Raw genomic sequence first — 144,179 nt, forward strand, 5'->3', positions numbered from 1 at the left:
GCTACATGACACTGATGGGAGGAGCCACCTGTCCATCACGACTACCGTAAAGCGCTACTACCTTCGCTAGGTGTCCCCGCTAGCTTCCTACTGTAGCCAGCTCGCGAGGCTACTAGCTCTCCGCTAACGCTGCTACTAACTCCCCGCTAGCTCCTGGACAACCACTGAAGGCAGCGGGACCAGCCCCCATGCTCGCCGCCCGGCGCGGGCAGCGGGGACGCGGGCAGTAGCAGCAGCAGTTAGCGTGGAGCTAGCAGCAGAGCTAGCTTGCTACAGCGGGGACACCCACCAAAGGTAGGAGCGGCTTGTAACGGTAACTAACATTCATACACCGAAGGCAAAGCTACGGAGCAATTTGGGGGTAAAGTCTTTTGCCCAAGGACGCGAGCAGAGCCGGGCGTCGCCCCGCCCTCTGATTAAAGGACGACCCCGCTCACCGCCGAGCCACAGTCGCTGCCTTGTTGCTAAGAGATGACACGTGTAGGTCCATGCGGCATCAATGCAAATACACGAGTTAATGAGCAAAAAATAAATTGTACCACTCGCACTCCTCCTCCGCCTTCAAGATTCCACTTCATGAACAGAAGGAGACGTAAAGAAAAGCGATGTCTTCGCGGTCAGAAACTATTTTCCATTAATAGCAGAGCCACAAAATCTGAAGGAATACAACAAAATGAAGAAAAACATCTTCCCCAATTCGACAAGGCGCATGCAGCATAACAAACGCTGCAAATACAGACGTCTCCCAAACTCACACAGTGTGCGTGGAGCTGTCGCCGTGTCATTGTGCGCAGTGAGGAAGGATTACATGCTATAAAGAGCTCCAATTAAACGTCTACACGGCTTCTCCTCCTGAACTGCACACACGACACTCGGAAACGCAACGTAAGGGGTAAAGGGGATGCATTTAGTCTCTTAAATAATCACAGGTGTGTGTTTGGGCATAATATAAATCAATCACGAGGTCCATATCTTCTTTAAAAGCCAGGTGTTCCTGCACCTGACACATTACAATTTACAGTAAATGGCAGAAAAGCAAGATTTTCTGCAGTGAAAATCTATTTATTTGAAAGGCTAAATCCCAACATATATAGCTGAATATTTTGTTGGATAAAGACTTTATTTATTTTAATACATTTAAAAGTTGCATCAAATCAAATCCTTTAAAAATAGCGTTTTAAGAAATACTCAACAACATATACACTACAATTTAAAAGTTTGGGGTCACTCAGACACATTTTCAGTTTTTTCGCGAGTTCTGGCGTAGACCAGCCTTCATTCCTAAGAACAAGAACAAACTGGTGAGTTTCACGTGAAGGTTTCTCTTTTTCTGGTCATTTTGAGAGTTTAATCAAACCCACAAATGTGATGCTGCAGATACTCAAGCAGCTCAAATGAAGGCCCGTTGTATAGCTTCTCTCACCAGCTGTGCTAACATCACCACACAAAGGTTTTCAAGGGTTTTCTACTCATCCATTAGTCTTCTAAGGCGATGAGCAAACAAAAAGGCACCACATTTTACCACATTAAATGTAGAGAGTGTATTTCTGATGAATGTAATGTCATCTTCATTGAAAAACACTTTTCTTTGAAAAATAAGGACATTTCTAAGTGACCCCAATCTTTTGAGCGGTAGTGTAAGTTCATGAACTGCATTGTGTGCTTTCTATATTAAACCAGACACTGATGGCACAGCGTTGTGTGTTACATCTTTTCTCCAACCCAAAATGCTTTGCACTGGTTAGGGGGAGGGGCTAATATTTCACAGCGTGTACGTCACTAATGAAAGGTGATGTACATCCTATCAACATCTCCATGAGGCTGCGTATGAGAACACTCACATATAACCAATTTAAATGAGATTTAATAGACAGGATTTTTGTTGGTCAGTGGCGCAATAACACCTCATATGACGCCTGAGTCGCTCTGAAACGAGCGATGACAGCGGCCTGAACAACTTGAAATGTGGGAGGGAGAAGTTGTTTGATGCGGATTCATGAGTTTGTTGAAACTCCAGCTGCTCTGCTCTGGAAACCATCTGATTCTTCTGATAATTGAGAAGCAATTATTCTCTGATATTAAATTGTGTTATTCTTGTCGAGTCTCGTTCTTTGTGTCTCTGGTTGAGTCGCTGTGAATGCCACTAATGGAAGCTGCACCGAGCACCCACTCATGCACCCTCACTATGCGAAAATGGCTTCTGTGAAACTCATTAGCATGCATTTCATGCAGAAAGCAAAGAGAGAGAGAGAGAGAGGAGGGGAGAACATTAACAAAGACTGAGTAAATGGGAAGATTGGAGGCAGAATAGTTTAGCAAATGAGCTGACAATGAGAGTTTCACCCATCATCTGAACCAGGCCTCCAGCCTCGCAGGGACCGTGCCGTCTGTGTGAAGCTGCTCACGCAAATAATGCAAAGTAATAATGAGAAGCGCTGAAATAAAGTAAGAGGACGGGACAATTACTAATTGCTCTTGTCTTCTTTTTTTTCTCCTCTCAATAACGAAAGCATCTTTAATTCATATTCATATGAGATGAGGTGTTCTGTGTCCGCCGTGGATTCTGCTGAGATGTGCCATGATTCAAACTCTTTTTGCAGAAATCTCTCGGCTGTTTTTGAAATTGTCCCGAAATGCAACCTGTCGCTTTCGTGTACATCGTCACGAATCATTTTTATTCCTCTTGTGTCGGCACGACTTCTGTTTCGAGACGGCGCCGCGCTACAAAAAGAGGTTTGTGCATCAGAACCACTTTGAGGTTTGTAGAAGTGGTGTTTGACTGTTGCGTGGTCACACGGATGCCTTTAATTTGTGTGTCCGCCATGAAAAAGCATCCTGGTTGACTTTTCCATTGGCTTTGTTTTTGTGCTGAGCGACACAAAATGCAAGTTCAACCAATAAACTATTTCACAGCCGGCCAACCTGTCTGCTTTCAACAAACCTCACTGAACAGACAGTCACATCCTCAGTCAACTATTCCCAGCTACACACCTTTGCACAACTCTACTCTTTTTATTTTAACACACACTATTTCAATTGCATCACATACTTGTCTCAACATACTCTGCATTCTTTGTTTTGTCATATTTATTGAGGATTTTCGCTTTTTTTTTTGTTGGAATTATGTCTTTTACTATTTACTATCTTTTTATTATTGCATCATTTATTCATTCGTTCATTATCAAGCACCAATCACCAAGCCAGACTCTTCTTATGTGTAACATAACATGCCGATAAACCATTTCTAATTCTGATTATTTTACCATAAACCAAACCAAAATAGTTTTTTTTATGAACGAATTTTACGTTACGCTATTGCACATAAATTAATATATGTAAACTGACAGAATGTAGCTTTCTAATTTGACTTTACTGCATATTTCTTTCTGCTTGTTTGCTATTCTTCTCTAGCAATATAAAGTCTTGAGACTTTGTGCTTGACGAGGATCTTCAGGTGGAGGTGATGGATGCACGGCATCATGGCGTGTTTCTGCAGACTATAAATAGATACAACAAAATTGGGAATTACGTTTCCATCCAATCAAGTGTCCTCTCGGGTCTTCCACGAACAGATAAAGGTGTGCGTGCCGCAGTGCAGTGTATGCACAGTACACACACACACACACACACACACACACACACACACACAAACACCTGTATGAGAAAAGGCTCTAAGCCGGAGGGCTGGTCATAATTTCAGTGCAGCGAGAGAGAGTATCTTCTGAGGTGAAAGTGTCGACTGCTCAGGGCGACTTCAATCTGCCCCGGTGCTGCTGGGGAGCAGGAAGCCTCGCCTCTGCCCAATCTAATCTTCAATGTAATCCACGGCCCGACTGCTTTCCCAGCACCACCGTCTGCAGCCAGCCAGCGCCTGATCCTCTCTGCAGCAGGAGAAGAAGAAGAAAAAAAAAAAAAAAGCACAGAAATGGTCAATTTTGTCACTTAGGAGGTGGAGCAATGCTTTTTAAATTCCGGCTGCCTGAAACTCTGATGGTTTTGCCTCGCTTCATCCCAAACCTCAGGATTCTTGTTGCTCTGCTGCTGTATGTTTAAAGATAAACAGAAGTAGGTCGTCACCATCTGAGATTAAACCCTAAGAGTTTAAAACCTCGGAGATTTGAAAAAAATAAGATTGTATAACAAGCTTTAAATATCAGAAAAAGATAAACCATCGCCAAAATAGTTCTCAATCTATGAATTGAATTTTGATTCAAAAAAGCTGAAAAAGCTTCGCAGTCGTATTCAGACAAGGTCTTCTATTATCAGCAGATTAAAGCATCGAAAGGTTGACATTTGAAAGGGAGGACAAGCTAAAAATTAGATATTTATTATCGTGATTGTGACTTAATTTACATTGAAGGGCTGCGGGAGTGACCTCCACGAGAGCGACGCTTTCATTGACGAAAACAGCTCAAGTGATCTAAGTGTGTACAGTGGCTTTAAATTGATGGACCTTGAAACTTTAATGGATTAGTCTCACTTATCATGCTGTCTGCCGGCTCTACTTACCAAGACACATGTTTATCTTTTGGAAAAGGAGAGGAAGTGAGCAAGCTCAGGGTACATTATTTGTACGTGTGGCGACAGAGCTTTAATGGCGGTATTCAAGGTGAAGGGAAAATTGAAATTTTAATGAATTAGTTCGACTTGTGCATTATGACGGTTTATGCTCACGGACGGGTCACGCGGGGGTTATCCAGACGATGATAAATCACATGCTGCGAAGACGTTCAAGGTGAGGGCAGAAGTGTTGTCCTTCTGGGAGGAAGCAAGGGGCCGAAACTTTGCTTTTAAACCTCGAACACTTGCGTTAAAAATAGTAACACCATCAACGTCGGGTATATTTCCCCCAACATGATGTACCTGATAAAAATATACTTTATCAGAATATATTAAAGTAGAACAATGACAGGCAAATTGACGTACTCTTTTTTTATTTTACCCTACAGAACTTCTCATGAAATGAAAAGCAGGTATCATGGGGGACCATAAAAAAGAGTCAAAATTGGTTGAAAAAACTATTTTGGGTCTTTTTTACCTTCAATAAGTCACACCTACCTTCAATAAGACACGCCTATCTTCAATAAGACACACCCACCTTTGATAAGACACACCTATCTTCAATAAGACACGCCTACCTTCAGTAAGACACACCCACCTTCAATAAGACACACCCACCTTCAATAAGACACACCTATCTTCAATAAGACACACCCACCTTTGATAAGACACACCTATCTTCAATAAGACACGCCTACCTTCAGTAAGACACGCCCACCTTCAATAAGACACGCCCACCTTCAATAAGACACACCTACCTTCAATAAGACACGCCTACCTTCAGTAAGACATACGTACCTTCAATAAGACACACCTACCTTTGATAAGACATGCCCACCTCCAATAAGACAGGCCTTCCTTTAATAAGACACGCCTACCTACAATAATGTCTTATTGTAGGTAGGCGTGTCTTATTAAAGGAAGGCCTTCAATAAGACACACCCACCTTCAATAAGACACGCCCACCTTCAATAAGACACACCTACCTTCAATAAGACACACCTATCTTCAATAAGACACGCCCACCTTCAATAAGACACGCCCACCTTCAATAAGACACACCCACCTTCAATAAGACATACGTACCTTCAATAAGACACACCTACCTTTGATAAGACACACCTACCTTCAATAAGACACGCCCACCTTCGATAAGACACGCCCACCTTCAATAAGTCAGTGTTCTAGGCTTAAAGACCTCACACTGAACGATCTGCCGTGCGTGAACAGTCTGCCGATGAAACGTGCAACACCTGCCAGAGGGACTCCGACAAAGGAAGTGATTGAATAAAACGACAGGACCCCACTTTGCTTTAAGTCGTTGTGTTTTGATGCCGGCGAAGTCGCAGCATCCCAGCAGAAAGCGCTACAAAAAAGTGAGGTCAGAGCGACAATATGTAATCCTGAAGGAGATGAGAGCGTTTCTACAACCCAACGCCGTCTTCGGCAGAGCGAGGCGACTGCAGCTCCTCTGGGACTTAAACACAGGAAATAAACAGCGATGAGTTATAGCTGTCAGGCAAAGTGAAGGTCAGCCGCACTTTGCTTTTATGTGTCCATCCGCTAAATGCACATCTTTACACATCAGTTAACGTCTGTCAAGAAACAGCGCGTCGGGTATTCTCTGATCCGGTGACTTGAAGGTTCATTCCATTACAGCCGCCATCTATACATTTTTACACGGTGGGATCTTTTAAAAGACAATGTCTCCACCTGCTAAAGGCTTGAATGATGAGCTCCGACCTCCTTTGATCAATTTTTGGCCACGAAAGTGCAAAAACAACAAAATGGAATGAACAGCCGCCACAAATCACCGGCTGGGAATGTCATTTGGGCTAATGTCCACTTAAAAGTGGTTCCTCCCTCTCAGCGCTGGTTTTGCTCATCACCAACTCCATTAAGACTCTCAAACTAAAAACAATTCGGGCTCTTCAGTCGCTAAATGTTCCTCTTTCTTCACCGGTGAGGTGCCACCATTGTCCGTGTGCCGTGTGCCGCTGGGCAGACTGTGTCCAGCGGGCGTTTCAGGACCCGTTTGATGAAAAGAGACGAATTGCTGTGGCGGTAAATGTGTTGAGATCGCTCTGACTGAGCTAATAAATGTGCTGAAAAACACAAAAGGCAAAAGGACCAACAGCTCCCTTTTATTTTTTTACGTCACTACTTTTCATAATCATCATCATCATAACTGGTCAGTAAACTTTAATTTAAAAAGCAATGATCCTGCAATCATTAAAATGATCGTATGCGTCGCTTCGGTTGGTGGTACACGAAATAATTACCTGATGATGAAGTGATGAGTCTGTTTTCTAGTCATTTGTCTTTATTTACGATGGTTATTCAGGTACTATTATTGATTAATTTCCGGATTTTTCTCCGCTCTTCCCTCAGTAACTACTCACAGTAGCGTTGTGGACTGTTTTTACAGGCTCACCTCATGTTTAATGGCCGCGTTCTGTTGCACCGACGCGGTTTCGTACCAATAAACAGCAGCCGTCTGTTCAATTCCTTCACTTTACCCTCTCTGGGAAAAAATAATCGCGTTCTGTTCAGCTGTATGTTTTGCGACCATTTTTTAGTCCATTTTTCAGGGACGCTGTGGAGAAAGAAACCTGTTAAGATTATATGTGATAGCAAGAAAAAGGTGTCCTAGGGAGAAGAAGGAAAATCATGACGGGAGGAATTTCCCCGGTGAATGTCATCACACGCAGAGCGTCTGCAGGTTGGGCGGACCGTGGAAGCATGAAGGCTTTAAACTACTAAACAATAACTGATGTGACATCCCAACATGGTGGGATTGTTGTAGTTTTGGACCGTCTAATAATAACACGGAGATGTTTAAACCTGGTTTGTTTCATCCTGGCCAAGCATCAGAGTTCTGAAACGTTGTTGTTTTTTTTGTTGTTGTTGTGCTTTTCCAGAAAATTGCCTCCCAACCAGCAAAAACACAGTCTTGCAATTATTTTTTCTTAACAATTCAAGTGTTTTTCCAATCCGATGTTCGGCTTCAAATCAAATGTTGTCCACAACAACACTCGCGAGTTCAATGCAGCAGAGCAAAGGAGCCCCCTTTTTTTTTTTCCCCCCTCAAACAATTACAGTTACACGGTTTCATATCAGTGCAGGAGTGGTCTGTGTTTCCAATGCCCTCCCGAAAACAACAAAAAAAGACAATCTTCTGTGCACCTTGAAGCCGTTAATCCGCCGAGATCTGTGCTGCCTGACACCTCTCTGTCCTTCTCTTCCTCCTTCGCCCCCCCCCCCCTCTCCTTTTTTTCCTTGCTTCTGCCTCTGCAGTTTACAGCGGGGTTGTAGCGTGTCTCTCTCTGCTCTCGAGCCCCTCTGGCGCCCAGTTATCAGTCATTTATTCTCTAATCTCTCCATCCAGCAGCAGCAGCAGCAGCAGCAGCCTTGGTCTGGCTCCATATGGCAGAGAGCGGAGGTGGCAGCTGGCCCTTTATCACAGCGCCGAGCCCGGCCAGGTTGCACACCAACACACACACGCGCACGCGCGCGCACACACACTCGGTGAAAACACCAACGTGCTGGAGGAAGAACAAACAGCGAGACACACTAATAGACACAAACACACTCGTAAAAAGTATGGAACACATTTCGACTGTTCGAACTCCCCCCAGAAAGAATCAACGAGGCTCGTGGTTCCCATACACTTCATGTCAGCGGGTGGGGTTGTTACGCATTTTACATGCAGGACATGTCCAGGACCTGCGTGAGCCCAGCGAGAGCGGCTCGGTCGGGGTTGTTGCTTTGAAATTCTCTGAAACTCGAAACGCTAGACACAAAAAAAGATGACTACAAACCCGACGTCTCTTGCAGGAGGAAACACTTCATTTAAAAAACGGTGTAAACTCTTCCGAAAATAGTATTTCTGCGTCTGAATTTGACACACAAACGCCAAATAAATCGCTCGATCCACATGAGAACTGCACACAGTACAGTAACAGTACTGTATATGTAATACAATACATATATATATATATATATATATATATATATATATATATATATATATATATATATATATATATATATGAGCAAATCTGAATCCTGTACAGTTCATAAAAGTGAAACTATAGAATTGGTGCAGACATTCAATCACTCTCACATGGATTCTCAAAATATTTTCACATTTTCTGATTTCATTGGCGCTTGAAAAACACAAAAGACCTGTAGTTAAGTGATTATAACCGATTACACCGCTTTGCCCGACGTGTAGGTCTGAAAACCGACTTACACATTACTCACTTAAACCAGTGAATGTGTCTGGATTCTTTACAACAGACCGAAACACATGCAAAGTAGATGAAATTAAAAGAATTCCCATATGTGAATATACATCGTAGGCAGGAAGACGCCCGCACAATCGCACTAATGTGTTTCATCTCTGAAATAACTTCACTTCATGGAGCTCACAGAGGACGCATTAGTGTTCCATCAATGAGGACAAACACGGGCGAAAATGCCGTTATTACTTCAGATTACGACCTAATTTGAGGTTTGATACAGACGACACTCGTCTGAGTCCTGTAATTCGCTCTTTCTAACAGCTCTCTTTCACACACACAGACACACATTTTCTCCCTGGACTGCCCACCCGGCTCCATTGTGCAATCAAATCCCTTCAAGTCAGCAGCAGCCATTGTTTTTGTGTGCTGTTGTCTGAGTGGAAAAGCGATTTGAATGAGAATTACAGCAGTGAAAAGGAGAGGGCCCCGGTGACCATCGCCCCTGTTGCTGTGTGATAATAAAGAGGGATAATGGACAGTTGCTCTCTTGCTTGCTGTTTTTTTTTTCCATGCTTGACCAGCAGCTGTAAGGGACAAAAAAAAAACTCAAAATAAACCCCAATGGAATACACAGAATCCATTAAAGCTTGTCCCTGATCCTGACCGCCGCTACAACAGGCTGCCGGACCGAGCGCAGCCAAGTCCGCTCACAAATAACGAGAGGGACCAGCTCCCTCATCTCCAGAGGTACACAGCAATCAGAGCGAGCAGTGATGGAGATGCAGCAGCATGTGGACGCTCGGTCAGGGACCCGCTTGGCGTTGCTTTTTGGTCAGGTTTCATAAAAGCGTTGTTAATTAAAGTGCATATTAATTACACGGTTCATTTACGTTGGCTCAGGCTGCTTTACATCCTTCTGGAGCCATCTTTTTTTTGTAAATATGTTCACTTTGTATGTATAATTATGTATATTTTTCTGTTAATGTCACGGGAGGGTTTAAGGAGTGGACCCAAATGTAGATGCAACGGTTTCAAAAGTAAAATTTTAGGGTTTAAATACACAGAGCTGGAGCAATTCAAAAAAATGTCCCAAAAAATGGTTCAAAAGTGCCTTGAAAAGCTCAAAGAAAGACCAAAGCAGCGACTTGAACACAAAGGAACTTCGTTTTTTATCTCCTTCTCAAACACACAGCAGATCAGAAATAATATTTCTTTATATTTTTTTTATATTCATGTAAAAAAGGATAACAGTAAAACCTCCGCCCGTGCTTAAAACCCCAGATTGAGATTTCCAGAGGAGCCGCAGATAACCAGGGTTATGAATAAGTAAGAGGTTTCGCCACTAAAACGCTGCACTTCAATTTGGGTGGAAACGAGCTGCTCGAGACTCCACGGCGGAGCAGAGGATTGCATCTCTAAAAAATGTGACTACTTTGTGACTAAAGCGTCCCACTTTGCGAATCACTTCAATGCCGCCGCCGCCACAGAGACTTCCATTTGCAACAATCATTTTTCTTGGAGCAGGCGTCCCATTTTCAAAAACGGTGAATATCTCGCTGTGAAATGAACCTTTTTTTTTTCCAGAGAATTCTCTTTTTGTTGTGATTTACGCCTCAATGTCAAACAGTTGCGACAGCTATCTGATTACTGCTGCCGACTAAGGGGGGAGGCGACACCTGGATACCAAAATAAAAGTAAAAAGCGATAAAATAAATATATATGCATATGAACAATGTCTTATTCATAAACTCATTGTATTTAAATCACTCATATATTAGGGGTGGAAATCATCAGAGGTCCCACGAATCAATTTTATCACGATACTTAAGTCCTGATTTGATAATATTGCGATACTGCGATGTATTAAATATTGCGATTTATTCCCATTTTTTCCACCGCAAATTGTCTCCAAAGGAAAACTTTGACAACATATTGCAACAAAATGAAAAAGCTGATTTTATTATCCGAGGACCAAAAAGTTCGTAATTGATTTTTTTTAAAAGTCGATACTTGACTTTCGTGTATCGATACAATATCGCCACGCAAAATATCGCGATACTGTGCTGTACTAACAAATGCACAGATGTTTGACCCACGTTTCTGTGCAAATGAATATCATATAGTGGGAACATTTAGATTAGACTAAAACTCACAGTAAGAAATGAGACTTTAGTTTGCTGCTTTGAGAGAAACAGCAGGACTTTAGCCAGGATTCATCTCCACTTCAAGGAAGGAGGAGACCACAGTATTAATACATATAGTGAGTTTCACATCATTTGAATAATATGTAAATGATCTTCTGCAGGATAGAAAATGCTGCTCAGCTGACGTACAATCATTTCTCTCTAAATCACAAACGGTAATCGTCCTTTTTTTTTTACATTCACAATGTAGTCATACCTTTTTTTTGGTAAATGACTGTTGCATTGTTCTGCGTACTGTTATTGAATAAGCTGTGTCTGCTGAAAGCCAAATCCCCCAACACACCTCTTTTGGGACAGTAAAAAATAAAACTGAGTTTTTATAACATGTTATCCATCTGTTTCGGAAATTTGGAAATCTTTGTTCAGGGGTAAAAAAAATGGTAATCTTCCTGTATGAAAACATAAATTCAGGGTAGAATTGGCTCACATTTTTGCTGAGATAATTAGGATGAGTGCAAGTGTAACCTCTCCTCACTCCTCTTCTTCATCATCGGTGCCAAAAACACATTCACGCTTCTTCTTCCATCTATATATATATTTTTTTTTTTTTACCCAGCATACTCTCTCTCTCTGTTTGCCCCTTCCACTCATTGCCTCTCTCTCTCGCTGTGTCTCTGCATCAGGCATGATTAATCGCCCACAGACGGCTGTTTACACAGTCTGATGGTTTGAACAGAAGGAAGTGTCTCTGAGGCAAAAGTTCAAACTCCCTGCCTCAGCAGAAAGAGAAAAGACTCCGATAAGAGGAGATGAGAGGGAAGAGTTTAACCGTCCTGCGGGGGGAAAGTTTAGTTCCACGTTTTTGGATTCGTCAATTGCATTTAATTGACTTTAATTTCCTCACTTAGTTTTTTTCTTCAGTACTTCTCATGAGCCCAGTAAACTTTTTTTTCATTGTATATCGAATAGCTGTTCGGGTTCAGCCACACCCTATCCACTCGATAGAGGAACTGCTCCCCCACCGTGTCCTCGCCATCTGCATTTAAAGTGCACATCAGCTATTTCGTCCGGGCCGCGAAGGCTACGGAGAGAGATTGTTGGGTTTTTTTTGTGCGCATGCCTCGGTGAAGCACTTCTTGGAGAGAGCCCCGTCGTCGGAAACCTGCCGTTCGTTCTCCGGCACCACGATGGGATTCGCCCGCTTTCTCCTGTAGCCACGTCACCGGCCCGGAGAGTGCGTGAACATTAGCACGCCGTCCGCCGTCCCATCCGAGAGGACGAAAGCGCTGCAACTCGACAGCCAAATCCCTCGTTTACGCCTGAAAGTCTCAGCAAAGTCATTTTTGGTCAAGATGAGGCTAAAGAACTTAAGGGACCCTCTGGGACACGAACACTGGTGTCCTGATGGGAAGACATTTTGTTTGCTTGACCCATCCACCATAATTGCTCACTTACTATGACACGTAACTTTCTCCGAACAGCATTATCTCGAATATGCATTGACATTGCAGCCAGTATAAATATATATGGCGTAAAATCACTTATAAAAAGCAATTATGTTGGTATTGCGCGCTAAATAGTGTACAATTTGTACAAATTATATACAATCTCATCATTTTCTGATGTAAAATGGTTATCATTGAAATTGTTGTCCTATGCTCAGACTTTAGAAATCCACGTTTGACCGAACAACGTGACAAGTCTGTAAAATTATGTTCAATTATGTTGTCTGCAAATTATAGTCTGAATGCTTTTTTTTAAAAGCTCTCTCTTTTTCCCCAGACAAATAAACAACAATATGCTGGCCAAGTAAATATTTTCATTTCTATTTTTGCTTAAATATATTATGGGGAAAAAATGGAAAAAATATATTTTGAGATATTTAGAGCAAATAAGATCGAATCAGGCTTATCTGAAGCACCATGTGGAACTCAAATGCACCCTCCAATTAGATCAATTATTTAAAAAAAGAAGTCCAAGGACATTTATCAGTGGAAGCTGTATTTTACAGCTTTTTTTTATGAATCTCGTCAATGGAGACTCATGAATGAGCAATCATAGCCAGAAAATATTGAATGTACTTGGCACTCTAAATGTTCTCCTGGTTTAATTTCAGAAGACTTCTTAAAAGATTCAAGACGTTTCAACAACACTTTAAACATTACCTTTTAATCTCCGTTTGTGGCTCCTCTCTGCAATGCAGCGATTATTAATGTATGATTTTCTTTTAATGCGGTTTGCCTTTTGCTGAATCCCATCCCCGGCATTAATATGCTAAGTGTTGATGTGTTTGTGCTCGCTCGCTGACTCTGTCTTGAAATCACGCAGCATGAGAAAGAATTATTTATCAGACACCAGTTTCTCCGACTTGCTTCCTCCTGTTGTACATTAACTGTTGCATCACAAGCTGTTTGTGCAGTTTATTAAAAGAGGGGGCGTCTCCTCCGTGTCTTGCTCCTACAAAACAGCTCGCAGGAGGAGAAAGGAACGCCCTTCAAACTGGAAAAACACAATCCACATCCCCCCCCCAAAAAGGTAGGACCTTTACCTTTAAGTATTTTGTAAACTGCACAGAAGTGTAATTCATGTTGTCCAGGAATGAGAGAACTGAATTATTTCACGTGAAATAAGATACAATACAGTTCGAACCAAAGAGTGCGAGCTTATCTTCAAGAATGACCATTTTTTCTCTTCGGTTGTACAAAATATTTTTGGTTTAAACTAACATTGGTGCTTCTGTTGATCATGCAATTTCTCAAAGTAAGCAATCTGTATACAAGCCCCTTATATATATATTGTTATCCCATATGAGAAGTGAGCTAAACGTAGCGATCACACACTAACTATCCCTCTCTGTAATACAACGGTGCAAGAAGCCCATGAATGGGTTCTTTCATCGCATTCAATACTATTTACGATCAATGATCTACGAGTTCCAGCTACATTATCGATAAATCTTTCGTGGGCTCTTTGTGAGCCCCAAGAGAAGATAATTAAACTCTGATGGAACACTGTCAGTGTCTGAAAATGGGATTTCCCCCCATGGTTGTATGTATTGATGGAGGATGATCTTGATCGGTCGTGTATCCGTCTCCAGGCAGGAAATGGGAGTGGAGGTACTTGAACCAGGGGCGTTGTGGTTGGTGTGGTCTTAACTCCCAAAGGCCACCGCGAGGCTCGCATTACTTCCTGTTTACTCCTCTCGGTTCATTTGTAATAAGTATAATAAAATGGACCTGTGCTAAAAGCCAACCGTGTATTTATTTTATTGTCAAATAAATCAAAAAAGGAAAAAGGTCATTTTCATTTTGTAGTTCATTTTCTTGCCTTTTCAGAAATGAATGTCATCCCTAGATTATTTGCGTAGACACGCACATTTCTTGTTGTCAAGCAGCTACGAGTACAGGATGACATTCAGATTTATCAAGATATGAGGGGCAAAGACTTTCATGCCAAATGCCGCAACTTTGCTAAATTCAAAAATAGGTTTCACACTGGGAACCACGTCCGTTATCGTTGGCTGGTGTTGTACTATTTCTCGTATGCGTCTTTCTCAAAGATGCGTTTTAATCTACCTGTGAAGTCAAATGTCTTCATTTGTGGACAATAAAGATATCTGGCATGATGCTTTAAACCCTCAATATCTACTGGGAGTGATGGGAGATGCTGAGAAGTCGAACGTGTTGATTATCGGTATCCAGTCAGCTGTCAGAGGGTTTTATTTTCACTGCCTCAGCAGCTTTGTGTGGTCTAACAAAGCCCAGGTTTGAATTCTTGATTGAAGCATTGCATCCATTGACATGAAAACTCATCGATTCAACATCCCGCTGCCTCGCTGGCGTTGATCCGCTCGACTTCCTCCATCGGCGTTGGCGTTGTGGCATCGTCCTCCTCCGGGAGCTTCGCGGTTCAAGCAGGGAAATTTGCTCATCCATTGACGAAAATGATGAGGTTGATTACAGTGTCAAAAATAGGAGTTTGTTCAGTGTTGTGTCACAATACTTCCTTGTGGCAAACAAAGTCTAAAGTCAGGGTGCTTTGACGTCGGTAGTTTGATTCTTTGAGGGATGAAGCGAGTTCCTCAAAATGTAATCGAGTACAGTTCAGTATACTTTGGAGGAGACAGGGTTGGAAAAACAGTCCATCGGGAAGTTCTTGCAGTATGATCCAGTTTGTCTGTATGGACAATAAAGACATCGGATATATGAGGATATATATCGACAGTGTCATGTCTATATGCCCTCTATACCCTATAAGCCCGTTAGACCACGCTTCAGAGCAAACACACTCCGACACACAGAGCTCTCGGCCTCCCACTTCGTATTGTAGTCCTGCCTCGTCTGTATACGACCAGCGAGATGATGAATGTTGTTGTCATTTCTCTACAGCGCGGCAGTTCTGGCAGGAGGGGAATCGATGTGAAACCCCCAGAGACCCGTCCTGCTCTTTATATCCCTGCCACAGCACACAAACATAGACACACACACACACACAATGACCACAGGATGAGAATCCCAACGACACCTCATTCATCATTCAGTCTCTCTGAGAAAAAGACTTTGAATGCACCTTTTTTTTTTCACCTTGATTTTCGTGGAGAGAGTCCGTTTGTCCTGGGAGTTTGAAATGATGGAGCGATGACTGAGCGCCGCTTATAGAAATAAAAGGGTCTAACTTGGTCTTGCTTTTTTCCCCCAGGAAGATTATGTTTGCCCGCCGAAACAAATTCCCCTCTGATGCCACACAACATGGTATCCGCACACTCAGGTTGAAAGACCGTCATGCTTTTCAATACTATCGTCTCTTGGTGGGTTTTAGCGTCTCCCCAACTCCCCAAAGCGTTCAGAATAATGCAGAGAAAAGGTTATTTTTGGGGACCTTGCTGCTCAAAAAAGGAAAGGGTGTGTGTGCTAAAACTAAAACATACAGACACATTTTATTCTGTTATTTTTAATCAAATATTCAAACTGAAAGCAAGCGTCAGCAGGCCAAGTCTCTGCTTGTTTGTTCTCATTGACTTGGTCGTTTTCACACCACTGTCTTAATGAAGGAGGTATTGACCTTCCATCTAATTAAGTCTTTGCAAGAAAGCCAATAAGTATATTTACCAAGATTCGTGAGGCCCGACACAACCACGTAGCCATCCTGTTAGATCCGGTTAGAGGTGGGCAGAGCTCTGACGTATTTGCACGACTTCACTCCATGAACGAATGAGAACACTAAAGGTGTCGAAACAGGTGTAAAAAAAAAAGCCCGTCAATCACTGTCAGTACCCGCCCACGAGGTCCTGAGCAGCGGTTTAATCCGGGATTATTTGTGAAGACACCTGTGTGGGTGGCCTGTGGGTGCTTAGAGGATTTCAACATCTGCTGACGCCGGCGGGCGGATGTTATTCCTCTTTAAGGTGACCTGGCAGTCTGCTCCCGAGCATGCGACTGAACAAATTGGTCTCGCTCCAAACTTGGATTCCGATACCGACACACGCCGCGCTTTTTTCAGCTAACGGCAATTTGAAGCCCAAACAGCGTCGTTATCGAGCGGCCGGACGTCGGCAAGCCCGATGTGGGGCGAGCTAGTCCACACAGGATGGGAGAGAGGGAGGGAGGGAGAGAGAGAGAGAGGGGAGGTGGACGGGTCAAATAAAACCCGGTGAGAAATAAACACTGGCATTTTGTGACGTTACTCACGTGGGTCGCTAGTCAGTCAAGTTAAAGCCAACCACTCTCTTTTTTAGTTTCGGAGGTTTTGTTGCCTGCAGATCACATCTTGTAAAGACAGAAGTTTATTTTTGAAATGACACGGCGCATTTGACCCTCGAGGGGTTACGTAGAGCGTCACACTTTGAAGCTCACGGCTGCACAACAAGCGGTGGTATTCGACCGTTAACTTGCAAGCTAACTAGCACTCGCTGTTATCTAGCTTGCTGTTAGCTCGTGAGCTAACCAGCACTCGCTGTTAGCTAGCTGACTATTAGCTAGCTTGCTGTCAACTGACAAGCTAACTAGCGCCCGCTGTTAGCTTGCGAGGGGTTGCGCCGAACAGCTAATGAGACTTCGACGAGACGGCAGCGAAAGCGCAAGTAGAAAATGTCTCATAGAGTTTTTTCGTGGCTCTCCATGTTCACACATCCCGAAACAAAACCTTTTGACGGCCGCGCAAACTTTCCAACTCCTCTGACGAAGAAAAAACTTTGGTATGCAAATGCGCCGCCCCCCCCGGAGTTCATCGCCACGGCACAGAAATCAGCGTGATCTCGTGGAAACGCAACAGGCCATTTCTCTTTCATCCAAACAGCGACGGTTTACAATATGTAAAACCCTGGAGTTGAGTTCTCACCTCTGGTCCCATTAAAGATGATCCTCCTGTGCCGGCGCTGTTTCTATTGGTTTGTATGCAGGCGAGCGCGCTGCGGTCTGGATGGGATTGAGAGGTCTCGCTGTGGAAGCCGGTTTGTTGTTGTAGCGAGGGGCCGGTAGGCGGTCGGCTCTGTCTCTGACTGAGCTTCTATCATCACTCACTGACCAGAGACGACGATAACAAGACTCAGGAGTCAAATGGTTCACCTGGCGACCGGCCCACACACACACACACACACACACACACACACACACACACACAGAAGCAGGAACTGGAGAAAAACGGCCAAAAATACACAACACACTCCAAGCTGGAGACTCCTCTTTTTAAAGTTGTGTCAGCGGCACCGAGACGTTTTCGAGTAAATCTCGAACTATGATGCCTGGAAACACCCGCAGTGTCTCATCAGTATACTGCACACAGCGCTCAGGTCCACAAACACGGCCGCTCTGCGCCGCTTTACACCAAAGAGAGGAGGAAAGGGGGGGAAGATCTGACGGTGTTTATTGCCGGTTCCTCTCAGCAGCGCCGTCACTTGCTGCTGATTGTGAGGCGGTTTTACATTTTGATGTTAGTTGAAGGAGAAGTGTTTTATAGCAAACACCACAGCTGTTCCTGCTTTCAGATGTGAAGATGTTTGTTGTCCTGGGAGGTCGGCGAAACGGGGTTTCTTATCTTCCAATATTGAGAAGGGACGTCCAACGCTATCCTGCAATATTGTTATAAGAGCCAATATCAGATATTTGGTTTATTTTCAATAATAACCAACATCGCTTTGGAACTTTTCTTATTTTGACTTTCTACATTTAACAGGAAAAAACAAGAGGTTTGCGGATTTTCTCGATTATATGTTTTTTGTTTTTTGGGACTGTTGAACAGACAAAAAAAATGGCCGCTTTGAGAAGTTGGGGTTGTTGATAATAAGATAAAATAAGAGAATCCTTTATTAGTCCCTCAGTAGGGAAATTAGAGCATTACAGCAGCATTGCTCACAGGTAAATAAAGATAAAAATCAAGTAATGTAAATAAACAGTAGAACGGTAGTAAAACAAAATAAAAAATCAACAGTAAGAAGAATATTGAATTCACAGATGAAATAAAAATGTGTGTAAAAGTACTTAAACATCATGGATATTGCACCAGGAGATGAATTAAAGTGTGAAATTGTGAACTTGTTGGCGTCTTCAGAGACAGATTGTTGTAACTGAAGCGTACTTCTATTGATGAAATTGTCTATACGTTTCCACATAGGGTTTGAATTGGTTTAGATTGGTTTAAATTACATGCCTGATATCGTGAGGAAGGCCTCTGCAACTGGCCGGTCAGAACCTGTGCATTGTCTTTCTTTCTTTTTCTCTTTTCCATTGTTCCGCCAACCGTGATCTCGATGCAAAACACAACACTTGCACGTTTTCCACTTGGATAATTGCACTCAGCTGGAAAAGTTTGAGCCTTTCTGTGGTGTAATTGTAATATAAGTAACCACACAAGATGTAGGAAAAGCATATTCTCACCAGCAGCAGCAGCTGGCATGCTATTAGACTGGGTGTAATTACTCTTATTGAAGAATCTATCTCTGAGGACCTTAAATGTCCACAGCAAAGTTCATGGAAAGCCATTTATTTTTATCTTTTTTTACAGCTATTTGCACAGCACTAAAGTGTCGGTTCATTGTTGTGGGCGCCGGGTAGAAGGTCACGGGTTCACCGAAACGATGGGGACCCAACAGCCGGCGAGCCGGTTGTCAAGATATCTGGAGGACCAAAGGTTTGGACTGACGGAGCAACATTGCCACCATCAGCACATATGGAAAGTTCTTATCGGGGCTGTGGACATAATATCTCACTTGCAAATGAGACATCCTAACGGCGGAGGGGATAAATTAGTCTTTGGTTCTCTCTCTCTCTCTCTCTCTCTCTCTCCGTCAGGCTCCAACGGGAGCCAAATTCTAAATCCCTTTTGCACTTTGGAGTTTATATCCTCGAGGACACGTCCAGGCTCCAGAAATCGTCTTGAATGTAATGCGGTGCCTTAATATACCCACGGTCCTTCTCCCGCTCTCCAAGCTGGTGTGACAAGTTGAGCATTATATGACATCTCGTGGGACTCTGGGAAATGGGGCCACGCTGCAAAAAGCAATATCGCTCCAGCTATGAACACATCACTGATGGCTGCGGACTATCAGAGCTTGTAAGGATGCCGAGGGAAATGATTATGGGATCAACATTTAGAGGAAGTGTGTTTTAGCGGCATCAGTGAGGGACTCGATTAAAGTAATATAAAAACCTACAACTCGAGAGTGACAGGGGAAGGAAATTAGAAAGCTGTGGGCAGCAGATATTCCCAGAGAACTTATTTAAGATGACGATCGCGTCTGGGATGATGGAAAGCAGCGACACGGAGACAGCTAATTAAACTACAGAGGAGGAGAGGAAAATAAGATATTAGCTTTCAATTTCAGCTTGACAGATAACATTTATGTTACAATATCGCCATTCACTTTGTACTTTATCACACAATTATATGTGTTTTACAAATGTATTGGAATGGCGTGTATTAAAATACCATTTATTTGTATTACATGAATTATTACTGATAAAGCTAACTTGATATGGCTTTGATCATTTTTGTATCATTGTTTTTGAGGCAGCAGATCTAATGCAAGTATTTAATTTAAAAAAAGCTACATTTAAAGCTACAATTTCTAGCATTGAATAATTTACTGCCACTTCAGTTATGACATGTTTCAGTCATCAAAACAAATGGCGCACCCACCTTTTTAATGACCTTTTTAATGAGCATGGTACTTACAAATGGTTCTGCAACTTTCAAATTTGTGATTCTTAAAACTTGCATTCTCTCTTGTGGCCAACAGGTGGCGACTAGTTGTATAGAAGTCTATGCTTCATGTGTTAAAGCTGCATTCTCTCTCCTCACCACGAGGGGGCGACTCCTCTGGTTGTATAGAAGTCTATATAAATGACTCTACTTCTCTCTTGATGTATTCCCTCAGTAAACATTGTAAACATGAGTTTATGTCTCAATCTCTAGTTTCAAGTCTTCTTCAATACGTCATAATGTTCATTTAGTAATTTATGGTCATTTAGAGTCAAACGGACCATAAAGCGGAGTATGCTTTACATCACCTTGTGATTGACAGGTCTCTACCTCTTCTAGAGCCGTATACGCCGTCTCATACATTCATGCTAAAAAAAAAATATGGAAGGAAATTGAAGTTAATGCACAATGTGTGTCGCCCACAATTATGCAAGTGATGCAATCTCACGAGCTCGGACCTCCTCGTGGAGACAAGCGATTTCCAGTAGTGCAGGTGAGAGAGTTTAGGCGAAAGTGACTTGGAAAACTTTAAATCTATGTGAAAATGAGTTATGTATCAAAGAGAGAGAGAGAGAGAGAGAGAGAGAGAGAGACTAATTGGCTCTCAGAGGTCGTGACCGTGGCGGGCTTCTATCGACCAACATGACAACCTCACGGACGAGGAGATAAGGACACGCCACTCCAGCCTCGCTCCGCCTCACTCGCTGCCAACAAGGCCGGCGTGCGTCCTTGACGTGTTTGTTTGCGTCCGGGTCTGAACAGAAAGCAAAGAAAAGTTGTCCCACACACACACACACACATGTCTTCATCCAACAGCAGTAATAATCGACAATGCGCCGACGTTTCGGTGGAGACAAAAGCGTACTACAATAAATGTCCTTCATTTCATTTCTTAGAAGAAAACAATACATATTTATATTCGGAAAATACTTAAAAACACAAAGAATGAAGTTCCAATTGAGCTTGTTTTTTTTTGCCTGAACGAGGCCATTGTGTCACTATTTGTGTTTCAAAGCAGAAGTTTGATTGCTTTGCTTTGTGTGAGTGCGTTATTGTCTTTTACCCGCCATAAAAAAAAACAAATAAATCAGTTTTTAAGCTTTAAAAAAAAAGCTGTTATTGAGTTTTTTTTAAATATTTTCCAGCAACTAAGTAAACAATTAGGTTCCCAATATGTGATTGGCCATTTTCATAAATCAACTTCCCAGTTGTTGATGGATGATGGCCATTCACTAAAAAGTCATCTGTAGCTGCTGAATGTACACAAACATGAATACATGAAGCAATAAGATCAATATTTTATCCAGAGTTGTGTTTGGAGAAAGGATCAAAAATCAAAAACTGACAGAAAAATAGTTATTGACGCCACCATCACTTGCCCCCGTAGTCGACTGAACATATATGAACCCACTCATGGATTCTAGCTAACGTGTACTGCTGTACGTTAGATAACTTCAGTGGGTCTAAATGCTCATGGCGGCGGCTCCAGTTGAAGGGATTCCATCACGCCCTCGCCGCCGGCCCCGCTGGGTTTTCATCACTCCTGGAGAAACACACCGGCTCTGCATTGATTTATATATAAAATACAAAGCGGCGCGCGCCGATATTAAAGTCTGGGAACTGCCCGAACGCCGCCGAGCACGTTCACCGCCCCGAAATAGCGGCGCATTAAAATGTCCGCGTCGGGTCCGTTAAATCAAACGAGCTCAGCCGGTGACAGGAAACAGCGACCGGCCGTGTTTCCATTTCATTTAAGATCAATTTGTATTCCGGTATTTGTTTAAGTGCCCGCTCATCTTATTTGCATACGGGCCCCTTGATATCATATTTCTCTGTTTGACTTAAGGGCATTAATATCTGTTTTGAAGCATTGCACCCTGGTTTCTCTTTGCATTAGGAGCACAGCTCAGGAGACTGAAAGCCGATACTGTTGATGTGTGTTCATAATGATGCACACTGGAGGAAAAGCTTTCTTTCCCTCTTGAAACCCATTCACATGCTGTTTTTTTCTGCTTTTGTTTGTTTATTTTTTCCTACTGAAACTGTTTACTTAAAGCTTTGCTAATCAACACTTACATATACATATATATATATATATATATATATATATATATATATATATATATATATATATATATATAAATTAATCAAACAACCGTGTGTCACACACACACACGCAATTATCACTGCCAGACAGTTTTAGCTCAGAGAAATATTTTACATTTGGGAATAAACAATTCTCTAGCTGATCAATGCCAGATTTATAAGTGGCACAATATAAAGATTATATTTAGATAGATAGATAGATGTATACTGTATTTATCCCCAAGAGGCAATTAGTTTATCAGTGTAGCAGCAACCTACTTAGAAGACACACAAAAAACATATCAGGAATGCAAAATACTCAATATAAACAACAAAACAGGAGAGCGTATTAATAAACAATAAAGTAAGTGCAAAATAAAATATGTTTCATGAATAATCAGTAACATATTTTTTGGACATATAGAGTGTATTTTGTGTGATTGCATCTGTATGTCTATTCCTGAAAAAGAGAGTTATCATGTGTAGTTGTGGTGGAGGCGAAAAAATCGATACAGCACAGTATCGCGATATTTTGCGTGACCGATACACGGAAGTCAAGTATGGATCTTTTAATAAATCAATTATAAACTTTTTGGTTCTCGGATAATAATATCAGCTTTTTCATTTTGTTGCAGTATGTTGTCAAAGTTTTCCTGTGGAGACAATTTGTGGTGGAAAATAAGGGAATAAATCGCAATATTTAATATCTCAATAAATACTCAAGTATCGTGATAAAATCTAATTGTGTTCATAGGATTTTTAAAAATCTTGTTTGGCATTGAACAAAGTAATAGATGTTTGAGTTTTCTCTTAGGTTTGAACACAATTCACGACGGGATCAGACTTGTTGCAGCAATCATGTGCAATTACTCCTCTGTCCTTCACTAATAGAGTGTACATGTCATCGCTAGTTTAAAAACCCAAGATAAATTACACCTTATAATGATGTTGACATCATCCTGTTTGACTGAATTACAGGCCAATTTAATTCCAAAATGTATCGCCTAACAATATCCCCATTCATTGTAATAGTCCATTAATGCTACAACACAACAATATCAACACGACGGTCTCAAACTGGTAAACCACTGCAGGTTATTTGCCTCCATCCCGAGGCGTATTTTCATGTGGAACCATTTCTTTGTTTCAGTGACAGTCCGACCCTCAGGTGACGCAGCACCTGTTATTTTTTCCCCAATTCCTCTGCTGTTAGCGAGTCCCTTAATTACGTTGCTGAAAAAAATAACAGACTTTCCTTTGTGGATCTCAGAAAACAGGACATCGGTGCAGGACATATGGGGGCAAGAAGTGTAGCCGTATATGATATTATTACGGCTGATTCATGAATCTCATTCACACACACACACAGGTGGCATTCTTCATGTTGAGGCTGCTTATTTACACCGTTATCTGAGAACAGGAGTGTTTGCTGAATCTGACGTGAGAGAGTTAAGATAAGGAAATGAAAACGCTCTCGCGTTGAGGGCCGATCCTCTCCAAACTAGTCCAAAAATGTTGCCCCGTTTGTTTTTTGTTTGAGACACTGCAGCCCTCTGAGTCACTAAATCAATTGAACACAATGTGATGGGAATTGGAGGGATTCATTTCTGTTGACACGTGGATAAATCCAACGTAGTCACTCCAGAGAGTTCCCCCTCGCTCGTAAACCCGCCAACGCAGATGACGCCGAATATCAAGCCGGCCAATAACAGGTCGTCCAGATGCCGCCGGTAAATCCGCACTGCCACCGGTCTGCGGCGACCGCGGAGGCTCGGGGCGGTGTACATCCTAAACCGGCCATATGGAGCAGATGGTTGCAATCTAATCAGGCGCTTCTACTGTGGCCTTTTTATTGCATCAATATCGAGCAGATTATATGGGCTTAATGGACAGGTGGCCACATGGCGGAGCGTGCGGGAGGTTTCTAACGCCCGGCTGAAGGCCGCCGGCGTTCTCTGCAACTAACTGAACAAATAACTCTGAACATCCAGTCTTGATCTGCGAGGACTTTATATATTCACCATTCATCAAGTTGAGGAAGAGCTGATGCCTCTTTGTATTCCAGTGATACTTGAGCGTTTGGATAAAGACTGGTGGTTTGCCACGGTTCAAAGGATCTACAATTTATTTCACTCTGGCTTTCAGATTGATTGAATTCGTTTCAGTATGCTGTGGAATTAACACCACATATATATTGCAGAACTTTGATATTATCTATTATTTAACAAGGGGCCATTTGGAGGGTGACTGTTGGACGAAACCAACCGCAAAACTGCACAAAAGCAGTTCAAACTATCTTCACCTCAACCAGCTGCAACAGTGAAATGTTGCTTTTTGTAGAAGAGAGATGGGATTATTATGAACTTGTGTTTTAGGCTGTGAAAAACTTCAATTTAGAAAGAATAACGATGCGGTTTAGTTTTCCAATTCAATGTGTTTCGGGCTCTTTTCCTGGATCCCTTTTTTCCTTCTGAAAGTCTTCTTCTTTTGCAGCAAGAATACAACACATTACGCAAAAGCTGAATGCTGCTTTAATAAGACAAAAGTGTATTTTTCACCTCACCTCGCTTGCTTCCCGTTGGCCAATGTGGACGATCGTAGAACCGGACATCCAGAAACTAACTAAGAGCAACCATCTGCAACACAACAGGAGAGTCCCAGAATAGAAAGTTAAACATTGAAAGAAACAACAATCAAAACCCAAACAGCTCGAAGCCTGCAAGCATGGCCGCACTGAGTTGCAGTATTCTGTTTTCAGTTTGCATAAATACTTCATGTACATGTCTGGGCCGTGGTGTTTAGAGTGTCAAAGGTTCACTTTTTGCATCATTTAAGTAAATAATAATATAATAATGAAAATAATTTGGCCAAAAGGACATTTTTTGACATATTTATTAATAAATAAGACAAAAAGTACCAGGAGGACTGTCATCATTACAGTACTAAAAGGGTTCAACACATAAGTAGAGGGTCGTTGAGGGCAAACATTAGCCGCCATGCCAGAGAGGACTTTGTGTTGCATTGGCTCTCAGTCCTGCTCAGGACTCTTCAAAAAAGAGAGAACATCCCTCCCTCGTTCTCCTCGTCTGTACCAGCTTGAGTTGTGACGATTTCAATCCGTTGGACGTCTCCACCCTCATGAATTGTGGATGAACCCGGCAACCTCATAATAAAGCGCCGGGGACGCTCGATCAACGTGAATCGCCACCACATTCAAACTCCTCCCGATTGTGTCGCCGGCTCAGTGTGGATTTGAAAAGGGGTCGGGAAAGAAATCGAGGTAATTTGCGGCGCGTCGAGGCAAGAGGATCCCGTTAGCACGCCTTTATTCCCTCGTTGGCAGACTAATGACTGTTGTGTGTGTAGAAACCCATTAGCCGTGTTCATCCTGGCGTCGAGTCCCTCCTGATAACAATTAGTAAGCGTCAGTCCACTCCAGCAGCCGGTTGCCGAGACATTGCAGTCCGGGTCAGGTAAATAAAAGCCATTGATTTTGTGGAAAGATGTTTTTATGTATCGTCGAGTCGAGCGCGATAACAAAACATTTGGAGAAGGGAGAACGCAATTACGATGCCACTGAAGGATGAGAAAACAAAGAAATTGTAAGGTCGTGTGCTTTCAACCTCCGATGATGAATCCCATTACCAGACCTGGGCTATTATTGAGAGTTTATCTAGAATAAGGCTGATGATAAGGCCAACTGACTTTTCCTGTCGAAGGGAAGAATAGAAAACATCTCTTGGTCTCGTGGATGGATTTGCACAACATGCGACACAGGAATTCATGGTTTTCAAAGGATGTGTTGTGGAGACTTTGGCGATCCTCTGACTTTTCCTCTCGGCTCATGATGAGGTTCTCATTTGTGGGTTTCATGTCTTCATTGGACTATTCGGTGGATTTCCATCCAATTTCCAAGTGGCATTCGTGACTTGTGGGAACATTTCATCAAGCGGCATGAGCAAAAGTTTTGTCCAATCAATGTTCATTGCCAAATAACCGCAAAACAAAGGACTGACTGTTATGTTGTCAGTAGCATACTGGATGTTTTGCAGAGTTCAGAGTAGGTCAAAGTAACTTCCGTACATAAGTAACGTCAATCCGTAGTAAACTAAAGCACGATATTTTCCTGAACCATATGAAGAGAGCGTATGTGCTGCAGGACTTTGGTAGGAAAACGCACAAAACATGAGTCACTTTTTCGAAGGATGTACGAACCGTTGTGTCTGTGGACATGTTTACGATGGAGGCCCATTTCCGCCAAAAAAAAGTCATAATTGTGACAAAAAACAAAAATATCCTAATTAATTATATAATTATGACTTTTTTAGTTGTCATAATTATCACATTTTTTGTCACTTTTTTCCGACTTTTTTTGTTGTCATAATTATCACATTTTTTTGTTGTTGTTTTAATGATGACATTTTTGGTCTTTTTTTTTTGGCGACTTTTTTGTTGTTGTCATAATTATAACTTTTTTTTGTGGCAGAAAATGGACTTCCATAGGTATCACATTGGGAGAGGGCATAGAGAAAATTAAGTTGGCCCACCTCCAAGATTGTTAATTGCGTTAGCTACATTGTCATTTTTTTTTTTTAGCAAAAGCTACAGGGCAAATAACTTTGATTTTTCAATTACTGGTGTTTAATTAAGTAACATTACAGGCAAATGGGGCGCACCTTGCTATTAATACACATACACAACTGCAAACAATAGGCACAGAACAATAAGACACGAGCAGAAAAACAAATGAACGAGTTTAACGGACCCAATCGTAACACACTAACACATTCGCTCCTTTTAAAACTCATTACAACGGCAGCATAAAATGTGCACTGCACCCGTGTGCCGACGGCCAGTGATCTCAATGGCTCACCTGTGAAGATTGCACAGCAGCACTTCATTGTTTCAAGGAAAGTATGGAACGAGTTCAGCCGGCGCGTCGTCGCCAATGATCTGACGCCAGTTTATTTGTTTTTTTACTCCGATCATCAGCAGAGAAGAGTGATACCGGCGAGCAGTTTGTCATAAAGGATAACCCGCGGACTGGAGGACATCATTCATCTCGGGAAATGTGTCACTGGAGCTTAACTCTATGTCCTGTACTTCAAGTGATGGGGAAAAAAGTGGGAGCTGACAGGTTGTTTAAAGGATAGGTTCACATTGTTCCAAGTTTTTCTTGAAAAATACACTTATCCATGTACTCAACATGCATATTGCAACTATTTTTTGTGGCCACAAAAGGATCCCTTTCTACTGGATTTCCATTGTATGAGATGAAAGCTAAAATATACAGTCCTTGCAAAACTATATTATGCATTCTATAATATATATGTGTGTGTGTGTGTGTGTGTGTGTGTGTGTGTGTGGCTTATATAAGCCTTCAAGCAGTATGACATAGACAAGTCAAGTCTAAACCTTCTGAAGTCAGACTTTATTTTTCTGAATTTTTGGGAACAGGTAGCTTCGGCTCCGTTCAGACTGCAAGCAAAAGATCCTGTCTTTTTTTTTTTAGGAGGTGGGTGTTGTTTTGTTTTTATTTATTTTTTTACAGCACACACACAAGACGTAAAACACCCAGTACCATTACTGTAAAGAACAGAAAGAGCGACGGGATGCATGTCAAGAACAAATGAGAAGCTGCCAGACAATATTTGTAAAGCAGGAGACTGCCCCTTCTGGGTAAAAGAAGAAGGAGAAAAACAACAACAACAACAACACACACACACACACACACACACACACACACACACACACACACATATATATATATATATGGATGGGGAACTGCCAGAATATCAGTCAGCATGCAGAATGAGGCAGAAGTTTGCACAGAATACAAATTCCACCTGGCAGCGAAGCTCGTGAGCTTTACACTGTTGGGTCTCAGCAAGAAAATGTAAAAAAATGGCTTTCAAAACCTCCAGGAAATAGTTTTGTGAAATTACGTTAGCCGAAACAAATCGGTTCGATCTTAGCAACATGGTCATTCCTGCGAGCCGCCTCCTAAAAACAGAGGGAACAATGGAGAAATTTTGTAGTACCGTTTTGTTTTGTTTTAAAGCTGCGGCCATTGCCTGCCTCGAGGACGAGTTTTTTGATGGGAAGGACGAGCAAGTCAGGCTGAATGTTTATTTTTTTATATTATTTGGAAAACCAATTAAATATGTCACCCCAGAAATGAGCCATACTGGACAGCGCAGGAATCATGAATGGATTTGTGCGTCCAGATATCACCAAAATTTCTGCGTGGGCAAAATAAAAAACCTTGGACCCTGGGCGGGCATGTGCGCGGAGGTTTATTGTTGTGAGGGTATGACGCAAAAGACATAAATCCGAATGAGATCCTTCATTTTGTGGGGTTTCTTTTGCCGGATTCAATCTGGATTCAATCGGGATATGCTAAAAAAAGATGTTTAATTTGGGGCTGGCAGTCCGAACAAGGCCTTTGAGATTAACGGCTGAAAGGGAATTTTCTGCATTTCCCTCACGCCGTCTTCGTGTGTCCAGCAAAGGGCTTTGTTTTGCTGTTAAATTAACTCAAGGCTTACCACAGCACCAGCATGCTAAATTGGCTTTTGAGTGTCGGCGTTGAGTAAACGTCCAAATATGAACGCGTGTTTCAGATTGGGTGCTCGGGCTTTTCTCTCTTCTGCCAAGCACGGTCTCCGGCTGTGTGATTCAAGAACGGGGTTTTCACGTTTCAATTCTTTTTGTGTCAAGACACACTGCTCTGTCTCGGCTCGCATTGATTTTCGCCGAGCACTTTTAAAATCCATAACACTGCGGGCTGCGTGCAGAGGCATAAGAGCCGTGGCCGTGTAGCGCTGGCGGGCAGCAGGTATAATACTGACGCAACCAACGCTGAAGAGATGAAAAAAAATCACCGGGGCGGGCACAGATCAGGGCATCTCCCTCTTGCCGTTCTGGACTGTTTTTCCTTCAGCAAACCAACATTTAAATGTTTCATTTGTTTTCAGGGTCCACCGAAATATGAAGAAATGACATATGATAGGTTCATTCAGAACTTTTCTCAACCATTTGCGTCCATGCACTTGTGTTTTCCTTTAGCCCCGCCCCCCTGGCTTCAAGCTCACTTTTGGGAAATTATTTAAATAGAAGTCTTTCTATTGGGAAGTTGATATACCGTCCAAAAATATGTGTCGTTCCCCTTTGTAACTCTATGAGGGAAAGTATTTGTATGACCCGATGGCATCGCATGACAGCCCAACACTCTTCCTGGAGCCAGACAAGGACCGACAATGCTTCTGTTTGTTGAGCAATAAAAGCAATGGGACAACTACAGGTTGATGAATGGTGTGCGTGTGTGTGTGTGTGTGTGTGTGTGTGTGTAGTTGCGTGAAAAGATACTGAAGCCACCTTTTTTTCTTTACTTGAAAATCGTACATATCATAATTTTAATGGAAAAATAATTTGATGTTTAGACTTTTGGAACCAATATATTTCCACACCGACAAAAAAATATGCATGGGAATGCACTGCCACACACCCACACACACACACACACACACTTTGTTCTGTGCTCACAAAATAGATGTGGTGGCTGCTTGGATTTCCATGCATGACACGGTTGAGCTTTGCCTCTTCCTCCTCCTCCTTTTCCTCCTCCTCCTCTGGCTCCGCTGTGTAGGAGTGGCAGCAGGAGAAACCTGACGGAGCAGATGGTTGTTTTTGGACCTTCCTGGATCAGTAAATACTTCTCTGTGTGCTCTGCAACAGCTTTGTTCTGTTGACATTTCCAACACATCTTGAGTGCATCGAGACTTTTGTACGTGTTGGCGAGTTGTATTTCAGGAGCGCTCGGCCTCTTTGAAAATTGGCTTCTGTCCACTGAAATGTCACGCGGGTCAATATAAGTCAAACGGGTTCATGTTCATTGAATACAGCAAGGTTAGGAGTCTTCTTTTGGAGACTGGTTTCTCAGCAGCATTTCTCGGCATTGCCCAAACACCACAAAGCGTTATGTGCGTCACAAGAGCAGCAACAATCCCTCTGTAATGTTCCAACAGGTTTGTTCGGTACGGTCTTTGGAAACACAACAGTCAGCATCTGCCTTTGTGCGTTCACAGACAGCTGCTGAAATGTTAAAGCGCCGCCATGCAATTAACTGCACAAACAAGAGTCATGAAGAATTCAGGCGGAAAGATTTTAAAAGGCAGCAGAAGGTTAAAGAGAAGAACGTGAAGAGGCACTTTTATCAAGCGTGATTGGAAGACATTTATAGGAATCCTTTAAAGACCCTGAGATCATATCAGAGTCATGCACAACACAGCCATTAATTCAGATTTACTTTCCTTTAATTTGTCATCAATGTGACAGGAAACTGGCCTCTATCTATGCAGAGGAGTACCTGTTGGGTAGTTTGGACCACAATGTTAGTGATGGGGTTTATGTGGCATGAGGTTGCTTACTCTTTTATTTATGTATTGAACACACTGCCATTAAATGTTTAATGGAAAAAAACAATCCCAAATTTTCCACAGAAAGTGTCATATTGGAAGACATGAAAAGTCATCCAACAAGATCTGACAGCAGGAGTTGACGGTTTGAACCAATAATCACATTTTATTTATATTATATTCATGAGACAATATCTTTAAAAAAAATCAAGTCGTTTTAATTTGATATATGACGCTCTTTTTCCTTTTTTTGACCGGGTTACAGCCTACAGGTGGTTACGAAAACAGCGCTGCTCTTATTTCCGAGGTGCATTTGAAGGCGGCACAAGTCGTCAGCCGGTCATGTAACTTTTTTTTTTTCTTTCGATGATGCTGAATTTGTGTCACTTTCCTCTGTTTTTTTCTTGCCTTGCACAATTCAACAGAGTTCAAGAGACTGTTAAATTCCTTTAAAATAAATAATTAAACAAATAAAATGCCTTCCAGCGTTGGCTGAAAAGCCAGCAACCTTCCGCGGGAGCGGGGGGGGGGCGAGGAGGCGGCGGTTCGCTCCCTCTAGCGGCGGAGCTCGCAGCCGGTGTTCGCGTCACAGCGCCGGTGTCCCCCTCCTCCTCCTCCTCCTCCTCTTCCTCCTCTTCCTCCTCTTCTCCACACAGTCACACAGTTAAAGTTGTCTCTCCGCTCGGAGGAAGAAGAAAAAAAAGAAGCAGGGAGGCGGAGGGGAGGGGGCGTTCAGGGTGCTCGCTTAGTTTTCCCCGCCGCCGCTGCTTCACTCGCGCTTCCTCCCGGAGAGATGAGGCGGAAGGAGAAGAGGCTGCTGCAGGTCGCCGGGCTGCTCATAGCGGCTCTCCTTTTCCTCCCCAACGTCGGGCTGTGGTCGCTGTACCGGGACCGAGTGTTCGACAACTCGCCGGAAGCGGCGGTGGACAATCCGGGCGGCATCCCCGCGATACAGGTAGGGGAGCTCGGCCCCCGTGGGTGGCCCCCGGCGTGGCGGTGATGTCTTCGTGGCTATGCGCCCTTTTTTGTTGTTGTTGTTGTTGTTGTTTGGTCTCAATGTGCAACTACGATGGCGATAACCGCCGGGAAAAATCGTTCAAATGAGTTGCTGCGGATTTAGCAGACATTTAAAAAAAAAAAAAAGAGCTGTGCTTCTGTGCTCGCCTCAAACGCACCACCTCCTCCCTCCCCCCACCCCCACGTTTACATTCCCATACTGTGTGCGTGTGTGTCGGGATTTACAAAATGGACCGTGTTTCAGTAAGTGCCCAAGCATGGCAGGTCATTTAGTTGCGGCGGTGTTAAGAGAGGAGAGAGAGAGGTGTGGACATGGAGCCACGTAGCGAACCCCCGAAGCTAAGCGTCGCAACAAAGTTGCAATAACACCGACTCCAGGAAGTTGCCTCAAAAAAGGAGCAGGCGGTGCTGCGTTCAAAGGTTGAGAGGCGGCTCCAGTAAAGGTGCAACGCAAGACGGTGGCTGGTTATGTGATCATACGTGTATCCCTGTAATCATCTTTTTGACATGTGCAATGTGGATAATTGGAAGGTCTTTGTAGCTGATGATTGTTTACGTTGTCAATTCATCTGTTTGTAACCTTTTTTTATGATGAATTATTAAGTGACTTGATAGCAAATGCTAGCTGCCCATCTTAAGTTCACATAGGCCGAATGTCTTCAAATAACTTGTTTTTTATTGTTGTTATATAACATCCTCATATTTGAGATTTCAAAATCAGACATTATTATTTTTTTTTTTTTACTATTTGTCTTCAATTAACTCACTGATTCTGTTGACGTCTTTTGATGATCCGAGTTATTGCAACAACAACAGCAAGTCCAACTGATGCCAAAGTTATTAAAAAAAACAAAGTAAGCCGCTGATTTACTCACAAATACCTATCGGTCAAACAACAACTACTGCGTCACGAATTAAAGTGAATTTTATGAAGATTGTGTCACAAGTTGTGATTTTTCGTCATTCAGCTAAACTGCTCATCTGGTCGGTAACTTCTTCCGCGGCAAAGTTTTTTAGTTCCAGGTTCACCCATCTGTATAAATGTTCATTTCTATGTACCATATATTCATATAGAATGTTTTAGTCGCATTTTTTCGGTGTCGCGCAACACAAATGAGATATTCCACTTCCTGTTGCCATGTTGCTTTGCTTGAGTTGATTAAGTTGCACTTTTTATTTTTCAAAGCGATTTGAAATCAATTTGTCTGAGCAGGAGACAGAATATTTCCGTACCGGCAGGAAAGAGGAGTATATATATATATATATATATATATATATATATATATATATATATATATATATATATATATATATATATATATATATATATATATATATAAGCTGGAGCTTTGTGTGTTGTGTTCACTTAAAAATCCCAAAAACCTTCACAAAATCAGCCCCTTATTTGGCAGACAATAGTAGCTCCTCTCATTCAAATGGGGCAAATCCGCTGAAAGGAGTCTTTCAATGGTGGTATGTGTGTGTTTGTGTGTGTGTCCAAATCCAGCAAACTTGTTTTTTCGCCTGGCAGGCTTGTTTTTTAGTGGGAGCGACCAAGTGATAGGCATTCAAGCGCTGGAATAAAGTGTCAAATAGCTCTGTAAGCAGTTATTGTCATCATTGATGCATCATTCAGTCTCTAAATGTTAATAAAAATATGTAAAAAAAAACACCAATTGTCTTGCGGATATCGGCAGCTCGAGGTAATTTTGCGAGGGCCTCGCAGTGGGAACGATAAAGCCTCCCAAGGATTACTTCTCTTGGCTCGAATTCGGTAGTTTGATATCTGAAATGACAAGCAATGCGCTGAATGGGATGGAAGGACACCTGCGAAGGCCTGTGGCATATCAGCCGTGACCTCCAGAGCCGTTTGGCAAGAGACGAAACGGGCCGATGTGAGAAACGAGGCCAACTTTCTGCAATAACGAAGCTTCCAACCCCAAAAAACAGGAAATCAGCCGGTATCAATTCAAGGTGACAGTTGCTGACGGCTACTCACCTGTCAAAGCGCCAGCCTTGTTTCCGTTTAGTTTGTTTTACTTTCTGAAACTTGCATTTATTCTAACGGACATGCACACAGAAGTTTGGTTGTATAGAAGTCTATATAAATGACTCTATTTCTCTCTTGATTTATCCCCTTATTAAACATTATGAACATGAGTTCATGTCTCAATCCCTAGTTTCAAGTGTCCGTCAATACAGCATGTTTATTTAGAAATTCATTGTCACCTTTAGAGTCAAACAGACCATAAAGCAGGATGTGCTTTAAGGCGGGGCTACCTTCTGATTGACAGATCATTGCCACGACATCTCTATTGCGTGGCCACTCCTCTGCAGTCCAAATATTTTTACCTCCGTTCACTGGTTCGCAAAAATCAAGATGGCGACGACCAAAATGCCCAAAACTCCCGACTTGCGTCTTCTAAAAAAACAACAAAGAAAAGACAGTCCACGAACCAATGAGAGACGACTACGTCCGTTTCTTATACACATTCTCTGGATATTACACGTTTCTTTCCCAAAGATTAACGGCTCCTGTACATTTTTAACATCGCATGTGACTTTCTCCCTGCCAACTGATGTCTGTCACGACCCGTCGCCGGCCTTTTGTTTTCTAGATGTGCAGACGTAGATAAGCAGCTGGGATCCTGACCCTAGGCACAACATCGGCGCGTCTCTCGTCGCTCTAAAGAGGTCGACGCACCCCTAGACTGTGCTAACGCAACATTACCCGACACAGTGGCGTGGTAGTAAAGTAGTGCGAGCTGAGTATTTCCCAGCGCTCTACAGCAAACAGCCCCGCAGCTTCCCCACCGTGACAGTGACAGAGAGGTAATTTGCACATTTCCCGTGTCTTAATAAGGACGCCTGTTGAAGCGGAGGTGGCTCAGCTTCCTCCCGTCTGCTCCGGCGGCTCGGGTTAAGTGGAGGTGGAGAAGATGAGAGCGGCGAGTTGAATATATATTTATAAAAAAATAAAACGGGTCACATAGTCTGGTCTGACGGCGTCGGCTGAGATGCGTTGTCCTTCCTGAGAAAAACACTTAAGCGTGTACGACCAGCGGAGCTTCATACTAGACATGTTATAAGTATTTCAAACTGTGGCCCATCTGATGTTTTGATCGCGTAGACGTCAACAGCAGCGCTGCGTTATCATGAAGATTGTATTTTTAGTGGTTGTATTGATGTGATAAGCTGGTGTTCAACAGGTCATAATCACAATTCTCTTTCTAATATCTATTTTAAATTGCCGTAAAAACATTTCCTGTGAAACTACCGGTTCACGCCAAAACCAAAAATTTCACACGATCACATTTGAACACAACAATGTAATGTACCTTCGCCCAACACTGAATGGACCCTGAACGCATCGCAGTGTAACTTAATGTAAGCTCTGTACGTTAGCCGTTAACTCCGTTGGTGCTAACGTTACTGGCTCTCCTCCTGCTGATTTCAACACCGATTTGTTGTTTGCGAAGTTGCTTCGTCGCGAATTATCTGCAGTCTAATTTTATTTCTCACTACGATGGTTGAACTGTGTCATCAATCTGCGATTCACACACAAGAAGAGATCAAACGGCTCAACCTAGTCTGAACTGTTCAAAGTGGGTTGAGCCATGCAGACATGGATAAGACACCATGTACATTTCTGTACATATTTATTTATATGGGTCAGCATCCATTTTTTTTTGGGGGGGGGGGGTACTTGTTGGTGGATGTTCATGGTTAACTAGATGCAATCAGCTGTGATAAAAGTCCTGGAGATAAAGTGTGCTCTTGAAAGGAAAGTTGGCGGAGATTCACGGCCCTGTCACGGAGAAATGAGAATCATACAGGCTTCTGTACACCGGAGGCTACATTTATGAGCCACACACTGTAGGCCGGATTACACTTCATTCATCACGGCAGGACCTTGTGCGTTTCCCCTCTGACACACAGACAGTACGCTCCCTGACTCACACACACACACACAGACACACTTACATAGCCGATACCGCTTTTAGAGCCAGTAGAAGGTCGGTCTGCAACGGTCTAGTTTTATTAATGAGCAGAGCTCAAAGTAAACAAGGGCATCTATGTAGAACATCTGAGGACGAGGTGAAATCCCTGCGAGGGGAAAAAAAAAATACATACACAAATAAGGAAGTCTTTTTAAATTTCTCATTCCTGCCCCTGAAGTCACAGGTTGTGGAACCGCAGCTTTTCCATGCAAATTATGGCTCCAAAATACCCCCGTTGTTTCAATCTGATTGTGAATTCCCGGGCTGTGCGCTTGTGATGTATTCCTACCCGACAGTCGCAGCGCAAATCAGATATTTGTTTGACCCCCTCTGTCCTCGAGGCTCCCACAGGCCTCGGGGAAAAAAAAACAAAAAAACATTGAAAGCCTGACATTTGTCCTTTTTTTTAAAGGAAAAATAAACAAAAGCCTTGATGCTTTATTCATTTACTTTTATATTTTTTTGATCTATTCTAAAACCTCTTTTTTTTCCGGAAGAACACATGTTGGCTTTAATTAGGCTGCAGGTGCGCTCAGACATTTTTGGACCCCAAAGAAATAGTTCAATGGAAAGTTCAATGGTTTTGCTTTGTTATAATCGAAAAATACCAATATTTTCAAATCAATTCAGTTTCTTTTATACGGCCCAACAATTCAAAGACTAAATTTTTACCTCTGAGGGGTTTACAGTCCGTACACATAACATCCGTGTCACGAGACCTCTCATCGGATCAGGAAAAAGACGGGAAAAAAAACCTTTTACAAGGGGAAAAAAGGGAATAAACCTAATGGGAGAGCAACACAGAGAAACCTAACTCCTCCTGTAGACATTTATATAATGTAAGTGTTCATTACGCAGCAATATTTGTTCATTTTTTCCATTTTTTTTAATATTGTGCGAGTAAATCTTCGAGAGTCGACATGTTTCCCATCATGCAAACTGAGCCAACGGAGACAAATGAAGTCATCTAAATGAGTCAGATTCTGACGCTCTTTCCTTCTTTGGCGCTCCGGCGTCAAACCCTCTTGACCCCCGCGGCAACCCCCGTCTGTTCCCCCACCCTCATGCTGAGATGAAGAAGAGTTCATGCCCCCCGGTTGCATGAAAAAAAACCTCTCTCTCTCTCTGTTGATATCACGTGGGAGAGAGAGAGAGAGAACGATGCTTTGTGCCAAAAAAGTGAACGCTCAGGGGAACCTCGGGGCGGCGCCGACGCAGTCCAGAGTGCACGGGAAATAAAATGGAAAACGAGTGGATTTAGGGCCGCCTCTTGCGGATTGCAACAGGAAAAAACACGGCGCTCTTCCTCAAGGCACTTTTGCATTACTTTCTCCGGAATTGGGAATACATTTTATCCAAGTGGAGGGAGATTTGGGTTGGAGGGGGGGGGCGTGGGGGTTGATGCAATTAAGTGAATTGCATCAACTCTATGATTCCTGTGAGGTCCAGAGCAATTAGTGAGGCTTTGAGAGTGGGATTAAGACAATTTAAGGTGGTTTGCGATAGCAGTGGAGAGAGTTCATTAGAGTTTATTACGCCGCGCGGCGCTGAATGTTGTATTTTTTTTTTGTGGTAAATATAGTCTCAGCACTGCATGGATGTCCTCTCAATTGAGTCTTCCAGAGTGTTAAACCTTTGGAGAGGATTAACGTCTATGGGTGGGAGAAGTTTGTCTCGTACTTTGTGTCACATCATACTTAAACCAGGGCGTGGCGGCACATAAACTCTATATATCGAGCTAGTGGGTCTTCTCCTATTTTTAAAGGCTGCAGATGTTCTGAATGTACCAGACTGCTCTTTCATCTGCCTTCACCCACTTAGTCATTGCATCCACGTTACCCGGAGAATATTTATCATAAATCTCAACCGTTTTTCTTTTTCTTCCCCAGGATAAATCTAGTTTATCACGGCTCATATATTGGTTTTGAAAATACCAACAAAGACCTGCGCGCTTCCCACTCGTCTGCTGGAAGCGTCACTCGTGGGGTGAGCTAGTAGATTGACGTGAGCTGCAGATCTTTTAGCTCTCTTTCCCCTCCAGCCTGGTTGTTTTAGTACTGATGACGATGAAAACTTTAACTGATTTTGGAAGACGAATGACTGCAGTAATTATTTCTTATTGTAACCACTAACATCACAAGTTGCAGCGCCCGTACTTTGCGTTTAAAACATTTGCTCGTGAAAATATGACCAGACAGCGGGCGGTTATAACGGCGGGAAAAAAAACAATTGAAAGCAATGTGTTGCGGCGCACACACACACACACACCTATTCAAAGTCACGCAGTTGCGTGTCCATCCCGTCCTAACGTGTACCACAATGTGCGTTGCCTTTATCGTAGAATGACTTTTTTTCGAGGAAGCGTTCAGGTGCGTGAGCAAAATGCAAACGCCCGAGAAATGAGCTCTCATCACGGGGAGATCGTTTAGAGAGACAACGGAGGCGAGGCCGCGGAAAAGAGATTTTTATCTTTAACGTGTTAAGCCTGTTGAAACCAGGAGGGGGAGGGGGGCGGGGGGGGGACACACACTGAGGGATGAAAGTCATTTGCAAAGACAAGTGGAGTTACCCGCCGCAGACTTAAGTCATTGCACTTTATCACTCAAGAGCTGCGAGAGGGAGAGAGTGTGGGTGGATGGATGTGTGTGAGGGAGAGGAGGGGGAGGTTCGAGAAACACCTCGGGAGAAAAACGCAGCGCGAGCGGGTGAAAAGAGTTGTTTGTTCTCGGGCTGACTTTTTGTTGTGGAGCGTTTCCTCCCCAGGTTCCTCCGCACAAGGCGAGACGTTCACTCCGCCGCTGGCTGCCGCGCAGACCGAGCGCGTGCGGGAGCTGCTCAGTATGCCTGTCAGGGATCGGCTGCCCCAGATCAGTGCAAGCAGCCAAATAAGGGACAGGTGCAGCAGACAGCCCCGCGGATAAGAGAGCGAGGAGTCAGGCTTTTAATTACAGCCACGCGGGTTACGGAGCCGGCTTTTTTTTATATGCTCGGATGATTAAACTAATCCCAGGATGCCAATTTAAAGACCACGAGCAGGCCGGAGCTGCATAGAGTGAATGAGATGCACGAGATGCTTCAGTCGCACGCTGACCTTGGGGTCAGATTTCCACTATTTTCTTCGGGGCTCCGGATTAGACCTGCGTGTGCACTTGAGTCGATGTGAAGTCGCGTGCGGGAGCTCTGAGCTGTGGATATAACGCTGACTATATATATTCACGCCGAGGCCGTCGGGGGTTTTAAAAGGCGCACTTTATTTATCACGCGCAGATCGGTTTGGTGGTCCCGTGTCTCTGAGTGGAGTTTCCTGAAAGTTGGAAAAGAAATGGCGCCCTGGTGATGTCATCAGGATCTCTGACCAGGCTCGAAACTATTCAATTCTAACAAAAAGCATATGTTAGTAACTTGTGGAGAGATGTTTGAGAGATGTGGATATTTAGGCGTTAGCGGGATTGTCGCATGCAGTTTTTTTTTTAATAGATCAGAATAAATTGTTTTGCTGTTTTCTAGATTTTGACCGTTCTTTTTCAAATCTGTAGTGTCCTTACAAATAGGTCAACCATCTTTTCTTTGTCTTTTCTGTTCTTTTCACCATAACATCATTTTGATGACTGATTGTCTTTGGAAACGATGAGTTTTGTGGCGTACGTTAAACAAATCAATCTGCTGCCCTTGGAGGGCTGAACTCAAAAATGAACTTTTGTGATTTTTAAACCGTTTACAAGAGCACAAACCCCGTTGATTGCGTGCTTAGACTCGCTGCCGAAGGCCCAGTAGAATAAGTAAACGCAAAGCACCACACAAAACCTCCAGGTCCAACACTCGTCGGCCTTCTGACCGATGGGAACCTTCAGAGTACGCAGGCGGCAGCAAGTCGCTGAAGCGTTTTTCGCCCAGGTTGTCCCAACTCCTCCGTTGTGTCTCGTGCGCACTAAGTGACTGACTCTGACCCCCGCGCTCGTCATTATCAGCCACTGGGGATCTCCTTGAAGTTGGAAGTAAAAGGTCACCTCCGGTTAACTGCCGTTATTATTACCGTTAGTCATCCGCTGTATTTCTGTCTCACCGTCGGGCTGGTAAACCCTCCGGAGGGGTTTGTTGTGTTCAGGTACGTTACTGTTGGCTGGGAGAATTGCATTAGCTTTTCTTCTTCCAGCGCTACGTGTGTGTGTGTTTCTGTAGGTCTTACTCTCGGAGTCCGCGGCATTTAAAGGCAGTCGGCTGTGAGATTTGTGCGTATGAGATAAAAGCTGTGTGCGTGTGTGTGTGTGTGTACAGAAAGCAAAGCAGGATGTTTTCCTGTGATGACGATGGTGAAATCAGCAAAGCTTCATGGGAGAGTAGAGGAACATTTTGGAGCCTCCAAAGCAGATGAACATTTAACCCCGTGTTCCTCGTCTCTCGCGTCGCTGTGTCCTATAACGGCCTCTTGACCACTGCGGTGTGTTCAAGTGCTCTTCAGTAACCTGGTTATTCTCCTCTTTGGGGTATCAGAATTGTCAGTGTAAAAAAACCACCAAAAATCTAGTTTCCTCAAAGCATTACATGACCCTTTCAACCCGTATTGTGGTTTATTAAAGTCCTTTTTCTTTGTTAAATCTGTGTTTTAAAGGTGCTTGAAACTCCTTCTTTACTTCTGCTATGCTGCAAATGACAGTAACTAATGAGTAATATGTAATTGCTTCAACCTTTTCATTTAATTGATCAAAAATACCCAAAATTTTCCGGTTTTGTCAGACGGAGCAAGTTGGAGGCACCTTTTGCGATTGGCATTCACAGTTATTTCTGTTTTTAATGGAATAAAAATGAAAAAATAGAGCTGAATATAGTAGCTGGGCTCCAGGAATAGCTGTAGTATTGGTCCCTGTGCAGGAATGACCAGCGCACATTGGTCGAATAAGCAGCGTACCCGCTTCATTCATAAAACAAGGGCGTACTCTAGTATCGATTCAGGACGAGGGGAGAGCATTTCTCACATTAAAAGTTAAGTTTGGCTTTTCTTTCTGGCTTATGGAGAGATCGCATGGGAGATATTTTCTGATATACCTCTCGTGGCGGTTGTGTACGAAACCGTTAAACCCTCAGCAGATGATTTGCCGTGAAGACGGCCCGTCATGGTTTCCTTTTCCTTCCCGGAGAGAACCGGATTCCACTTGTTTGGGTGTGCCAGCCATGAAACGGAGGTCCAGTTGAGTGCACCTTACCTGAAAGTACTTGAAACCAAATGGAGGGGAAAGCAAGCGTGTCAGACGACTTCATGCAGCCCATGTCAAAACAGTGCCCTCATTGAAGGACGCATCCTAGCTTTAATTGGTGGCAATAAAATGATTGAAGCGGTATCATGACCATGGAGGTTCCGCTTTCAGCCACAATTCAAAAAAGATCAAGAAAGATCTGCATTTCTTCTTTGTGGTGACTGATGGTTCAAGCCCCTTTTTTGCTCAGCGGCACGTGTTGCTGTTATCTTATTCCTCTCATCATTAAGCCACTGCCTTTTTTTTTTTTTCAAGAGTGCAGCCAGGCTGGCACTTTGGAACAGCTGTTTGAAGATTTACGCGCCTTCCCCCCCAGAAGAAATTGCTGCATTTTTTTTTTTGCTCCGCTAGACCGCAGGCCCTCCTTATCGAGGTACTCGCAGCAACAGCAGGTGATGTCACTGTTAGTATTTACAGGGCTTTGATCATTTCTGATCTTGTAGAATACTTTCATCGGCATTGATTAGGGGTGTAAAACGAGCCGTGAAAAGACGAGCCGTTTGGGCGAGGAGGAGGTAAATAAAACGAGCTATAAATGCTTTTTTTTTTTCTTTTTTTTTTGAGGCGGTAGATGATGTAATGTAGGAACAGAGTAGTTTTTTGCCAACTCGGCTGCTTCACTGCCGACAGCGTTGGACGGATTTTTGCAGTTTCCTTTTGTCGCACTGGATTACGCACTGTAATCTTTATTTATATTTTGGAAGTGATCCAAAATCTAGGGCTTGATTAAGCAATACAGAACACACTGTGTTGTATTTGAAACACTTACAATTGCAGCTTTTGTTCCCTTTCCATATAATTTCCTCCTCCTCGGTTGAACAAAACATAACCTCGCCCGCTGCCAGCGCCAGACTTTCAATCTCAGTCGCTATCAATACCGCTATCAGTTTGTACGTCGGCTGCGCACTCTGATGTTGGATTGAATTGTTCCCTGATTGCTTTTTCCGAGTCAGCACATACGGAGCCGGGTGGACAGTGGATCGGACACACTTCAATGAAGAAGAGAACATTTGTTCATGCACGGCCCGGCTGAATATGGTCCTGGGAGCTGGGATTGACAATGTGTGGGTGATGCAGCGTGACGATAAAGTTAGCTTATTTCATCGTAGCACTGGCATGGGGAAAGAAAAAATGGCATTTGGGGGTCGTGTGTGTGTGTGTGTAGGCCATATATTGTATGTTCTGTTTAATTTAGTCCTTTTTTGTAGCATGCAAGGCTAATTTGAATGTCTCGCTGAATTGTATTGCGAGCGAGCTAGCATACCGTTCAGCTACATGCTAGCTAGCTTGCAAACCAAAGTAAAAAAAACCTGTTGTATGAAATAGTAATCAAATATATCTAAATGATATATATATATATATATATATATATATATATATATATATATATATATATATATATAGAACTTTTCCCATTTCCCACGTTGCATCATTCCCAGTGTTTGTGTATGATCCTCGAGATGTGCAGGCGGCAACTTTTCCGGTGCCTTTAAACTGCCATTAAAGCTGTATTTTACCGTAGGAGCTAAATTATATATTTTTTTTAAATGGTAGATTTCAGCCTTCTAGGAAATGTGACACACACTCCTAATTGGTGACTCACTCGCTTGGCTGCTTGTCGAAATATGATTTGCAGTAGTTGCTTTTAACTTCCGATGTGTGACTGACGTGTAAATTAAGCTCATGACGAACTCGTCATGGTGAAGGGGGCAAAATAACTCGCAGCCTGAGCTGCTCTTCGAACGCAAACCGTGCTGCCAAATGAAGAGGCTCGAGATGTCACCGGGGTCGACACGTTTTTTAATTGTGCTAGCAGCGGTTCAAACTTTCTCAAAAGAAAATCCCAAAAAAAGATGAGGCCCATTTATGTCCAGTCCAGAGGGTCAAACAAGGTCATTGAGTGTTAACCGGCCTTTGCTCCTCATGTGAGTTCGGTGAATGTTTGAGAAGGTGACGATGGGCTTTCAGCGGACGGCTTTATCATTTGCTTCATATTCACTGTTAACAGACGAGCCAAGTCTCTTTTCTCTGTCAAGCGGTGTCATGCCCTCCCTGCGCAAACCAAATGTTTTTGGAGTTGATTGCAACTGGATCCGGCACAACGTTTCCTAATAGTTAAAACTTACTAACTGCAGTAAACCTTTTTTTTTCAAAATATATATTTACCACGGGTGTCTGTTTTATGTGCACAAGCCTTGATGGTTGCACCTCTAAACATCTGTAGCACCCCAACATAATGGAGATTAATGGGATTTTCATTTGCTTGAATCAAAGCATTAAAAAAACAACTGAACAAAAGCCTCAAAGGAGCATGACTTTCCAAAAAAGTTTTCATAGAGAATGAAAAGTATTTCCAATAAAAAACAAAACAGCAAAGTCTTTGGATCTGGACAAGGTTATTTATCTGTGGTTTGGTTAATTGTTGAGTATAAAATATCAGGAAATCTCTGAAAAAACAAACAAAAGGCATGAAACACATTTGCTAAAGGAAGCCTGTGAGGCGTGGCTCAAAGCTCTGCAAGGCTGGTGAGTTGACCGTTGAGCTCATATTTCCTTGTTACATAATGATAAGGGGCCGATAACGGCTCGGAGGAGCGTCTCATTACTCAAACCTGGAATACGGGTAGCGGCAGAAATATCTCTGCGCAGATAACAAAGCCTGGACGAATACAAACAATCTACATGGCTTCCATTGAATTTTAATCTGCGCTCGGATGAGTCATTTCTGCTGCTGCCGCTGGGTCTCGTTTTCGCCGCTCAGGTGAACCGGCGCTCGCCATTAATCTCCCGTGCCCGGCGGCGATGTGAGGCAGCCAGGCCGAAACAAGCCTGCTGGATTTAAAGCACGCTAATGCGTAACGCTCTCACGTTGAAAACCGTTGTCGAGCTCGATTGTCCGATCGTCTCCTCACTGACAAATGTTGATAATTAATCAGTGCAGCTGTCAAAGCCCCTGCCTCCCTCTCGAGCTCATTGATTCTCTCTCCCCCCCGAACCAACGGCGGGAAGATGAGCGGCCTTCTGGCTCTCGCCGCCGCGGCGCAGTGAAAGCTTTGGCGCAGCACGACAAGGCAGCCGTAAGGGAGATGTACGGGGGGGGGGGGGGGGGATGCTAGTAGGATTAGGGCCACTGAGATAACGGATTTCTGCTGATCGTTATGTAAGGCACATCTGTCCGCCGTCCCTCTCGGCTGCGGCGGCGCCCGGGCCCTCCCACGCTGCAGCGACAGGCTGAGACGAGGCTCTCGAGGTCTGCGTCCAGAGAGGAAGCCGGAGGGAGGGAGAGAGGAAACACGGTCCTTCCTGGCTGCTTGTCACACACACAAAAAAAGAAGAAATAACACAGCATATAAAGAGAGGGGTGGCTGGGGAAATGGTGTTCGTGTAATGACAAAATAGCTGACCAGCAACTTGCTTTTACATTTGACATCTCTGGGCTATAAGCTGCAAGACTACGCAGTCAACTTCTTTCAATTTGCTGCTTCGCTTGTATTAAATAATTGTCATAAATTGGTCAAACAAATCTTTGTCCAGGGCTCAACGCTACCTTTTTACAGCGGTTGCTGTTTTCAGTCCCCTTGTATTTAGAATAATTGAGATGTTTTGAGATTGATTTCGCACAATAAAGCAAAGAAAAGATGTAAGTACATGCAGAGCTTATCGACGGTATTTCACCTCAATACACATGAGCAAATTCAATGAATTAAAGTAAACAAGGATTAGTATCTAATGAAGATGCTATGCGGTTGTATGTCAGCGTTGTTATAATTCCTTGCAATTTGTGTTTTTATCTGCTCAACCAAATCTTAATTGTCATCAGTTAGCGTGTCTGGCTCAGTTGCCGACATCCAGAATAGCGGCCGTGCAGCTGTCGCCGTGCTTCCCGCGAATCCCTCAGACGTGAACCCGGCGAGCCACCGGCTGCTCGTTCATCCGTTGCCTCCCTTCAAATGTAGTTTGTCTGGACCGCCGCACTGATTCGCACCACGGATCCATTGGCCCTCGTCCCGTCCCCCTTTGAAGCCTTGGATTGTGTGTCCCCCAAGTGATACCCGACGGCAACAACAACAGCAGCAACATTGTCAATCATCTCTACCCTCGGAGATGACCTCCAATCCGTCTCGCTCAGACAGCTGAAGAGACTGGGAGAGCCAACACCACATAATGTGGCTCCAAATATGTAATGCTGAGTATTAAAATACAAGGAATGCAACTAATAGCCTTGAAAAATAAAAATTATATGGTGTGTATAAATGTATAACGTATTTATTTCTAAAAAAAAATTGTAATTTGGGCTGCAGTATTAGACGGAAATGGCAACCAGAAGCAACAAATTGGTTGCCAATTTCTCAAAATGGTAAGACGGATCCCTCATTCTTACGTTTCCAGACTGAGGTTCCTCTTTTTTTTTTGTCTTCACTTAACTTGAACACGGAAATACAAAACTCCTGTGAGCAGGTGAACGGAGAAATGTTTCCCTCGTATTTATCGTTCCACGGAGAAATGTTTCCCTCGTAGTTATCGTTCCACGGAGAAATGTTTCCCTCGTAGTTGTCGCTTAACGGAGAAATGTTTCCCTCGTAGTTGTCGCTCAACGGAGAAATATTTCCCTCGTAGTTGTCGCTCAACGGAGAAATGTTTCCCTCGTAGTTGTCGCTCCACGGAGAAATGTTTCCCTCGTAGTTGTCGCTTAACGGAGAAATGTTTCCCTCGTAGTTGTCGCTCCACCGAGAAATATTTCCCTCGTAGTTGTCGCTCCATGGAGAAACATTTCCCTCGTAGTTGTCGCTCAACGGAGAAATATTTCCCTCGTAGTTGTCGCTCCACGGAGAAATATTTCCCTCGTAGTTGTCGCTCCACGGAGAAATATTTCCCTCGTAGTCGCCGCTCAACGGAGAAATGTTTGCCCCGCCTCTCTACACGTGCAGTCGTTACAGAACGGCGTCCCCGGAGGAATTACTCGTCGTGCTCCAGGAAGCGACTGCTGGCCTCACACAGTTCGCGATGCCTCGACTTTACATTGAACCCAAGCATTTAGACCTCGGGGACGAGGTTTGGCGTCCAAAGAGGACGAGACCGAAGCTGCTCTTTGAGCCGGCGGCAGCACAACTCAGCACTTTATGGCGTCCGCGCGGCGTTTCCCTGCTTCCTCTCCCTCAGACACGATATTAAGGGGCTTATTTGAACAGCACTTCGCTCAGATGCGTTTGGACGCAAGCCAGTGGAAGCTGTGATCATGGCAGCGGTAACACAGCTGTAAATTACCGCTGGAGCCCCGGACACATCCATCACACTAGGCCTCCTTTTAAAATTCAATTTTTAACTGAAATGTCACGGCGTAATGCTGAATATCTTGCAGAACAGTGCGCCACACATCTGTCCAAGTTCCATGTCTGCTACTGTACGGGTCCTATTGTATGGCAAGGAGGAAGTTGGGGATGATTGTTTTCTCTTCTTCATCTATGCACAAAAGACTGGTGTAGGTGCGGTTGGGCTCGTCCCTTGTGTGTCGAGGGCGTTCGAGATAAGCGCCGACTCGCTCGTTTTCCCTGAAGAATAAACACCCCGAGTGAGTGAGACTGTTCACACAACATGAAGGTCTCAGCGGTTGCCAGTATTTTTATTATTTTTTTGGGTGTCTGTGTCAAGCATCCAAGAATTAAGCACAGTTCGGGGGCCTGCAAGAAGGCAGAGCGGCAGCCATCTGTCGTGGCCTCCGTCCAGTCTGCTGGCCGCGGCAGAGCGGCGGGTAATGACTCCTGTCGGGGAGATGAGCCCACTGGGCTCCTCTTCCAGGTTCTCTATCTCCGCCTGGAGACCCTCAACTTAAGCGGCCAAGGAGCAGGAGCATTTTGTATTTATTGAATTTTCATTTGCCTCTTTTGACTTTGCTGCTTATTGACTTTTCTTTCTTCTCCGTGTCTCTGCTCGTTCTCACCGTCTGAATGATCACCATTGGTATTTTTCTGAAAATAATTAATACTCTTTGCCCGCTGTCAGTTGAAGTTCTTTGCCGTATGAAGTATACGGTGGTATACGGGAATAATGCATCGCGTTGCTGTGTAGCATTTTTCGTTAAAACAATAACTTCCAACACCAAAAGATGACCACTTGGCAGCAGAGCACTTTTGGACGCGACGCTATGATTCATCCTGGTTTTACAGTCGGATCAACAGCTTGTTGGATCTGTGACTGGTGGAGGTGTTAGAGTTGGATCGGGAGGAGGTGGTGGAGGCTGTCGGTGGGAAACCGTGGCATAGTCACTCCTATTTTTAGGAAGCGAGGATTGTTAACTCGTAGCTTATGTTTCTGTGTGACGAGCCCGGGAGGCCAGGGCAAATTGACTCAACTGTGAAGTGCTTGAGGAGGAAGAGGGGGGAAGGATGTGGAGGAGGCGCAGAAGGTGAGGTGGAATAGGAAACACAGGTAATTGGAGGTGGAGCGGCTGTGATCTGACAAACCAGGAAGGGAAAGACAAAAGGGGTGCTATTATGGTCTGACTGCTCCTCAATGGGCAGCTCTGTTCTTATCAGACGCACTGCTTCGCTGCAAATATCCATTTTCCTACTGCGCCAAAGGCAAGCCAGAAGAATATGGGTTTATCTTCATTTATGTTTGCATGAAGGTGCAGTGTTGCGTGAAATTCGAGCAGCAACGACTTAAGTGTGGAAGGATTTTCTTCTCCCTGCTTCCCACTCAACTTAAGTGAGGGGGGGAGGGAACTTTAGTTGAGAAACCTTGGGGGAAGGATTCCCTCTTTGTGTGTATCTGTCTCCTTATACTCATTTGATTTTATTGACTATTAACTTTGCTATCGCTTCCATTGGAGGAATGTCAGGACGGGATCTCTTCGTGGAAAGTATGAGCAGGAGGAAGCAAGCGAATAGCTATTCCAATGCAGGCTTGCATTGTTTTTAGTCCATGTGAACCGCCATCAAGCGTTAAGAGCCATTCCCAAAATGTTAAGGCCGTGCTTGGTCCGAGCCTAAAATCTAATTCAGCAGATGTCGTGTGCAGATCTGAGAGGGTATTTATTTTGGCCATTAAAAAAAAAAAAAGTCTCCTGATTAACTGCGAGCAGCAGAGGTTCCACAGGTCGTTGACGAAAAGCTGCTCAGTGAACGAGAAACCACCTTTTGTGGTCCTGCGGCAAAACAACTTTGTGACCCAAACAAGAAGTACCTGATCCACACCTCAGGGTGCTTGATTCAAGCCTAAAGGCTGAAGGTGACAGGCAGCGGGCAAGGAAATGAAATTGTAAACTAGAGGAAAAGAACAAAGAAATCCCCCTGTATTACTCTGCAGAGCTCTTATTTTTCTCCTGCCTTTCACCAGCGACTTAAAGGTGATCATTCATGGGTGACAGCAACATTACCTGGCCACTGTACTTTTTTTTAATATATATATAAAAGAAGCAGCGCTCTGAACAACATTCTGGCAGCCAGCTCGTATTTGCACATGATTTTCTGCCCGAGGTGGCATCGTGACCTCCGCCTGAATGCAACTAAAGCAAAGCCAAAGAATCTTCTGTTCTGTTCGTCCTGCTTTTTGGCCCGGACTACACGTAATGATAAAGATAGCAGAAAACACAATTTTCCTCCCGCTTTTAACGTCTACGCTTTCGTGCCGATGATGGATAGCGGCGTAATAACGGACAGTAAAATTAAAGTGGACTATATGTTCTTTAGCTTGGAAAGCGTGCCAAACGGAGGAAGCGACTTTCCCCGCGTCGGTGCTGTGATGCCGCGCAACGGCCCCACAACAGCTGCCGAGAGCCTAAACCCCCAGCGGCAGCGGGGCCGGCAATCCCAACCTATCTGACTGAACAGCAAACGTAATCTGCTGTTGGGCAGATTAACAGACGACCACAGCAGCATGGAAATGAGGTTAGGCAGCCAGGGTTTCAGAGAGGCTCTTCATAATCTGCAAATCCCTCCATCGAGGTCACATGGGGAGAAAAGTGATGAAACGCCCCCCCCCCCCCCCCCCCCCCCCCCCCCCCACACACACACACACACACACACACACACACCCTTTTCCAACATCCTAATTCAGGTGTCAAGACTTCCCTTCCTGCTGTGATTGGACGGCTGTTTTCGGGTTGAGGAAGGAGTCAGGTTTCTTTTTAAAACTCCTCTCTCCAGTTCCTCATTCTCGACGGAGCTATTTCTGTCACTTTTCATGTGAGCAGGAAGTAACGTCTTGCTGCACGTTACTGCACTCGGGGTTTGGTACGAGATGCCGCGCTCATCAGACGCTTCACCAACTCAAACTAGAACAGCTTGTCCACCTTTCTTTTTTTTTTTTTTTAAAGGTCGGCCCGCCTTAAGAAAAGTTGTCGTTGACTTCGGGGCGAATCCGCTCCACTTCAATCAGCGGGTGGCGAGCGAGACACGGAAACTTGGCTCGAGTCTTGAGGAGTCGTGGCATTTAGTCACCGACAAATGAAGTGTACCAACACACGGCTCCGACGTTACTGCTAACTCCAGACACACACACACACACACACTTATACATGCTCTCTCGCTCTTTCTCAATCAACCACACACTCCTCAGCTCACCTTTTTAAGTTGCGCAAAAACAACAAACAAGTCTTATGATAATCACCTCCTCACATTGTTGCTGATCCAGAACGTGTCGCAACCGTAAGCGCCGGTTCAGCCAGTTTAAGCTTTATTTCCAACTTCGTCTGATGATCAGGGGTTTGTCTGAACGTGACGCGTCCTTCTTTTCTGATAGGAGACCGCTCCCGAAAAATGTCGACGCCGCCGCGGTGCGTTCCTCCTGGCAGATCGGGCAACTTTCCTGCGTCCGCCTCCCACGTCTCGCGCAAACACGGCCGCAACATTTGTCAACGAACACCCTCGGCCCGTCTCTATTTATTTAACTTTTTTTTTTTTTGTGAAATCCGCGTGCGGCCGACGCGTGGGACCGACGCGTGGCCTCGTGTCGCCAGTTAAGCAGACCACTAAAAAGGCTTCATTAAATTTAACGAGGCTTCACACCGCAAGGTGACAGGGGTTGCGTGCCCCGCCCTCCGGGCTCTGCCCACATCGTTGTGCCGCCGCTCCCCTGCGCCGGGGCGGAATATTTGTTCCGCTAAAATAACATCCCTGGGTCGTTTTATTTGCCCAGTTAATGAGAGCCGCGACGGCTCTCGGGCGGCGGCTCTGTGGTGTCGTTCCTCCCGACGGCCCGGCGGTGTGTTTGTGCCGTGTCTCGAATATTAATAGAGCGGGCGCAGTGGCCCAGAGGGAAATGAGTCTGTGGCCCCCGCGGAGCCTCGGCTCCCCCGGTGATGCCGATTAGCGGAGGAGAGGAAGAAGCTCCGTCTCCGTTTTTTAGCGCCTTTATTCGAGCCGGAGAGCACGAGGTGGCGATCAACGTGCGTTCTTGTGGGCACGCGTCCATGGACGTCCATGGACGACGTTTTGTGAGGGCTATTTTTGTCTCTTTTTCTTTTTTACATTCGTTCTTCTGACCGATAGCCGACCCGTCGTTAACTGATCACTCGCTGTGAACCGCCGAGCTTAGCGCCATCCGTTCTTTTAAATGCTTCACTGACAGCATTGTCCGGTCAAAAGTTGTTATTATATCAAAACTTTATTACAGACTCAAGGTCCAGATAATACAAAAGACATAAAATAGAATAAAACACATAAAAGCACAATTAAAATACATAGACCTGTCGATGCTTTATAAATAGATGGCTGTACCGACGTCTCCACACATGAGGCTAAAAGCGGGTCGTACATTATGCTTGATAAAACCTTGATGATCTCAGTCGCAGCTCTCGTTGGTGCATTTATTTTTGGCCCCTTCGGGCATTTCGTGGCTTGTAATGAAATGTCTGCCTTGGGCGTCTTCATTTCAGACCATCTGGTTGTTATTATTATTGTTATCATTATCCAGGACCGCTCGGCGGTCGGTCTCTACGGATGGTAATATCTGTCCGTCGGTCCGTCGCCTCGCTACCGACAGAAACGTCTCCGCTGGACGGACGTCTGCTTACACAATCATGTCCCCGGGATGACTGGTAATCCCCTGATTTTTAATCCGAGGCCACCGTGAGTCCAACGTGACTCAATACTTGCAGAACTCATGGCGTTCTCATCAGCCGTCCAGCCTGCGACGTTGTGTGTTTTAGTGCTCACCAGCGACCGTCCCGGTGAACAATGACCAACGTCATACCTGCTGAACACCGCGGCGTTGTCATTGAGAGCATGTCGGCATGCTGCCATGTGGCTCAAAGCGTCTAAAAGCCTAAAAGCAGCCTCGCAGAGCGGCGAGCACGCCTGCACACGGTTTGGCCCAATCCCAAAGCCTCAGACCCTGAACCCCTCAGGGACTCGCTGACGTCACCTGGTAAGTGGTCGCGTGTGAGAGGCTGTGAGGGTTCGACACGGTGTAAACACGTCACCTTACAGTGGTGCTGTCCAAAGAATTTTTGGTGCGACTGTGGGTGTTTATTTGACACTTTTTAACCCCTGATTTTGAACGTCTTCCAGGCTCTTTCCTCATGACATCAGCGGTCATTTAAAATAATCTATTCCCTTGTTTTTGTCGGTAACAAATCTAACTGTTTGCTGAATAAATCTGTGGACTATAATCTCTGTTGCACCTTTTTAATCCTGAATGTTTCGGAGTAAATGAACGCACATGTTCATTTCTTTGTTTACCTTGCTTCCATTGTTAACTGCGTATTTATCGTTACATGGCTATGCATTGTGGGTAATTACCTTGGACAAAGACTGCATCTCATGCTGATTTACGGAAAAATGGTTCATGAAGGGCTGAAAATGTCTGCCGGAGACTCAAACACTCGCCGGTTTGACAGGGTCAGAACTAAACCCCTCACGGACGCCTCAAAGACTACGAGGGTGGAGATTGGGATTGAGCCTTTTGTCTTTAAAAAAACAAACAAATAAGACGACCCCTTGGGTGAAGCTGTTTGTGTCACGCTCGGCACGATTGCTCGGGTTGCCACCTTTTATTTTGGAGGGTTTAGTTATTGGATGGACTGCCATTCGGCACAGACGACATTCGGCACAGACGTATCGATTCATTCCTCGGGTTGGGATCGCAATATCTTCAGTGATCCTCGAAACCCTTTTTTGTTCATCTCAATGTCATCAACAGGTCGATATTTCAATTTGTCCAATACTCGTCGCTTTTCAAACACCTTTCAAAAACGAACGGCATTCCCACGCTCTTTATTGAAAACGAATCAACTGAACTGGTGAGTTTATTTTGAGCCGTTAGCGCCGGCTTTCAGCCAGAGTGCTTTCACAATTAGTGCAAGTTAAGTCCGGTGGCCGTCGAGGGGAGGGGTGTGCTTTTATTCGTCTCGCTCCACTTTTTATTACACCAAGCGACGACGTCTCCCATCTGCTCCTCCAAGATTTTTTTCCGTCTCTTTTCAGACTCATCCTCTTTGACTGTCAGTCTGAATAACTTCCTTGAGGTTCAGTGCCCGCCCCCGTTCTGCTTCCACAAAACTAAACATGTGCACACATTAGCTGGAAAGTTTTCCCCTCTCTCCCCTTGTCTTGTTTTTCAAGGTCTCGTTGAGCGCCGAGGAAGGGAAGAAAAAAAAGAAAAGGAAAAAAAGCCCCGGAGGAATATCATGGCGACGTGCGCTGAAATTGTAATCGGGAGGAAATGGGGCGGCACAATCTCGCCTCTTTTTTTTTTTTTTAGTATAAATTTGCACAGATGGACTCTTGCTGCTTGTCAGGTCCTTTGTATGACACACTGAGGGCATCTGCCTGTGACGGAAAGAAGGGGAAGGAGACGAGTGGAGGAAGGAGAGGCCTTGAGGGCGAGGCCGAGAGGAAAGGAGGAAGAAGGGAGCGCGGAATACATTTTTATATTTGGCTCCATCTCTCAGCTGAGGCCGAACCACGAGATGGAATAATAGGTCAATGCATTCAGGCCGTCGCATTGTTCCCCTCGTCTGGTTTTACCTCGCAGGAAATATGTAGAGTAGCATAAAAGAAAAAGCTTCAAAGAGATCACAAAAATGTGGTAGAACATGTGATGGTTATCTGTCGTGTGTGTGAAAAGTAACGGCGTGAACAGATGTTGGTCCCCATGACGCCACCAACCGCACCTTCACCTGACCTTTTACCCAAACTCGTGCCATGGTCTGGGTGAATCCTCCGTTCTGATTGGCTGCGGTGAAACTGAGCGCAGTGGACGAGGAATACCTCCCGTTGCCAAGTTGCATGTCAGGGCTGTCCTATTTCCTGGAGTAGGGGACATTTCCGTTGCACCATTGTGAAACGCAGTCACCGGGACGTCACTCAGCGGTGGGTGGACTAGAGATTTGAAAAGTCGAGCAAATCTTGGCCGTAGCCATCTTGTTTCTGTTCCTTAAACCTGAAGTGACACGAGAGGGCGGAGCTAAGACATATTTAGGCGACCGAAAAGGTTACAACTGAAAACACACCGATTTCTGTAAATAGTTGAAAGTGCTAAGACGCAAAATTCCAAGACCGGACAATGCTGTGGTAGCGACCTGTCAATCACCTTGTAGCCCCGCCCTAAAGCATCCCCTGCTTTATGGTCTGTTTGACTCTAAATGACCATAATTTACTAAATGAACATTATGATGTATTGAAGAAGACTTTATACACAAACTCATGTTTACATTGTTTACTGAGAGAATACATCAAGATAGAAGTAGAGTAATTTTCTCAGAGACGTCTATATAATCTGAAGAGTCGCCCCCTAGAGGACAGCAGAGAAAATGCAGCTTTAAGACACTTTTCAGAATGCAGAGCTTGCTGCCTTTTTAAATGAATAATCTTGTGTTTTTTATTTCTTTCTTTGGAAAGTGACAGTGCTATAAGCGGGATAATGCCCTTGCCCGAGGTGTCCATAATCAGAAATTAATGCCCTCCCTTAAGGTCCATTAAATCCTGATAATGGACACCTACTTGGGCACAAACTCAAAAACCTTAAAACCAAGCCAGACTTTCCTCATCCACCACCGTGTTCACTGTCAGGGTCTAAAACTCCAACGCCGTCACAAACCTACCCAGAGTCCTGCCCGAATGTGTGTGTGTGTATGTGTGTGTGTGTGTGTGTGTATATACAGTTTGTTATTCAGTGTCACATTCCTCTCAGCCAGCCGTCTGATTAATAATTCACAATATCTCATGCAGTCAGTGGTGCCAGTTGTATTTAAGTGTTTCACTAATTGCCTCCTCCCATCAAGCTAATTATTTCTCCATTGTGCTGTGATCTTGTAATTCATGATGCCGAGTCACTGAAAGTCACTCGCTGTGCAGAATGGCTGAGCGGCAGAAGAATCCAGCCGCCGCCCGCCTCTCGTTCACGGCGAGCCGCAGCGCATCCGCCGGCCATGAAATGGGAGAGCGCGCTTTATGTGGATAAACTCTCACCGTCCAACGGCGTTGTGCTGACGCTCGGGAGAAATCGCTCGGCCGATGCGGATGCTGAGGAGGGTAGCGGGGAAGGAGGACTTGTTGCGTTTTTCTTAAAAGGTGCACAGCGGTGGCTTTGCAAACAGACCGTTTTCCCAGCGTTAAGTATTTGGGAATCAGCAGAGGTCCCGCCATTCGATTTTATCACGATACTTGAATCCCGATTCGATACTATCGCGATACTGCGATGTATTAAATATTGCGATTTATTCACTTTTTTTCCCACTGCAAATTGTCTCCAAAGGAAAACTTTGTCAACCAAAAAGGTTTATAATTTATTTAATAAAAGATTGATACTTGGCTTCCGTGTATCGATGAAATATCGCGATACTATGCTGTATCGATCTAATATGCCGCACATTATTGACTCTGGTGAATGTGCAGTTTCTACAGATTCAGCTTTCTGAGGTTTAATATTTCCCAATTTATTATTATTTTTTTTTAAATCTTTGTCTTTGGAAAAATAGATGCTTTTAGAGTTTAATATGAGCTACGAAATAACCTTCAAAGCTTGAAAGCAATCTCCAGTCAATCACATTTTATCAGTCAATCATTTTTCCACTGCGTCCTTCCAGTGTGTGGTGCGTTCACAGACACATTGATGAGTTTTGAGATACGACCAGCGTTAGATTTGTGTTTTGTCACAGTACATGAGCTCTGTTTATTGTTTTGATTAGATTCCTCTCACGAAACGGCTCCTTTTTCCCGCCGTGGCGACTTCCCCGTCTCCGGGGCCCCAGGGTCCGCATAAAGCACCGGCGACGGAGCCTTTCGCGAAACGCAAAAGCTTTGTTATTACATTACAATTCATTTAGCTGACAACCTATATCCAAAGTGACTTCCAATAACACCGCGGGCACGGCTACGCGAGCAATTCGGGGGTTAACGTCTCGCTTATGAGGACACGAGCGGCACGATGGAACCGCCGAGCCTCTGATTTGAGAGACGACCCCGCTCACCACTGACCCACAGTGGCCACATGATGATGATGATGTTCCTTTACGAAGCGCAATGACTATCTTCGACTACGTGATGAGACTGCGCCTTTTCCAAGCATCTGCACGCTTTCTTCCACATGAAAAACACGATCACTCTATGGAAATCAAGGCCAAAAGATTAAGCTATGGCGAGTTTCTTTGGACAGCAGTTTGATTGACTTAAACGAAACGTGGTGGTGGTGGTGTGGCCCTTTTTTAAAACCGGGTTTTTCAACATACCCGTATGTTGTTGTTTTTTCACAGGGGGTGAACCGGTTGGGGAAGGACGCTCAGCTGGGCCACGGCGGCGTGCAGAGGAAAGACTGGCACGACTATGAGGCAATCAAACGGGACTCCTCCCGATCCGGTAGGTCCAAACCTCCTCGTAGCCCCGCCCCTCCCTCCCTCTCTTCTCTCGTATTTGTTATTGCCTTTCCTCTTCTCGGGGGTCTTATTGCTCTCCAGCGTTGCAGCGGCGGTGTGAATCTCTGCTACGAGTGCGTTTCCGCCGTCATAAGTGCAGTTTATATCTGCTACAATCACCGCCAACTGAGTTTAATTTTTTTTTTTTTCCGTTCCGGGGAAATCAGCCTCTAAAGAAACGGTGTGAATGTGTTCATCCCTGAAATGAGCCCTCAAAGGCTAAAAAAAAAAAGTTATGTTCACTGTTTTGGAAGGGAAAGTAGATCATTTCCGCCTGTTTTCTGGGTTTTCTAGATATCCAGCACAGACCCCTGGTTCTGCTTTTTGAATAAATTACATATAACTGCACAGATATATTCAGACGTTAGAGCTTATTTTCATTTGATTTATACATGATATGATGATCATCATACAGACCAGCGTTGTAAACAATCTGGTTCACAGTGTCACATTTTAAACTGCAGCTTTAGCCCACAACTTGGCGTTGCATTGTGTTCTTTGCCCATCGTTTTCTCTTTTATTTCTCCGGCTCATGTATTCCATTCATATTTGGCAATAAAATGTCTTTTAGAAAGTATTGTATGAATAAGCTCGGGTACGCTTGGTGGTCGGCTCCGTACATGATGGGATTTTTGTTTGAGTCTTTGATCTGTGTTCACCCTCGAGAGCAAAAACCTCCTCCTCTTCCTCCTCTCCCACATCACAGTGGGAATCTATTTGTTCTCTTCTTTTTGTCTCTAAAATTAAAGATAATGTTCTGGAGGGTGGGTAGGCTTTTTGATAACCGCCGTATAGTGTGCGTATCTGCCATGTGAACTCTGGTCGTGTTTTTTTAATTCAGGGAACGGCGAACAGGGAAAGGCGTTCCCGCTGACGGACGCTGACCGGGTGGACCAGGCCTACCGGGAGAACGGCTTCAACATTTACGTCAGCGACCGGATCTCCCTCAACCGCTCCGTGCCCGACATCCGACATCCAAAGTGAGTCCAGAGGGTGGGTGGGTGTGGGTGGGTGTGTGTGTGTGTGTGTGTGTGTGTGTGTGTGTGTGTGTGTGTGTGTGTGTGTGCGTGTGTGTGTGTGTGTGTGTGTTTATGGAGGGAGCCTCCCAAAACCAGTTTAAACATAAGGGATTAAAGAACGGACCTTTGGATCCTTGTGTTGACGATAAATATTGATGGATTCACTTCGATGGAGATCATTTTTTAAGCGTGACTCTATCACAGAAGTTTGATATTACGACGCAATAAATGACGAGAAAAGCCGTAAAAGACTTTTCAAGGAACCAAAAGGCCCCTTCAGCCCGTAGTCCCGCAGCGATATAAAGATACCGTGTGGGTTTCTGTTTGGTGTGCCCGCCTGTTTCATCTGAAAACCCTGTAGAATAATACAAATATATATATACAAATACATAAATAGAGGTTTTCGTCTCGCTGCGACGGTATTTACTGCTTCATAGTATTTACCGATGCACTTTGTAATGCGTGACATGCAGAGGAGGAAAATAAAACCTCAGTAAATCGTCTGTCGAGTGGGCCGAAAGCGCAGCGATCCGCTCTCTCCTCGCTCTGAGACGGTCCTGAATCGATTCCAGAGAAACAGGCGTTTGACCAATCTGCGAGAGTCGTCCCTCTAAACCCCGCCCTTAAATTAGCTGTGCTCTTAAGAACGTGCTACCCCATGTGACAAGGACATTTTTCGGGTAGTAAAATGGCCCCAAAACTTAATTTCAAACTTTAAGGTCGAAACGCAAGGCGTTCCTCAAAAGGTTCCTCGTCTCCGGGGGAAGTTCCGGCAAAGAGGATAAAGATTGATCTCCTCCAGTGCAGTTCCAGCTGAACCACGATGGCGATTCTCATCCCGTGTCAATCGGCCACATCAGTCGTTTTTATCTCTCTCACACACACACACACACACACACAAACAACAGCCAAAAAAAGAAGCACATCCTTTTTAGATTTTCCAGAAAAGTGGCCAGTAACCTCAGGCAAAACCGCCGTTCTCCCACAAAGAAATAAATCTTCTGTGTTTTGTACGAGCAGTTTCATCTGAATAGGGGGCAGGAGGCGGCGGCCGCTGAGAGACTGCAGGTTTTCATTCCAGCCAAACACTGCAGCGGGTTATTTCACAGATTGGCACTCCATCAACCTGAGAGAGAGAGAGGAGGGAAAAGAAGAAGAAGAAGAAGAAGAGAAGAAAAAAATGAATCACCTTGTGCAGCCTTTGGTTGGATTGAAAACCTGCAGACTCCCAGCACTTTGTGACAGATGGTTGTTGTTCCCCAAAAAAATAAGCTTGTCTATTGGACAAGAGGGCAGCCTGATTGCAGGGCCGGCCTGGGAAATCAGTTTTTTTTTCTTTTCTTTCAGGAGACAGGAAGTCAAGTAGCAGAAACAATTTAGAGTTTTCTGATGATTTGGACTTTGAGAGAGAAATGTGGGCGTGACTATATGCACGTATTTTATTTAGTTATGGTACGACTGTGCCAGAGCAATAGAGGGAGTCTTCTGTCAAGTGTCTTTTTAGGGCCTGAGCACCGACAGCTGTGAGCGGGATTACAGCTGTGAGCGGGTCCTCGCTACACCACGTCTGCGGGTCGCCGGGTCGCCCGGCCGAGATCCTTCACCTGGTTGGCGAACGTCGTACTCAGGGCCGGACGAGTACGACGCCCCTTCTGCGCCCCCCGATGTGCTGGAGCGAGGACCCGCTCACAGTTGCAAGCAGCTTTAATTTATATATTTATATTTCTTCCTCTCTTTTTTTTACGATTGTCTTTAAAGCCATAAATGTGGACATTTATTGGACCCGACCACCGTCTCAAGTGTTTCAGAACAATGAGAGAGTGCCGAGGGCGTGGAATAGGTCGCCCACTAATCGGAGGAGCGCCGGCGGTTCGATATAAACGCTTCCTTTAGATCTCGGTGGGCAGGTTGGCACCTTGCACGGCAGCCTCCGCCGTCGGTGTACCGTGTGAATGTGTGTGGGTGAATGTTGACGTCCAGGGCAAAAGCGCTTCGAGGCGCTGAATAAATACAGCACATGCATTGAAACCGCTTTGCAAGCCAAACAGGCTGCGCACAAAGCTTTGAAAGCAAATGGCCAGTGTTTTGACACCAAAAAAAAAGACAGTGATATGCCTTCATTTGACCTCTCTGCAGGAATCAAAAGCACCAAATAAGACAAAAGAAGGGCGATTTTAAGGAATTAACCTGGTAGCCCTGGACACCAACCCCCCCCTACTTATAGCATTGTTTACACCTTTTCATTTTTCCACGCTGGATCGGTCCCAACTCATTACAAGGAGCGCTGTTTGGAACAATGGTTCCAATTAACAGCGCGCCCGGTCTATTCACAGGAGACGAGTCGCTCTCCTCGGCGACAGGAGCTGGTCGCGCCAAGCGACACCCGTGTACTTTTTTAAACCGTGTTCTCGACAGCAATTATCAGTGTCATTGACGTCCTCCCTCCCTCCCTCCCTCCCCCATCCACCTCTCTTATGTGAGACAAGGTGTGAAAAACTGATAGACGCCTTGCACCGGAGCCGAGGGAGACGTTTTTCAAGGAGTTGATGTTCATTGTTCTGAGTCATTGCAAAGCGCTGATTTAGAGATGGACATTGAGAAGGAAGGTGAGGAGGTGACCAAAGACATCAGGGAGTCCTCTTGTTGGGGTACTTAAGGCAGTTGGAGCACCTTACCAGTCTTTGTTGATGATGTCACGATGGGACCATTTAAGTCAGAGGGGTGTCAAACTCATTTTAGTGAAGCTGCTGCCTATTTTCATCTCAAGTGGGCCGGACCAGTAAAATCACAGCATAATAACGCGTAAATAACGACATGTCTCTATGTTTAAATCATTGGTGAAGGTTTTTGGACGATAAACTCTATTTTAAGGTCTTTTAACAATGAACTAGAAACATAAAGACCAAAAATTCAGACATCTGCTCTCTGTTTACCTGCCGGGGCTCTCCTCTGCAGATTCCCTCGCTTTGAGACGCCACTTTCATGACGTAATCCATTTTTAACGACTTCCAACACAATAATATCAGTGCTCACATCAATTGTGACTGTGGAACAATGTTTTGCATGTTCGTCGTACAAGCAGAGGGATCAGAGGTACAAATCCCTGGTTTAAGTGCTGTTCCTCCAGAAAGTCAGCCCTCGTGGTTTTAGGGATCTGCCGACGTCGTCACTCACAGGTTAACGTCTGTCTCGCACTTCCAATGTCCGTTTGACTCCATCTGCAGCTGAGATAGTGCTGCTATGTTCTGTGTTACTCGAGACGCTGTTGGTTGATCTCTGGTCTCCAGCATCGCGTTCAACAGCCGGCTGCGGAGACGGCGTGAGCCGTGTGGACCCGTGGCGGCAGCGCGGGCTGCTGCCGGTTTTCTCCCAGCGCTCCTCTGACTCATTAAAGAACAAAACGCACTCGGCAAACACTATAAATATCGTCCGCTACGCAGATTCGGACCTCGCTGAACCCCATTCGTCACGGAGCCGCCTTCAGCGTTCTCCCGCTACCTTTCACTTGACCCCGCCGCCGCTTTCATGTAGAAAGACGTTTAATAAAATAAAAATATTAGAAAAAGTATTTTTTTTTTTTTTTTTTATTCCTCTCAAGGTCTCTCCGGGACAACACTTTATGTTCTCTCGCATTTTCTTTTCCCTTCCATATTTATAAATCTCCCGCATCCTTGTGACCCGACGAGGCGTCTGCCATCAAACATTTTTTTTTGTTTTTTTTTTTTCCCAGCCCGCACTTGTCCCAGCAACCCCCGCACAACACGCGCTGCAGAACGTTCTTCATGCGGAGTTCACACATGACGACACGACCATGTGCTGTGTTTTTACTGTAGCAGATCATTTTTGTGCGCTCCGAGGTGGAGCTGAGGCTTTCTTCTTCTCGTTATCGCTTCCCAGACTCGGAGGGTGAGCGACACTTATTGCGAAGAAGAGCACGGACAAGAGGATTATGAAAACTAGCCGGGGCTGCTTATCTTCCAGAATGAGCGACTGTATGTTGAACTGTGCAAAGAAATATGGATCGATATGGAGCGGCGGCAATGGTGGAGGAAGAGGAGGAGGAGGAGGAGGAGGAGGTGTTCTGCTTTTGGTCTGCGTTGACGAAGCGTTTTGAATTGTGCTGAAAGTTAAACACAATTTAACAAGTTAACATGACTAAATACTTTAAAATAAGGAAAGCTAGACACAAACTTCAGCTGCCGTTGCCTCAATTACCGTAAAAGTCGGGTTACAAGCCGCTAATACCTTCGGTGGGTGTCCCCGCTGTCGCAAGCTAGCGCTGCTGCAGCTGCTAGCTGCTGCTGCTAGCTCCCCGCTAGCTGCTGCTGCTACTACCCGCGTCCCCGCTGCCCGCATCGGGCGTCGAACTGAGTCGGGCTGGTCCCGCTGCCTTCGGTGGTTGTCCAGGAACTAGCGGAAAAAACTAGCAGCAGCGCTAGCTGGCTACAGCGGAGCGCTAGCAGTGACACCTACCGAATAGACGCAGTGTAACATGTGCTAAATGTGTCTTATGCAACATATTGTTATTTTCTTTTGACTCCAAACCATAGATTTGGCTTTGTTTGGTGTGTGTGTGTGTGTGTGTGTGTGTGTGTGTGTGTGTGTGTGTGTGTGTGTGTGTGTGTGTGTGTGTGTGTGTGTCTTTTCTCAATGCTTAGGCAGGACTAGAAATAACAGCTTGGGACAAGGGCAGTATAAAATAATAGTCCTCAACTTGTGGTTTTTTTATTTATTTTTTTTTAGCACTCGTGCAATTGGTTTTCAATCGAAAAAAAATCAGCATGTGGCTCAAATCACGCGGCGGGGAAAGTCTGACTTGACTGCAACACTATAAAATCCTCTCTGCAGGACGGCAGAAATCACTCAATCAGGGTCGCCCCGGACCTCCGAGGTCCTCCGGCTTCAGACGGGCGGACAGGCGGCTGTGGGTGGTGCGCCGGGTGGGGGAGCGGCAGGTGGGTCTGTTTGATGGGTCCAAGTGACAGCAGAGTGACGGGTGTCTGACAACCGGGCGTCACACCCAGTCGTCAGCGGGCTCAGACCTCCCAGCGGCACCCATCCATTCATCCATCTCACTCTCAATCACCGACTGAATGACGCGGAGGAGAGACGGACGGAGAGACACAAAGAGAGGGAGGGAGAGTTGGACGGAAGGAGGGAGGGAGGGAGAGATTCAGGCAGCCAGACAGGCCTGAGAGACTCTGAGATAATTATGTCTCTACAGATTCCCCCCCTCGACTTCTGAGAGGGAGAGAGAGAGAGAGAGATGGAAGGGCCGGCCGGCAGGTGGTTTGCTTCATTACATCTTATTAAAAGAGCAACACATTGTTCTGGGTTTGGCGGTGCACCGCCGGAAAGAAAGGGCAGCGTCCCCGTTCCAGAAGATTCCCTTTCCCCGTTGCCAATTAGCATTTTGAAATCTAAATTCTTTTTTAACGCAATAAAAATGAATTTTGTGAAACCACACGGGTGTTTGATGCACAACTATTACAGCAAATGCTGCGCTTTATGGAGTGTCGTGAAGGGATTGAGTCAAACACTCCGGCGTGCTTCTCATTCGCTATCGTTGTCTTTCTTTTAGTCTTCAAAATCTCACATATATATATCAATTTTCCAGATTCCATGTATGTGGCAAACAGTATACTCATTTTCTTACTATTCAAGTATCGAAATGAGGAGAAAGAGAAGTGAAAGAAAAACAAACAAACACACATATCAATAAAGAAACAAAAACAACACCATAGGAACAAAACTGTAAATAAAGCAGCTAGAAATCATCTCTCACTGTGACAGTCGCACCAGTGCTGAGGAAATGTCTCCATTCTTTGGTTCACATGAGCTGTAATCTGCTCCATTCTGTAGATTTATGTTACAATGTCTCTCCATGACGTAAATGTAGGACACTCTGGTAATAATCTGTTACTGATTAATAAATAATGTCGGAGAGTGTGTACCAAATTGCATGAGAACCAATCCAATAGTGGGACTGTGCGATAGATCTATACATCACCTGCATCACAGTCAAGTGATGCCCGTCGCTTTACGTCGCACTATCATGTCTTAATCATCTGTGTGTGTGTGTGTGTGTGCGTGTGTGTGTGCGTGTGTTTGTGTGTGTGTAGCTGCAAGCTGAAGCTGTACGGGGAGAAGTTGCCCAACACCAGCGTCATCATCCCGTTCCACAACGAGGGCTGGTCCTCGCTGCTGAGGACGGTTCACAGCGTGCTCAACCGCTCGCCCCCGCAGCTCATCGCCGAGATCATCCTGGTCGACGACTTCAGCGACAAAGGTACAGAGGACACACACCTGACCTACACACTCACACACACACACACACACACACACACAAGGATACACAAGCTCAGCTGCAGTCAGTGCGGTCGCGCTAGAGACTTTAAGTGGACTGTGGTATTTTCTTCTTCCTTTTCCTTCCTGCTTTCGTGCACACACACACACACACACACAAACCACTGAGTCATTTGTTTGCAAGTGTTGACGGTGACTGTTGGACAAATAATGAGCAGAAGCAAAAAGCATTAGCCAGCTTCTGCAGAGGCCCAGATGTGATCACAAGATGTGCTTGCTTTTGTACATCATAAGCAGACAGAGGAGGGAAGACACACACACACACACACGCACAGACACACGCACACACACACACAGTGTTGCAGGAATCCACCTAATCGGCCCAGTCGGTTATTTAATTACAACACCAGAGAGCAGCCAGCATAGCTGATCTCACCGCTCTACTCTTGTGTCTGTGTGTGTGTTTGTGTGTGTGTGTGTGTGTGTGTGTGGGCAAACTTTGCGGATTTTACTGATGACTGGGCCTCTAACTGCAATTTGTTATTGCCAACTGACACTTCCAAACAAATAAAGACGAAGACATAAAGATGGACAATAAAAGGTGAACAGGTGGTTTGAAACGGGTCTGAATAACTACGGACACGACTTCCTCGTAGAGTTTACTGAGTCTCACACACACGCTGAGTATCCGTGTGTCGCATCTCATCCTACATTGTCGAACAACAACATCATCATCATCATCATCATCAGATGAAAAACCTAAACAATTCTCACTGGGAATCGCAACATGGCCGCTGTCAGAACATATTATAATAACATTTGTGTTAATCTTTTTTCTCTTTTCTCCCGTTTAATTGTTGACTGTAGATTAGTTTTCACTGCGCCCTCACAGGCTACGCGGACGCTCGTGTTTGAAGCTAAATACCGCGGAGACCTCTGAACACATGCTGCTGCTGCTGCTGCTGGTGGTGATGATGATGATGATGATGATAATGAGGGCGTTCGGTGACCCCGGCCGGTGATAGTGAGGTCAGCGAGAGAATAATCCACTCCCCGGTGTGGATTGGCGCTCTCACACAGGCGGTTTAATCAGTCCGCTAATGCGCAAGCTTTGAACCCTTGCATAATAAATCGGGGGGGGCAAGTGCAATATTCTAGTCTGAATCTGAGCGGAGGATCTTCATCATTAAGCCTGGTTCATGTAGCCTCTGTGGGATGCGTAATGTCCTGCTCACATCTCCATAGATATTAAATATTCCAATAAAGATATATGACGAGAGACGGAGAGAAAGGGACGATTGTTTTATGAGACATTCAGTGGTGAAATGTTGTCTCAGTAGATTCTCATCGTAGCCTCAAATGTGCGTTTCAGAATGACACAAAAGCAAATGTGATGCACACGATCACCCGGCGAGGTCACGCGGTTATGGTCGTCTGATGAGCGCAGCGACGTGCGTGTGTGTTTCAGCATTCTTGTCATTTGCATCATGCGATGGTTTTATTGCAATGTGGCCTTCAGGTGGCCTTCATGTGGCCTTCATGTGGCCTTCAGGTGGCCTTCAGGTGGCCTTCAGGTGGCCTTCATGTGCCCTTCATGTGCCCTTCAGGTGGCCTTCATGTGCCCTTCAGGTGGCCTTCAGGTGGCCTTCATGTGGCCTTCAGGTGCCCTTGATGTGCTCTTCATGTGCCCTTCATGTGGCCTTCATGTGGCCTTCATGTGGCCTTCAGTAAGGTGGCCTTCATGTGGCCTTCAGGTGGCCTTCATGTGGCCTTCAGGTGGCCTTCAGGTGGCCTTCAGGTGCCCTTCATGTGGCCTTCAGGTGCCCTTCATGTGGCCTTCATGTGGCCTTTAGATGCCCTTCATGTGCCATTTATGTGGCCTTCATGTTCCCTTCAGGAAGATGGCCTTCATGTGGTCTTCACATGGCCCTCAGGTGCCTTCATGTGGTCCTAAGGAAGATGGCCTTCAGGTGGCCTTTATGTAGCCTTCCTGTGGCCTTTATGTAGCCTTCCTGTGGCCTTTATGTAGCCTTCTTGTAGCCTTCCTGTGGCCTCCATGTGGCCTTTATGTAGCCTTCCTGTGGCCTTTATGTAGCCTTCCTGTGGCCTTTATGTAGCCTTCTTGTAGCCTTCCTGTGGCCTCCATGTGGCCTTTATGTAGCCTTCCTGTGGCCTTTATGTAGCCTTCTTGTAGCCTTCCTGTGGCCTCCATGTGGCCTTTATGTAGCCTTCCTGTGGCCTTCCTGTGGCCTCCATGTGGCCTTTATGTAGCCTTCCTGTGGCCTTCAGGTGTTTGGCTGAAATAGTTTGTGTATTATTGCCTTTTCGTTTTGTTTGTGCGTGTCGATGTGCCAGAAGCAGAAGCGGTTCTGAGACGTCTTTATTCTCAAAGCATCCATCGAGGCCGTGTCCACATTACTACGCTTCCATGTAGCATCGCATCTCTTTTGCTACGTTTACGCCGGGTTTTAGAGCACCGTAAACAAAGGAGTTTGGAAACGATGATGTTGGCGTCCGCGTTGGCTACTTGATTGTTTCCAAGCCGTCACGAGGCGGATCCTTCCCTGTGGCCACCCAAAGGCCGCCTTTAAAACCCGGCTGCCACTCGGCCTGATCAGCAGCCCCGTCCCTGACCCTCACGCCGACACGAAGAAGATAAACAAGTGATGACATGCTTTTTTTTTTTAGATTACTTTTTTCTCCGAGTGCAGATTTATTTTTTCTGAGGTGCTAATTAGTCGTGTAATTAAAGCCTCGCTGCAGCAGGAGCAGCCTCTTTTCTCCTTTTTTTTTCAAATCATAATTAATAAAACTATTCCTATTTCACTCGAAGACTAATATTTGTCTGCACGCTTGCTGCGCTTTCATGAAGTGAACTTTGTGTTTTAATGAAGGAGGAAAATTTCCTCCTTGAGTTCTGCAAAAGTCTCCGGCGGATTGTGGACTTCTTCTTCTTCTTCTTCTTCTTCTTCTTCTTCTTCTTCTCCTTCTTCTTCTTCTCCTTCTCCTTCCTGCCTTCGAGCGGTTTCACCTTCCTCACGGTCTGATCACCAGTGTGAACCCCTCGATAAAGCGCCGCTGTGCTTTTTTTTTCTAGGTAAACAGAAAAAGCCTGAGACGCCACAAAGAACAGAGGAGCAGAGTTTGAGCTCTGACGGTGTCGGTGGAGGTTTTTCCGCTGCGCGTGGAGAATCATCAGATTCCAGGCGGGGGTCAGATGGCTTTCATCGGGAGTCTCTATATTTGTTTACTCCTCGCTGTGCCGGGCTTTCTCTTAAGTCTTTTCACTTCACAGGCTCCTGTACTCTGAACTTCTAAAAAAAAACCCAACTCTGTCAGCTCGCTCAGGGCGCTCGAAGCGGCTTGATCCAGCCGAGCGATGAAAATAATAATAATAATGTCTCTTCAGAAGTTCTGAAGAACGAGAAGGAACGTGAGGAATGACCTTCTGAAGTTCTCGTGTGCGTTAATACGAGGGTCAATAATTATTGCTACCTCATCCGCTAATGATGCAAATTCATTTTTGACAGCTAAGGGACGAGTTTAGCCGAGTTTCTCCAGAAATAATTACACGGAAGCAACAATTTCAATCCTGGTTTCAACCTGAGATGAATGAAGAAATGCATAAAGCATGAAGGTGGACTGATGGACATGAGATCCCTCAACGCCACACAACTTATTTTCTGCATAAATATGATCGCGAGTCAAGAATCTGAGCAAAAAAAAATGACTCCTCGATCGCGCCCTGAGTTTTTTATTGTATTGTTCGTTGCCTTCCCATCATGCCACAGAGTAAAACTGCTCATGTTAATACAGAGTAAGACCTAAAGCGTCCAAATATACAAAAATAATCCCAATAAACACAAGCAATGACGTGTTTTCAAGCATTTCCAGTCCAAAAATGTGTTTTTTGCTTCAGAAATTGAAAGAAAACTCTGGTTCCAGCTTCAGAGTTTCCAGACTCCAATATTGTTTCATACTGTCAGGACTGTTACGTTCACACGGCCTCTACGGTTGCAACCGGAGCACTTTGAGTGAAATCCGCGGCTAAATTAGTGATTAAGTGAAACGTTATAATCGCTCCGTCATGTTGAGGAGCTTCCGGAGTTATTAAAATATAACCATCTTTTGAAAACGGCCGCGTATCTCCTCACGAGGGCCACTGACGTAACGGAAGAGTTTTAGTTTTTCTCCCTCATCTCCGTGAGATCGGGGACAAGATGCTCGTCTCATCGGGTTAGACGTGATGAATTTAGTCCTCGCGCAATATTTGCATTCGGCAAGACGTGACACAATCTGTCGCGTTGCACCTCCACACACTTTTGTTTCTCTTCTGCACAAGCTGCTCATCGGCAAAATAAGAACATCTCACCTGAGAGCGATGATTGAGTTCCTGTTCTCCACCCACGTCTGTGTGTGTGTCTGTGTCTGTGTCTGTGTGTGTGTGTGTGTGTGTGTGTGTGTCTGCACAAACTGAGGCAACACTGAGCAATATCCACCTGTTATTTTTCAAGTATCCCCTTGTTATTGTGAAGATGATCTCAATCCTTCGTCTCTCTCTCTCTCTCTCTCTCTCTCTCTCTCTCTCTCTCTCTCTCTCTCTCTCTCTCTCTCTCTCTCTCTCTCTCTCTCTCTCTCTCTCTCTCTCTCTCGTATTGCCACGTTGGTCCATTCAGCCAGAACGAACACTGACTCATGGAAAACATGCAAACACTGAAACCTGCCGTCTTCATCTCCTCGCTGCGTCTCCTCTCCTCTTCCTCTCCTCTTTCCTTTTCCTTCTCGTCTCTAATCTCCTCTTTGTTTCTTCTCGTCTCCCTTTCTGTCTTTTCTTCATGTCTCTTCATCTTCAGAGCTTCTGTGTCTTTCTTGATGTTTGTGCGTCTCTTTTCTTACCTGTGTGTGTGTGTGTGTGTGTGTGTGTGTGTGTTTTGATTGTTTATGCCTCTTTTTTAGTTTTTTTTTTGCAGTTTCTGTACAGTTTAAATTGTGTTCTTGATCTTTTTTTTCTCTCTTTGTGTGTTCATGTATAATATTACTTCTCATTTATCTTTCTATCTCTCGCAATTTTAGATGTAACACATGTATGTATGTGTGTATCAGAAGTGCCTTTTTTTTAAAAAGTGAATTTAAGAAATGATGTGAAATGGATGAAATGACCTCAGGCTCAGAGGGGTAAAGATCTTGCCACAGAAGTTGTGTCACTGCATTAGTCGCGCGCCTCATCTCGTCGACATGTGAGTGTGACGTACGTCTCTTCCAGCGGATCAGACAATAATAATACTAATAATTTAAAAAAAGCTTTGAAATTGGACTCCTCCATCTTCAGCGCTCGTCTCTGCTGCTGTTGACTCCGGAAACTTCCCCCGGTGGAAGATGGTTGACGACAGTAAATGTCAGGTTTCTGTGTCTGCGCCTCAATCAAAGAGCAACTCTTGTTGTTTCTTCTTCTATTCCCACTGACATTCAACAATCATAAAACCAGAAATCCATCACAGCAAAAGCCGGAGGGACCGATCCCTACCACGCGCCCACGGCGCCCGCTGGGCTCTGAGTGAGGGCTCGGCCTGCAGGAGAGGAAAAACAAAATCCCCGCTGTCTCCGTGATTTGTGTCGCTCCGATATGCTGCTCCTGCTCCCAAATCACCCGAATCTTTTCTTTCTTTCATCAGCTGAGGTCGGTCGCCCGGTGCGGCGGCGCGCGGCCGGCGACAACGTGGGAAAATCACAACGTGTATTATGCTTATTAAAAATGTTTTTATTACCCAGATCTGAATCTATATTTCGCACTCGGAGAAGAGGAAGGAGCCGAAACCGTTCTTGAACAATGAAGGAGTTGGTTCTTTTATGGATAGATATATAAACCAACACTTTTAAAGTGTGCTGGATTATCAAACGCAGCGTGAAATAGCTTCTTTGCTTCCCTAACGCTGCAATTTCCATATTTCCGTATTGGCGATGGCCGCGGTGTAAAGTGTCCTCCCTCACATCTGTGGAGCAGCTCGGCTAAAAGTGAGATTTTGTTTTTCACGCCCCACAACGGAAGTGTTGTGGTTCAGGCTCTCGCTGACGTCCAAGCGACAGACGGCCATTTTAGTTTCCTCTCTCTCAGGAGGTGGTCTGATCATCAGGCTGGAACAGTGAGGTCACCATTTCAGGAAGTTACACTTTCACATGAAGCAACAAAAATAAATCTATTTCTATTTTGACAGCTGATGGAAGAGAGTTAATCCAAGTTTCCAAGTGAAGAATCCCACAAAAGCACCATTTTAAATCATGTGTTTTTCTTCTCTGTTACAAATGTCCCCTCCTTTTGAGAAAACGCAACGCAAACCGTCCACGTCGGGTTCGCTCAGACACTCGATGCACCGCTAACGACGCGCCGTCTGCCTGTGACACGTCGGCCCTCGGAGCGGCGCAGACTTCCAGCTGCTGTCAATCAAACACGTAATGGCGCCTCGCGGCCGACGGAGACCAACGGGAGCGCGCCGGCTATTTCTGGACGAATGTTTCTACTTTTTTGAAATTAATCAGAATGACAAAATAAACGCATTGGAAGCAACATTCGCGTCGACCTCAAAGCAAGCGTCGGCTCGTTGCTTTTGATTTGGAAAGCGTCCGAGTCGAGGGTATAAACGTGTTGACTTGAAGGGACGGCTCGAGGAAAAATCGAGCGCGCCGGCGTGAAGCGTACCCGCCCTCCTCCTGAAACGACAGCCGAGCTGTCAATGGCGGTCAGTCGGCGTCTCGTACGCTTTGAAAGGCGCCATCTGTAGGTTGTCGACAATCTCATCTGTGAGTTTTTAATAGCGCGGCGTCTGTAATAAACCAGATTTATTATCGCGTCCCCGTGTGACAGTTTGAGTCGAGCATTGAGGAGAACTCCACTCGAGGAGACGTCGTTGTCTTTGACTCGTCCTACGGCTGCATTATTATGATATCATTAAATACCTATATATATATAATATATATATTAAAAAAAGCTTCATATTTTCCTCTCCACATCTCATCTCTGGCATGTTATCGGGCCCGGACGTCTCGGTATCAGAGTTTCATTAAAGCGTGAGTGACAGCGAGAGTCCAGATGTGTCCAGACGCGGAGACGATCGCTCTCAGAAACTCCTCCCGCCACGGAGACCTGTCACCGACTCCCCCGACTGATCGTCCAATTATTCACTCACGGGGATCACACCGACAGCTGTAGGAGGAGGAGGAGGAGGAGGGGGGGGGGTGGTTGTTGAAAAGCCAAATGAAGTATTAAAAGGTATTTTTCCTTGAAATCTTTGCGTTTTTGTGTGTGTTTGTTTTCGACCAGTAATTAGTTCCGTGTGCTCGGTCGCCAGTTTTCAGCCCGCAGGCGATGAACGAGGCAACGAGGAATGAAGCAATCAAGACGCATGAAGCGACATTCAGAGGGGGGAGGAGGTGGAAAGCAGAGGTGAGGCGGGAGCTTTAAAGGGTAATTAAGTAATGCGTGGTTCCGTCGATGAGGTCGACGGCTCAGAGAGTCGAGGGCGACCTGAAACACACACACAAGCGTAAAAAAGGGAAAGACAATGGGAGGCATAGGACCGCAAACAAGAGCAGCAGTCTTGGAGGAAAAAAAGTGCACATCTGCAAAGAAATCACTTTTAAAAGATATTTTGATCGTAAGTATGAACATCCAGCTTAATATGAGCCAGATTCCCCCAAAAATGCCCTCTGGAGCGCCCAATAAGACACCTTTTTGGAAAGATTAGGACCTAGAGAATCAGAATCGGCAACAAAAATCTCAATAAAACAAAGTCCTGGCCTGCTAAGAAGGAGTTTCAGTGAAAAAACTGTGTCGTTCGGTTCAAAAATGAGAATGATTCAGTATTTTATGCCAAAAGATTGTCAGAATGGGGCATGCTGGGACTTAAAATGGGCGCGGGAGCATTTTCGTGCATGGTTTTCTTAAAGGTTAAATCTGTCCAAATGGTTGTTGTGATGATGAAAACAAACGCACCCTCCTTTTGAGGTTTCAGTCCTCTTTTATATCCCCCGCCCAACCCCCCCCTCATCATCATCATCATCATCATCGTCGTCATCATGCCAATCATGTAAATGCTTCACTCACTCCACCGCTTAAGTAGATGCACTTACAGTCATCTGCTGATAAAAGCCCAGGAAGTCGTAATGGCATTACTCTGCGTGGGGATTTAAAGGGACACGCCGCTGGAAACCAAAGCTCTGAATATCAAACACTGACCACTCGGTGGTTTGAAAGTTGTCTGACTGGACGTTTTGCAGGGAAATCGATGTGTTTGTCTCAGGGGGAGGAGGAAGGGGGTGGCGAAGGGGAAGTAAATCTTCTTAAATAGTTTGCGTCTACCTGAAGTTCGACACGTGGATCTGTGCCGCTGAAGAGCACGCTATGATGACAATACTGACCTTTTACCTGAAAACAAAGGAGGCTTTGTGTAGCTCATGAGCTTTGTAGCAGCGTCCACCTGAAGAACGCCGGCTTTGACGCACTGTCCACACAGGACGGGACGGTACAAACGCGTCTTTAGCTTCAACCGAAGCCACTGACAGATAGCCGTTAGCTCGTTAGCCGGAAGTAGTCTCTACATCACCGAATCTCGCTGGACTTACACAAATAGTGAGGACCAGAGGGGGTTTGTCACGAGGCCTTTGCTACTATTGTGTTTCACTGATTTTCTCACATAATTGCCATAATATATTCTCATTTCTCGCTGCTATTTTTAAGTCATGCACTTCTATGGAAACGGCACAATCATGGCTGAAGGTAGAGAGAACTCCAACATGGCCTTTGTGCAGTACAATGGTGCAGTTATGTCATGAATTGCGGGGGGAAAAGCTCCATATGCTGCATATTTACACCCTTCTTCGTCTTCTCCTCTTCTTCTGCAGTTCAGGTTTTTGTCAGGTGACATTCCTTTAAGGCGATCACCGCTTCCCAGTTGCGATGAGAAGTGCAGAATTAAAACAATTTTTACGCTCTCTGGTTCATTACAAATCACATCCAGTGGCTTGGACCTTTTTTTTTATGCGACGGACTAATCAGGTTTCAGGGCGACAGAGAGGAGCCAGATGACCCGAGGACACTGAGAAGCAGCTGGACCCGCTAACCTGCCTGTTGGACTGCATGAGAGGAAGAGGTGGGGGGAGGAGGCAGGGAGGGAGGGAGGGAGGGGCTGCTGCCGGTGAGGGGAGGTCAGCTCACTCTTCATTAGGCCGTAATTGAATTTCCGCAGCCCAGCGCGGGGGAGGAGGAGGACGACGACGCTCATCCCTCGCTCTCGCCCCGCAGGGAAGCGTCGGCCGCTCACTCCGAGCCGTCCCGACCTTCCCCCGATGCTTTCAAGGTCAGCTCGGCTGACGGGGCTACTTTTTCTTCTCCGCGGAACCTCTCGGCTTCGCCATCTGTCATCCGCCATGTCTGAGCGTGTAGACGCACGGGGGGGTTGGGGGGGGGGGGGGGGCATGTGACGCTGCTGGAAAAGAGAGAGTGCAGCTGTGACACGCTCTGTGACTCAGCGGCGGACCTGCAGAGCCCCGGTGGTACCGCTGACCACGCGGACCGGCAAGGTCGTTCATCATTGTCGTCGTTGTCGTCTCCCGAAATAAAGTATAGAGGCGGGGATGTCATCGTGACTCTGCCGCCTCGTTTCGAAATGTAAAATGTCACATTTAGCTATTTTAAAATGCTATTTTTTTTAATTGGTTTGTTGGATTTCTGACAGACGGGGGACGGAATAATAGCGAAAGCTTCGTGTTGCATTTAGTTTGCTTTTGTATTCATCCGTCGGTCCAGACGGACGTGCCTTTCGATGAAGAGGGGGTGCGTTCAAGTTCACCCAAAAGTGGATCTTCGGGGGTCGCTAAACGCCTCATTGGAACGACGCCTTTGTTTCTTTCATGTGAAACGCTTCCTGTCGGAAACTCATTTTACAGACATGACCGGTTTTGATTTGAGGCCAACGCTATTGTTTTCGTTTTTACGCTTTTCTTTTTGCAAGGCGGGGTTGCCCTTTTAAAGATGTTTTTATGTTAAGTTTCCTCAAGAATCCCACAGGGAGCCGTCCTCCCGTGGTCCACTGATTACAATTTAATTGAATAGAACTTGCGAGAGACGAGCCGTGGTGTTTTCCAGTCCGCTCATTGAGCTGTTTCTCTCAAATGGTTTTCTCTCAAACGTCCCGTCTTTGAAGGCGCCGCTGTGGCTTTTTTCAATCAGAGGAGGAACCGGCGGATCTGCTTCGATCGGCGGTTCCGGTAGCCCGTGTCGACGTGTCCTCGATCAAGACACTTAACCTTAAGTTGCTCTCAAAGCTGCGCCTACGCCGTGTGGATGGTTGATCATCCTGATGCGCCGCCTCGCACGGTGTCGCTCCTCATCAGAGTGTGAATGATGTCATGTGGCGGGAAAGCGCTTTGAGTTGTCGGAAGACTAGAAAAGCGCTAGTCCCCATTAGCATTTACAGCAACGAGACACTTTTAAACACTATTAATCCGGCGTTCGGAGCATCTTAACTCCTCTCTTGCCACGTTCTGGTTTCCTTTTTTCTTCTTCTTCTTCTCCAGAAAAGCTGTTGTGTTCGGCGCCACGTGGGCAAAAGGTGGCGACTTAATTTGCACCTGTAAGAGTCCGGGCATATTAGCGGAGAGGGAGAACGCCACATTGGGGGTTTTGTCTTTGGCGATATTTGCTCATCAGGAAATAATTTAAACGCGATATCAACAAACTGAGCGGGATGTTATCCGACGTCCCGCCTCCCCCCTTTCCGACACAAAGTGCTCGCGCCTCGAGTCGCGCGGCGCTCCAAAGCGCGTTGTCTCCGCCGCTTACAGGACCGACCTCGCAGCGTGGAACAGCAGCGTTATGTATTATTGTTTTCTGTTTTAATTGAAGTTTAAAACGAGGATAGGACTCTCTCCCCGAGGAGCGTCGTTAGCGTCTGCAGTAGCGAAAGTGGCTGGCATCCTGCCAGCCTAATGGCGCCAATCTTAGTGCCCAAACAATCATAAACGCACGTTAACCATTAGGCACGAGGCAAAAAGGGAAAGGGAGGGAGGAAACGAGCGACGATGGGGGGGAAGCGGCCAATGAGAGACGAGGTGGTGTTCCAGCTGAGGACTTAATATTGTGTTGTAATGGCTTGTGGCAAAAAAAAGCGTGGAAAGACAAATGGTGGCTCAGGGAACATCGGAGCGTCGCTTTACGTTAGCCGAAGGTTCTGCTTTTCGGCGGGAGGAGGCCGATGTTTTATTAATCGGACCACAGAGTGCCGCGATTGATGACGGCAGTGAAGATGGGCTTTAATGCACACCGAGCCACACTTCTCTTCCCTCTCTGTGGCTCGTTTTTCTTTCTCCATCTTCTTTCGCCTTTGTGCTTTTAGTCTTCCCCTCTTCCCCTTCACCTTCCGTGTTTGTGGGAAATATTGAAATACATTGGGCAGTTGAGTGATTCAGATTGCAGATGGTTTTGAAATCTCAAATAGGCTTTTCTAACGTCAAAGATGTGGTTCACAAATCTGTCTCCAGCTATAAAGAGACGGTAGGGACGGCTGAAGTCCAGAGGTAGAATCCCGAAGAAGTACAATAAGGGATGAGTCTATCACTTAGATAATCCCAAAGCACTCGGAGAGGAGCACCTAAATGCTTTACAAGAAATGTAAGAGCTATAATCTCTATCAAGAAAGATATGCTGGAGCTTCTGTAGGAGGGGCTTTGCTTTGACATCTCCTGACACCCGTGTGGGCGTTTGAGTTCCTTAACATCGGGGTTGGACCCACATGTTGGGTCACAGGGTTGGAAACGTATCCTAATTGCTTCACAACCCATTGATAGCACCTTGACAGCTCTTGTTATTACGGGGCCGCTTAGACATTTTGAAACCTAAAAAAGAGACTACGCTGCCCACAAAGGTTTTTTTTTTCGTCCTCTCGTAACAGAAGCTCGACGCCAGTGTGTGTGAGAGAAAAAACCCGAACTCGCGGGTCTGAGCTGGCAGGCTGCCGTTGCCGACTCTGACAATGACTCTCAAGTACTAACAATCCCCACGGGGATATTTTTTACAGCGGTACGAGCGCGGCTCGACAGGATGAGGTTTCGGAGATTTAGAGTGAACACAACATCAGTGCTGCCGTGTTAACGGTGACTAACAGTGACTCCGTCTCCGCTTCTGTTACTGTTCCGTCTTTATGAAGTCGGTCTCTCCCTGTTGGATCGCTTCGCTTCCTTTTGTGAATGTTACCCTTTTATTATCTGCGAGCAAATAGAACATTCTTCTTAGCACCCGGCATTGAGCTTGAGTTTATCTTTCTTTTGTGCACAACTATGCAGAGTTTGACATCCTTATGCCACTTAGCCCAGAAGCAGTCTATATGCCTTTGTTTAAATCCCAAGAATCCGATTCCTCATGAAACCTCATACGACCCTTTACGACCTTGTATCAACTTTCTAAAGCAAATTGGCTTTTCTTGCACATGGGAATGATCTCTATGAACAGAGAGGCATCCTGGTGTCTGTTTGGTTTACTTTTTACTCGACATCAATCATGTTGGAGCAGGCTTTTTTGGGTTAAAGGAGGAGCAAAAGAGACGGAACTGATTGGCCGAAAGGCGATCTATCAAACAGCTATCGTCTGACGATGATTCAGCTTTTTTCTTGGTTTGAAATTAGTTCGTTAACTGACTACTGCTGAAATAATCCAGTCGTACATGTTGTTTCTTAACTCCCAACGTTAACTCTTGAATAACACGTATACCATGATCCCAACCGACAGCCCGTCATTTTGAATTGTGCAATTTCAGTCCACGTTTCTGACATTTACGTGCGCTTTACTTTTCACAAAATTCCCGTGCAGAATGAATCAGATCGAGCTCATATTTGCTCGGTACAATGCAAAGACCTTTGAGAGGAAAAACAATGAAATGTTTTAATACAACATTGTTGCCGTGGTTGAGCGGCGATTAAAAAAAAAAAAAAAAAAATCTTTCCCCATAAAACAGGAAGTTGTTGTACTTCGTCAAATGTCCAGGCCATGTCAAATAAAGGGAATTTACAGTCCCAGTCCCTTTCATAACCCATGAACTGTTTGTCGAGGAGTTTTAGTTTTATTCTTTCTGCTTTTATTGTTCTGTTGCATTCCACCGGTTGAGATTTAAGCAGGAAATGTGTGACAAAAAGGAAAACGCATATCTTAAATAAAGATGTGGGACCTTCAATTTCAAATATGCAGCTCAGCGGCGCTGGTAGCGATGTCTGAGCTGTGGTTGTGTGCTGTGACGCCGTAGCGTGTGAGCGTCTGCTGTCTTGTGCTGAGCTTGAAGGCAGAGACACAAAATCGTCCGTCCTGTCCTCAAAAACGCTGCTTTGCTCATTCTTCGCCGCAAAAGGCAAACTGCACATCTATCTGTAATACATCTCCTATCATCGCCTCAGCGGCTATTTAAGCTGCATGCATTCTTGTGTGACTGGAGAAGAGAAAGAGGGGAGTGTGCTTTCAAATTCCCCCCCTCAGACCGGCTTATATCATCACACACTCTCCCTCGGCTTTCTTTTTTTTCTTTCCTTTTTTAATGACGGTTGCAAAAAAAGACGCTTCAAATATTCTATGCCTGGCAAAAAAGGCAGGACGTTTTTGATGGAGTTCACAGGAGCAGCTGAACATTTAGGGGGGAATAAATTAGCAGCTTGGCTCTCTGGTGTCGTGCCAAGACTTCTGGGAAGTAATCCAGCACCTTGGAAAGACGAGATTTGGATGCCATACTGGGTGCACCATAATTTGAGGTTAATTGAATTGAAAATCCCCCTCCGCCTCACCCGAAATAAATAAATAAATACAAGTCTCCAGTAGGAGATGAAGACAGAAAATACAGCAGCCTTTGGATTATTCACGCCCCTGGTTTCTGAACTCAAATTAACTGATAATGGTAAATTGTCATTTAAAAACCGCATTTCCCTCGTTGGACACGTGTGAAGCACAGCTGGCCGCGCTGTAATGCGTTATCTTCTTCATGTAGTTTCTGGTGTTTGTGACGAAGTTTTAATGAATGGGGGAAAGATGCGACGCGTTCCCGCAGCAGACACGGTAAATGTTCCGGTGTTCGGTGAATGTTCCGGCGTTCGGTGAATGTTCCGGTGTTCGGTAAATGTTCCGGTGTTCGGTGAATGTTCCGGTGTTCGGTGAATGTTCCGGTATTAAGTAAATGTTCCGGTGTTCGGTAAATGTTTCGGTGTTCGGTAAACGAGGTCTGCGGCGGTGACCCCGGACATCAACGTCGTCTCGTGCCCTCTTTCGTGTCCCGGATTTCACATTTATAATAGTGACTAATGTGTTTGCGGACGTCGGCCCGCTCTCATTACGGTGATTTATGGCCCCCGCCAATTTTTCAGTCGACCAGACGAGCCGCATTCCAATTTTTTCCCGGGTCAAATTAACCATTCACAATTAGACGCGGTAACCTTTCCCCCTTTCCCTTCTCCTCGGCTGAATGTGCTGTACATACAATACAAATGTTCTTTGTTTAATCTCGCTGGCTGTCATTATGAAGGTTATATAAGAACCCTCCCATGTAGGGTAAAAGTGGAGCCTGAATCAATCTCCGACTGGTTAATAGCCACTGGGCTGATTTATTGTCGTATTATGAAGGTGAAGGCTCGCCCTTTCCTCTAAAGGTGGCACCAACCTTATGGAGGCTCTCAGCCTCCGTTTCTGTGTCAAATCCCTGCAGCGCAAATTTATTCCGGGATGAGTTTAATATAGAATAATTAAACCTTAGTTGTACAGGTGAATTAATTACATTTTTTAATTACAGGTGACAAATTACACGGGCGAAAAAATATGACTTGTTCAATAATACGGTGTAGATAGGTGTGCATATGAACATGTATTTAATTAAATGTAAGAAGCATTCAACGCAAAAGCAGATTGAACAAGCAGAAACAAACCCCCAGTATAACAAAGCCTATACATGCAGTCAGGAACTATAAAGAATATATCCTACTATTCTACCTTACCGGGGAAAACCAGCACAGTGGATTTGAACTGTGTTGCTGACTTGCAGCTTTAAAGGTCCATCCATTCATTTCCTGCTGCTCATCCGGGATCGGGCCGGCGGTGGCAGCAGGCTAAGCTCAGGTAGTCCGGACTCTGCTCTCCCGGGTGACCCAGAGGCGTTCCCTAGCTACATGAGACGTGTAATCTCTCTAGTTTGTTCTGGGCTCCACCCCATGGTCTTCTACCAATGGGTTTACATGGAAAACCTCCAAAGGAAGACATCCAGAACACTGAAAAATCTCCTTACATTGCCACGAAATTATCCTATAGTGTCTTGTTAACCAGTTTATAGAGTGCTTACAATCTAACTTTGCCTCTAAAACTTGGGGATCATTGAAGGCCTTCAGTTCTCACAATATAATGAAGATACAAACGCCCTACAATCAAAGCTGGAAGTCAACAGTTCTTTATCGCTTGTGTCCCATCACTCTCCCACTGCCCTGCATGGTGATGTCGTAAGAACAACGTATCTATCGTGTTTAATGATCCATCCTCCATCCCAAAGCTATTGGCAGTAGCTTAACACATATAACGTTGGTTTATTTGAGACCGAACCCCTTCAGGGCAGTTTGATAGGCAGCTTTCCTCACTCTGGTCTTAAATTACTGCCCTGCTCTAATTTGTGCGTCTCTGCTTTAATGATGTCGAGTCAGATCTGTCAGGTCTCGCCCAAACACTCTGGTTTGGACGGCCTTGTCCAGGGGGGAAGTAATGTTGGGTTTTGGTGCTGCTCTCGTTAAAAAAAAAAAAATCCTAGGCGAGCGAAGGGAAGTAAGGATGGGAGGGAGACACAGGGAAGAGACAGATCCGAGGACCTGCTGGCCTCGCGTTTGTTGCTTTTGGCTGGTCCCCGCCGTCTGCGGCGTCTCAGCTGTCCGCCGGAATCAGGAGCGTCACTCCGAGAGGCGGCCGCTGCCAAACGGCATCAAAGCAGGCCAAGGACAAGCGGAGTGACGGGGTAGGAGATGAAGAGAGAGAACAAGGGAGGGACAAAAAGCAAAGCCAGAATGAAGCAGGAAGAAAACAACAGAGTCCGCAGAGATAAAGTCTGTCTGTCATTGTAACAGCTGCAGATTAGACTGTGAAGGTTTGAAAGGACCGTCGCATTTTCCTCCATCCTCTCCTCTGATATTCAGAATCCAATTAGGTGGTTGTGTTGGAGGGGGGTTGCTCGGTGACAGTGGCCCATTTGTATAACACGCTATCAATGAGGAACACCAACGGAGGCAATATTTTATTAATGTCTGCATGTATTCTGCAAATAATGGTCATTTTTTTTATCAGGTGTGTGGGTGTAGAAGTTTAAAAGCAGATGCAGGTATCCTCAGAATTGAGTTACAGGGTGAAGGCTTCCCTTTCATGACATGATTAGGCTGCTGATAGTGAAAATATGTTGTGTGTAGTAATCTGGTTATTTTTTTTGTCCAGAAGCACAACTTTTCTGCACGGGGTAGTTGGACAAAGGTAAATTTAATCTTCGTCAGTCCATCATGTCGGTGTCTAAAAGCAACAGCTACAGCTTCCAGACTGTCTGACATGACTTTGAAGTCGCCCCATTGGTTTAAAGAATACAAGCGATGTTATTTTTATCAATATGATCAATAAAACCACCACTGTATGTGTCGTGTCGGGCTGGGAAACGAAAAGGGTACTTCTCATTGAAGGACTGAGGCTCCATCCAGAATTGTTTTCTTCCGAATAACCCTTTTTAACGAAAGAAAGAGTGTTTCAAGGGTTTTTTGTTGGGACTAATGGTTCCATTTCAAAGGCCCTTTTCATCAAAGGAGTCCTCCAGGGATCGTTCAGGGCATGGGTGTGAAAAGATCCTGCCAACTCACTCACCCAAAACTGGTGATTGTGAACCATGATTGTTTGGGCTGGGGGGGTTTCGGTCCACCACCGTCAGCATCGGCCCTCGAGGAGACTCGAGAGACCCGAAGGCTGCTGGAAGGCGTTCCCAGGGCACCGGGCTAAACTGTGAAATTAAACCTGGGTCGGTTCTGGTTAGCACTTTTAGAAAGGTGGAAAGCTTCTGGGTGGAACAATTACACCATATAAGGGTCCTCTGGAGAACCTTTTCGAGGGGGTTCTGGGTTAAACTGTTCACAGAAAAAGGTACAACCCATTGGGTTCTAGATAGAACACTCTTTAAGGGTTACTGGAACATTTATTAAAGGTTCGACCAGGAACCAGGATTCTCCTACGGGGACCAGCCCTTTCATTATTTATTAATTCAGACTTTAGTGCCGATACGATATCTCAATTTTGAAACTGTAATTGAAACCAAACATTCTCAGATACCACTCTTTTAGGAATGTATATTTAATGCTAAAAAAAATCTGTTTTTAATTCAACAAAATACCCACTCAGCAATTGAGCCTAGAGAGCCCAATAATGTTGTTTGGCATAACCAGACTAAACCAAATGCATAAAAAAAAGGTTTGTTCTAAGGCATTTTTTAGTTTCTGATTCCAAGGACAGTGAGAAAAACGTTAAAATTCCCCAAAACTACTGCATCTATTTTTTCATGATTCTCATTTGACTAGCTAATGTAATGTTTATTTATTTATTTATTTTACTGAGCTTCCTCTGAAACAGCTTGGAGCCCCCCTGGGGAGGCCCGTCTTGCACTTTGAAGTTCTCTGTTGTAGACAAGCGCTTTGGTTAATTGAAACGGTTTGTGTTCCAGACAGACCGATTAAGAAAAAGAAACACTGCCGAGTCACGTCTCTCTGGTGGAGGCCACGTGCTCAATATCGCGTGTGTCTGTATTGGGAAATGTATGGTTTCTATTAATAATACACGTTCCACCTTTGAATCAGATTCTATCAAGAACCCAACACAGAGGGTTGTACATGTATCTGTGAACAGTTAGACCCAGAACCCCCAATGAAGGTTCTCCAAAGGTGTACTTATTCCACCCAGAACCTTTTACACCTTTCTAAAAGTACTAACCAGAACCTACTCAGGGGGTTCTCCCAATGTATGTCCGTCTGCACGTCTGTCTGTCTACCTACCGACTCAAAAGGTGGACGACGTGATAGCCGGAACCATTTTTGGGCCGGTTGGTTGGCACCATATTGGATTTTATCCGGAGTTTCTGCAGTCAAGATGGCATTAAATGCAACATGTTCAGGACTGACAAATTGAATGTGTAAATCATGGCTTTTATCACATTCATGATTTACTCCCCCCAAAAATAGAGTAGTCATAATCATTTAGTGCCAGTGCCACTTTTTAGTCCTTTTCACGCGGTTTCTCTGTGACGGTTGACGGCGTCTCGGCTTTGGAAAACGCAGACGGACAGCGACTGAAACGTGGCCTCCAGTCCAGCTTCTAATATTTTTTTATTTTTTTTTATTGACCTGTCAGAACTGACTGGACGTTTTCAGCAGAAAGATTTATAGGCTCCATTAGAGGAAGGATTGATTTCTTTCATAGGCGTCTCTGAGGAGAGGACGGAGAAAAGTGTGTCGTATGTACCGCCGTCCCTTTGATTGATTAATGCTTTCTTTCAAGGGTTTTTTTTGGCTCCACTTTTCTCTCCGTATCTCTATATTTTGTCACCTTCCAGTGTATCTGCTGTTTCTGCAGAAGGAGCGGGACATTTATCAGTTCCTGCAGCTTGAAGAAAGGCTTTGAATCCCTTTTTTGATTTGAACCGACGACCAAGAGTTTTGAAATAATGTAATAAAAATGATTGTGTTGTTTGCTCCCGGACCATAAACTGAACTGATAAGTATCTGCAATACCCTCATCAGGCTTTATGAATTCTGTCTGGTAAACCGATCGTAAGCATTTTATTTATTTATTTATTTTTTCCAAAAGGCTTTATGACCGCACATGTTCGAAAAGGGCTGATTTAATGTAATGCCTCACAGTTGGATTCTTTCTCTTTGGGGTAACATTCGGTCTTATGACTACAGTAAAGATATATATTTAAAAACATAACTATATATATAGTCTGAGTGCAGGAAAGTAAGTGATCTTTTTTTTTCTTCCCCGGGCCGGGTGAGAGTGCGATGTGGGCCTGCAGGGACACATTTCAGTCTGGAGCATGTGGCCGAGGCAGATGTCTGGTTTGATGGTGCCTGCTAATGGTTTAGTTTCCGTTTGATCTCCTTTTGTAAGAGAGCGTAGAAGGGATGTTTTTTTCTTCTTCTTTCATTTGGGGACAACTTATTGAAGCGCTGCCCTTTCATCTCACCACGGCTCCAATTTTCCCCTGACGAGCCTATTGTGCTCTTTCGGAGATGTGAAGAAAAAAAACAAAAAAACATCTCGTAACGATGGGACGCGAGCGTCCTTCTGATCGTCTCCCGTCTCTGTGCAGAGCACCTGAAGGCGGCCCTGGAGGAGTACATGGTGAGGTTGCCCAAGGTTCGCATCCTGAGGACCAAGAAGAGGGAGGGGCTGATCAGGACTCGCCTGCTGGGCGCCGGCGCCGCCAGAGGGGAGGTCATCACCTTCCTGGACTCCCACTGCGAGTCCAACGTCAACTGGCTGCCTCCGCTGCTGGGTGAGGAACACAGAAGCACCACGCGTGCACTCTTTTTCACTAACTTGCATCCTTATTGTGTGATGAGCTGCTAAAATTGCCTCGTTTGTTGATAATGTAGAAAAACATGAAAGTACCGTTTTTTTCCGTCGTCCTTCCAAAGTTTACACTTTTCGCATTTATCCGCGACCTTCAAAAGACACGCCCATCAATTTCCCATCAACTGTCTCCCTGCGTCCGTGTCTCTCAGACCGAATCGCCCAGAACCGGAAGACCATCGTGTGTCCGATGATCGACGTGATCGACCACGACAACTTCGGCTACGAGACGCAGGCGGGGGACGCCATGCGAGGGGCGTTCGACTGGGAAATGTACTACAAACGGATCCCCATCCCTCCGGAGCTGCAGAAGGACGACCCCAGCGAGCCCTTCGAGTGAGTGACAGATTTCTTTTGTTACGTTTGCTACAGGATTTGAACCCTAATTGTGTTTGTGCACATTGACGATTGCACCCGCGTGTTGCACAGGACGGGCGATGGCAGGGCTGCAGTTTGGGTTAATAGTCTCCAAAGCGTCAGACCACATTGACGCTCGTCTCCTGTTTGGCCTTCTGTCCACTCTGAGCTGGCACTTTTAAAAGTGACCTCGAAAACGCAAGATGTTTTCAGATTAATCCGCCTCAGTGTGGATGTAATCTGCAGTACGTGACGGTAATCTTTCTCTCTTGTGTAACACATACTACCAGCACCAAGTCATATGAACATTCAATATGTCTGGAACATGTTTTTTGGGGTTATGAGTTGTTTTTTTTAGCAAGGATTCCTTGGTTGTCCACACACTTTTTTTCTTCTTCTTCTTCCTCTCCGGGCAGAAAGATTATGGCGACTGACCAATAATTGGATGTTATTGTTTAGATCAGTCATCGTAAGATGGCGATACAAACTTATTGGGTTATTGATTGTGTGTAATGATGTCGAGCAAACTTAATTTTAATTAGGGAAAAAAATGAATCTGTCTGTTGTTGGGTTCATTGGAAATAAATGAATATTAACAGAGTGTGAAAGTTCTGTCTTGACCTGGGAAAACAGTATGTTTATCCAAACAAGACTACGAGAAAAGCAGTCAAAAGTTCATGCGTCCTCATTAACACCATGTTGAAATATGTTTTTTTGCTTACGCAAATTCAGCTTTTTTTGTAATTTGCAGATTTGTTTATTGAGCAAAATGCCATATTGCCGTTTCCAGTCTCTCAAAGATTTCACATCATTCTTAAATGCATTTTAAGAAGCTTCGGTCTGTTATTTTATTGTGTCGCCTCGGGGTGGGGGGGATTGTGATTTGAGTTCCTCGCGGTTTGACATTCTGTACTCGAGAGATTAAATGGTAATGAGCGTAATCACGAACTCTAACGTTCCTCCATCGCAAACAGGACCAATAGCGTCCTTGATACGCAGCACTTTCATGGCAGGTAACCTTTAAGTAATGGAAGCCAGAATAAATAAGCCATACCCAGAGACACATTTTGCCATTTGTAAGGGCCCCCCAAAAAAAACTGCATGTAATGCCAGACACTCCATTTGTGAGCCCCGGGGGATTAGGGAGACAAGCTTTCTCTCTGTCTGGACGCCAAAAGACTATTTGGGTGTCCTGGGAAATAGGTATCGTCAGGTGGCCGAGAGAGGGGGGGGGGGGCGGGGGCGGTGGTGCAGGAAGATAAGAGACTAAAGAAGAAGAAATGAGCTGCAGAACAATCAGAATCAATCCTCATTTCGTGAATTAGTCTGCTCTTCTATTGCCCGATGAAATGACCTTCATCAGTGCAAATCCAATTTGAGTCGCAAAGATTTTCATTTTCATTCTGATAGACATTGACGCAGCGGAGAGCGAGGCACGGTGGGACGGCTAAATCCATCTCGGAGGTGTGTGTGTGTGTGTGTGTGTGTGTGTGTGTGTGTGTGTGTGTGTGTGTGTGTGTGTGTGTGTGTGTGTGTGTGTGTGTGTGTGTGTGCGCGCGCGTGGGAGTACGATTTCACCCTCGTTCTCAAGCCTCTGTCACTGTCTCTTTTGTCAGTGCCGTCACCTCTCTCTCTCTTTCTCTCCCCGTCTTTTTCTTTTCTTTTCTTCCCCCTCTCTCTCTCTCTCTCTCTCTCCTCCGGGCTTCAATGTTTCATTTAGCAAAAAGCTGCAAGGTCAAGAGACTGAAATAGAGAATATCAACTGGAGCATTTCTAATTGGTCTAAATTGTGAGTTGGGATGTTCACGCCGCATTGTGTTAAACCGCCTTATCCTTCAGCGGACTAACGCGGCGTCTCAGGAAGACCAGCAGGGATGTCGTCCAGCTGGAGAAAGGAATACCTGCTCCTGGCAAATGTTGCCACAACAGAAGCAGACCTACAACCGTTTTAGCAAAGTAACATTGACAAATGTGCTATTTAAATAAAGAGCTTTTTATCCCAAAATACGTGAAGAGAAGTACAAATCTTACCAGACATTAAATCCCAAACCGATTTTTTGTCAGTAAAGAAATATCGACTTAATGTTAACAACGTATGCCAAACGGTCCACTGCATCAGTTAAATAATGGCATTTGAATACAGTATAACCTAAATATAAGGCATTGTTTGGGAGCTGTTGAGGTCAGTTCGGTCAGACACAGTGGTGCTTTGACCTGAATCCAACGTCAGCGCGCTAATATGTTCACAAAGACTCCTTTGACATGCTGAAGTTTAGCCGGTGATATGAACACGCCTGAAGATGGATGGATGGATGGATGGATGGATGGATGAAGGACAGATGGAAGATAGATGGATCGATGAAGGACAGATGGAAGGTTAGATGGATGAATGGATGGAAGATAGATAGATGGATGGATGAAGGACATATAAAAGATGGATGGATAAAGGACTTATGCAAGATGGATGGATGGATGGATGAAGGACAGATGGAAGGTTGGATGGTTGGATGGATGAAAGATAAAAGCTTAGATGGATGGATGAAGGACAGATAGAAAGATAGATAAATGGATAAAAGATGGCTGGATGCAAAACAATGTTTCCCCAAAAATCCGTTCCTGAACGTCGGCTAAACGAAGCAGTTCCTTAGCAACGCAGCAGCAGCAGGTTTGCTGACTTTGGGTCAGTTTGCTGCGATTTAAATGAAGTGGCGTGCAGCTGCAGAGGTGAGCTCCTCTGGATGTGAACAGCGGCTCCGCGTTTGACCAGCGCTTCTATTTCCGTTGTAACCCGACCAGAGTGTGTTCACGAGTATGCTCCAGAATTTGTGGAACATGCCCGACACCTCATGTACAGCTGTACTAGCGCTATGAAGCTGAAATAAATATCACAATATTAATAATAACAATCTGACATTGATCATGATATGTCAAAAGTAGTAGCATACAAAATTATCAAGTTGGGGTCCACAGCAATGAGCTGACCTCCGTCGCTATTACATTAAAATTGACTAATAATCATGATAAACACGATAGGGTGATAAAAGTCAACAACACTATTGTTCAGACTTGAAGTCTCTGTGTGTTCCCTTTAGCATTACTTCTTCAACACCATTAACACCCTCACCGCTTTTCATATTTTCTGGTCAATTTCCGATAAATCTACACTGAATAAATATATCAACTGGAGGAAATCAATCATGCTAAAGCTTCAGTGTGACATTATTCCAATGATACGTTGAGTAATATAGGTATTGTCCGCGAAGGAATTCACCAGATGCGGTCTCTTTACATGAAGTAAAATATCTAAATATTTACTATCACTATCATACATACCTGTTAGCTGTGGAAGCTAAGTTAGCAAGACTTGCCAAAGCTAATTACAGCGCAGTAATTAGCCCCCTCACTCCTCTTTCCAAGCTAATTACTGCTGTGTCAAGTGAAAACCGCAGCTTTTAATATTCAAATGCTTCCACTGTGACGAGTTCTGGTGTTTTTGTTTCAAGCTGTCACTTTATTTTCTCTCTTTTTTTCCTGCATTTGAAAGCCGGCGCTAGCTGCCGGCGTGACGGTGATTAACGTCTTAGCGGCCGTAAACGCACCGCGGTTTATAAAAGCCTCGAGGCAAAACAAATAAATAAAAAATGTGCCTTTCTTCGAGTCATAATATTTAACCTCATATGTAATAGTTGGTGACAAACAGCGGTTAAGGAATTAACGCTAAAACGTGTTTATTGGCAAACATTTGTAGCCTGCAGCGGCTATCTGGTGAATTAAACAGGAACTGGTTGAGAAACCAGCTTCAGCAGGTTTTTAGTTTTTACTTCACACAACCCCTTAAACTGGTTGCTTGATTAGCAATTTCTTTGCTTCATTTCACTTCATAATTTAGGGGGAGGGGGAGTGTTTCTTTGCGAAGACTAATTAAAATGTTTCCAATAAAACAGTTAAAAACTTTACAAAAACAAAACGGGGTAAAGTAAAATTAAAAATGTGGACTATTCCTCCATGGACAAATGTCACTTTTGGGTTTTGCAAGAAAAGCGAGAAACCCAAATATATATCTTTTGAATCATTCCTCTGCTCACTGCATTTGCCCTGTCAGTCTTTTTCACTGTTCTGTCTATTCTGCTGAGACAGTTGAGCACAGTCTCTGGCACTATATTTACTCGACCAATTTCAAAATAAAACTCCCACAATGGAGCAAAAAAAAAGTACTGTGAATAGCATGTTCGCAACTTTTTTCTGCATAGAAACCCTCCACAATGCAATATGTCACATACAAATGTATTTTTTATATTTTTTAAATATATTTTGTCTGCTTGTTTCTGACATTTCTGACCCCTAAGAAATGAGGCAAAAGATGGCTGGAGAGAAAAGAGATCCACGAAACCGGCGAAAGAGTCTAATTTTCTGAACCTCCGTGTCCCGTAGGTCTCCAGTGATGGCCGGCGGGCTGTTTGCCGTGGACCGGAAGTGGTTCTGGGAGCTGGGAGGATACGACTCGGGGCTGGAGATCTGGGGAGGAGAACAGTACGAGATCTCCTTCAAGGTAAAAAAAATATAAAAATCTAGAGAAAATATTTAATGGTGTCCCTTTTTAAAACACCTCTATGTCAATTTTGAACGTGTGTCTTGAAAGTGAGAGAGTCCTTCCATGTTCCATGTCCGTGTATTTGTACTGAATACGTGTAGAATATAACGAGCATTATGAACCATGCGTGAGCAATATTTAAATCCGCTAAACGTTCTTTATTGTTTATTTAATTGGATGTTTAATGTGAGTGGTATTAAAATAATATGGGATCGTTTTGACAGATTTATGTGCATCACCGTCTGCTGTGTCTTCAATATTTTTGATCACATGAATTGCACGTGTACGCTCTTCAGAGTTCTTGCAGTCATGGAAAATCTAGAGAAATCATTATTTCCAGGCCTGGAAAAGTCCTTGAAAAAAGGAAAAATCCCTAAAGTGTTGTGAAAATCATATAAATGTGTTATATTCATATGTTCATGATGTTCATTTACGCTGAGTTTGGATTAGTTAATATGCTTTTAAAAGAAAGACGCTCAAATTATAAGCAGGCATACATACAGGCATCTCCATAAATGTTTATTCTTTTAATTAAACTATTGTCTTTCATTCATTTGTGTCATTTAAGGAATACTGTATGCTCTCATTGTCAGTTTAAATACTATGTCTTATCACTTTTTTTAATGTTTACACTCAGATTTCACGAAATGTTTGCTCATGGAAATTTAGTTTAAAGTCATGGAAATGTGTATGAACCCTGGTTCTTATGTCTTTTGCATGCTTATGTTGCATACAGCCGCACATATAGTAGCATTTATTATTCAGATAAACATGTAGAGAGAGATTTATTTACACATGTTGGGATAAAAATATTTGATCTCTGCTGTCATCACAGTCATGTTAAATCCTCTGCCCCACTAAAAAAGGTCTTGATTCAAGTTCTGCTCGAATTGCCCAATTTTATTTCCGGTTGATCACAGAAGGGGACCGGCGGGTTGTTGGGTCTCTGTCTCTAGTTAGAGAGCACTTCCTCATTCAGAACCAACATGCATCTGAACGCATCGATATCGCGACACTGTGTTGCTTTTTAAAGGAGGGATGATTGCCTTCCGCATGTTTCTACTAATGAGTCATTTGTTTATCTGCAGCTCTTCTACTAAATAAAAAAAAAAATAACAATAATGTTCAGCCCGTGAGACATTCCTCATTATGGTTTCCGCTCTTGTTTCAGTCGTTTGAGCTGAACATACTCTGCTGCATGGAGGACTCTCGACATCAATCACACTCAGAATACCATATTAGATCATGCTTTAGTCTGGCGCTTCAGCATGAATTATTCTACCTCGTGGCCGTAACTGCCCGCGACTCGGCCGGCATGTTAAGAGCTCGTCTCCCCCTCCGCTGCCTCCGTCAGCGCGCTCTGGACGGACAAAAAAACGTCCCGTCACAATAATTAAATTCTGGTTCCAACGTCTTTTTGTCGTCTCACTCAATTAGGCACAAAAGACCAGTGCCGGTGTAATTTGATTTGATTAGACGTTTGCATTATATTCACCTTCTGCCGCGTCGTCTTTGTAATGCATTCACATCGTGTTGCTCTGTTTTGCTAATTACCTCCGCCAAGGAGGTTACGCGCCGCCGCCGGATGATAGAAAAACAACGGGATTCTCATGAAACTTGTGTAGAAGTGTTGCGTGGGCCAAGAAAAGAACCTTCCCAATGTTGGATTAACCCATTACTGTTCACATTCGGTAAAGGCGCAGGACATCAAGTTAAATGTCTGGACCGCGAGAGCGTCACAAGCAATTATGGAGATGTCTTGAGACAAAATGGTGGCAGTGCTAGCCGCGCAAAAGATGCTAACGGCGTCCACAGTGCTGACAGAGCTAACAATGTCAAACTGAGGGTGAACTAAGCCGATCCAAAAGTGTCTTATACTGTGAAGTATCTCTCCTGACCACCAGGGGGCGACTCCTCTGGTTGTATAGAAGTCTATGCTTCATGTGTTGAAGCTGCATTCTCTCTCCTGACCACCAGGGGGCGACTCCTCTGGTTGTATAGAAGTCTATATAAAAGACTACTACTCTCTTGATGTATTCCCTCAGTAAACATTGTAAACATGAGTTTATGTCTCAATCTCTAGTTTCAAGTCTTCTTCAATATATCATGATGTTCATTTAGTAAATTATGGTTAAATTTAAAGTCAAGGATCATATAGAGGAGTGTGCTGTCGGGCAGGAAGACTTTGATTGACAGGCAGCTTACGCTATGATAAGAATTTTCAATTTAATCCGACCGGCGTTGAACTCAAACTCCGGAGGTCGCCTGCAGTGCGGCGGCCCTGTTATTAAGCTCAAGTGTTTCGGTCTGAGATGAAGACGATGGGAGGGATCGACGCAGCGGGTCAGAGCTGTGGAGAAGGGTGGAATCCAATCTGTTATTCCCCCCCGATCCTGTTTGTCCAAGCTGAACCGGCTCAACGAACCCGACAAGGAGTAATTGAATTGAAACGGAAGCCAGCTGATGTCCACTCTGGGCGATCAGGAAGGGGAGCGATGCAGAATAACAACAGACTGACGGGGAAATTATCAAGTCCACAAGGAAAGTCCATCGGCGAACGGACAACATTTTCCTCACGTTATTATTGACCCACTGAGCCGCTCTACGTCCATCATCAGCCATCTTGAGCCTTGAGAAATGTGGATTATAACGAAGCAGTTTTGGGAGATTCTGTCCACGACAGGAGAAGCAGTTGGATGGCGAAGGTGTGAGAGCTTGTGGAGGACGGCGTGCTGTGAGGGTGGAACGAAAGGTCAAGGCTAAGAATATGAACAATGAAATAGTTTAGCATTAGACATGGTTCTCTTGAGTAATCGAGACCGCACAATCAGTTGAAAAGGGGGTCAAAATGGTGATCTCCATTCATTGCTTTAAGATGAAATGAGTATCAGGACTGTAGATTTACGGACAACCTTCTTGATAATCAGTCCTTTTTTACTGTTTAAAGAACTTAAAGTTTAAGTCAAAATGACAAAACATTCACTGGTTCCATGTTGTGTTGTACTGTGGGTTTGACTCCCCGACGTGGGCTCGATAACAAAATGTTTGTTTTTTAGGTTCGGCATGACGCCATTACAATAAAAAGGCATTGTGAATGTTTAATTGGGAAAAAACTAGAGCAAAAAACTAGCCCCTCCACCCAAACGCGTGTTGATTTCACCGACTGTTTCATCGATTACTATTAATTGATAAAAAAGCGAGACTTAGCTGTGTCACCCTCTCAAAGATGGACTCATCTTATCTCAAACCAACTTCTTCTGTCTGACCTTCTGTTCCAATTAAGCACAAAGTAACACGTCCCCCCGCCCAAATCTATCTTTTGAAATGTCTAAATACTCGCACCCCGTGGCGTTAAGAAGCGCCGGCGCCTTTCAGGAATAAGCGTAACAAATCCAATTTGCGTCTTCTTCATTTAGTTTGCAGCGCCATGGACTCGTTCCCTCCGATGCACGTCGCTCTCTCTGGTCTACGAACACGTCAACTTTTCGTCAACTCATTTCGCGGCGTTGTTTTGCATGGCAATTAGTCAAGCTTTACTGTGTTTAATCCAAACTAACACACCACTCAGTCTTCACCATCAGTCTGACAGTACGCATTGCTTCACCTCCCTCCACCCTCCTCCCACTCCTTCCATCCTTCCCTTTCTTTACATCCTGACCTCGTTCGCTCCTCAGCGCTGTTTCCCTCACGACGTCTTCCCACGCTTCACCTTTATCTTTGTCTCATTTCCTCTTGATTCGTCGATCTCGTCTGATATTCCCACCAAACGCCGGCGCCGCAGCTTCGACCCACCAACCTCGAGATCACTGCTGAATCTCTCTTCCTCTCTCTCTCTCTCTTTCTGTAGGTGTGGATGTGTGGCGGCCGGATGGAGGACATCCCTTGCTCCAGGGTAGGGCACATCTACAGGAAGTACGTCCCCTACAAAGTCCCCGGTGGGGTCAGCCTGGCCAGGGTGAGTCCTCGGATTGTTTTTAGCACGTTGTTGTAGACACCAGGACGCCCCCAAGGGTGTCTGGGTTGTTGCTTTTGTTCATGCTTTGCTGGAAACATCTCACGGTCAAACCTTTTTTTTTCTTTGAATGCGTCGAGGTAAGCGGCAATTTTTGTTCCGGCGGTCGGGAATTCAAATAGTTCCTAATCTGATCCGTGAATAGCGAGACCTTGTGGCTCAGCCCGAGATGAATGAACGCACTCCGAGCCTTTTCAAATGTTTGTTCCGGCTACTGAAAGCGCCACTAACCAGACGCATAGGCAAATACAACGACTGCGTATAAAGAAGACGTGTAAATCTTCACCGCTCACCATTTTATGTGACGGCAAAACCCAGTTGGGACTGAAAGGAAACCCGACCGCCACTCCATCGATGCTCTGATATGTGGCACGTGATGTACATTTGAGATCAGGCAAAGTTGTTATCCGGCTGCTTGTGATTGGATAACTTTAAGTCTTCCGGCTTCTTCTGTCCATGGACTTTACACACGGCGGATTCTGAACCTCGCCTCCGTCCGCCCGACCCCAACCGTCTGCGTTCTGAGTTGCATTGTGGGTACAAATCAACCCCCCCCGCCCTTGTGTCCTCAATATACAAGTTACAGTTCTACAGCTCAAGATTCTTTTATTCAACACCTCGACACAGCGAGTGGAATAAAAAAAAAAAGAAAAGGTGTTCATCTGGCCTGTAGCTGAATATTATTCAATATGCATGACTCAGCCTCCGTCTGACACCTGGCTCTGTTTGGCTTGGCTGAATGTGTAATTAAACCTCTTGGTCTCTGTTTTTGCCTCGTCGGACTGACCATTAGCCCCTCGCTGAGGCTGCGCTGAATGCTGATGTCAAACAGGCAGCAGGTTTAATAATACCGGAACACCGGAGGCTGGGAGGAATTAGGAAAAGCCTTTTTTTTTCTCCCTTTGGACGGATTGTTTTAGTCCACGGCCGTGTTTGTCCAGCATCAGTCAGGAATGGAGGAGACGGCACCGAAACAACAGACGGACGCAGTTAACGGATACACGGCGAGGGTTTAAAGCAGCTGAAGAGCCAGAAACGGAGCAGAAAAAGAGCAAAGTTTTTGGACCGACGTTCATAAAAAGTGGACACGGATACGACCGAACGAATGGCGAGGTCGCTCCGTAAACCTCTGGATGTGTAAAGTATGACGTCATCACAACAGATTTGTTTTTTTTAAAGCCATTAACGTTCGTTCACCAGGAAAGTGTCTGTCCAAAAAGAAATATACAAAATATAAACGCGTCTCCAAGAAGCAGTTTAGGTTTAACGTTTAAAGGAACTAAAAAGGTTCCCTCCAGCCCTTTGTTGGCGCTCTGTGTTTCCACGGCCCTGTGAAGATGAGGCGGCTCACGCTGACGTACGACAAAGCGACATGAAACAGAGCGAGCGCTTCAAAAGGTTTCTGGTCCCCGAGGAAAGTTGAAAATGGTCTCCTGGAGTTGCTTTATGGAAACATGCAGGAGCCGGTGCTTTTGCAGGTATTTTGAGGAATTTATTGCTCATATCCTTTTTATTTTTTTATTTTTTTTGGGCTGTTCATGTCTCTTTTTTTTCTGGTCCCAGACCTGAACGGACCCTCCTGAACTGACATGCAGTGGAAGTCAACGTATTAGTGCCCGGATCAGGATGAAGACAAAATGGAGCCAAATTTCTAATTATGGCCTCCTCGCGGCGCAACAGCTGCTCTTACTTGTGCGTAGTCGTGGGATCGTGATCTTGAACGGAGAGACGGCCACCAGCGCGATATTGCGTGACACGTCGCGTGAAGAGGTTGGGTTGCAGAAAAAGAAATCTGACCTGATATGTGGCTCAAAAGATGAGATTCAACGTGATTTGTGCTTTGAAACTGTTATAAAAAACTTCGATTGGAGTCACTTTTTCAAAATAATCATCTGCCTGCAGTGTGAATGGAGCCAATAGTCTGAATTTTCTGTCCGTTGTTTTTAAAAAGAACAGCCCAACAGCTTTGTGGGTATTCTGTCGTACTTTTGGAAAAGTTTGTGTCAGTGTCAGGATTTGGTGCTAGGTCAACGTCCTCTGCCCGAGGTGAATAAAACCCATGTATTTATTTTGTCTCCGTGCTGCTTCGATATCAAGACGCTGTTGATTTTTCTGGGCATTTTTCATCCATTTAACTGTTTCATGGTAAGAAAAGTATATATATAAATAAATAAAACATTCTTTCACTTAGTGTGCATGAAGGTCATTACACACAAAGGCCCTCCAGACACACTCACAGGTGTGTGTGTGTGTGTGTGTGTGTGTGTGTGTGTGTTCCACATCTGAGAGCTGAGTGAGGAAGTGAAGTCGACATGGAGGGATGGAACCACTGAACTCCACTTCACCTGGAGATTCCTCGTTTGGCTTCAGGCGTCGAGTGTGAATGTGTGTTCGTGGCAGGAGGGATTTTTCTTTTCTTCCTTTTTTTTTCTGCATGATTTGTATTTTTTACTTTCCTGGGAGGCTCCCTGAACCTGTATTCTCATTCTCTCCAACATCCATACCTCCGAGGCTGCGGCCATCTTTATTCTCAGACATGCGTCCGCGCCTCAGATGCCCACCGATATTTTATTTATATATATATTTCTATATATGTACATGCTGCTTCACTCCTCAAAAAGGCTTCCGGCGGATGGATTTCCCATTCCTCCAGTGTAAATCTTTCATGTTTGCAATTGTCTGAGCTTAAAGAGCCTGTTAGACGCCGTCTGCCCTGCAGTCATCACTGCTTACAGTTTCAGCCACCTGCTCATCTTTTTTATTCCACTCGGTTTCATTCTGAAATTGCACGTTTTCATAATCTTCCGCGCACATTTTGCCCGACCTATAGCCGCCTTGAAGGTCATTTTTTTCCAAGTGGCGTTCTTCGCAGTCGAGTGATACGATATAAGTCATAAAAAGACACTGAAAGATGAAAGAAGAGCCCAAAAAGGTGCAAAACCTTTAAAGGTACTTCTCACCTAAAAGATAATAAAATATCATGTCCCATGCCAGCAAATGTTTTGGGACAGCTTTTGATCTAAGACGAGCGCTCCCCATTTTCCCTGTATTATGTATGTATGTATGCATGTAGGCCACACACACACACACACACACACTCACAGACGGATTGTACAAGAAGACCGGTGTCAGGATATTTCTGTCTTGACACCTTTGTTCTCATCTTCACCTTAAAACGATTTGTGTTTCACTCTTGTGCTTCGCCGGGTTCTCTCACACACACGGACACACACACGGACACACACACACTTCCTTTCGGCACATTATTTCCCCTGGGAAGTGGTCTCGTCAAAGGCTTAACACCACCTCTGCAGGTGGCTCAGTGTTAAAATGTCTTCTATCATCATTACCGCCAAAACTGATGCGACGTGATAGTGCTTCTGTAAAAAAAAGAAAAGACAAAGAAATGTACTGTCACATATTCTGTGTCTTCTCCCTCTCAACACTTCATTGGAACTTTATGACGCTTCCACTGAGTGAAATATCACATCAAACACACAGAATGTTTCCGACTGCTGCAAGAAGACGATAAACTACGAGCATTTAAAATAAAGTCTGATTCTTTTCTGTCTTTTTGGCTCCGGCCTCGCGGTTTGCATTCAGCAGGAAAACGGCGTTTCAAGAGATAGTTTTAATAGGCGGCGTCTGTCGGGGAGGAGAGAACGAGGCCGAGAGACTTTGTCTTTAGCGAGTAATTGAGTTCTGCGCCGCGACTGCTTTCATGACCGGAGACAAGTCGCTTCGTTTTTCTTCTTCATCTCTTCGCCTCCTGGGACCCGGTGACGGATGCTGTGTGACGAGCGGCTTTGATCCTGTTGTTGTGTCGGATGAGTTCAAGCATCAAGGACGGCCGCGTGATGTCTTTGTTTGCGCTGCAGCGCGGACACCATGTCCGGCAGCACGGAGACATGCTAACGCGACAATTACACTTAGCATCAGCGCTCACTCCCGTTCGTACCACGTAACTTATTATTAACATGAGTAGAGAGAAGTTTAATGACTTTCTTTCTTTTTTAACAAGATATTCAGCGCTTGACTTTGGTTTCTGGAGTGGATTAGAAATGTTGGAGGACAAATTGTCACCTCTTAACTCCTAATCTTTGAAAACAACAAGTTAAAGCTGCAATAATCTTTTTTTTTTTTTACCGTAAAAGTCAGGTTATAAGTCGCTGTAGCAAGCTAGCGCTGCTGCTAGCTCCTCGTCGCTGCTACTGCCCGTGTCCCGGAAAAACATTGAGGTGTATGTTAAAATAATGATATTTGATACTTAGAATATGAAGATACGTCCATTTTTGTAACTTCACATGACTTAACACACCGTAAAAGTCGGGTTACGTCGGTGGGTGTCCCCGCCGTAGCAAGCTAGCGCTGCTGCTAGCTCCTCGCTGCTGTTGCTGCTACTGCCCGTGTCCCGGAAAGACATTGAGGTGTTTGTTGAAATAATATTTGTTTTGTAAAATGAGAAGGTATGTCAGTTTTTGTAACTTCACATGACTTTACACACCGTAAAACTCGGGTTACGTCGGTGGGTGTCCCCGCCGTAGCAAGCTAGCGCTGCTGCTAGCTCCCAGCTGCTGCTGTTGCTGCTACTGCCCCGCGTGCCCGCTGCCCGTCCCGAGACTTGGTTGTTTGACGAACCGCCTCTCCTTTGTGTTTTCAGAACCTGAAGCGCGTGGCGGAGGTGTGGATGGACGAGTACGCCGAGTACATCTACCAGCGGCGGCCCGAGTACCGCCACCTGTCGGCGGGCGACATGACGGCCCAGAAGGAGCTGAGGAGCCGGCTCAACTGCATGAACTTCAAGTGGTTCATGAGCGAGGTGGCCTGGGATCTGCCCAAACACTACCCGCCGGTGGAGCCTCCGGCTGCCGCCTGGGGAGAGGTACGTACAAGAGGAACAACGGGAGGAGGGTTGCTGACACCGTGAAGGACAAGATGACAAAGCTTTCCTTGAGAGAAACCCTTCTCTTCCTCTCTCGACTCCTTTTTAAATGTTGTTTTTCCCTGAATATGTTCCTCAGGGTTTTGATCTTTTGCATAACAGCAGTTTCGTTCAGACATTTTGGAACGACGGTTAAACACAACTGTAAAGTTGTCGAAGCAAATGTTGATATTTTGATGTATTTGTTTTTGATTCTTGTGACATTTAGACCCCTCCCCCTCACCCCAAAAAATATATATATTCGTCATTTATCAAGCCAAGCTGTGCTCACATGCTGAACAGTTCTGTTTTTGATATTTTTAATACAACCATCAGACCACAAAGTCTGGATCGTTCGCAGCAGTTTCTTCTAAAATAACTGATGAGGCTGTCGAGAAATCGTGGGCCAGTTGGCTCCAATAATCCGGTCTGTCTGTCGCACCGAGCTGCCGCCTGGAAATCTGCTCCGACGGCAGTCGGGGGGAGGAGAGAGAGCGCGTTCATGCGACGCCAATCTGAAGATAATCTGAATGTTATTGCCTCCCGAAATAAATTCGGAAAAAAACTTGGATCTGCCTCCAACATCCTCGTGCGTAATGTCCCGTGTGATTAGAGTCACCGTCCCCCTTTTGTGTCCTCGCTCCTGACTCCGCCCCCCTTCTCGCTTGTGTTTGCGCCGCAGATTCGCAACGTGGGCAGCGGCATGTGCATGGAGAGCAAGCACTTTGTGTCGGGGACGCCCATCCGCCTGGAGAGCTGCGTGAAGGGCCGGGGCGAGGTGACCTGGAGCCACGGGCAGGTGAGGGGGCCGAGAGACGTGTCAGCTTTTCACGAAATAGCCGTGATCCAACTGTGCAGGGTTTATTTTATTAAGTATGGGGAACATTGAGAAATGTACACTCCGTTCTTGAAAAAACTTAATCAAATCAACTCTTTTGCAAGAGAAGTTACTCCACCTTGAATAAAGAAAGCAGCACTTTCGTAGCATTTACTGTTAGCACTTTGTGGTTTTGCTTTCTTGAAGAAATTGTACTTTCTTGATTCTCGTTGTTCTGAGTTTGTACTCACAGTCGTTGCACTTAAATAAGTCTCTTTGGATAAAAGCGTCAGCTAAATGAAACGTAGATGTTGAAAGAAAAATGTATTTCGTAGTTTAGTTCAAGCAAAGACAATCCGGACAATGGCATCATAAATACATATTTTAGCTTGTAGCATTTAAAGTTTGACTTCTAGTGGGTCCTGATCATATTTAATAACACACATTGTGTAATAACTTCTCCCGAGTGGATCCGAGCGGAGTCGTGTGGACAGCTCAGGTCACGTGAGCAGAAATACTCCGGTTGATGCAGATTCATACGTTCATACTGTTGCTAATCGTTATGACCGCTGTCTCCTCTTGATGACTGCAGCGGCGGCCGTGTGTTCTCTTTTATTTGGGTCAGGCCGACGCCATCTTGGATTCGGTCTTATTACCCTCAAGTCGTGTTTGATTGTAATCAGATCTCTTCAGAACGGGGCCGTCTGAGGAATATACCCACGTCTCGATACCCGATGCTGAGAGAGTGCCGCGAACCTCCGAGAGGAATTGTGACTTCTTCTTCTTCTTCTTCTTCTTCTTCTTCTTCTTCTTCTTCTTCTTCCTCCTCTCATGAGATTAAGCCTTTGTTAACAGATCTCCTTCCTAAAATGTGTTTTGTCTCATCAACGAGCATCCGTGTCAAATTAACTGGCGCGTGAACAACACGCCGCTTCATTATCTTTGCATTGTTTTCCAAAGGACTTCTTCACACTGGAGGATCTTTAAGCCCAGCTCACAATGCAACCTTAATGGATTGAACGTCTTCCTTTTGTCCCCCGCAGCCGAAACACTTTTAATTGCCTTAATCTGAAGATGCGATGTTTAATCTGTGTCGCAGCTGCAATCTGTAATCAGCTCCAGCGAGGAATTGATTCGCTGTACATCACCGGGAGGAGGGAGGGACTTCTGGCAGCTGTCCTTTTTGGATTTTTTGGAGAGGAGCTCATCCAGGAAGTCTTGGTGATGTCATAGCGTTTGTCACAGAGACGGGTTTTTTTTATTAACCTTTTGAGTCCCATGGACCCCAAACCTGCTGCAGCCTTATCAGACAAGGAAACGATGAAAACAAAAAAAGGTCAAGTGACGTCACACGTCTTAAGGAGGGATTTATGCAGATTTTGATACCCAGCATTCCCCGATCCCAGCATGTTAGGCATAAAGTTTTCCATTTTTGAAGCAAACGACACAGAGTTTTGACTAAAATCCTTGATAACAGGCCAAGACTTTTTTTTATTGTGTTTTTTTTAATTGTTTTTATCAAAATGTGGTACACTTTTTATTTATTTTTTATTTAAAAATCTTTTCACAAATAATTCTGAAAAAATGATATAAAATAACACAAGTATTAGAACTCTTTAAAAAAAAAAAAACTTTATTTATATATCACTTTTAAAAACAGAGTTTACAAAGTGCTTTAACAGATTTCCAAAGCATAGACACGACCCAAATGGCGGCAAACAAAAGAAGACCATACCATGAAAGCATTGAACACAACCAAACCAAACAAATAGCCAAAAAGAACAGTAGAAAACAAACAAATATGTAAAATACATAATCATCTGGGGTTCATATCACTACTTGAACAGACCTGCGAAATCCTGGAAGGGCTCGCGCCCCCCTGGGGGTCGTTTGGGTCTCTCGTACCGCCACTTTCAGTCAATGGAAAGAAAGCTGTACACACACACACACACACACACACACACTCAACAGCTGTAATGTCGCCTCCTCCCTCCGCAGGTGTTCACGTTCGGGTGGCGAGAGGACATCCGGGTGGGCGACCCCATGCACACGAAGAAGGTCTGCTTCGACGCCGTCTCCCACAACAGCCCCGTCACCCTGTACGACTGCCACGGCATGAAGGGGAACCAGCTGTGGCGCTACAGGAAGGTAACGGCGCCCGCCACTGTAAACACGCCGCCTCTCCCTCCCGTTTCTGTCTTCTTCTTTTTTCTGTGCAAATCAACAAAGCTAATAACACAAGTGCTTCAAAATACATGACTTCAAGGCTCCTTAATCATTCTGTGAAGTTCTGCACATTTTAAACAGTCCCGGCCCTCCAGCTCAGGGATATTCAAAGCTCCTCATTATTGCCGCCGCGTTAATAACAAAAACACGTTTGTATTTCTGCAGCACCTCTGGGATCTGGTGAAGGTGTCACGACACACACGAGAAGCAAAATGTAGAAGTTTATACGCTAATGAACGCGCGTGTCCTTTTATGTCGGCTCAGTACGTTTTAGAGCATATTAACATTTATCTAATTTATTCGTGGTTTTATTCTGCTCAGGAAACGCTAAACGGGCAAGAAAAGAAAAAAACCTCTGCAAGTTTAACTCGACTAAAGAGCGTGGATCCTTCAGGCGTCGTCGCGATTTGACGTGTGTTCGTGTGCGTTTATTAGATTTGTTAAACAAATGGTTGTTTCATAGACGTGTCGAATATTAATTTCGCAACCTCGTCTGAACCTTAAAGCATTGTGCGACACGAGGGACGGACCAGAATATGTGACTATTCACAAATTCGTTTGATGGGTGTTCAGATATTTGCCTTAAAGTTTTTTTGTATTCAGATATTTGATTTGATTTCTATCTCTGCGGGATTACAAACATGAATTAAACACACCAAAAAATAGTTTTTACTGTCCTACAGAGCAACTACAACCAGCATCGTTTATTCATTACATTACATTACATTTAGCTGACGCTTTTATCCAAATTGTCCTGTTTCCCTCTCGTGACGTGAGCGGCGCCTGAATTGTGTTGTTTTGTCGACCCCTTCCTGCCTCTCCCTCCGCCCTCCAGGACAAGACGCTGTTCCACTCCGTCAGCAACAGCTGCGTGGACTGCAGCCCCAGCGAGCGCCGCGTCTTCATGAACACGTGCGACTCCTCGTCCCCCAGCCAGCAGTGGCTGTTTGAGAAGACCAACGGCACCGTGCTGGAGCTCTTCAACCGGGGCGGCAACTGAAGAACGGAAAACAACACGGACTCCTGACGTGCTGCTGTGACCTGTAGGGACAGCTGGGTCTCTTTTGGAAAAGGAGTGGGAGGGGGCGGGGGGGTAGCGTGACGGTGGTGGTGATGATGATGATGATGATGGTGGTGGTGAGACACACAGGAGCTGGGGGACGGACTCGAGCTCAACCCTTGATTGATGGGTTTGTGTTTTGGGGGCGGTTCCCCGTGTGAGGAGCATTTGTTCCGACACGCCGGTTCTTCTTCTGACATCCGCCTGTCGATCGGGTTATCCGACGTTCCTCCGCTCTCTTTTTTTTTTCTTTCACTTTCAAATTCTCTCGAGCTTTATCTATTGCCTTTCTCTCTCCCCCCTCTCGACAAGTTTTCGACCTCTATTTCCCGCCTCTGTCTATCTGCCTTCGCCCTCCGTCTCCACCTCCTCCTCCCGGGTCCGGCTCCGTCTGTACGTCCGTCTCCATCTGCCTGCATGACTGCACCTTTGCCCACCTTCTCCATTCTCCCTCTCAAATCCCCTTATGTCTCTCCTGCGCTGACAACCTCCCTGGGGATGAGGGGGGGGAGGGAGGGAGGAAGGGAGGGTGAATCCTGCTGAGCCAAAGTCATCCTGACACCTGGGTGAAGCCAGGCAGAACCACTCTGAAAATCACCCGGTGAATTGATTCTCCTTTACAACCCTCAGACACCCCTCTGGCCTGCAGTCGTCTGCTCTCTGCTCTCCGCGGGCCGAGCTCATGTGAACGTAGCAGGTGGAAGTCGACAAAGAAAGAGGCCGCAGACCTCGCTCCCGTTCCCCTCCGTTCTCCTCCGCTGTATTCATCAATGAGTCGTTACGCTTTCCGTCCTCAGAGGCGAGTTTTTTTTTGTTTTGTTTTTTTGGTGCCAACTCTCGCTGGCCAAGGGCTTGTTTGTTGTGTTGTTGTTTTGTTGCTTTCTGTGCACCCTTTGCTGCTCCCTACAAGTCCCCGTAACGACCCAGTCGCAGACTGCCGAGCCCGGGGCGATGGCGGGGGTGGGAGGGGTCACGTCACGGCGCCAAGCAGCGAGCGGGTCTGCAAAGACGGATGACTGGCTACGTAAGCCGAGCTGACGCATCACTTTAGTGTACAGTGCGAGCGGGAGGGAGGGGGGAGAGGGGGACTCTGGGTAGACTCCCTGTGGTAGCTGTGGGATAGAGACGGACGTGGGTTTAAAATGCATAACGCACTTGTGTGACCATAAACTTGAATGAAATCTTCGTGCCTTGTTGGAAGAGGACTCGATGTGGACGAGTGTATTTTTCAGAGAGCGTGCGCGTGTGTGTGTACGTACGTACGTGTGTTTGTGTGTGTGTGTTGGGAGGGGTCCAAAATGTCCAGCAAATGGTAACAATTCACTCAATTCAGGAAGTACTGTAAAAGTCGGGTTACAAGCCGCTCCTACCTTGGGTGGGTGTCCCCGCTGTAGCAAGCTAGCGCTGCTGCTAGCTCCCCGCTAGCTGTTGCTGCTGCTACTGCCCGCATTCCCGTTGCCCAAGTCGGGCGGCGAGCCGGGGCTGGTCTCGCTACCTTTGGTGGTTGACGGGGGAGCTAGCGGAGAGCTAGTAGCAGCGCCAGTGGAGAGCTGCCAGCAGCACGAGCTAGCTACAGCGTGGAGCTAGCTACAGCGTGGAGCTAGCGACGACACCCACCGAAGGTAGTAGCGGCTCGTTACCCGACTTTTACGGTAACTTTCCTCGAAAAAAAACCGAGACTCTTTTCATTGAGAGAGTTCTCCTGAATCAAAGATGAATTAAAGATGAACAGAAGATGACTTGAAGATGAATTGACCTCGACTCTGCTGCAGGACATCGACCGGCTTCATGACTCGTATCAACGAACACGCGTAACAGCTGGCTGTGAAAAGAGCGAAAGATACTTTTTGGTTTTAGTTTTCTCCACCACATGTTCCTCCTGCCTTGACAAGTAACCCAGAACCTTTTAATCACGATATGATGCTGTTGTGTCTTTTCCCACTCGTTCAATCCAAAGTACTTTTTTTATATCTCTGTTTTTTTTTCCTTACTGTTTTTAATTAAATGTTCTTTTGTCGTTCCTTTTTGATCCGGTGGTTCAGCTGATGATGGTTTAGTTTCCTGCTCAACGTGATTTTCCGGGATGTTCTGGTCTGTCGCCTGAACCCATCCTTCTCTAATCCCATTTCGTGGAGCAGAACAATGTATAGTACTCGCCATTTTAATCATCCCCTCCAGGGATTCGATTTTAACAATCAGTTGTAGACCAAAACAAAAATGTCACATCCTCATCATGCCTTAGTCGAGGTACTTTGAAGTCACAAATTAAGCCGGCTTGGACACATCAGTTTGATGAATTTACATGATGCTGTGCCGGTTAGATTGGAAATTTTACAGATTATAAGAAGGATTTTATCACTTATGAACTCAAATGTTCATCTTTTAACAGTTTTTTTCCCAGTCATTTAAACTAAGAGCAAATACTACTGGGTTCAACTACTGGATTAATGATAAAGTTACCGGTCAACACATCGTGTCTCTAATCCGTGATTTGACCAACGAGTGTCACATCACTTTTGCACCCGTCTTTCTGGGTGGAGAAAAAAAATATCCTGACTTTGCAATTTTGATATGAGAGTTTTATATTGTACTCATGGTACAAAAGTACACGCACGGACAACGTGTCCACCGTTCGATTGTGAGGAGGTGAGTTGGGATTGCTGCTTCATTAATGTAGCCCGGTTTCCACCCATCTGACCTTTGTTCACCCCCAGATTTAACGTATTTTTTCCCCCACAGTTCTACTTGTCTTTGTTTTGTTTTTTTCTAAAACACTGTAACTTTTGGGGCGATGTTCTAATCAGTAGTGCAATCTGGACCGTTCAATCATGTGACCTTATCACAGAGTGACTGTTTCAATACGAATATGAGCGACATTTCGGGCGGGCCCGTCTCTTCGTGTCCATCCAGTGACAACGTGGGGACTGCAAACTTGTTTCTTGTCAGCTAAATCTTCGATTAAAAACAAAACGATGATGTAAGTAGTGTGTTTAATATTTTTTAATGAACCTCTGCTGCCGTGCTAGCTAGTTTGGAGCATTTTAAGCCTCTTTTGGCTCCATTTAGTTTTGGTGTTGGGGCAGATTTACTGTGAATTTACTCCAACCGGTTCAAAGTGTTTATACAAGTCTGTGCCATCACTGTGCTACAACAACTGTTGAACTTTAGAGAAGAAGATTTTTTTTTTTAAACAATCAATTATGTGCTGCAGAAACAGAATTAATTAGATATCTGTGGGGAAAGTTGCCCAAGATGTTGCTCAGTGTATCCCTTGAAGTAAAGTTGATGAATCGTGACCTTTTCAGAGTACATGGTACCTTTTCATTGCACATGTAGAGTATGTTTTTATTCCATCAAACTCTTCTAACTGGCGTCTCTTTACATTTGCTTTATTCCAGCTTGTATCTGTGGATGAGAGTGTTAAGACAATACTTCTCCGCAGCTTTTGGAGTAAAGTCTTTGTATCTGTGCCGCCATTTAGAGTTTTTTGCTGTGATATAAAAGTACTTTTTTTGCTTAAGATGTACTAAAATTTGGTGAGCAGTGTAAAGAAATCATGTTTTATAAGCGCAAAGGTTTTTTAAGGGCGGCAGCCGGCGTCTGTCAGTCGCACCGTGGTGTGTGTGTGTGTGTGTGTGTGTGTGTGTGTGTGTGGGAAGGAAAGTGTACATTTTGTATCTCCAGACAGAAGAAAAAAATGTCCAATATTTTTTTCTACTGACATCGCAACTGTAAAAGTGTATTTAGATATTTAACAAACTGTACAATTAAACTGGAATTGTATGATATTTTTGCTGAAAATTGTAAAATAAAAAAGGTTTATATATTTGGATGAAAACATGTCTCAGAAGATGAATTCAACACAAACTTAATAACCAGTGATGAAAACATTGCACCATGTTGGAAGGGCCGGTCTTAGTTTCTGTCTAAAGGAATTTAAATATAATAGTTTTCATGTTCACAAACTTCATCAGTGTTTGAACCTTTTTTATGGATCAAAATGTTCTAGTTAAATAATGTTTCCTGCTCTTTGCTGCTTTCTAAAAGTCAACAAAACACCCGAATCATGCTTTAAAAGAACAATATTGTCATCACGTCTCCTTGCTGCAGAGAGTTGCAGTCCTTTCAAAACAGGACACACAGCCACTGTGTGAAGAGCTGATGCTTGACCTTTTGAGTCCTTGAGACGACCTTCAAATCAGACCGTTCATGACAGCTATACATCAACGGCCAATGGGTTGATTCAGATATGCTGAACCCTTAAAGTAAAAGCCATGTGTACACGAGGTTCTGTGTTCGTTGTGCCCGTTTTGAGCTAACGTGGAAGTCAATATAGTGCAAAGAAGTATTTTCGTGCCTCGTAGATTTCTTTAATTTAACCAAATGCAAGTCAATATAGTGCAAAGAAGTATTTTCGTGCCTCGTAGATTTCTTTATTCAAGGTTTCCTCATCTGAACGTCACCAGCAGAACCTTAAAAAGGTCTCCTCGTGGAGACGACGGCGCTCCAGCTGCTCATTCCGGCCCCCGATCGCCTTCAATAAATAACTCCGGCTGCTCGGAGCTTTATTTCCTCCTCTTGTCACTTCTCCTTGAAGCTTTTGTATTACTTTAATCGCTTCGGTGACTGATGCTGCAAAAACACACTTGCCCCCCCTCCCCAAACGTTAATCCCATAATCATTTCCCCTGGCAACCCGCTAGCTCTGATAGCTTTCAGGTTTTTCGGTGATTTATTCGTGGCTGGAGCGATATTGCTTTTTTTGCAAGTTGGCCCATTTCTCCGAGTCTCCGGGGACGTCGCGGTAACGCTCGAGTCGTCACGGCGGCTCCGAGGCGAGAGGGGGGAAGGTTTCGGGTTCGGTAACACCGGGACGACCCCGAGAGCGCCGCGTGATCGGAGCTCTCGCATCATCGCGCGGTCGCGGCAAACGGAGAACAGTTTAAGCGTAAATTGCGAACTAAATGGTGTTTTTTGTTGAAACCGCGTTTCTCTGAATGTGCGAATTTCCGTCACGCTGTCAGCAGGTTATTTTTTCTACAAAACGGTCTCACCATCCATATTTTATTTTCAGTTAATTAGCAGATAATCAGCATTCCCTCAGACTCATGAGCTGTAACTGAGACGGAGATCAGGCGCTTACATCATCAGCACAGTGTTAACTGAAGATTCCCATTACGCTTATTTATTGGGCTCAGCATGATTATGTATTAAAAAAAAGGCAATTGTCTCTGGTAATTCACTAATACCTCTCTCCTCTCTCTCCCTACAAGTATGCAATAAAATGGAAAGATGTTTGAATGACTGCATGTCATGTTGTCAGCGGGCAAAGCGGATCTGAGAGATTCAACCTCTGGGCCGCGTGGTGACTATTATTGGCTGTTCTGTCATCGTAGGAGAGAATTGGGTGAAAACAGAGAAGTTTAGGGTGACGAAGAAGAGGAGGTGAAGAAAAGGTCCCACGGACTCAAACTAGGTGCTGCTATTTTCCCCGAGAGCTGAAGTTAAAGCTGAACAAATAAATATGTTTCATATTAAAGTGTCAAGTGACTTAATTTTCAATTCATTCCTTGGGTTTTACAGCCCTTGAGTTTATTATTTTGGTTCACTCTTCCTTCTTTCATCCAACCCTGCAGAGCGCTGATGTTTTCATCAAGAGGAGCTCTGATAAATCCATTACATGTTACCCGCCCGGCACCCGACAGCAGGCAGATAAACTTAGCGATAGCTGGAGAACATCGGGGAGCATTTAAGCGGCTAACTTGCCAGATATTTCCCTCGGGAGGCGGAGGAGAGCAACACCGGGAGCTGGGAGAGTTGATATTGGACTGCCAGGTGTCGCCAGAAACCCGACTCCAAATCAATGCTGTTGCTCTGAGTCTGCCGGCTGTGTGAATGAGCAACTGTGAACATGGTCGCCATTTTAAAAGGTGTTCCCACGATGTCGACGTTCACAGCTCGCTGCTCCCCGAGTCTCAAAGGGAGCGACAGAAATAAATCAATTCACGCATGTTGCATGTGTATACCGCTGAGAAGTAATCCACGTAATCTCAAACGAGGTTGTGCAGAGCTGCCGTCGAGGTAGTGATGGAGCACAAAGTCCACGTGGGTGGAGGTCAGAGGTGGATGGATGAACCCTATGAAACCAAAAGTGTATGTAGCCTACAGTTTATGTACTGTACTTAACTACCTAACTACCATAAAAGTCAGGTTACAAGCTGTTACTACCTTCGGTGGGTGTCCTGGCTAGTTTCCCGCTGTAGCTAGCTAGCGCTGCTGCTAGCTCTGATGTTAGCGCTGCTGCTAGCTCCCCGCTAGCTCCTCGACAATCACCGAAGGTAGCGGGACCAGCCCTGGCTCGACACCCGACTCAGCAGCAGCAGCTAGCGGGGCGCTAGCAGCAGCGCTAGCTTGCTACAACAGCGACATCAACCGAAGGTAACCCGGCTTTTACGGTGTGTAAAGTCATGTATTGACATACCTACTTATTTTACATAATAAATACCATTATTTTAACATAAACCTCAATGTTTTTCCTCAGCCTAAACTAACTAGCTGAACTCCACAGAGTCTCGTGGAAGAGAAAATGAAGAAATTATTTTAATTAACTAAAACAGATTCTGTTGATATTACGCCTTTGTGATGCATATTCCCAAACGGGATAATTCAGATTCCTCACAAGTCACCGTGGCCTCTGTGGTTCCATCCCTGTGTCTATACATAGTATTTTTTTTAAACGCTCTGTTTGACTCATCAGGAATCCCTCCACGTTGAACAACGCTTTCAAAGAGACGTTTTTACGGTTGAACAAGCAGCTCATCACAGACAGGAAGGCCTTCGAGAGGCAAACGTGTGCCCTTTTAACGCGTCTGTGGAAAGGACCTTGAAGACGGAGACCACACAGTCCTGAAATCACATTTTAATGTGTCGTCCTCGTTCAGTGCGAGCGAAGGCGGAACATGAATGAAACAAGTCAACCAACACGCCGCAAACGCGTTAAACCAAACGGACGTAAATCCGCGATGTTAAAAATAATCTGAGTTTCAGTGTGGCTCCCAAGGTGAAACCGACAGGACGAGTGAGTTTTATATCCTGGCATTGATTAGATAAAAGGTCTGAACATTTGTTTTTAGAATCATTACACACATCGATATATACTGAAGCGCGTTCTTTCTTGTTCCTTCTTTCAGCCGGGTCTGATTGATGGATGACGGTCCCCATCGGGACGCTCTCGTGGTCCTCGTGGCCGCGCTGTGGCGGGCATACAAAAAGCAGAGACGAGTCTCCAGCGACGTCCCATCGATTCTTCCTCCGACTGGAACTGCAGCGACGGAGAGAAATCGTCGTCCATCAACGGACGAGTGCGGAGACGGAGGTTGTAGCTCGGAGCAGAGCGGCGGTTTTCGAGAGAAATGTCGCGGAACAGAAAAGAGGGCGCGGCGTCTACATACGCTAATGACCCGAGGGGGCGAGTAATCTCTTTTCCCTCTGCAGGAAGGGATTAACGAGGAGGCGCGGCTAGAAACCGGAGGTGCGTTTTGACATTTAAATATTTGACCTGGGAGGTGAGAGGATGCAGAGTCGCTGCTTCGGTTCCGGCACACGGGTTCAGGCTCCGCGGCGCTTGAGTTTCCATCAGGAGGGTTTGGACTGAATCCTCCACAAAATGTCTCACTTCACATGTCACATGTCCACGCTTTGTCAAACCCCTTCGCATCGCTTTCTAGCCCGTCGCGGTAAACCTCTGGTTCTCAAACTGTTTTTTTGTTACGCTTCACTTTGGAGGAAGAACATTTTTTCAATGTTCATGCAAAATTGCAACAAATTGCTATATTTTTATTGAAATAACTTTTTGTGACTCCTCCTGTCGTGTAACATTTGGCGAACAAAATGGCTCATTGTGGCTGAAATAACCTGTTTTGCACCCGAATATCTGTTATATAAGATAATATAAGATAATAACTAAAGGATTATAAAAATGCATGACATTCCAAACCTTTAGGTATCAAATTATCTGAATATTATGCACCAAATTTAAATGAATATGATCTGTAATTGTATGGAAGCAGAAAAAAAAATCACTGCAAAGAAAGTTATATTTGACAACATATATTTGAGTAACAATGACATTAATATATATATATACCTATTATATATATACATTAATATATATATATATATATATATATATATATATATATATATATATATATATATATATATATATGTTCATATATTATACAGTATAATATTGTTTGCGCGTTCAACCATGAGAACAAACTCAGAATAACACGAAATCAAGAAAGTATAATATTGTTCATATCTGCAGTGTAATACTGTCTTATCAGATAATGTCACTCTTCCATGTGGAATACTTTTATATGCAACAACACGCAAAAGAAACTGCAACACAAATGTTTTTCATAGTACGGCGGCAGCCGGCGTCCTCGCTGCCTCGCCGGCCTGCACCAGCGGGACGTTCCCTTCCACGTTCTCCAAGTGATAATAATCTCCCAGATTTATGGGAGGACAACGTCAGATAGAAGCTTTTAAAGCCAGTATAAATTGGACAATAGAAACCAGATTGAAGCGGGCAAAAAAAAAGAAGAAAAGAAAACAGAGTGAGGGATGAGCAGATGGGCCGATCGCTGAGCAGAGGTGATGAGAGCAGAGATAATAATGGACAGCAGAGAAAATTAGATGTGGGCAGAGGGAGGGGGAGGAGGAGAGATAAAGAGGTCCAGGGACGTACAATCCTCATGATATGTCCTCATCATCGGGCCTGTGCAGGACGGACTCCCACTTCTGGTTGGAGGCGCGTTAAACTCGCGTTAAAGCTTTTGCCAGATCATTTGTGTCAAATAAATAACGAAAAAAAACAGACATGAGAGAGGAAAAGGCTTCTAAAAAAACTATTTTTCTTCTTCTTTTTTTTGCAGGAAGGACGTGATGTCATGGCTGATCTTATTAAACCCAGTTCTCATGACTGATAAGGAAATCCATTAACCGTGACGGGATGTTCACAGTTAATTAATTTAGTGGTTATTTAGACCAATTGTATAAGGAACATAAGCACTATGCTGCCCTTAGCTGATTGTAATATAGTAACACAACATGACCACGTGATCTGAAAGGGTTTTACATTTTATTGTCCTGTATGTGACTTATATCTATACAAGCAGGGGTTATGCGCGTTATGATGGGCTGAATGGCACCTCCAGACGAGCGTAGAGAGACCAGCAACATGCCAAAAGATCAATAAGATGAGATGAAGCCGAGTGCAGGAGGTAAGAGACACGGCGAGGATGTAAAAAAGGAGACGCGAGAGGAAGAACAGAGGCCGATAAAAGCAGAAAGTGACAAGTCGACAGACCGAAACCAAAGACATAACGACGGGGGGAGGGGAGGCGGCCACAGGTGGAGATCAGACGGAGGATCGGAGACACGGCGGCGCTGCAGGAGGACGACGTACGAAATGAGAAAATTCACCCAGACAGTCGAAACTCGTTCCACGAAAAGGAAGAAAGATAAAAAATAAAAAGACTGGGGCCGTTCGTGCTTGGATTCAGCGTTACCGCTCATGTCTCATTTCTGCGGATGACTCCTCACATCTGCATCAGGCCCGCAGCCTCAGTGAGCATATACGTAGCCTACGAGAGAAAAGATATGAAAACAAGATCTCGTGCCATTTGTAGTACTGGAAATTTGTTCTAAAAAGTAGCTTATTAACAATATTAAGAACCACCGTCAGAGGCCGATGGAAATGAACTAATACCTTCAGTGATCTCCAGACTTTCTATCCAGTTCCTTCAGCTCAAGATGCTAACGTGATCTATCTAACGTAACCCGGGGGCGGGAAAGCGAGCCACTTTCCTGAGCCATCGAGACAAATTGGAGAGTGATGCACATCATTACAGATGTGTGACAGGGACATAAAACAGTGAACAGATGCTGGACAGTGCCATTAGTCTGTGTTTCCCTTGAGGAAAACCAGTTGGTTCCAAAATGTACGCTCATGCAAACGCGTCCAGAGGTTCGCTCTCTCCCGGAGACTCTGATTGGGTGTCGTCGCCGCCGCCTAGTGGCCACCAGAGAAACTGCAGCCGTTCCAGTCGGCTTCAAATTGCTGGTTTTTCTTTCACCCCGCTCGGTTCGGTTCATCCCTGCGATGACGGACGGAGAGGAGGGGTTTCAGAGAGTCTGAGGGAGAGCGGCGTCGCGTCTGAAGGGCTCTGAGTCTGATTGCCGCTGTGGAGGGATCCCGCCAGATGATTACAGGCGCGGCGAGGGGCCGCTCGCTCTCTGATGAACAAATTGTCAGACGGCCGTCAGCCTCTCAGCTCTTTGTTTATTAGGACTGTCGGGGGCTGAAGGCTGTGCCGGCCGGACGTCCATGTAATGACGTCTTATCCTCCTGAATCACAAGCCGGAGAGCATCCCCCCGTCGCCGCTAATTGGGGCACATAATAAAAAATGAAATCCTTCTGTCGGCGGGACGCCGGAAGGAGAATTGAAGCATAAAATACAGGAAGACAAACGGCGACAAGCCGCTGCTGTTTGTAGAGGAAGAGACAATCGCTTCACGACGTCGTTATTCTGTCGTGTTTCTTTGGCGTCTTTTAGTTTAAAGAACCGTAAAACAAGCTGGAGCATGAACACAACCTTTCACATCGTAGTATTGCGTCACCTTTTTTATTTTACGATACATCTTCAGACAAGTTAAAGTGGTTCTGCAGAGTTTCTCGGATTCTCAAATGCAACATATTTTAAAAGATCATTTGTTTCGTTTCATGGCTCAACATTATTCTGGCACGACGTTACTTTCTTCAGTGAACTGTAAACTACAAGTTTGTGCTGAATTTGATTTCCTTCCAAGTTTATTAGTGTGTTTGCTTTGTGAATTCACCGTATGGATGCAAACTGAAGAGACCGGGGCCCTTTGACCTGAAGGTCAAGTGTCGAAAAACTAATTATAATACCTCTGTTATTTAAATGTATATTATGCTGATATGATGCAAATCAATGTAATGTGTGGACATGATAGACGGTACACAGATCGTCTCATCCCCGAGTGGAAGGATACAACAAAAAAAGCCCTGCGCTGTCTCTGGGGCATCCACATCACGCGCTAAACCCGGTAACTCTCAAAGATGCGTCTTTAAGTTCTGCTTCCTTTCGGTTTCTGTCCTCGTCAGCAACATGTTGCCGCTTTACAATTCAGGAAATGTTGAGCAGAATTTTGCTCCGAAGCACAAAGCGCGATGTCAAGTGAGTGAGTTCCCGAGACAGAAGGTCGACCTGTTCTTTCCCCCGAGCCGAGTGAAAGCGGTGTAGTTTTCCGGCGACGGCAGCGAGCGACCCGATGCGTGCAACCCCGGCGCTGCAGAGAAAAGCAACGTCCTCAGAGAGGTTTTCTAGAAAGTAGATTTTACTTTACCACAAGAAATACAACTTTTCTCCTTAAAAAAAACACTCCAGAATCAAGAAGATGAAACCGTAAGATAGACGGGTGCCTGTACTGCAAAATCATAAAGTATCATATAAAGAATATCTAAAGATAATGAAGACATTCAAGACGCCTGAGGATCTTTTTATCTGCTGATGATGTGATACTTAGATTATGTGGGGATATTATTCATAAACCATCTAGAAAATGTCACAAAATAGTGAAAGAAGATCATCACTTCCCCAGAGCCTGAGGCGTCGTTGCTGGATGTATTATTGAGTATATACATATATAGTTATATTAATATGGTTTAACATATTGAGTATATAAATATGTAGTATTAATAATATGGTTTAACATATTGAGTATATAAATATGTAGTATTATTGAGCATCAAAACTTTTGTCATTTTAGTCTTTATGGCGATATCGAGGACGTAACTTTGCTTCACGAGTGCGTCGTCGTGCGGAGGTTTTTATTTATCCTCAGTCGTTGTTTTTGTTGTCTCTCACTTCAGCCTTGTTGTCCCGGTTGTTGCCATGGCCACAGCGCGGCTTTCTGATCTCCAGCCTGACGATTTCATCAAGTAATGTGGAAAAGACTCAAATCCCCTGCAGAGACCTTTTTCTGTGAAGGTAAACGAACGCTGCCGTTGACATGGTGACCGAGCAGCCATGAAATCAGCTTCATGGCATTTAGTATATATATATATATATATATATATATATATATATATATATATATATATATATATATACTCTGCAGTTCTGTTTCCAGTTCAGCTGATGGAGGCCACGATGTTGCTGTCAGGGTGAAGAGGATGTTTGTTATTCTGCATTTAACTTGATTATCTGAGTATGAGGTTAATAAAAAGATGCCGTGGATCCGGGGATGTTGACAATAAAGACATTTGTACTCTATTTGCAGCAAATTCAATTGTTCTCTTCCACTCTCTCTCTCGCCGTCGGTTTGCTTCGAACCGAGTGGATCGCAGCCGGCCTTCCTCCCCCCGTCTTCCTCCTCATCGGCCTCTACACATGTATGTTCAACTTCCCAGACTGAGACTCTGAGAGGTTTTTTATCTGAGTGTCCGGATTCATTTGAACACTGTTGTGGTTTATGTGGTTATAAAGAAGATCTGATGATAGTTAAGCCTGTGATCTTGTTGCTGTCGCTTAGCTGCCTCCGTCATTACAGCGTTAGCATCTCGCCACGGCACTGAATCAAGACACTTAACGGCGGGACGAGCCTCGGCGAGCTGGAACACGAGTCACAGCTCGCCGCGATCACGATGAACGACCGAGACGATCACGTTTGAACAATAACAATAAATTCGGTGAGCGGGGCCACTATAATCCTGAGGGGAGCGCTGCTGCAGGAAGAGCTGAAACAGGGAAGTGAGTCAGCATTTTTTTGCACTTCCAGTTCCCTCGTCTCAAAGTCGACGACCCGCGCAACGCCGCGACTAAAAGCAGGGGGTGCACTTTACATCTGTGGACACAAGGTGGCGGCAGAGTGCTTGAATTCACGATGACCGTTTGACCTCCACGTGGGTTACAGTGACAGAGCGGCGCCACCAGACTCCAAAACGTCCATCGTGGCGACGACTCGCTGTGTGTACCGGCGCCCATGTACTTCATTACCAGCGTTAGCTTTCCTAAAACCGAAACAAGTACCGTAAAAGTTGGGTTACAAGCCGCTACTACCTTTGATAGGTGTCCCTGCTAGCTCCCCGCTGTAGCCACCCAGCGCTTCTGCTAGCGCTGCTGCTAGTGCTCCAGTTAGCTTCCAGCTAGCTCCCCAACAACCACCAAAGGTAGCGGGACCAGCTCCGGCTCGGGCAGCGGGGCAGCAGTAGCAGTCGCTAGCGTGGAGCTAGCAGCAGCGCTAGCTCGCTACAGTGTGGACACCCACTAAAAGGTATAGGAGCGTCTTGTAGCCCGACTTTCACGGTAAGTTCTCTGTGGTCCGCGGAGCTTATTTTCTGGAGGGATCCAAAAATTGATTCGGCTTTTTTTCGTGGAGGGAGCCGGTGCGATGCCAACGTGAAGGGTTGGATGTCGTCCCCGCAGCACTCTGTGTTGAGAGTTTTAGATTGGCCCGGTCCGACGGGCAGCTTTACGCTCTGCTCTGTCTGCGGCCACGGGGACCAGGCCTTTCATGCCAGAGCCCGCCGCGGCCCGAGGACCATACAGTAACTACTGATATCGGAAATTGAAAAAGATGAACTCTGTGACCATCGGCCGGGCGCAGCCTCCAATGTTCAGCAGTCTTCCCGAAGGTCCCAGTGGGCAGTACTACTCTCCTCCCCTCCTGGTCTTTTGTGATTTGTATTCAGTGGGAGGGTTTGTTGTGTTCAAGTCAGGAGTCTAAATACTTTCTGAGTCATGAAGAGAGGGAGATGGATAAGTGTGGGAATGATGGATGGATGGATTTGCGGTGCATGATGTGGGAGAGATGTAGAGAGGAAGGGAAAAAAAGAGATGGGAGGACAGAGAGAAGGCGGTGAGAACGAGGAAATCAATGAAAAAAACAACAAAAAAAAAGGGATCGCCTGAAGTCATATTGATTGGATTGAAATATTTATTTTTCTTCCCGTGTAAAGACAGGCGTGTGCAGTGGGAGGACAGGGGCGACGCGGCGGCCGAAGAGCAAACAGAAAGTGTTTTAAATTGAGCCGCCATCTATTTTTCATCTGAGTCAAGTGATGCCGGCCCACATCCGACACCCCTCGTTGTGTGTGTGTGTGTGTGTGTGTGTGTGTGTGTGTTAGCGTGTGACTTTGTGAGTCAAGGCAGCGAATGCGAAAGGGTTTCGTGTTTGTTTTTTTTTGGCACTTTCCGTGCAAACTGTTCAAAGTCTTCTCTTTGTCTCTCGCGGACAAAAAGACGCCCGTCTTAATGAAACCATATTAAGCCACGATATGAACTATCACACAGAGGGAAATCTGAATAAGATGAACTCATGAATAGCAAATTTTTCATATGTTACCCCCCGCCCTCAACGCACACACACACACACACACACACACACTCCTATTTTCCCTGGAGTTTCATGCATGAAAGCTGAGGAACCCGAGCATCGCTCCAGCCGGGGAAAAAAAGTATGAGAATGATAATCAGATCGCTGCCGCAACGGCTGTCTGATTGGTTTGATATTCAGCTTTAATCACAGAGAATGGCAAATTCATTATTTATACATTTCAGTCTTTTCTTTGTAGTTATGGCCTAAGAAATATTGAAGTTTGAGAGCTGTGTAATTAACGGATTGCTGTGCTGAGAGAGAGAGAGAGAGAGAGAGAGAGAGAGAGAGAGAGAGACAGAGAGAGAGAGAGACAGAGAGAGAGAGAGAGAGAATCGTAGACGAATACCAACAGATGTCTCAAAATGCTGATGGGTTTTGCCTCTAAATGTCAGCGCCTCACAAACAGAGATTAGAAAAGGAAACGCCGACAGATGTTTTAAAAACATCACATCCATGTCAGCGTCTCAAAAAAAATAGAAATTTGGGTCGTGTGCTTTCGATCTTTCGGCCAAAATGTGTGACGTCGGTGACTTTTAACCTCTTGAGGCTCCGCTGTACGGACGGGTATGAATGTCAGACAGCACTGAAGGAAAGGTGGCACATTGCATGGCAGCCATTAGTGGATGAATGTGTGTGAACGAGTGACAGACATGTAGTGTTAAAGCACTTTGAGCGGCTGGAGCGCTAGAAAGGCGCTAGTCCATTTAGCCTTCAGCATTAGCAACCCATGACAGTAAAAGCTAAATAAACGCAGATGGACTTGAATGGCCTTTACATTCATATACTACAACTACGCTTTTACAAATACACGTTACAAGAAACATGACTGCCGCCTAGATTCTGTTCACTGGCACTAATTTCTTTGTGTGTAAGAGTTTCCTCAACAAGGCGGCCATTGTTTTGTGAGCCAAATGTCGCCCATTCAGCCGAAAATCTCAAAAATCCTTAATCTTTTATTCTGTGTCGAATACACTCCAATGTTCATGCTCATGTGATGCTTCGGCAGTCTCAATTAGTTGAGTCGAGTTGCGATGTTAAAAAGTTACAGCCCCTCCTCCCAGATCTGTGGCGGAGGGATACATTCAAGCGGCGTATAAATCGTTGATGTCATCTGGCTTTTATTACTGTAGAAATACTCCAATTTGTAGTTTTGTCGTGTTCTTCTTTTTATTGTACTGACAACAACATGACCCTGGATGTTTCTGCCATTTCTCAAAAATGTTAAATTGCTTTTTGTCTAAATTTACGAGTCATTCTGAATATAATAGGATGATATTATGATATAATGAGTATTATATAATCATGAATTTATGGCTGCATGAGATCCCCGTGACACGCTTCGGATAATTGATTACTTCTGAATTGCCCGTAGCGTGGTTGTCTGTCTCTATATATGTCAGCCCTGCGATAGTCTGGCGTCCTGCCAGGATGCCTTCCTCCTCCGTTAGCTGGGAAAATGGTTTCAGGGTTTGTGGTTAGCAAAACCCAACATTTAGACATAAAAGCACTTTGGTTAAAGCCAAGTGCTCTTGGCCAATTGTTTTTACAATAAACACACCGTAAGTGAGATAAGGCACAAGTTAAACATACTGTGACACGGTTATTGAATGCAACAAAGATACACAAACTCTTGACTTAAGAACGGTCTCATAGCCTTTAGCGTCTAAATAGCGTCTAAATTTAACTCGCTTGGCCTCAGAGGCGGTGGAACAGCTAATCCTGGCAGCTATGATGTCACCATCATTTAAGCCCCACACAGCCAAAGCTGTTTGTGTGGCTCTGGTTAGCCTGCCAGCCGCTTCCCAAATTGATGCATAAGCTGCTGTCCAGAACAGGGACGGTCATTACGGTTATTAAGGATTCTGTGTTTTCCATTGTGGTTTTTGGTCTTTGTCTCTCACAGCTGCTGGTCAGTAGAGTGGACGACCAAGACCGTTTATTATCCTCCATTCAACTCGTGTTATTATACACCAACAGGGATTTATGTCAATGATGTGCCTGTGATTCCTGTGATATTTCTCCTAAATTTGAACCATCTTTTTTGAATAAAGAGCATCTAGTAAGGGATCCTCCGGGTCCCCCTCACGCTAACACCGTTAGCTTGTTTAGCGCCCGTGCCGTAGCTTGAATGGTCAGCGCCGTTAGCTATGAGTCGTCGACATGTTGAGAGGCAATAATGATGCTCCCAATTCTGGATCTTGCACCTTTTAATACAAACAAAGAAAGTGATTCAATACAGTTCATGCACATTCTATCCTTTTTTTTTTTATCCTTTTAGCTGTTGGTGCCAAATTCCCAGCCCCGAGTCTCACCTCAACATGAGTCTTGCTCTTTCGTTGGCTCTCGATCCCCCGACAGGTCAGATATTCATCCCGCTGGGTGGTCGGCCGGCCCCTCGACTCGCGTCTTTGAACCGCCGACGCCGACTCGACGCCAATTTGCCTCTGATCCGAGGCTTTTGTTGGGAAGCTCCCCAAAAAAGTAGATAAATAAAATCTGCGAGTGAAAGATCAATGCTACAGTGTTTGAACTGCGCTGGCCGTCTCCGAGGGCCTTTTCTTTCTCAACGTGACTGTGTGTGTTTGTGTTTGTGGGAGCTGAAGCTCTCCCTCTGTGAAGCACCACATGGAGAAAAGTGGAGAGAAGCAGCGTGTCCACCTTAAAAAAAAAACACTTTCATTCAGGTTTGCTGCTGTAAAAAAAAAAAAAGACTTATCATAGTCGGGGAAACCCAGATTTTCAGGAATTGCATCATTTTGTTATTGCTCAATGCTCAGTCAGGTTGTGGTTGTGCTGTCGGTCTTCCAGGTATGAATCACTTTGGAAATGAATGAATCTTCTCTCAATGAATAAACGTAAAGGATACTATGGCAGGTTTTTTCTGAAGTCTCCACTGGTGACGACGACCGTGAACAGAGAAATAAAAAATCACGTCTCCATGCTTTTCTTTTCAAAGTGTCAGTTTTCAGCAATACCGTTTAATATTTACATGCAGTGTTTAATTTTCTACGACGTAAGTTTTTATTGTTAATGGCGGAGTCTGCCGTTTCACGCATGAACAAAGAAGTACAGGAAACAAAGCATGCATGCGCTCCAACGTCCATGTTAACGGTTTCCTCCTCAGCAACCGGATCGTAGTTGACGACAAACTTTTACTTGTTTCTCATCAATATAAAAACTCTGTTTGGCTGCAACATGAACACAGAGACCAGTGTCTTCTCTCCCGTTGCCCTCCTGTCACCTTTAGTCCATACATGTGATATTTTGAGAGGATTTCTAGTTGCTGTTGCCACCAGTACTGAAACCTTAAGGGTAGCTATCCCTTAAAAGCATTAAACCGTTTGCTGTATTATTGCTGTATGTGCATTGCTGGATTTGAGGACATTAAAATAAAGGAGTGCATCTTTGATGATCCCAAAAATGACTTATAAACCAACAGGTACAGCCGACAGATGCCTAAAACTTTACAATTCCCCACAGAACAAACGTGCCATTGAGCCAAACGCAGTAGTTATCTTTAGTTAAACGTCTGTTTTAGGTGTCAACTTATGTCCAAATGTATTTGTCTTGAGTCTTTAAATCTGTTATCGGAAAGGCAACTTGGCTTAAAATGCTTCAGCAAACTTTTCAGAGAAAACAGGATATTACTGTTAGTTTCAGAGATGAAAGAGTTCACAAGAAGACAGATAACACTTCAACAGACGTGTAGATTGTATTTAAATGGTTCAACAGAAGGAGAAAGTGTTATATGTGATTGATTTAATATTGTGTGAAGACAACACAGAAGTAGATGTTCTCTTCTACGCACATCTAATCTATCACTTGATTGTATTCTTTGTATGAGAACGTATTGTCATTTCATTGTGTGTTCATTTTTCATTCAGAATAATGAGAGGCGCCTTCAAACAGACGTGTAATGAAGGTGTGAGTGGCATTGTACACTCGTAATCCTCCAGGAGCAAAAGCAAGAGGTGCACTCACATTGGCGATGGCGTCTTTGTGTTGCACTAAATGCCGGGGATGAAAAGAGCACAACAAAATACACACAAGAAAGTGTATCCAGAGCAACAAAATGCTCCAACTTTCATCGACGGCACACGGCAGCCTTTGAATACAACTAATTATAGATTACACAATGGAAAAGAAGGACAAACTCAGACAAATTAAAAGGCTGATTTAAAAAAAGAGAAAGCAGGTCCAGTGAACATTATGAAGATAAATAACCTGCAATCTCTCATCAAATCAATAGCAGAATAAAACATCACAGAAACGGAGAAAAGAGAAGTCTCAACAATATAAACTCTGCAGTGGCTTCAACAAAAGACCAAGAAAAAGAAATGGTTACACAAACACACACACACACACACACACACACAAACTATCAACCGTCCACCATGCACACCTGTTGATCACTGCTCGAATAAAATTAAAGTAACACTTTGAAAACACATGAAATCTCACTGTGAAAAAAAACATATGCTGGATATCTTTACTGATATGAATAATTTAATGTCTTAGGAACAAAAGGATGTCACATCTTTCGGTGGAAATAAAAGTTTCAGCCTACAGAGAGCTTATTTACATACAGACACCCCGAAAGTCAGGGTAGAAAAATGATGTGGCAGGTTATGAAATGAAGCCCTCTGCAGGCTGCAGCTTTCATTTCCACCAGAAGATGTGTGACTGTTTTGAGCAGTGAAGGTGTGTTTGATTTGCACTTGATGAGCTCGCAGGACGCAACGTTAAATCAGTGATTGATCACAATTAATTACGGTTGACGGTGACTTTTTTTTTCCTGACGCGGATGCGACAAAAGCTCATTAATCAACACAAATGTCTTTAATTTGTACAAGGGACACATTTTACTGCTCGTGCACAGAAGCCACGCAAAACCACCAATTATCATCGTCTCAGTTTGGTGTTTGATTTGTTCTGTGAAACAACATCGATGCTAATTAGGTAACGTTGGATGCGCCTAAATTCAGGATGTTTTTCATCTTTGGACAAAGAAACCCTAGCGCCACCTCGTCACGGTGTAGCCCATTAAAATTCAATAAAATGTCCTTGCTTATTGTGCCATTAAAAAGTCGCGAAGAAGTCGTAGTATAGAATATAGAAAACATTCTGTGACAAGAGAGTCATAATTATAAATGTAATTAAAGTCATAAGAAAACAAGCACAGTGTAGGTATGTCATTAACGAGTAATCCAGACTCCAGATTCGGTTTAAAAACGTGCATGAATTCTGTGTTTTATGTTGCATTCTTTCTGAATTATGTGTTTTATTATTTAACCACATAGTTGTCATCAGAAAAGCGATGACCTCGTGGTGGATGTTGCCCCCCAAGAGGGCGGAAATTAGCTTCATGGCTTTGAGCAGCGAGCGCTAAGCTAATGAATTATGCCTCTAATCTTGGGCTTTTCTTGTAAAGCTCCAAAAGCTGTTGACGAGTGGAAAATGGAAAATATAATTAATATTAAGTATGCTTCAAAAAAGACAGAGAAAGTCAACGTAGAGCATGTCAAAAAGTCTCATTTCGTTCTTAAAAGTATGTTGAATATATTATTTGTAAATTGATAGAGTATAGTTTGTTGAAATAACTCATATTTTGATGTTTAAAAATGATATAAGTTATAATGCGGCAAATTATACGGTACCTCCATATAAAAGGCACAAAATTAAATAGTCAAAGTAAAAATGTTGAAAAAAGTCACAAAGTTATAATATAGTAAGTCATAAAGAGTAATTGTATATGTAAAAAAAAGCATAAAAAGTATAATCAGTCAAAGAAATAATATTTCAAAGTCATATTATAGAATTATAATATGAGAAAATTAAACAAAATGATATTGGCAGCAGAACAGATACAATCCCAACAATCCACATGCCTTTCCAATGAGCAGACACATTTTCTTTGTGTGGATGACCGGTCTAATCCCTTAAACCAGAGGATGGAGGTGCTTCCACACCTGCTGTGTTTGGAGCCGTCGACTGGAAATCTGAAGCCATCTGGACTCGAGGACGCGGAGTCAGAACATCCACACAGACGACGTGTGAAGCTTCACCATAATGACACATAACATACATTTTAGAGAGATGAGACGTGAGTTTACTCATTGCTGTCTTATATTCAGTGGGATCTTTTTAACTCTCTGAGGTCATTTTTCTCGATTTCATATAATTTCTTAAAGTCACTTGCATATGATACATAACTCATGTGTTTTACATCTAAAATTGCAGAACAGTCTCAGCTCTCAATGTAGTGAGGCACCATTGTCCTAAGGCACAAGTGTAAAGTGATATCATGGCCCTAAAGCTGAAAAATACATATACTATTTTGTCTACGCTAAACTATCAGAAGACGAGCACTTATATTTATCAATCTGCAAAACCTTGGTTCAATTATTATGTTTCTTTAATAGCATTTTTTTTTTTAGGCGAACCTAAAACATTTGTATGCCATCTGTATTTACTCCTATCCAGTAACATATATAAAATATGTATACTGATATCTACAAATCTGGACAAATCTCACAAGCGTTCCCTTTATAATCACACAAAAAGTATTCAATGATCCCTTATGGTTGCAGAGATACAACCTTTTTAGTTTGGGTATGCAATATTTGAGCGGAGGCCTAAAAAATAAGTTTAATTTTAAAACTAAAAACACTTTATCGCAGGACGAAAGGCCCGATGCGAGAACCAATCGTAGGATGAGATGAAGCGACTCGTACAAATGATCCTGGACAACACATCGACCAATTTTCTCGCATGTCGAACTTCAGAAAGTGAGTTGAACACTGTACCGAGTGTTGAGTCAGCAAATCAGAGGCCGGTGGAGAAGCAGTGTTTTTCCGGCTAACGGACGCTACACGCTTCAGTTCCCCCGACGGCTGCAGCTCTTTGCCGTTTACCTCCCGTCCATAACTCCCCCGACGAGCCGCCGCCTCTCGCCGTGCCGTTGTGTTTATTTGTGTGTCGGTGGCGAGACGCTGTTGTCGTCTCTCAAGATTGCGTTCGCTGCTCTGTGCTTTTCAGGTCCGTTGTCTTTCCGTTTTTTGTGTCAGTCCTACTGCTTCCCTCACCTGCTCTCCCCTTAGCTTCATGCCCGTGTGAGTTATCCTCAACCTGATAACAACCGAGCACTAAACAAGACGTGCGGCTCCTTATACCATTCGCTTCATTAAAGTTTCAGCGCTCCTTCGCCTTGAATGGCCTCGGAGAAAAAGCTGAAATTCTGAATAGGATGTTTTGGGTTTCTCTGTGAAATGACAGGACAATGAAAGTTTTAAACCGGCCGAGTATTAAAATGGCCACATTTTCTGAAAAACTTGTTCTGTAGTCGGGGATAGTGACCCAAGTCAGACATTAAGATAAGATAAGATAAGATAATCCTTTATTAGTCCCTCTGTGGGGAAATTACAGGATTGCAGCAGCATTGCACACTAGAGACACATAGTACATCAAAACAAACAGTTAAACAGTAATAAAAAAACAGTGAGAAGAATATAGTATCAATAATAAATTAAATATGTACTTAAATGTATTTATATTGAACCAGAAGAGTTTGACCAAAGTGGCATAAAATAACTCTTTCGGGTCCAGGATGTTTTTTGTCTTGTGGGGTTGATGGAAATGTATTATATGTATAATGTATCTGTGTAAAATGGACGTACGGCAGAATGAATTATCACTTTTTAAAAGTTAAAAATTCTGATCTTTAATCATTTACCCTTTGAGAGCTTGACACTAATTTGAAGTTAGAGCCTTCCCCATATTTCAAAGTCGTTAAAAACCCATTTCAGTTCCACCTGAGAGTGAATAAAAAGAGATCAATACACATGACACAATCCAGCGTGTTGTTGACCCATCCTCCTCCTCCTCTCTGGACTCTGTGGCTCTATGAGGATATCACACAACTTCTGCTCCTGACCGACAAGAGTATCGCAAATCATGCGGCTAGTTGAACTCGAATCGCGCGTCGTTATTGATGATCCACTGAAGCCTCTGATGCGGTTGTTCTTCTTGACACAGTCGCGTCCAGCGGGCGGCTCAAACGAAAAATGGCAAACCCATCCGAACATGAAGGCACTAACTGATTAAAAAGGGGCTACCGACTTTCTGCTCCAACTCCAATGCCGCGTTCCAATTTCCATTTATATGTTCAGCATTTTGCCCAAACACCACCGAGCATTTTTCTTCTCGCCAGGAGAACTGAAAATGAGCTATGATGGTGGGACTCTGCCAGAAAGGGAGCGAAGAGGAGGAGGAGGCTGTACTTGTGCGAGGGTGTGTTGAACGTTTAACTTGGCAGAGAAGCCTCAGCAGTTTCTGCTGGCGTTTTATCTCGCCGTCTCGTCTCCCACCCCACCACTCTGAGTTAAAATGGCACGGTAACATATTGTGAGTGGGCGCCAGTGGGCCGCGCTCCTGCCATTGGCGGCATTCGCAGGCAGCAACGCCGCGCTGAAGGGAAAACCTTTTGTAATTGAAACTGATTAGCTCTCAATTAGTTCTGGGGTTTGGTACTTTTTTTCCTCTGGTGATTTTGGCAAATGTGGGCCGCAGCATCTCCTCTGAAGTTGCCCTACCTCCTTGTTTTTACTGTAGCTCGATGAGTAATGAGGCAGAAACACGAGCCATGAAAATCAATAAAGAGCTCCCGCTGTGGACGCTGACAAGTTGTTATTTTCTCTATTTCATTTAGTGAAAACTCTGGCTGCTTTGATCAGCACTTTCAAACGTCAGCACGGCAAAAAGAAATAACAATCTCTCACTTATTTGTGAGACACACACTGTTAGGGAAAGATGAATTATAGGTAATACGTTGTGGAACTGTTGCTTAATGTCGCAATAGCGGCTGTGAAATGGCCGCAATACGAAGAAATCAAGGACGACAATCACATAATAACTGGAAGTTATTGCCTGAAAAATAACATAATTCCATTGGAAGCAACACAAGATGGCCTTTATATGGTGTCTCGCGTCCATTGTACAGAGTGTAATGATCCCAAATTATAGGGCCCAATTACATCGTCGCCCCATTTCGGGACAGAAATCCATGTCCCCGTGAATTATCGTACTTTATTTTATGGCTTGGTTTGTTGCTAGTATTGGTTAAGAGTTAATTGCGTACGTTTTACACTCTCATCATCCTCTATTTTTTCATTATACATTCTCTGTAAGTCATGAACTTCAATGGACTTTACAAGATTACATCCAACACATACAAAATAAGGCATTAAATGTATTTGCAACTTCATTATCAACTGCAACAGCGTGTGGCTAGTAGTGTTCTGACTTTGTGAGTCTGTGTGTGTGTCATTAAGGCAACATGTGGTCCTGTAGATACCTACTGTAGTGGGGACTATAATTGAAGCACTTATGAAGTACTTAACCACAAGTTTATGATCAAAGAAGGCCAGGGTTGAATATGGATTTGGTCCAAGAAAAGCTGCTGGAAATGTATACTTTGTGGAAAGTAAATGATACATAGACTTGTGCTGGTGTACTGTAGCTCCTTTCTAGTCTTCTGATCACTCAAAGCCTTAAAGACATGAGCACCTTTCTAGTCTTCTGATCACCCAAAGCCTTAAAGACATGAGTACCTTTCTAGTCTTCTGATCACCCAAAGTCTTAAAGACATGAGCACCTTTCTAGTCTTCTGATCACCCAAAGTCTTAAAGACATGAGTACCTTTCTAGTCTTCTGATTACCCAAAGCCTTAAAGACATGAGTCCTTTCTAGTCTTCTGATAACCCAAAGTCTTAAAGACATGAGTAACTTTCTAGTCTTCTGATCACCCAAAGCCTTAAAGACATGAGTACCTTTCTAGTCTTCTGATCACCCAAAGTCTTAAAGACATGAGTACCTTTCTAGTCTTCTGATCACCCAAAGCCTTAAAGACATGAGCACCTTTCTAGTCTTCTGATCACCCAAAGCCTTAAAGACATGAGTACCTTTATAGTCTTCTGATCACCCAAAGTCTTAAAGACATGAGCACCTTTCTGGTCTTCTGATCACCCAAAGTCTTAAAGACATGAGCACCTTTCTAGTCTTCTGATCACCCAAAGCCTTAAAGACATGAGTACCTTTTTAGTCTTCTGATCACCCAAAGTCTTAAAGACATGAGCACCTTTCTAGTCTTCTGATCACCCAAAGCCTTAAAGACATGAGCGCCTTTCTAGTCTTCTGATCATTCAAAGCCTTAAAGACATGAGCACCTTTCTAGTCTTCTGATCACCCAAAGCCTTAAAGACATGAGTACCTTTTTAGTCTTCTGATCACCCAAAGTCTTAAAGACATGAGCACCTTTCTAGTCTTCTGATCACCCAAAGCCTTAAAGACATGAGCACCTTTCTGGTCTTCTGATCACCCAAAGTCTTAAAGACATGAGCGCCTTTCTAGTCTTCTGATCACCCAAAGCCTTAAAGACATGAGCACCTTTCTAGTCTTTTGATCACCCAAAGCCTTAAAGACATGAGCACCTTTCTAGACTTCTGACTATACTGAAAGTGCTCAACTCAAAATGTTATAAACCCTTTCACATCCATACATATACAGAGGGCTGGAGCTGCCATGCAAGGTGCCACACAGACTCGCAAAGCCGAGGATCCAACCGCCGATCACCTGATTGAAGGACGACCCACTTTACCACTGGGCCAGTCTCCTGCAGTCTGTTACTGGAAGTAAGTCAACTGCTACAATTACTTTTAATTAGATTGTGTTTTTGAAGAAAATCAAGGTGCTGAAGTGTCAAGAAAATACAACTTTGTCTGTGTCCTTTGTCCAAGAGAGCTCGGCTCTGAATACAATTAATTAGAAAATGTCATATTGATTGTTCAGTCGTTCAGTTTCGGCAGCTACTAATTACTTTTTAAAGTTCCCAAACTTCTATAATGCTTTTTTGTTTGCTTGTTGCCAACCCTTAATACATTGTTTTGAGAAAAAACATGAAGTTGAGTTTGGGTAATTATTCTGGATCCTCTTGGAAGCCAAAATATATTTTTATTTTGGTTTATGTATATTAATACTGCTAGATTATTACAGCGCTGTATCCGTAGGCTGCATATACCAAAGGGATAAACAGAATGGACCATTGAGCTGCACATAGTGTGTTCCTCTGTTAACCCCGGTGCAGTCGCTTCACATTTAGGCATTAATCAGCATTTGAACACAACATACTCTGTTTTGTAGAGCGCCTACACATGTGTAGCTTGGTGAACTCGTTGCATGAAGCACCAGGAGGGTAAATGTTCCCCAACCACATCCAAACGTATCCGATGCTCCTCTGCTAAATGCAAACAGAGGATGTTGCAAACAAGTGCATTAAGACATATGTCAGCACATGTTGCAGAAACATGGAAGAGCTTTAAGTAGTTTACGTTGGCATTTTGGCTCAACAGCACTGCGTGTATCTGAAATATTTAAATTGACAATTTTGGAGATACATAGTTTTCTTTTGACAGTGATATTTACCTGTATTGAACCCCTTTTACCTTCATACCATTTCAGCATTACCTTGTGCTCATATTCAAACAGCCAGGAGTAAGATTTCCAGGACAATGTATGTATCAAAGTAGGTTTTCTTGTCTCTTTTCTTAAGTTGTTATAATGTCATACATGATTTCACATGAGATCATTATTGTCTGACTTACATTTCTCAAAAAAACATCATTTTGAACTTACTTAATAGGCCTTCTGTTGTTTTTATTTTGTAGCAGTGTCTTCCCTCTACCATAAAAAAAACATAAATAAAAAAAACACACAACTTTTCTCATCATAAGCAATAAATAGAAGAAAATAAATGTCTTCATCCGTGCATAGAGAAACTGAATCCACTCTAATAATCACCCTGCTTGTGCTGACACCCGGTGGTTGCTCCTCCTTTACTGTAATAATACTGATTTGCATGCTAACTGCAAAAACAGAAACTAAAAACACATTTATTGCCTCCGTACTGTATACAATGAATAATGTAGGGTGGAATTGGCACCCATAGCGTCGGTGTGAAGGTGGTACTCCTATCCTTTATACATAGAGACAAAAAGGGGATCAAACATCTGAGAAAGCAAACAGTTCATGTCCTTTGTGTCGAGATCCTGAGGGTTGTTCACCCACCGATCCATCTAATATGTCCAGCAGCAGACGATGAACAGGAGGAGGTTATTGGTTCAGGCTGGAGCCCCTCGTTGCCACGCAGAGCTGATCTGCTTGCAGTGTTTCTGACTGAAGGAGTGCCATGTCCTCTGTTGGGGACCCTGGAAGCTCCTTGTGTAGAGATAAGGGGACTAAACAAGGGGGGATGTTTAGCTGCGGTTACATTTCCTCTTTTAAAGTAGAGATTACAGCCTGGGTTCAAAGAGGGCTATTTTTATTTACTCGATCAGGGTTTTGAGGGATAAAAGTGGGTCTCCTGTCCGGTCCTCTCCTTCTTCATCGCCATCCAATCAAAGCACAGACGAGGAGAAAGGGACACGGGAAGGGCTTTAAATTAGAGATGTGAGCAGAGCTAACTGGAGCACATTATGTGCGTTACATTCAACGCAGAAGAGATCTGCTTTGATGGGCGAGCGGGAAGAGAGAGGCCGGTTATTGGTACTCTGAGGTGAACAAAGTGACTGCTAATGAACGACGTGAATTCGCTGGATGAGAAGCATGCAGACAAAAGAGGAATCACATTTTAAAAATGCGGCGGCTGTTTCCTCCTCTCGGGAACTTCAAGGTGGAAAGCAGACCAAAAAAGAGAACAAAGAAATAGACGAGAATCATTTGTGCCGCTGGAAACCACAAAAAAAAAAAAAATGAAATGTACTTCAGGCACCTTGAAGTCTGGGAGTAATGCGAGTTGTTGTCACAGAGAATGCATTCTGCAGAATAATAAGTGCAAGGAAAGATGTGAGGAAGAGATCTGGGCACAACTTAAGGGTGAGGCGAGACCTCAGGCTTTGATCTTTTGGTAAGACACTACTTGTTATAGTCGAACTTCAAAGCTACAAAGTGAGATGATCTTTCAATCTGCGCCGCATTTCCGCAAAACAGCCGACTGAGCGACTCGTACACATTTCCAATTGGAAAATGGGACATCCTTTGTAGTTTGCAGACACTTTCACTACCAGAGCGTTTCATTAGCGGAGCAGACGGAGCACTTTTAATACTCGGAAAATCCCCTTTGAGGAGTGACAGGTGGTGGTAGATTTCTTTTAAGTTAGTTTTATATGTTTTAAAACATACATAACGGTCTATATAGCAAGACGCCTTGTGGGATGAAACACAATCTGAATGTCCTAAACTGAAAAAAAGGTAAAAAATGACCGTAGGTCTACCTGTTAAGGACATTGTGGTTGTGCAAATGATATGTGTTTGCATCTAACTGTTTTTAAGTGACTTTTCAATTTGCTCTTAAAAAAAAAAGTGATGTGGAAATGCAGTGAGTGATGAGAAGATTGTGAACCTCCTGAAATCATTACATGAAGCCAATAGTTTCATGTAATAATGTAACGTTTTCGTCATGTTTTCCACCATTTGTGGTTCGACTGCCACAGTATTTTTTTTTCTAATACATCATCTCGTTGCGTAATTTTCTTGTGCAATCGTTAATTGGTGTCACTTTTGCTTACTTGTTTTGACTGACAGTAAACATTGGTTTCTTCTAACTATGACCATTATCTCTCCAATCCAAAAAGTGTATTTTAAATAAACTGTCAAAAGCGTTTTGGAACGAACTGACAAATGATTTTTGATGATGCTGCCACTGCTACTGCCGGCGTCCCGCTACCTTCGGTGGTTAGCGGGAAGCTAGCAGGGATCTAGCGGAGCGCTAGCAGCAGCGCTAGCTGGCTACAGCGGGTAGTAGTGGCTTGTAACCTGACTTTTATGTGAGCTTATATGCAAAAGCAAAAAATGCAGGAAAGAAATGCATACAGTGACTTTAGAGAAAATCAATAAAACATTCAGCCAGTGAACTGGGACTGCACAGGATGTGTAATAACCGTGATGATTGGCAGGTGCTGGTATTCATCCCATAAATAATATGTGCAAACCATCCTTCCGCGAGACCGTTCTTCTCCAATAAAATGACTGCGATAACTTTTGAGTTCTCAAAACCGTCTTCAAATTAGATCCCTGGGACCACCTGGAGCTCCTGGGAGTCAGGCTACTGCGGAGATGCTAATTGGGCCTTGTCTGTCTCCCTCTGTCTTCCATCCGTGCATCGTCTTGTGTGGGATGATCAAGGTCTCAATTACAGCAGGCGCGTGGCGCGTGGGAGCAGGAGGGGCGATAATGATGCTTGTTTTTACGGGAGACTGAGTTCTCTCCTTCAGAGTTCAAACAAAGAAAGGAGATGAGAAACCAAAGTGCACTGTGCGACGGCGGAATCGTAAAAGTTCACGGGAAGCATCAACGACGAGCTGCGGCGGCTTTACGAAAGCGGCGCAGGGTTAAAAAACGCTGTTCAGAACAATTAGGGCCGTTTGTTAGGAGATTATCAGAGCCCTCCAACGTCATGATACACTTTCTTTTTGACGTCTCTTACCGAGACATTCAACCTCCTTAAAGTTGCATATTGTACGGCTCCCTGAAGCCGATGATGTCAGTCAAAATGGTGTTTTAGCTCCGACAAAGTGAAATGGAAGTGTTTTCTTCTTTCCCCATCTCTTTCTTCTCTTCCTCCACTTACGCTCGTGTGATACAACATGTATCAAATAATGGCATAAAGCACAAGAAAGGGCTGGAAATAGAGAGGAGTCAAGGTTACAAATGTCAACACTGTTTTATCTTCATGGTTTTCTATTTAACCAACGCTCTATGGAGGGCAGTGCAAGCCTGTCGGTCAGTCTGTCCACCGCTAACATCCAGACTGTAATAGCTCAACAACTGTTGGATGGATTGCCAGACAAGTTTGTAGAGACATCAATTATCCCCGAAGGACGAATCCATCGGCTTTTCTTTATATCCTTAGCTTTATTATTGAAGATGGGGAACACAGTGAACATCTGGCCTGTTCGTCAACAGCCTGTTAGCATCGCCATTGTTAGCATGTAGCGCAAAAAGCTGCGAGCGTGTATAGACGGAGTCTTGGATTTTTTTGGGGGGCCGTCACCGTGTTGGTCTTTTGAAACAAAAAGTGACACGAGACGAAGTACAACCAAACACTGAATAATACACTTTTAGACGACCAAATGCTTTACGATTAACAGTCGTGAACCGAAAAAATACCATGAAAAAAAATGAAAGTTTTAAGACAAAAACACAGTTGACTCCCACACAGGCGTGGTCGCTATTTGCCAATTGCGAGGTAGCCCCGCCCTACAGCTTACCCTGCTTTATGGTCTACTTTAGTCAAAATGGGACCATAGATTTACTCCAGTAACATCATGCTGTATTAGACATGTTGGCAAAAGAAGAAGATTCACCTCCTTCAACTGTTTTCAATGAGTTTTTAAGAGCTGCTTCTGGATACCAGATGCCTTCCTCTCTTGTTGGAGAGGAGTTGTTTCCGAACATCGAGCGCTCTTATGGTTTCCTCCAAGGCTGTTTTATAAAAGCCTGTTTATATCCGTTAGGCCTCCTTGTGTCACCTTCCTTTGAGGCAGACACACAGACAGAAGAGGTAGATGAAGAATAAAGCAGAATAAATAAAAGAAAGTTAGAGAACGTTCAAAAAAAATATATATATATATATGAAGAAAGAAAGAAAAGAGAGCAAGCAGACCAACAGCTCCAGGCAAAGCTCAGGAGAACAGACAAGAACTACAGTAGCTGTTTGAACCTGTGACCCAGAATAATCCCTTTAGCTGCACGAGTGCGTCAAAATGAAGGGAAAAAAATCCCTTTTTCCCTTTAACAGAGATCTCGTATCAGTGTGCATATCAGTAACTTGTGTTATCGTGAAGTACAGCTCGTCTTCAGGGCCCGGGACACTGTGCAAACACATCAATTTTCATGGTGTTTTAAAAGCGACAGCGGCTGCTGAAAAGCATCCAGTTCACGACGCTGCCGCGTTATTTGGGTGGCGCGCGTGTGATTCAAAGGGTCACAGAGGTCGCCGAGTGATCGTGGAAGTGTCTTTTTACCAATCCTACTGCTTCCTCTTCAGTGCTTGCAGGTCTTAAACCTCCTAAACTTTTGGTCCATGTCATTGTTCCTGCATCACCACCAGTGATCACAAACAGCACGAGCGGCTTTGTCCATTGACGACTGCGTCACCAGTGTTTGAGACTGTTTATGTGGCACTTGTGATGGAGATGCCAGGTGCACATTTCAGTAATTCCCGTAAACACCAGATGTCGATCCGAGCGGTATCAAATTACACAAGAAAAACAGGAGTAGCACGAAACTGCAGGTGATTTCGGCTCCAGAGAAGGACTGACATGTATAATCTGGACATGATGAAACACAACCCGGGGTCTTTCAGGTAATAATTTCCAATCAGCAGACCCTCCCCAGGTGGTTGAATAAATCGCGATCTTTTATTTTCATGAGCTGCTGTCAAGTTCCCCGTTAATAAAGCACCTGTGTGCCGCGCTCACAACATGCGAGCCGCCCGAATCTGCTGGAAGGAAAAGAAAGAAAAAACATCCCTCTCCTGAAATTAAACACTATTCACAGAAGAATGGGGCATAATTTTACTCTCTGATTGGCAGTGCAGAATATAAACTCTCCACTGGCAAACCAAAATTTGCCAAATGTGTGCCGGGGACAAACGGCTCCGAAGACCTCCGAGGACTGACAAAACATATTTCGGGCTGCATATTCATGTCTGGTATCTTAGTGTACCCAGTACACACAGTCTGTGATGACAGTCCTTCTCTAAAGACAATTGGAAACCCTGTTATTTACTCCACGTTTTTCTCCAACCTGTGCTATCATGGCCTCGAAAACACAGGTGTTGTCAGCTGCACACACACATGAATACTTGCTGTGCCCACAAAACGTCTCACTTCACTCACAACCCCATTCATCACCGAGCCGAGCCGAGATACCTCAAATCAAGCGAGCAAACAGATCCATGAAATGATGAATGAGTTTGAACAGCGAGCTTTCTTTTCTTTTTTTTAAACACCAACCCACGAGTACTTTGATTAGTCGGGAGAAAACGTGCATTTATGAAAATGTATTTCAATGTTTATTATTTGTTTTCTCTACTTTGTTTAATGTTGATGTGACCTAAAAAATAAGTGAATAAAGAGTTAATCAAACAGTAATTCAAATTTCAAAATTTGGGAAATTATTTGAAATTACTTTGCTAAGTCACATGAGAAGTACAATGTTTTCCGCTGGTTTTCTGGGCTCATGCATTGAAATTCAGAGCACAATGAAAATGTTATACGCTTCATGATTATTTCATTTTTTTGTGGTGGTTTTGTGGGCCTTTGACAGAAACCCAAAGGTGAGAACTGAACCTCTCAGAGAGGAGTCTTAATCGTGGGTCAGAAGCAGAGGTAACTGAAAAGAAAAGAGATTCAAAGATGACTTGTTCTGTTGGACAACTAACGTAGAAGTAAAATCAACTTTGGCGGCAACGTTCACAGTGTGCTTGGAAGATGACGCGTTGGATTCAGATTCAACTTCATTGCCGTTGCATTGTCGAGTACCGGGACAACAAAATGCAGTTCAGCAGTTAAGCAGTAAAAGTGAAGTGCAATGCGGTGGATGAATAGAAATTAACACAGTACAAACAGTCAGATCACACACAAATAAAAAGGATAACCCTGCGTGAATGAGGCGAGAAACATAAGGAATGTACTTGCTTCATTTCAGGTCACATGAGTGCACTGATTGTGTTGAGCAGCACTCACTCAATCTCAACACAACTGAAAGCGATGAAAGATTGTGTAGCTCTTTCCACCACCATTATCAAAGCATCACACAAAGGACTATCTAGTCTATGAAGGGAAGGTCTATTAGGTACGTTGGCTGATAAACTTTGGAATTTAAATTCAGAAAAAAAGGTTTTAAAAAACCTTGGAATATGTCTGGTGTTGTGCTCATATGTCTGTTGAAAAATATATATGTATTTGACCAATTAGAGCTTTAAAAAGTGGGATTTAGAATGGGGATGGCATCTTCTTGTAGCAAGCTAGCTCCATGTTTACGTTCATTTAAAAAAAAATGGTGATAGGCAGAGAGGACATGCTAAGCTGTACATGGTCTAAGTCAACAAGTAATCAAATATTTTAAATTTAAAAAGCATTAGGTGGACTTGGGTGGAAAGACACCTCTGTTACTCGCTACTGATGGTTTTGGCAAAACAATACAATAAGAAAATGAATATCTTTGGATTGGATCACGCCGGTCACGATGCCAAAATCAGGCCAGTGGCCTAAAGTGTGGCGGCCATGTCGACTTTCTAACCCCCAACTTCCGGCGCCATCGCTCTGGCCTCATTTAAACTCAACTACACGTATGTAAAGTTGAGTCACTGCCTCTTGGTAACGACCCCAAATCAATTCGTCAAAGGTAAATGAGGAAGAAACGTCTTGGTGACGGTTGAACACCAAACCAAACGTACCATTCTGCCAGTGGCTCAGTCTTACAAGCAGCTTCATGCCACAACGATTGGAAAACTCCTGTGCGAGCACTTTGGGGTTAGAGGTTATGTTCCAGGGATTTGTTTACCTCAAGTAGCCGGTAAACTACAAAGCAGCAGGCAGGCCAGATAAGGCAGGTAATAATTTCATCAGCCGGAGCCTGAAGCGGCTGTTCTACATGATGGCTTTCCCCCCGGCGGCAAAAAAAACAACAACAACCGCTCCGTCCTATTACTGGAAAGGAAGATTATAGAGAGCACATCAAACACACCAATGGAGTGATGTGGGAAGTCGGAGCGAGACCTGAGTGCTACCTAATTTGGTTTCCTGTGTGTATTCATGGTGGTTCGTGTTTGTTTGTTTGTAATGGTACTCGCACACTGAATGTATTTATCTTTCAGCTCTAGGTGTATTTACCATATCATCTCCATGTATTACATCATGGTTCATTTACCTTGAATGCTGAAAGCCTCCATGTTTGTTTGCTCTTTTTTTTTTTTTTTACCAAAAGGTTTCAGATTCCTTAACATAATAGTATTTATGCCAAATAACGGTTTTTACAGTAACAGAAGCATACTATTTTGGAAATGCAGGCGAGCGGCCTGACAGATGTAATAAATCTGAGCAGGCCACAAGTAAGACATCAGGACAAAATGAAAAGCTGGAGACACCGTGCTACATTTATTTTTACGCACAGCGCCTATGTGTGGCATTCAAAGGCAATTATAGCTACTTATGAATTGTTCGAGTGCAATTTGTCTCAATGTTGATCCACAGAGAGGAATATTAGAATCCATTAGACCACAATAAAAGCTGCCATTGTTTTTGAAAAACCCTATCCAGCTGCCTTGTATGAAAAAGAAAAAAACCTGTCAGATTATCCCAATTTTCCCCTGTCTGTGTACCTTTTCACATCCCTGATTACCAGTGGGCATGCACTGAGACAAACATGTCTATTTTGAAACAAAAAGCACTCAGAGGAACAGAATTCAGTTTGTGCAGGTGAATTACAGGAGGAGGCTCTTCAGGCACCGGCTCGGCCTTTGAAGATCCCCCTTTGGAGTCCACTCTCATCAGCGGGAATGCATTCACGGTTGGCAGGCATGAATCAATGCTCACACACACACACACACACACAAGCGTCAACGGGCTTTTAGTCTGGAGTGTGTGGTGTACGAGGTGTGTGCTGGAACAGTTAAATGGACTCAAAAGGCACATTTTAACAGTCCAAGTTTGATTGTATTTTTTTTTGTTGAAATAATGAGAGGGTTCTTTTCTCAGCATGGCCGAGATTTCGAGCATCAAATATTGACCAGAGCTTGCAGGCTGGGAAAACTTGGCAATGCCCGTGTGCGCACAAAGCCAGCTCTGTGAAATGATTGGTTTTTTTTGTAGGTGGAAGAGCTTGACTGGCTTGTAAAGAGTCCTGTCCATCCAACACCTTAAGGAATGGCTACATAGCAACGGTGAGCCGGGTCTTATGACCCAACATCTGTGGCGATCTCACTAATACTCCTGTGGATCAATGTCAGAAAATCCATGCGGCCAGGTTACATGTCTTCACAACTTTTTCCGAACTGTGGCAGCAGAATAAGAAGTCAAACCTTCTCAGATTGTCACCTTTTCAGGGATGTGCAGATTGAAAAGTCCATCCATCCACTTTCTGCCGCTGATACAGTTCATATTGGAAGCAGGCTTCGCAAAGTAGCCCATGAAACCTTTTCCTTTCCATTATTCCGGTCACGACACACAGTTTATGATTATAAGTGACTGGAGCGTTTTACTTTCAGGTTTAGCACCTTCCTCTCCAGCAGTCCTATCGCACTCTTCAGCCTCCCCTGACCCCTCTTGAACCTCATCCTGTGCAGATTTTGCTTCCGAACGCGACGCGTTGATTCCCATCCCGGCTGCTTCACACCTCACCTGCACTCGGATGCGATGCCCCCAGTTTGTAATGGAGGTCGCAGGTTGACGAGAGCGCCATCTGATCCAGAGAGCGGGCGCTCTGTAAACGTTCTGGTGTCAGGTCAATGAGAGCAATTGGCAAACAAGTGTGAGCGAGAGCACGAATCACACTTCTGACGGAGCTAGTTGGGTTCACAGCATACAAATGCAACTTTTTTTTAACCAAATAAGCACATTATTATTGTTGATTAAAGCCTGAGGGTTAGGGTTAGGGTTAGAGGTCACAAGGTACAAATCAAACATTATATAAACGCCCCAAAAAACATGTTAGGTATGGAATTAAACACAAAAATCAGGGCTACAATAATATATAATCCCCATGTACAACCTCTAAACAACTCAAACAATACATTGGATTATGGGTAAGGGTTAGGGTTTAACCCGTTTGAAAACTGTGGAGCCAGTTTTGTCTCCAGACCTCCTTTTCTTTCTTTAAGTCGTAGGAACCCCAAATAAATTCCAATACCTGTGTTTATTGTATGTATTTGTTCAGCAAAGTCTTGGGAAATAAATGTATATCTGCAAAAAAAAACACTTTTAAAAGATAATTTGATCCTAACTATGAACATCCAGCATGATATGAGCCAGATTCCCCCAAAATGCCTCCTGGAGCGGTCAATAAGACACCTTTTTGGAAAGATTAGGACCCAAGCAATCAGAATCTGCAACAAAAATCACAATGACACAGAGCCTCGGCCTGTTAGGAAGGAATTTCAGTCAAAAAACTGTGTTGTTTGGTTCAAAAATGAAAAAATTATGTATTTTATTCCAAAATGTTGTCTGAATGGGGCATGCTGGGACTTCAAAATGGAGTGGGAGGATTTCTGCGCTCGGTTTCCAAAAGGTTAAAGGGCAACAACCCATGAAAGTAATGTAACAACAGAAATGCAAGTAAATAAAGTTACAATTATTGCCTCCAGTTGCTTCAACCATGCATATACACCTGGTGGGTTTAATAAGTGCACAGTCAATAAGTAAAACATTGTTGGTAGATATTTACATATGCATGACCAATTTTTGGTATTTACTTCGTCACGGAAAGTTGACGCTTCCCCCCCAAGTCTGCCTTCACCATCTGCCATGACAGAACATGAAAATGAATGTAAGCCACTTGCTCGGAGGCTTTTATCCAAAGTGCCTGACAGCACCAGCAGTGCACCCATTTTTAGCTTTCGTGGTCACAGTGACAAACCCCTCCGGCAGTCGGAGTGGGCATGGGATCCAGGCCGTGTCTGAGGAGGTGATTTTCTGGCTCCTTTGGTGGCGAGGATTGGGTCTGGAAGCAGAATTTGATGTTTCCTCACTTGCTGATTCTTCCCACATTGCACACTGAAGGGCCTCTCGTCCGTACACTCATTTTAACTGCAGATAATTTGTCATACATGAGCGACTTTAAATATTTTATCTTTGAATGTCACGCGCTGGGATAATATAAAATGTTCTACAGGGAATTGAATTATTCAAACAGCTTGTACGCTTCACCGAGTCCATTTTCCTCCCTTCTTCCCATTCCTGTGTTTCTTTCTTCTTCCAACGACATCGAGAGAAAAGCCACCGAAGCGCTGCGAGGAATCCCACACTTTCCCATTTCGGTGTGAGACAATCCGCGGGGTTAATAAGCGTCACGGGTGCTGCCGAGGAAGAGAGGGTAATCAATAACTCGATAGATGGCGGTCAAGACGAAACAAGGCGTCCTGCGGCTGTGCTGCAGCTGAGGTAATTGAATCTGACGTATTTTATTACAAGTCCGAGGTTGCTGCTCCGAGGCGCTGCAGGTCCTTTCGCCGCAGCCCCTTCAAGCCAAACGCCATCTATCCGTGTGTGCGGTTAAGCTGGTCTCACCTGCACTTTAAATCAAGTCTCCCCAAGCTTTTAGCTTGGAGCCAGACGTACTCTCCCACTGCTCATGTTACCTTCTGTAAAATAAAGGACAATATATATTCATGTTGAATTGGGTTGTGCGTCTTCTCCCGGCGTTTTTTGCCTTTGCAGGTTTTGAAGGAAGTCTTTTACTCGAATACAGAGACCTTGAGGCTTGCAGGACGAGGCCAACTGTGAAGTAAAGTCCTTGATTTGTCTTCAACCTATGCCTTATACAAGCAGTAAAGAAAAGAAAAGGAACAATACCTTGACTGACATTCATTTCCTGGAGCCCTAACCCTATGCATGACCTTTACTGGCCTACTCCTTACCCCTTTTCTATCCGTAAACCAAGTCTTAACCTTTAAACATAATCATTTAAATTACGTGCAAGTACAACTTCCCCCACAACGTGACCGTGTAAATCGATGTGCGTCCCACAAGACGGGTAAAACACGCACACTCACACAGGAAGATGATGAATTCAGTACGTTATCGAATGTATTCCATGTTGACTGCTCTTAACATTCGATCATATTTCTGTTTTTCAGCGCTGTGTGGTTCCACTTTTGTCCTGTTGCAAGTGTGCTCTTGCTGGTGTCCATGCTTTCCCTGAGGATGCAGGAATCATGTGAGTGTTTCCTTTATTGGATGAAAAAGAAATCCTGCTACCGGCGATTGATATGAAGCTCCTTTACAACCCAGTTACTGAGTTCCTGTAAAGACAGGAAGGCGTACAAGGTCTAAGACGCGAGCGCCTGGAGGGAGCGAGCCGAAATGATTTTCTGACGAAGCTGAAGACCTTCAACACACTTTGGACGTCTCGCCGACACGTGAACGCCTTCTCGGTTTGTATAAAGCGTGTCACAACTGCACTGAATCAAAACCCGGCTGGCAGGACGAGCCTGCAGCTGCGACGCTCGTCACAACGTGTCAAGAACACGATGAAAATGAGCCAATGAGATTTCAACAACAACAGAAAAACAGTCCAAACCGAAAGGGGTGTATGCGTCTGATGCCGGAGACGCCTCCGGGGCCAAAGGGGCCGTATCTCTGAAGGGTCCTGGTGTTGCCATCAGATATCCGGCTCAAGACTTCCTTTTTCCACGCTCGTTGTTTGCAGCTCCAGACTGTGACGTCCAGAAGCTCCCCGTGGCCATTTGGAGCACCATCAAATAAATTACAGCTTCCTGTACGTATCTATCCGGCTGAATCATCAGTAGCCAAAAAGAACAAAAGCCCTGTGCGTGTTATTTGTCATACTATCATGCCAGTTAAGTACATTTTTTTCAAAGGGAAGTTAAAGAACTAAAACTCAAAGGCTTAACCTTCAATCGACATCCATTACTTGTTTGGTATTTAGGTTTTTATTAGAGGTTTCTTTATGATTTATGATGGTAATTACCAACAGAAAATGATTCCTTGAACAAGAGTTAGACAAAAGGTATTGTTAAATTAGATTAGTACAGTAAGGTGATAGCTGGACGGACAAAGGTAGGACCCTCATGACAGATGTTACGTAAAACGTTCGAGGCAAATATTTAGCACAGCTCTTGATAACAGAGAAACTTATCGTATTTTGAGGAAAAAGTGAAAAACTTAACCCTTAATGTCACTGCTTTGCATCTTTCTCCATATTAAAGGCAACTTATGAGGCATTTAATCATGTTTTCTCCATTTAGGGGCTCCTGAGAGGTCACTTCATGAAGTTGTGTCTCCTACAAGGGAAACACAACATATCTTCGTTCAAGGGAACCCTCGAGGTCACTTCATCACATTTTCTCCACTAAAAGGTCACCTGAGTCAGAACTGTGTCATGTTTTCTCCATTTAAAGGCACCCATATCAACTATAGAGGTCAAAGAGAAGTTTTTTTTATTGGGTGGCGACAAGGAAAATAAAATGGAATTATGGAAATGAAAGACAGGAAACTTTAAAGGACATTTAAAAGCTTGTTTTTGCAAAACTTGGCTGTTTGACAGGAACATTGAAGTCTTTTAGCAATAAATCCATCGATGCAGCATAGAGCTTTTTAATAAGTCTGGACTTTATGAATCCTAACATCTGTTGTATTTATAAAATGCCAATTGTATTCACACAGATGGATGGATAGCTTTAATTTTAGTGCCTCTGCAGCGGAGTGTTTTTTTTTGTTTTTTTTTTAAATCTGTAGCTCCGAGGTAATAATTCAGTCTGGGAGCTGACAGGCTCAGACAGATCCTTTGATTTTCCCCCTGTTTCATTTCCCCTTGTTCATTTTCCAATTAACCAATCCAAAGTCCACCTGCACTGTGGGACAACGGTTGTAAATTATTTCTACTTTCGCTCCAATACATCACCGCAAATGAACGCTGGGAGAGGAGACGGATAATTCACCCGCCATCAGCAACGGACAAATTAAGGAATAAAATCGATAAAAATGCAATACTCTCAAGCGCTTCATCTCATTCCAGATTTCAACACAAATATGCTGCAGTCAATAGAATAATAACAACCAGTGACCAAAGACCAGATTAGACTCATTTTATCAAGCAAGGACAGTTTTGTCAGAGCATGAAAGCAGCTATTGAAAGAATGGCTGCGTTTGAAAAATGTGTGAGATGTGAACTTCTCGGCTTCGTAAACTGAAATACAACATATTGACAGGACTAAGATTGGCTCAGGTAAAGGTTTTAAGGGTTATTGAACCCATTATGCCATCTCACAGATACAATAACTAATCAGTGTGAATTGCATGCTGGATAAAGATCAAAAACTGCGTTTGAAATCGTTTATGAACGAGCCTCTTTTCCAACCTGTCTCCTGAAAATTACATTCCCCTAGAACTAATGCGCATTTTCGAATAATAATAATGCGTTAATAATCGTGTGTTTGTGCTATTGTTGTCTTGCTTTCCCGCTGAATTTAAGCTCAACACTTCAATACATGAACTTAAAAACAATAAAATCAAAATACTTGTATGAGCAACGTATTTGTAACACGTCAAACGGACGTAATCAGGGAGAAAATACGTCTAGTCAACGTAATTGAAAATGCGTGTTAGTTCCAGTGGAACGTGATTTTTAGGAGACACAGGTTGTCTTTCCATGTGAGACTTGCGATAAATATAGTTCTGCTCCCAGTTTTTCTTCAGCTCCAAGAAGTCCAGAACCGAAAGAAGGTAAGAAGACGAAGACGTCCAGTCGTTTGCGTCTGTGAACCTGCAGAAAGATCGGCTTCTTCCTGGCTAGCGGCTAGCTAGCGGCTACCTAGCGGATAGCTAGCGGCTTCCTCGCAGGCCGCTTGGCTTTTTCACAACGGATTGCAACAATGCATTTCCTGCTAATGCCAAAGATCTTTACATTATAGCTGTATTTGTGTACAACACCGCCATAATCACGGTGCGCTATACTTCTTTTCTGTCACAAAAAAACATGAGAAACCAATGTCCATCACCTCAAATGATGTTGATGTCCAAAGTTTTGAAATGTTCCTACAGCTGCACATATTTTCAAAGTCCATCCTCCTCATCAGATAGACGCGGTGCACTGTTGCCGTCACATGCCCGAGCACTGTCCGATCAAAAAGCCACAGCGCGTGTCGACTGTCGAGTGCTCATCACTCACACGTAACTCTCGCTGAATAACCCCATAGACGTCGGCGTGCCCTCAATTATCTCCTGAAGTGATTGAAACGGACACAGAAACACACAGTCCTTCAGCGGCGGCTCTCGCCACGCTCGTAAAATGTGCCGCGGCCGTCCGAGTTGCCCGGGGCCGCCATCTGTCGAGCGAGCCCGCGAGGCGAGATGATGGAGAGAAGAGCCGGAGAGAAGGTTTCTAATGAGGCAGAAAAACAGTGACGGAGCAGAGGTCGCGTGGAATGACCCCGAGGAAGGACACACACGGGCGGCGGCCTCCATCCGCAGTCCATCATCCTGCCTGCAGCTGCTCACCTGGAAAGCTGCGTCTGGCGGCGGGAGAGATTCGCGGTCAGAGCCGGGCGTCCACCTGCACGCACCTCCTCGGCTTTTAACGCCCGGTTCCCCTCCCTCGAGGCAGCCCAACAGGAACGAGAAGGCCTCGTTGTTTGCATCGTTTCCATTTAATAAAACTCGTGCCAAATAAAGTCACGTCGGGAGAAACATTTGAATTAAAACACAGACGGCAAAAGTCTCGTTGGACTTTGGACTTGTTCGGTGTCGGAAACACTGAGGTTTGTAGTTTAAATGAAAACACACATTGAAAAATGTATTGGTGTCTTTACGTTTCAAACAAGGACGGCACTGTGAAGGGAACACATTTGAAAAAAAGATCAATAAATGTAGACTTTTGTAACCTTTAAAAGAGCAATAAATTAAAAAGTTAAAGACTATATGCTGTAGTTTTGTGAGGGATGAAATATCAATATGTTAAATCTCTGGTTAAGTCATTATGACCGTCTGTGCAACATTTAAGGCAATTTTTACAACCGACAGAGATATTTCACCTGTAACTGAAATTGCACACCTGTTAATGCCGCTAGAAGAAAAGTCAGTGATCAATAAAATTGAACGTAATGCATCTAATACTGACATAGATTATTTAATTATGTATATTTTTTTATGACTCAATGGGCTAATGTGGCAATAAATCATCAATGCAAACATATTTGTGAAAATTGCTCTTGAAGTTCCATCTGTTGCACTTATTATTTAGAGACATGTTTCACCCTTTTGCTCCTCTATGACTTGTTTTGAGACGTAAAACACATATTAGACGTAAACGACGTAACAATTCCAGTGAAAGCAACAGATTACGCAGCAATGTTTGGACAGAAAATCTCTGTCAGGTTTGTTCTGAGATGGAGACGATTAGAAGTGCTTCTAATCACGATGCGGCATGAAAGGAAAACACATTTTGAGTTGATGGACTTAAATGAACGCTTTCATGTCAACTAAATCACTTCACACCGTCTCGAGAAAAAAAAAACACATTTCCAAGAATGGAAATAAAGTTGAGGTAATTTCCTCTGATAAATTATTCACTCCTCTTCCCCTTTTACAGTTCTGCTGTATTTATAGAAGGTTGTGTGTGTGTGTGTTGCTGTTGTTAAGTGTGTGTTCCTTAAGAATAGATCTACCCAACATGCAGTGGAAGTATTTCTTCAGACGACTGTGCATCCTGCAGAGAAGCTCTTTATGAACACATTCATGTGTCGAGTGTTTGCTTCAGTGTGTTGTGCTCAGAGCTCCCATCCGACCCGCCAGAGGATGTGAAACCGGCTATGAACAAACGCAGCTTCATTACTGGCAGCGGTCGGGCTGGAGAGTTTCGGGGGGATGGGGCAGCGACTGCTCCAGCGTGTCCAACTCTGAAAAGCAGATTATGTTGTTGACACACAAACAATGTTCAACGCAGGCGCCAAAGGGCAAATTCGCACGGGAGATGTGAGAGAATCCCGGGTTTAGGCACGGCAAATACGTAAATCAACAGACTGTTGGTGTACGTTTAGATTTTTCCTTTCACCTGTCGTGATATTTATCGATATATAGATCTATTTGAAGACGTCTGCCTCCTCTCTGATATATAATGGGGCCGGCTCTCGGCTCGTGGAGCTCAAAAAGCCCAAAAAAAACACGTTTGAAAACTCAAAAGCTCTCTTTCAGTCTCTCATACCGGTTGACTCTGTTGTGATTGCATTATGTTGTTTATTCTGTTCTATCACACGTCTCATCCTCTGAATCTCCCAGAAATCCTGACCCAGTGACCACAGACCTTGTTGTGTGTAAAACTTTGTGACATGAAATGTGAGTGCTATATTTAAGCAATAAGGTACGAGAGGCAGTGCCGTATCGTCAGTAACGTACAGTTTAAAGGCGTTGTTGGGCCTGACACGCAGAACAGTGCACCTGCAACGTTGTATATTTAAGAGAAGGCAGCCGTCTGTCCTCTGTAACACACACTGTTCATATCAGGCTAATCGGTTGTAAAGCAACGACGGCAGCAGCTCGGTTAGCGATGAACTTTTCAGTCCTCTGGGCCGAATATGACATATATTGTCACGCATTGTCCTGCAAAAAAATAAAAATAAATAAGGCGAGGGCAGGTCCAAAACATAATATAGCTTTGGGTGCCCAGATTACGGCTGGAAAAAAATAAATAATGAACATTAGCTGCTAGTCCGGTGGAGCCTGTGACATTTAAAACAAAGGCTTTCTGTGCCTCGCGCCTGTGTAGGCTGACATGAATAATGTCCAAGAACTAAAACTGTTGGAAAAGCTATTTCCACAGAGATTACTCATCCTTTTTTAATGCGCTAATAGGTCGTAAACAATGTGAGGAGGATCTCAACATCATTGAGCAATGATGGCAATACCTACGTTTATTTGGAGGGGGGTGAGAAGCAGAGCCGACGCGCCCTTAATGCTTTTGTTTTTAATAATTGCATGTCTTTATTAGATATTGATGGAGAGACAGAGAGAGGGAATGTGGGCTGACATGCAAGAAAGACTAGATGTCAAATTAGAACAATTAAGTATACATAAAAATGCAATTAAAACACTGTAGTTGCCTAAATAAGTTATAATCCCGATCTAGCATGTTGCTCTTCACAGTATAGTCACTCTACAGTAGCCAGTTTCTTCCCGAGACAGGAGGTTTTAGGGTA

General features: G+C 44.3%; 1 protein-coding gene across 1 annotated transcript; it reads left to right on the forward strand.

The window, feature by feature from the left end:
• Positions 1-31,317: 31,317 nt before the first annotated feature.
• On the forward strand, positions 31,318-101,746 carry LOC137802644 (polypeptide N-acetylgalactosaminyltransferase 10-like). The gene is made up of 12 exons (XM_068600670.1): positions 31,318-31,603; positions 55,611-55,713; positions 56,611-56,749; positions 62,911-63,077; positions 82,480-82,665; positions 82,895-83,078; positions 87,531-87,648; positions 91,538-91,645; positions 96,363-96,584; positions 97,306-97,422; positions 99,439-99,588; positions 100,502-101,746. The coding sequence occupies exons 1-12, from the start codon at positions 31,442-31,444 to the stop codon at positions 100,664-100,666; spliced, it is 1,821 nt and encodes a 606-aa protein (XP_068456771.1). The 5' UTR covers positions 31,318-31,441; the 3' UTR covers positions 100,667-101,746.
• Positions 101,747-144,179: the final 42,433 nt, after the last annotated feature.

The sequence above is a fragment of the Clinocottus analis genome, unplaced genomic scaffold (genome assembly GCF_023055335.1).
Source record: "Clinocottus analis isolate CAN_PGR_092001 unplaced genomic scaffold, fCliAna1.0.p SCAF_5, whole genome shotgun sequence".
In the NCBI taxonomy this organism is placed as follows: Eukaryota; Metazoa; Chordata; class Actinopteri; order Perciformes; family Cottidae; genus Clinocottus; species Clinocottus analis.

What these genes read in the sequence shown, in the direction of transcription:
- LOC137802644 (XM_068600670.1), top strand. Translation starts at nt 31,442, where the DNA reads ATGAGGCGGAAGGAGAAGAGGCTGCTGCAGGTCGCCGGGCTGCTCATA. An exon ending in CGACGACTTCAGCGACAAAG is followed by an intron (nt 63,078 to 82,479) that starts GTACAGAGGACA and finishes GTCTCTGTGCAG; the next exon opens with AGCACCTGAAGGCGGCCCTG. An exon ending in CTGGCTGCCTCCGCTGCTGG is followed by an intron (nt 82,666 to 82,894) that starts GTGAGGAACACA and finishes CGTGTCTCTCAG; the next exon opens with ACCGAATCGCCCAGAACCGG.